The 144,179-nt window shown below is 38.7% G+C and overlaps 2 protein-coding genes across 2 annotated transcripts; both read left to right on the top strand.

The window, feature by feature from the left end:
- Nucleotides 1-55,920: 55,920 nt before the first annotated feature.
- LOC308265292 (uncharacterized protein) lies at nucleotides 55,921-56,892 on the top strand (the record flags this gene model as incomplete). The annotated part of the gene is made up of 1 exon (XM_080698905.1): nucleotides 55,921-56,892. One exon carries the CDS (start codon nucleotides 55,921-55,923, stop codon nucleotides 56,890-56,892), a length of 972 nt encoding a protein of 323 aa, XP_080555031.1.
- A 10,941-nt stretch (nucleotides 56,893-67,833) lies between these two features.
- SNCAIP (synuclein alpha interacting protein) lies at nucleotides 67,834-142,531 on the top strand (the record flags this gene model as incomplete). The annotated part of the gene is made up of 11 exons (XM_080698412.1): nucleotides 67,834-67,893; nucleotides 80,612-80,684; nucleotides 98,627-99,495; nucleotides 101,077-101,256; nucleotides 110,222-110,335; nucleotides 116,799-116,924; nucleotides 120,975-121,144; nucleotides 127,159-127,251; nucleotides 127,788-128,856; nucleotides 131,152-131,222; nucleotides 142,447-142,531. The coding sequence occupies 11 exons, from the start codon at nucleotides 67,834-67,836 to the stop codon at nucleotides 142,529-142,531; spliced, it is 2,910 nt and encodes a 969-aa protein (XP_080554538.1).
- Between the last annotated feature and the right edge of the window lie 1,648 nt (nucleotides 142,532-144,179).

The raw sequence follows: 144,179 nt of genomic DNA, 5'->3' as shown, positions 1-144,179 counted from the left end.
CTGTCTAAAGGGAGTTCTATAAGTTTCCTGGACCTGTGTATCAACCTCTTGCTCTATGTTTGGAAAATTTTCTGCTATTACTTCCTTGAAGAGATTGTTGATCCCTTTGGTTTCACTTTCTTTCCCTCCTCTATTCCAATTATTCTTAGGTTAGCTGTCTTAAAATGGGCCCATATTTCTTCAATATCAGATTCCTGCTGTCGGATATTTTTTCCTAGATTAGAAACTATGCGTTCATTTTTTGAATGATCATCTTCTAAGAGCGAGATTCTGTTCTCCATGTGGTCTAATCGGTTTTTTGTGCTTTTAATTGAGGCCTTTACTTCACTAATTGCATCCTTTATCTCTTTTTGGCTCTCTCTGAGTTCTTTTCGAAGCACCTCTATTATTTTTACAGTTATTTTCCTGATTTGATCTTCTAGAAATCTCTGATTTTCTGTTTTATCGGGTTCTGATGTTGTGGGATTGTGGGCATTCATTGCTCCAGTATTATTCCTCTTTCCCATGATTTTGGATGTTTGTGCCTTCTCTGGGTTCTTCCCTTGAGTCACTATGACTTCCTTTAAGGAGTTCTGGATCTCGAGTCAGTAGTATCTCAGACCCCACTACTCCTTTACTGGGTTGTATCACAGAGTCTCCGACCCAGAGAGTCGATAGAGGCTGCTTTAGACTGTGGGGGGTGCCAGGTTGCACGTTCCCCTATGGTGTGATATCTCTTCCATCGCCCCTCCCCCACTGGGTCAATTCCCAGGGAGTACAGTACTGGGATTTCTCCTCTGTGGCCCGCAATTTGACTCAGTGTTCTTGAGTACGCAGATGTCGCTGTATTGGATTCGGTGAATTCTCTGCTGCTGCCGCTAGTGGCAATATGGCGCTGCTGCTACGCCCTCGGCCGTGAGGCTGGTGTATTTCTTCTTGGTTTTGATTTCCACTCTGAAACCCTGCAGCGTGTGCTGAGCTCAGCCACTGGGAGCTTTAGATTTTACCTGCGGCGAGAAATCCCGCCTGGCTGTTCCGCAGCGGCTCACCTCGGCTTGCTGTAGCCGTCTGATGAACTTGCTGCTGCCGTCGGCAGTATGGCGCTGCTGCCGCGTCCTCGGGCGTGAGGCCGGTGTATCTCCTCTATGGCTCTGAGCTCTGTTCTCAGTCCGCTTTCTCTCTGGAGCCTGGTGATTTTTTTGTTTCTCTGGTGATGGTGTTTTCTGGCTATGAAAGGCGCTGATTTTGTGGTAATGGAGATTGGTTGTTAGCGGGGCTCTTAAGCCCCGCTTTTCTCGGTCGCCATCTTCCCGGAAGTCCTCTGTTTCCTTTAACTTGATTTATTCTTTTGCATCTCAGAATATTCGACATAAAGTCAGGAGCACTTTTTTTTTTTTTTTTTTTTTGCAGTACTAAGAATTGAACCCAGAGGCCTTCTGCCTTTGAGCTACACCACTAAGCTCTATTTTTTATTCTTTATTTTGAAGAAAAGTCTCACTAAGTTTCAGAGGGCCTCACTAAGTAGTTGAGGCTGGCTGCAAACCTATGAGCCTCCTGTCTCAGCTTCCCAAGTACTGGGACTACAAGGATGCACCACCATGCCAGGCTGGGCAGGAGCTCTTGAAAGTTGCTGCTCAGACATTTTTTCAACAGTTATCTCAGGTGTTTTCATCATTGTTCTTTTTATTTGGACACTAATAACTACCTTACGAGGCTGAAAAAAAATTGGCTGCCCAAAGTAAATTTCTAGGTAAAAGATAGGTTTAGAGACCAGATAAGGAGGCTGGGCGTGGTGGCACACGCTTGTAATCCCCGTGCTTGGGAGGCAGAGACAGGAGGAACCCTTCGCATGTTTGAAGCCAGCCTTGCTGGCTTAGGAGACCCTGTTTCCAAATACATATATATGTCTGGGAGTATAGCCTGGAGTTAGAAGGGTTTCCAGGAACCCCAGTACCACAAAAAAAAAAAAAAAATTAAAAAAGCAAAGAGACCAGACAAGGAGCCATCCATTTTTTTCTTCTTAATATCAAAGAGGATATTTAATAGTTAATATCTATGAGGTACTCTGTGTTAGGGTGTTAGGTGCTTACCAAATGGCTACAATTACTTTCCTTTTTAATTCTCACAAAATCCCGAGGAAGGAGGGCTTGTTATATATCATCATTTTTCATATATAAGGAAATAAAGACTTAAAAAGCTGGGTGGCTTGTCTGACACCTGGCTCCTTTCCCTGGAGATTGCCATGCTGCCGACTCTCATCTGGGCTTCTGAGGAGAATCAAGCTTTGTCTGGGCCCTCCCAGCTCATCCAGGATGGTGTTTGTTGTTGTTGCTGTTCTAAGATGAAATGACTGCCTGTTAAGAGTAAAACACTCTAGTGGCTTCCTTTGGCCATCTATTATGGCAGAAAAACAAAGGGAAAGATGTGGAGAGATAAGGACTCTAGTACAATAGCTGAAATTAAGATGCATTTCTGCCTTAGAAATTCCAGTCATATCCTTTTGATCCTGCTGCTTCCATATAATGAGAGCCTCTTTGGGAGGTTGTACTGCTGTGTGTAAAATGGGCTCTTGAACAGGCCCAGAAGAAGCTTGGTTTTGAGGGTCATTCAGTTATTCCGTAGATATGTAAGAGGAAGCAAACACTTGAAAGCCACAGAAGCTCAGTGGTTCTTAACCTGCTTTCATTCTGAGAGCCTTTTGAGGTTCTGATGAAAGCTATGGATTCTTTACAGGGAAAAAATGATTTGCACACACATGTACCACTTTATATATAATTCCTGGGGTTTCAGGGATCGGCGGAATTCCATTTTTTAATTTCCTGGTATTCCATGGACTCCAGGTTAAAAGCTCTGTGTAAACCTTGGAACCTAGAAGAAAGTAAATAGCCTTCTTGAGTGTTCCTCATGCATCACATGTAATCAGTCATTGAGTATTTGCCATTTGCCAGCCCCTTTTGAAAAGTATATTATAGCTAACTAACCCCCTAAGACAAGCACCATTGGCCCAGTTTTAAGCAATGGAAAAAGAGAAGGACTGAGAGTCTCCCAGTGGGCAAATGGTGAAGAGGAATTAAATGCAGAACACACATCTGCATTTCTGCTACTTCATGTTGCCTGTGTCCGTTCATCCCACCAAGTGAGACATCACACCTGTTTGGGGAAATTAGGAGCTTCTCGACCTTCAACGTCCTAGTTAAAAACAGGCTAAGTGGCTCGGCGTGGTGACACATGCTTGTAATCCCAGCATTTGGGAGACTAAAACAGGAGGATCGCGGTTTCTGGGCAGCCTCAGCTACTTGGTGAGGGAGGCCCTTTGCAACTCAGTGAGACCCTGTTCCAAAATAAAGAATAAAAATAGGGCTGGGAAGGTAGCTCGGAGGTAGAATGTCTCTGGGTTCAATCCACAACACCACACACACACACACACACACACACACACACACGAAAAAAACACAGGCTAAGTGACTGTTTCTGCTGCCAGAATGAGTGGAAGCATTCCAGCGGCTGGGAAGGTCGGCCTGCTCCCCTCCTTCACCTGCTTCACTTTCTCACACTCAGAGCAGGTGACATCATTAGTGAGACAGTGATACTGGTTTGATCATCTCTAGGTAAGTTCCTACTACATTTCTGGGTGTAGTTTTCACACCTGAAAATGTTTAACTCAATAGATAAAGAGCAGAAATGTCTATAAATTTGCCTTGTGACCCCTTCCATGGACATTCATTGAGGTCAATTACATGCTGGCTTCTACTTCAAGCAGTGATCACAGCAGTGAGCAGACAGATGTGAATCCTGAGCTTGTGGTCCTTATATCTCACCAGGAAAGAGACACACAAGTGATTCAAAGTGTGATCAAGTATAAAAAAGGAAGTGTAAAGAGTTATCCTACCAAAGTTTGTCTGTTCTTTGCTGCTTCCAAACTTCAGTCACAAACCACTGTCAACTTCTCCAGCTCCTTTTCCCCCATACGATGTTTTAGTGCTTCTAGTTTTTGGAGACTTGCTTGCCAGAGTCAGAGACACAGACAGTGCAGTTTATGTCATTCTCCACTTTGCAGATGAGAAGGCTAAAGTGACCAAATCACTTAACCACAGACGGCGTGAAGACTGGGAAAACTAGTTGCTCTGTTCCCCAGTAGAACTTTGCTCACTGTGAACTACAAGCTGCTTCTAATTTACTCAAGATGGTATCATCATGGTCTTTATGTTCCGGGTTCTCCTGGCTACAAATGAATCCAGCAGACAAACCCTACTTAGAAAGTAAATGCACAGCCGGTGGCTACTTCCTCCCTGCAGCGCCTGGTGGTTCCCCTGTGTGTTCTCTTCCTCACTCCATCACTACTTTTCGCATTTGCCCACCTGCTTGCTCCCTGGAGAGCCTCCCCAGATTTTCTCCCTAAGGCCTGACTTGTGACTGACCGTTTAGACCCGCACAGAGAGAAATGCAATAGACTTCCCGAATCTGAGCCACACAGGTACTTTCACATTTCTATGAAGTACATTAAAAATAAAAGAAACAGATGACACTAATTCTAATATATTTTATTTAATCCAATATAGCAAAAATATTAGCAGTTTCACCTGCAATCAATTTAAAACATCATTAACCAGATACCTTACGTTCTTATTTTTCATACTGCCTTTGGTGTATGTTTTATACCTAACTCAAACTAGCCATATTTACAGTGTTCATTAGCATCCTCTGCTCACTACTCCCCCATCTCAGAGCTCCCATTTCAATTTCCCAACTCTGCTCATCCACAGAAAAGCATCTGGGTCAGACCGATTGGACAGAAGCCTTCAGTAACCACAGCCCAGACCTTGGCCCTGGAATTGTATGGTCTATTATTCATATTTATTTAGATTTTGGTTTTACCTCTTGTTATATGTGTGTGGTACTGGGGATTTAACTAGGGGGTACTCTACCATTGAGCTATACCCTCAGCCCTTTTTATTTTGAAACAAGGGTCTTACTAAGTTACTGCACATTGGCCTTGAATCTTTGATCCTCCTATCTCAGCCTCCCAAGCACTGGGATTACAGGCATGAGCCACCATGCCTGGCTTGGTTTCACCTCTTTAATATATAATGCTAGGGTCTAACACACTAGCAGTCTAGTATGTTAAATTGTAATAGTCTTATTTAAAAGGATGACAAAACAACAGTACAGACCAAACACAAAAACTCATCCACTGAACAAGCCTCTTACTGAGATTACAAAAAGACACACTGACGTATTATAGAACATTAACTACCCAAGTCCAGAACGGGCTGCACTGGGAGCTTAGAGTGGTTGTAACTTTCTCTGGGATTCCATTCATTTTAGAATCCTCACTCCTCTCCCTGAGAGAACAGGAGATTTATACCCTGAGAAAATCTGTCTTTGTACATACAGTATTTAAATTTTGCAAGTGCTTCTAAGCAACTAATGTACATATTTTTGCTTCTCTGCTTTAGGCCAGTGATAAATGTCACTTAAAATCAATTCATACAACCAGCTCTCAGAGATTTGTGCTCCCATAAATCCATACTGACTACATATTCAAATAAATTCAAAGTTTGAAAATGTGAGGAAATATAGTGTTTGCTCTGTTAAGTCATATAATCATTTTTTAAAAGGAAAAAGAGAATGATTATCTCAGGACTACTTAAAGAGGACATTGAAAGGAAAAGTAGAATTAGGCCTAATCTCTGTATTATCCTTGAATACCAGTTTCACCCTGAAGAGCTCATTGACATGCTTAGGTTTTTGTTTCTGAGCACATACAGGAAAAGAAAACCCTGCTGTCACAAGCTGTATATTAGGAGGGGATAAATGAAGTCAGAAAATATTTTTAACAATTTTTCAGAAAACTATCTGGAACAGTTTGAGTGTAAGTTACCTTGCAAGTGTTTTTGCAAGGTAAATTCCTAAAAGCTAGAAAAATCATAGCACATATCATATAGTAAATGACTAAATATAAACCTTGTTTAAGTAATTTGATGTCCTTTTCTTTAGTAAGAAAAGGATGGTTCAAGATGGGTAAAGCTTTGCATCTGTTGGTTCCAATTTTGGGAATGCTGCTTTCATTTGGGCCTCTTAAAAAAGAATTCATGTCTCTCTGCAACTAAAATAATCTCCTTCAAACATGACAGCTCTGGTGTGCTGTGTTGCTGTAATTGAAACCCTATAAAAAGGCTGAAAGCTACTTTTGAATTGGCTCAGTGAACTTGGACTGGATTTGTCAACGTGGTGAAAGGTTTAAAGGAATTTTCATAAATGAGGTCTCCAAGCTGTGTTTTAACCATAGAATTCCAATGAACTCCAAGGCCCATGAACTCAGAGAATAGCGCCTCTGAGAAGAGCAGTCATATCAAGATGGAAATAAATGATTCATTTTCATTCCCCGAGTTCTGCAGACGTAAGCACACTTAGCCGCTGATAATCATAATTTAGCAGTACTGTTGTGCACTAAAAATACAATTGAAAGTCTAATCTTTAATTACGTTGAGTATTCACAGATTAACGTGGTTGCAAATCTTGGGCACTGGATGTAGTACAATGTTTACTCATGTTGCTAGGAAATATAGCAGAGCTCTTCCAAAGCTACAGACTGATTGGTGAGAAAGGGGATGTAAGCTTCTGCCAGCAAGGGACTTGATGGTTATTGCCTCTCTCTTTTGTAGTGCATGTGAATGTATTTCATGTAGCAGGAGTCCTGCGGCTCAAAGCTTTCTTTTGCAATGAATGCACAGGTGTGTGCACCTAAATAAACATCCAGAGGCTATTTGAGAGTGTGATTTTACCTAGAGCTCCTACACAAAATAAACATCATGACATATTTGGGTTTTTAGTGAGATGAACTTTCCCATTTGTTAGAATTACCAAGAAAATAGCTGTTTGAAATCTAATTATCATAAACTTAATTGATGGTTTTTGCATTCTTGCCTTAGTGGAAAACTGTCACATTAGTACAGAAATTTGATCTAGGCTGACAGTTTTCCAAAATCATTAACATTTGCATGTAGAAAACCAACTCTGCTTTTCTCTTCTTTCTTTCTGCCCTCCTTTGGAAAACCCACTGCACAATACATTGAACAGTAGTCTTTTTTAAAGAAATGCAAAGTCGATGCTTGCACAGCATGAGATTGGTATGTGCTGTTTCAGTCCAGATCAGGCATGAAAGGGTGTCCTCCCCAAGCCCAAAAGCAGAACTAAGAAAAAGCCCACAGAAACAAATTCCTATTCGATATCTATTTAAGGCAAGCCTTTGTACAAAGGACTGGTATTTCAAAGCGGGTGTCCTTTCTAAGAGATGGGAAACTAGCAGAATACCTGAGTGCCTATATCCCAATTCAGAACAACTGCTGGAACAAGAGTCATGACTGTGTGCCCGTAGGCTCTCTTGGAATTAACATACTTTTACCTAATCTCTGGATAATTATGACTACTTTCTATAGCAAGCCAGTTGTTGATTTTGTTAAGAATTGTTTTCTCAATCTGTACAAATATCTAAACAGTGTCTAGTAGGTTCTGTATGATCAAAATATATTAGCTGAATAAATAAATCATTCAGTGTGTCTTGCAAAGTAAATATGTTCATCATCTAAGACCTAAGGCTTCCACCATTGTAGTTAATCAAGTTTAAAAGCTAGCCTTTGCAAAAGATAGTATTATTACTTGTATTACTTCTACTTGGGACCTGAGTCAAGGTACTATCAAAATGCCATGTGATGGAAAGTTTCATTGCTTAGCCACTAGTTGGAATAGGTGATGGAACTGAAAGAGGTGTAAAGCCTACTTTTATATAATTTTTTATGCTGGGAGAGAAATTTAGAGCTTTGACAAGAATGGGATGGAAAATGAGATAATAAAAACTGCCACATATATTTCATACTTTTTGAGGGCATTGATTCCAACTATTTCCATAATCTCTCAAAACACCTAACACTATACATACATGGAATGGGATAGAGAAGGTAGATAGGAAGCAGAGAAACATACTCATGGTTATGAGCATGGACTCACACCTCAGAGAAAATCCTGACTCAACTGCTTATTAAGTGTGTGACTTGGGATGGTTTATTGGACCGGTATATTTTTTATTAACAATATTTGCCTTATTTATTCAGAATAAGTTTCTCAGTGTTTAGGATTAAGTGGAAATAGTGGATACCAGATCCAATCTACGTGTTTCTATCTATCTATTCTGTGTGCTTTGACACCTGCTGGACTTCATGGGATGATAAATTGACAGGCTCCTCTGTTCTCAAGCTTTGGGTTGGGTTTTTGACTAATAGGAGGCATCACCAAGAGATTAGCAAGCAAATGGAGAGAGAAGCTTGAACCATTTATTTCTTGGACTCTCCCTTACCAGGCTGCCTCCTCCTACCATAGGCCAGCTGTGTTAATCAACTTTTGTACTCTTGTAACCAAAATACCTGACAGGAACAACTTAGAGGAGGAAAAGTTTATTTGGCTCATGGTTTCAGAGGCTCAGTCCATGGCAGTCTGGCTGCAAGGCAGAAATATCAAGGTCACAGAGCATGATGAGGAGAAGTGCTCAGCAGCTGGTGGAAGTAGAGAAAGAAGCAGCAGCCAGGGACAAATAGAATCCTCAAGGCTACAACTGCAGTGACCATCTCCTCTAGCCATGCCCCACCTCTGAACCTCTATGCATTGCCAACACATGAGCATTTTGGAGGGATACTCCCTAGCCAAACCCAACTCCAGCCACATCTCTATAGCTGCTTTCTGTGTTCTGATAACTGTGCCCTACTCCAGACGCTTTAGGCTGAGGACTGTGTAGGTTCCTGTACTGCTCAGGGTCTTATTATCTTAGGGTCCTACACTATCTCTTGTAGTTTACTCAAGTCTACTGTCTATACCTTTGCAAATGGTCTTTTCTTCAAAATACCATCAAATTCCATTTGAGTTTGTCACCTGTATCCTGTCAGGAACCTGACAGACACAGTGATTACCTGTCTCTGAAGTCATTGTAAGAATGATATGGTTTAAGTAGAATTTAGGACAACTGGCTCATAAAGTGCATTCAGCAAAGTTAAGTATGATCTCATGTCACTTAATGACATACTGAGAAGACATTGTTGGGTGATTTTGTCCTTGTGTGAAGATCATAGAGTATACTTAAGCAGACTAAGGTGCCTGAATAGCCAATTTAATATCATAGGACCACTATCATGTGCATAATCTGTCACTGGCTGAAATACTGTTATGTGGCACTTGCATGCATTAATATTGTTAGCTTTTATTTTTTAAATTTTTTTAGTGCTGGGATTGAACCCAGGGCTTTCCACATGCTAGGCAAGTGCTTTACCAGTGAACTATTTTTTAAAATAAATTTATTATTTTCAGAATATATATATAACCAATTTATAAGTGGCCATTTATATGCAAAATAATGTCAGTTGATATAAACAATGATAATTCACAGGCCTATATCTTATGTGAGCATATAACAGTAGGAATCTATAAACATAAAATTAAATTTCTTAAAACCAGAGGTTGAAGGCATATTGAAGGAATCCCAAATATTATGAGGCTTAGGTTTCAAAAAACTAAAAATTCTACTCTGGATTCTACTCTGGAACTGTTTTTTTTACTATTTCTACTGAGCTATTTTCCAAGAGAATTGGGTTGTAGTGTTGTTGCATTGTTTAGTAAAGGTGAGAGGAAATCAACTATTATTTTTACAAATGTTAAAAACTGGAAGAGTGAAGCAGAGGTCAAGGGCTAAGGTCACAGTGCTGCAGTTGACAGAACTAAAAAATTAAGTAAAGATTTTCAGTCTTGTTGCTTAGTAAAAGGTACACAGTCACAACACTTCTATAAAAGAAAGTTGCAACTTCACAGCATTTAATAAATTTAAACATAGCCTTCTTGGGAAGATTTGGCATGCTTAAAGTAAAAGGTATTATTTGTAACCACTAAGTAGTTATGGGACTGAATCATGGACAACTCAGTGTCTTTAGCTTAATTACTATAAAGGTTAGGACTAATAATTTTTATTTTAAGATAGATGATTCTTAGAGATGAATTTCCTATATACTCCTGGGTAGATCCGTTTATTTATAATCAACACTGAACCAGAGATTAGCATTCTTATTCTTATATAGTAGATTTTTTACTGAAATACATTTTTTGTACTTTTTAGAGTTCTCATTTTTATGCCATATAAAATAGGTCACTCTGTGATATTTAGTGTCATCTCATTCATAATTTATAGTATACTCATTAAACTTCATCAAAAATTAAAATTAACAAATCTGAAATAGTGGCCAGTTTGAAACAAAACATACTTTGACTTCTTTCCATTTGATAATAAATTTATCATAGTTATTAAAATTTCATACCATATGGATAAAACTTTCAGTTTCTTAGAAAAATTTTACAAGTAGCAATCTAGGAGGGGAAAAGAAGGAAATTTCTGAAATGTCTCTTTTTTACAATTAAGTAGAGTCGAGGGAGAAATAGCAATTTAAAAGGTCTTTTGATGTCAATTCAAATAAGGATTTATAGTTTGTCCTTTCTGAACAAAGAGCTGAGTAGGCAAAAACATACATCCTGTTGCCAGAAGAATTGGTGCTTCTAGAAGGAATTATTGTCACTTAAACATTCATCTCTCTATCTTTTTCATTTTTGTACTAACCTTTTCTTTAAGGTCAATCCCAGGTAGAATTCCTTATTCTGTCTTTATAAATAATATACTTTTATATATTGGGCATTGAACAAATATGAACTTTCTCTATTATTTATTTTATTTTTGTTTTTAGATTATCCTTTCTGGAGGAGATATTACATCAAATGCCATAATGGTCTCCCAGTTGATCCTAGTAAAACCTTCTACTCTACTGTTTCATCCAACTACTTCTGTTTAGATTTCTTCTTATTTTTTGCCTTCAATGAAATATAGTCACATTTTTAATGAAAAGAAATAACGTATTCATAGTTATTCCTATTCTAAATGAATATACAGTTTTTATATCTGTTGTGTTGACACTAGTACCAGTAGTGTGGGAATAATATAAAATTCTTTATGGATCATACTGAAAATATCACATACCCAAGAACCTCCCATGGCTGCTTTCCTAAGAGTAGTCATGTGCTCTTTAAAGTAGAGGAATTGATGCTGTGTACAGATAGAGGACACATTACTCTACATGGTCATTCTATAACGACATTTTGCTATCTCTCTTAGTGTGGACACAGTTTTTTCCTTCTAGGAACTGTCTATATAATGGATAATTAAAAGTATATATCAGTAGTCGAGGCATGGCTGAGTGGTATGGTGCAAAGGAGTGAGGGGCAATGAACTCTCTCTAGAATGAAGAGGAAGATGGTCCATCTGGGCTTCCCGGAAAAAGTGGCATTTGATTTAGAGTTAGGGGCCAAGTGAGTGTTCACCAGGTAGGAGATTAAGGGGAGAAAATTATGGTCTGATATAACTTGGGAAACTTTATTTTGATGTGACTTCATCATAAGATATATAGTGTGGAGTGGTAAGATATAAATTTAGAAGAATAATTGGAACCAAAGAATGATTTGCTTTCCATCATGGACAAAAAGTTTATATATCTTTTTAAATGAATGATATTAACAAATAATCTTATATAGATTCTGTCAGCCATTCTCAAGGCTTAGTCTGTTACCTGTTGGTGATTTCCAGTTTTTTATCTCTACTTGTGGACTAACGATCCTCTTTGTCTTCTGGCCATTTGCATTTTAATGTTTTACTCTGCTCTTACAAAATCTACACCCTTAAAATAAATTTGTCACCTTTCCTTCAAAACATTGGCTTTATCCCAACTTCCTAGTTTAGTGAGTGGCCCTGAATTTCAAGGAAAATGTCTATAATATTCCTTTCTCTTCATCCCTGGTCCCTGTACCTCCAGCACCCAAAGACTCAACAAGCCATGCCTTATTTATTTTTTAAATTACTCCTAATGCTGTTGTATCATTTACACCCCTATTTCTACTGTCTTAATTTAGAGTATCATCAGTTTTCCCTTTGATTACTGCAGCAACCTCTGTTTTTTTTTTTTTTAAGTGCATTTTAGTAATACATCTTGATGAAGTTCAGGATAATAGAGGCATCCGTGGTCAGTTCTTTTTGAGCCCTCCCTCTCTTCTGAGCCTGCTCCCATACCCTCCCCATTTTCCTATGCTCAACATATTGATTATCTTTGATAATTTTGTATATGTATATCATGACCATTGAGGTGTTTCCCTCTTCAATTCTTCCCTCCCCATCGTATCTCCCTCAATTAGGTCCCCTCCTTCCCTCTACTAAGGTTCCTCCTCCTCTGTCTTGAGTCCCTCCTGTGTCCCAATTTTTTCTCTTGATCTATTCCTCAATCATTTCTAAAGTTGATTTTATCAATGACTTTGCTGAGAAACTTTTAATAAGTTCTCATTAGCTTTAGGATAAAATCTAAAATCCTCAGCATAACATATCAACTCTTGTTTTTTTGGCCCTGCTCACCTGTTCCGCCTCATGGGGCTCATAACCAGGTTCTTACCCTTCTCTATACTATTAATGCCATGATGCTCCATAAAACTTCCACAGTTTGTTATCCTTCTGGGCATTTTCCTCTTCCTGTTTTCAGCCTTCTTACCCTGTAACTCACTTCTCCTGCCCTCTGTCTCTACCCAGTACATCTATGTGGTGATAGATTATTTACTCTGTCTCCACTAGACCATGGGCTTTCAGTGCCAGACACCAAATTTCATTAATAGGTATCATATTCTCCATGCTTAGCTTCATTCTGGCATGTAGTTATGCCAAAGTTCTAATATTTATTAGGCACTTACTATAGACCAGACAATGTGCTAATTTATTTAAGTATATTATCTTTAAAGAGAAAAAACAAAATCAAGGTATTCCTTTCAGAAGGTAACATGGCAAAATCATTTGGAGACCAGGCATGAGCTTTGTCATAGGGAGTCCAGTCAGTTCAGCATTTCAACAAAACAAGTGAGAACTTAAAAGACATCTATATTATAGTAGAGGATATAGAAGTCAAAAGGAGATAATTTATTATTGTGATTACTGATGATATTTCATGGATGGAGAACCTAGCATGTGTTCTTTAGAATTTACTAAAAAACTTTTTATTTAACTTAGAAATCTTAGTAGCCTTGATGCAACAAGCTTATTAAGATTACAGGAGACTTCCGGAAAGATGGCGATCGAGAAAAACAGCATTTACAAGCCCTGCTAAAACTTGATCTCTATTGCCACAAAATCAGCGCTTTTTATAGCCAGAAAACACTATCAGGAGAAAAACAAAAAATGTAAATACAAGGAACAGAGAAAAAAAAGACTAGAAGAACAACCAGAGACTAGAAATCAAGCCCACAATGCAACAGTAGGGCCGCGCCGGCACCATCTTTCCTCACAGCACCAGGATCCAGAGAGGAAAAGTAAGCAAGGAGCTGAAGTGAGCAGCTGCGGATCATTCAGGTGTAATTCAGCAGTTCTTTCAGCGCAAAGAATGTCAAAAACTCCTAGTGGCCAAGCTCATCACGCCTTCCAGGGACTCAGAACAGAGCTCAAAACCAGAAATATGGTAGCCTCACAACCGAGGGCATGGTAGCAGTGCCATATTGCCAGCAGCTCCAGCCTCATGGCCGAGGGTGTGGTAGCAGCGCCATATTGCCAGCAGTGAAGCCAGTTCACCGCGCCCTCAACAGCTCCTGATCAACACGGACAATAACCATGAGTGACATTACGGCCCCTAAAGGAGAAATCCCTGTAATGCATGCCCATGGACTTTGATAATCTCCCTGGGTCTGAGATTTTGCAGTCCAACCCAGTGAAGGAGTAGTGGTGGCAGAGATTACCAAAGTCTCGAGATACAGAGCACCCTAAGTGAAGTCGTAGTGATCCAGGGAAGGCACAAACTTTTGAAATCATGGGAAAGAGTAACAACAATAGAGCAATGAATACCCACAACCCCATATTATCAGAACCTGATAACACAGAAATTCATAGATCTCCAGAAGATCAAATCAGGAATATAACTGTCGAAATTATACAGGACCTTCAAAAAGAATTTAAAGAGAGTCTAAAAGACATAAAGGATGCAATCATTGAGGTAAAGGCCTCGATCCAAAGTATAAACAATCAATTAGACCACATGGAGAATATAATCTCGCTCCTAGAAGAGGATCACTCCAAAAACAAATGCAAAATTTATAACTTAGAAAAAAAATCAGACAGCAGGAATCTGGCATTGAAGAAATATGGGCCCATTTTAAGAGAGCTAACCTAAGAATAATCAAAATAGAGGAGGGAAGAGAAGGTGAAACCAAAGGGATCAATAATATCTTCAAAGAAATAATAGCAAAAAATTTCCCAAACATAGAGCAAGAGGTCGATACACAGGTCCAGGAACCTTATAGAACTCCCTTTAGACAGGATCAAAGAGGTTCCCCATGCCACATAATTGTCAAAATGACCAATGTGGAAGCCAAGCAGAGAATCTTAAAGGCAACAAAAACAAAAGGCCAAGTGACATTCATAGGCAAAAGAATTAGAATCACTCCAGACTTCCCAAACCGAGTCATGAAAGCCAGAAGGGCTTGGAGTAAGATATTCCAAACTCTGAAAGAAAACAACTTCCAGCCAAAAATTTCCTACCCAGCACAACTCTCTATCAAATTAGATGGGGAAATAAGAAGCTTCCATGACAAACAGAAACTGAAGGAATTTATGTCTTCAAAACCAGCGCTAGAGAAAATACTCAAAGAGATTAACTACAAAGAAGAAATAGGTAATACACACCAGAACCAGAGAAACAAGATTTTCCATCCAGCAGACAACTAAGCAAAGAAGAATATATTCATGTGTTTATTGGTTAAAATCTTTGGATATTAATGATTTATTTTAGTCTTTTACCTATTTCTATACTGCATTGTTTGCTTTTATTGTTGCTAATTTTTAGGATTTCTATTTGGAATATTAATATACCTTCAGATATAGCATTTGGAAATATTTTACCCCATTCTATCAGTAACTTTTAACTCTGTTTACATTGTCTTTGGATGTACAATTTTTTTTATTTTTTAGGAAGTTTGTTTATTCTGTTGTTGCCTGTACCTTTGAAATCATATCCAAGAAATCACTGCCAATTTCAATGTTGTGAAGTGTTATGACCCAGGTTTTCTTCTAAAAGTTTATAGTCTTAAGATTTACATCTAGATCTTTTATCTACTTTGAGTTAATATTTGTATATGGTGTTAGGTAAGGGTCCAACTTTATTCTTTTTCATGTAATTATTATTTTTCAACAATATTTAGTGAAAGGATCATTATTTCTCTCATCAAATGTTCTTGGAAAACTTGTCAAAAATAACTTGACCATATATGGAAGAATTTATTTCTAGGCTTTTTATTTTACTCCACTGGTTTATATATCTGCCTTTATAGCAGTACTACACTGTTTCAATTAATGTAGCTTTATAAGGTTTGAAATTAAAAAAATGTACATCTTCTAGCTTTGTTCTTTTTTAAGATTGTTTTGGGCATTTAGAGTTTATATTTTATGTTAGGATAGATTTTTTCTGGAAAAAAATGTATGATAGTTTCACCTTAAAAACAAGAAGAAAAAAGTATCCTCTGGTAAGAAAGAAAGCAAAAAGAAATATTGAAATGTTATCTCTAAGTGATCAAAAGTTTGATATCAAACATGAATCTGTTATGTGAGATTATCTTTGTTAATTTTGGATAAATTTCTATAATATTAGATGTCAACCACTAAGCCAAGAATGGGAAGAAGGGAAGGGGAGGGAATGGTGTGGGGTAGGGGCTAACTGGGCGATGTGTGCATGTATATCTACATAAGTTTTTTTTTTATCCCATTATGATATATGAATACAGTGCACCAATAAAAAAATTTAAAAATTTAAAAATTAAATAAATTAATTTTTAAAAAAATTACAAGAGCAAACAAGTACAGAATAATACAAGTACAAGAAGCAGCTTATATGGCAAGTTATGAGCTGAAAGGGAAAAAGAGCAGCTGTATCTGGAGAGAGAAAAATGACACAGCTTTTAAATATAGATATTTAAAATTATAAGGTGCATGTAAAGTTATTAAATTAGGTTCAAAATCAGTTGTTCAAGTAAGTATGGCAGAATGTTATATACTTTAGTAGTCTTTTAATAAAAAGTGAAGCTTCCAGTGGAGTAATCATAAGCATAATGATTTTTCAGCCAGTTGTTAGTAGAAAGCAGTGGACCTTGGAATAAGAATGCCCTAGTTTGTTCAGGCTGCTATAACAAAATACCATAAACATGGTAGCATATATATTAAATTTACCTCTCACAGTTCCAGAGGCAAAAGTTTGAGATCAGGGCAGTAGAGAAGTCTGATAAGGACACACTTTCTGGTCCATGGGATACGTCATCTCTTCATATCATTGGAGGGACAAGGCAGCTCTCTAGAGCCTCTTTTATAAAGACACAATCCCTTATGACTAATGAATTCTCAGAGACCCCTCTCCTAATGCCATCACACTATGATTAGGTTTCAACAGATGCATAATATAATATTGCCTAACAGATAATGAACGATGGATGAGTGATAAGTACCTGCAGTATCAATGTAGTGAGGCTTTTCTGTCTACATTTAGAGTCTTTTTTTTGACTGTCTTTATTTCTTAGATACAGATTTAACAGATCTGTGTCATCCTCTGCATTTTCCTTACATTATTTTCTGTCATAGCACTTACCTTTCAACATAACATATCCTATTTCTCTGTTTTTTATCTCTCTCCCCCATTTATGATGTTAGATGACAGACGCAAGACTCTCCTTTGTTTACTGCTGTATTCATGAAACCTAGTGCAGTTCCTGATCCATAGCAAAGTTTAGTTAATATTTATTAAGTGAATAAGTATACAAACATAGTTCAGTACTTAGTAGAGTGTCCTAAATAGGTCATGCTGCCACACGAATGTGTTTTTGTAAAACATTATTTTCTGGACATAATGCAATATTTACTCTTTGAAAGAATAACACAAACGTGGAAAATACAAAGATGTAAAAAGTTGTAGTGGTGCAGGATTGTATTTCTAGTACTTGAAAGGCTAAGACAGGAGGATTGCAGATGTGAGGCAAGCCTTAGCATCTTAGCAAGGCCCTCTGCAACTTAGACCTTGTTTCAAAATTTAAAAATAAGTAAATAAATAAAAATTTGATCGGATGTGTAGCTCAAAGGTAAAATACCTTTGTGCTCAATCCCTACCCCCCCACAAAAGAAAATACAAAGATGTATCAAAAGAAAATTGAAAATATCTAACTCTGTGACAGTGATTTAACATTTTGGTGTGTTTTCTTCCTTCATATATTTAATATAATTACACATCATCCTAGATATATTATTTTGTGTTTTATAATTTTTACTCATTATTCAATCATCAGTATCTTTTTATAGTTTTTACAAAATTTTAATATTGACTTCCATTCAAAAATGGTGGAGTAAACACACATTTCTCCTACCATCCAAAATAACAGAAATAATGAAACACAGAGAAGAAAATCCACATCTGTGATGAAATGAGTCATTGGCAGCAGCCCCAGAGCATAAACCTCGCAGCACACCTGCCAAGTCTGTAATGTTTGGGTCCAGGTGAGGGAGGATATAAGAACCTACACTTATCTCATCTCCTTGGACCTTGAACAAGACATAGATTTTCCTCAAATTAAGTGCACCATCATAAAAGACATCTACAGTGTTCCCTGATTTATGTGTCCTAACCTAGATCCATAGGGAGGCCATGGGAGATGTTGGGGGTGACTCGTTAAACAACAGAGTATCACCATTGAAAGACAAGTGGGATGGGACTGGAGGAGAAACCATTCTGACGTGCCATTTTAATTTTCTTTTGCTTAGCTGGGTGGCTGAGGAAGCCTGCTGAAAGTCAAGTGGGGAAAGGAAGGGAGCAGGCAGCAATTACTCTTAAGGGCTTTTTTAAAAAGCACAACAGCACGAGAAATAGAAGGAGCAGGGGATGGCAAAGCCAGGGCTTACTGGAAGACCGAGCTAGGGAAGTGCATTACTGATTTCAGATGCAACACACTAAAACACTATACAGTATTTGGTGAACTGAAAGAGTGAATACTTTCTCCTGGATCTATTTGTTACAATCATGGCCACTGCAGGAAAAATAACCCATTAAAATTAGACATAAGAATGAAATAGCTGAGCTTGCTCAAACTTTGTGTAGCTTACAGAAGGAGGTTAGCACAGAGATAGGAGCCATAAATCAAAGATTAAGCAACATGGCACGAGAGGGCATGTTTGTAAAATGAGCTTCACAGCAAAAGGTAAAGCTGAGCTTTTCAAATTGCTGAAATGTCACTGTTTATTTATGAGCCAAGATAAAACTCATTTTTAGATAAATGACTAAATTGAAATACTATAATGCACACCATTCAAGTGCTGTTATGGTTAAAAATGTGACTATAAAAATGTCACATTATTACGGAAACTATTTGTTGGGTAGGTATTTTCTGAGTCCTATCTACTCAGTTTATTGACTCCCACTAGGTTTTACTACTGCCTGCCTTGCATAACCAACACACAGTAGCTATTGTAAAAGTGGCACTGGCCTTTCAACCTCTCACATCTCTGAAGAATCTCAGAAATAAACCAGAACTGATATTGAAGCTCATGACATTAGATAAAGGAGAAATAAAGGCACTTTGTTGATAGATATCATATTTCATTTACAGAAAAGCAGTGGTCTCTTAAAAATTCAAAGTCATATGTAATTTGAAAATACACCTTATATTCTAATTGGTCTCCCATTTTCTTTGAGCATGTAAGCTATCATAGTGAATTTGGTGAACTTAAAGCATGAATACTTTCCTTCTTATCTATTTAATAGAGAGACATGATCACTATGAGCCACTGCCAAATTAAGCCAAGATAGATCTTACTATATAACCTACAAAAGAACCATCACCAGGTTCTACAACAGTAAAAGTCCTATATTTAGTATACCCTGAAGGTTATGAAGTGCAATCTACTACCAGTGTTACCAAATTATACTTTGCACATTAACAGGGTTAGACTGGGGGAGGGAGGCTGAGACTTGGAGATGCACTACAATAAGTCATCAGAAATTTGGGGAAGTAAAATGTATACGGTGGAAGAAATAAAGGCCTCAGAGAAAGCAGCTGAGAGTGAAAGGCAAAGACTGTGAGGGGGAGAGAAAGGAGTGGAGAAAATGAGCCAAGTAACAGCCGAGGGGACGGCATGGAATAAAAAGAGGGGCTTGAGGAAAGGGAAAATGAGGTGCAGTAACTAAACTTGTATGATGCATAATACCATGTGTAGGCTCAGACTACACTGCTTTTAAATGTGCTGGCTAAGTTACTGTTCAAAAGAACCTAGTGAGGTAGGAATGATTAATATTTCTAGTGTTACAGATGAAAAGAAAGAAGAAATGAAGCACAGAAGAGAGTGCTTTTGTTAAAAAGTGCCTAGCCTGAGTTGCACAACTAACAAGAGGCCCAGCTGGGATCTGAACCCTGGGAACCTCAGATCCAAGTGCGCACTATTGATGACCACACTGTATTTCCTCTTTCAGATGTGGGTGACAATAAAATATGATTCTTATAAGAGTTTAGCTGTGTATTAGGTAAGAGAATAATTGGCAGTCAGGCTCTCCTTCAGGGTCAACACTTGAATAATTCACACTCAAGAAAGTCACACAAGAGAGGTTATGAGAAGAAGAAGGGCCACAAGTTCAGGCTGGCAGACATCAAGTGTTGAAACTGAGGGAGGGGGAAAAACACAGGGTGGATTAGAGAAAATACCATAATAGCAAAGCCTGATCTGTAAACTGGACTCAGAAGAAAAATTTATTTTACAAGTTCCAGGCTGCAATTGAAAAATATCTTATTAGGAAATGTTCACACGTGTGCAACTTGTAATAGTACTAGATTAAATGTGAAGTTACATTGTTACAACTATACAAACAAATAAATCACTGATTTTGGAAAACTTTCCAGAAATTTTTGGATTATTCCTTCAGTCTTGATCTTTTGAGAAAAAAGTACTATTGATCCTGTATGTGTGGATTTAGTGGCTGCAATTTTCAGGAAATATTATTAAATTTCCAGAGATTATTTACATTATCATTATTATTACTGGAGATTGAACCCAGGGTCATTCTGCCTCTGAGCTACACCATAGCCTTTATTGTTTTGAAACAGGGTCTTGCTAAGGATCTCACTAAATTGCTGAGGCTGACCTTGAATCTATGATCTTCCTGCCTCATCTGTCCAAGTACTGTTATTATAGGCACATGCCACAACACCCCACTTAGATCTGACAAAGTGCATTCACTTATAATATCTAACAGAGTTGAAAGGTAGCAGGAAGTCTTTAAGACAATTTAAAGACATTTTAAAGCATTTTTCCTCTTCTTGATCTTGAAGATACCATGTAATCTTATTTTAAATAAAAATCTGGTGTTTTAGCATTCATCTTTAGTGGAATTTTTTTGGGGGTAGAACACATTTAAGTTTGAGAGGAATAATTGCTGGTGACTCAAAAGATAAGGCTTATTCTTCTGTCACATCTAAGGTTTGGTTCCTACAATGTCAGAATAACTGCACAGTTCAATTAACCATTCAATTCAATGGTCCTCTGAATCAAACCAATCGCTAGTCTAAGTTAGTTTTATTCCCTTTCCTGTTCCTTAATCGAACGTCCCATCTGTAGTTGTAGAGCAAGCATGTACACCAGCACTCATGAAAAGTAACAGGTGTCTTGGTTGTGGTGGCACAGGAAGCCTAGTCATGATAACTTTGAAAGCACACATGGTTTTGACAGATAGTGTCTATGGACTGTCACTGCTGCATGTTAGGTTCCCCTGAAACAGACTCCATGAAGGATGTCTACGAGGTAGTGCTTTGGAGTTCAACACTTGTGGGAAGAAGGGCAGGAACCACAGTGGGCAGAAGTTGACTCTGATATAACCTCACCTGAGGCTTCAGCCAACCTGTAGAGAGCTCTGTACTGAGTTAGAGCAAGGGCCTGGCCTGTATAACTCCATGCCATGCAGCCGCTGGGCACAGAAGACTCTATAGTCAAGGGGCCACTCCCATGGGAAGCTGACTGCTGAGGGCAATCAGTCGCATCCTTCCTAGCAGCTGGGGGAATAACTCCTTCAGTCTTAAAGGCAATTCTGGGCACCACACAATAGTGTCTTCTATAATAACTCACCAAAGTATTTTGCAATGTTAAGGGGGAAATGAAGATAATAAAAAACAATATCTACATTTTTATTGACTTTAGGTTCTATATAGTGTTATAGACACCTTAATTTACAGACAACATAAAACAGAGAATTTTTTAAAATAAGCTCTTATTGAATATAAATAAGAAATAATATATTTAGTTACATAGAGTGGTTTGATCAAGGGAATGTGTGAGCCATTTAAGTCTTAGCATTGTCTAGAAACATGTTTTTATCATTTTATTTGTTTGTTTGCAGTACTGGGGATGGAACCCAGGGGCACTCTACCTCTGAGCTACACCCCCAGCCCTATTTTTTTATTCATATATATATATATTTTTTTTTTTCATATTTATTTTTAATTGGTGCACTGTATTCATACATCATAGTGGGATACATACTTTTGTAGACATACATGCACACATTGCCCAGTCAGCCCCCACCCGACCCCCACCCCGTTCTCTCCCTATCCCCCCCTCCTATGCTTGGCTTAGTAGTTGACATCTAGTATTATAGCAATTTATCCAAAATTAAAAATGATAATCTCTCATAACAGTTTCATTTGTCTGATACCAAGCTTTTGATGACTTAAAGATAACATTTCAATATTTCTTTTTGCTTTCTTTCTTACCAGAGAATCTATTTTTTTCTATTTTTTAGGTGAAACTATCATATATTTATATATTTATTTTTCAGAAAAAAAAATCTATCCTAATATGGAATATGGACTCTAGGTACCCACATCGATCTTGAAAAAGAACAAAGCTAGAAGATATATATATTTTCTGATTTCAAACCATATAAAGCTACAATAATTGAAACAGTGTAGTACTATTCTAAAGGCAGATATATAAACCATTGGAGTTAAATAAAAGCCTAGAGCTAAATTCTTCCCTATATTGTCAAGTTATTTTTGACAAGGTTTCCACGAACATTTGGTGGTGGAAATAATAATCTTTTAACTAAATATTGTTGAAACATAATAATTACATGGAAAAGAATAAAATTGGACCCTTACCTAATCCCATATACAAGTATTAACTCAAAATAGATAAAAGACCTAAATATAAATCTTAAGACTATAAACTTTTAGGAGAAAATCTGGGTCATAAAACCTCACAACATTGAAATTGGCAGTGATTTCATGGTTATGATTTCAATGGCACAGGCAACAGAAGAGTATACAAACTCCCTAAAAAATAAAAAAAAAATTGTATATCCAAAGACAATGTAAACAGAGTTAACAGTTACTAATAGAATGGATAAAATATTTCCAATTGCTATATCTGAAGGTATATTAATATTCCAACTAGAAATCCTAAAAATTAACAACAATAAAGGCAAACAATACCCTTTAGAGATAGGTAACAGACTAACATAAATAATGAATCTCCACAGATAACCAATCTTAGTTGTCTGTTGGATGGAAAATCTTGTTTCTCTAGTTCTGATGTGTGTTACCTATTTCTTCTTTGTAGTTAATCTCTTTGAGTATTTTCTCTAGTGCTGATTTTGAAGACATAAATTCCTTCAGTTTCTGTTTGTCATGGAAGCTTCTTATTTCTCCATCTAATTTGATAGAAAGTTTTGCTGGGTAGGAAATTTTTGGCTGGAAGTTGTTTTCTTTCAAAATTGGGAATATGTTACTCCAAGCCCTTCTGGCTCTCATAACTTGGTTTGGGAAGTCTGGAGTGATTCTAATTGGTTTGCCTCTGAATGTCACTTGGCCCTTTGCTTTTGTTGCCTTTAAGATTCTCTGCTTGGCTTCCACATTGGTCATTTTGACAATTATGTGGCGTGGGGATCCTCTTCCCCGATCCTGTCTAAAGGGAGTTCTATACGTTTCCTGGACCTGCGTATCGACCTCTTGCTCTATGTCTGGAAAATTTTCTGCTATTACTTCCTTGAAGAGATTGTTGATCCCTTTAGTTTCACTTTCTTTTCCCTCCTCTATTCCAATTATTCTAGGTTAGCTCTCTTAAAATGGGCCCATATTTCTTCAATATCAGATTCCTGCTGTCTGATATTTTTTCCTAGATTAGAAACTATGCGTTCATTTTTTGAATGATCATCTTCTAAGAGCGAGATTCTGTTCTCCATGTGGTCTAATCGGTTTTTTGTGCTTTGAATTGAGGCCTTTACTTCATTAATTGCATCCTTTATCTCTTTTTGGCTCTCTCTGAGTTCTTTTCGAAGCACCTCTATTATTTCTACAGTTATTTTCCTGATTTGATCTTCTAGAAATCTCTGATTTTTTGTTTTATCGGGTTCTGATGTTGTGGGGTTGTGAGCATTAATTGCTCTAGTATTATTCCTCTTTCCCATGATTTCGGAAGTTTGTGCCTTCTCTGGGTTCTTCCCTTGGGTCACTATGACTTCACTTAAGGTGCTCTGGATCTCGAGTCAGTAGTATCTCAGACCCCACTACTCCTTTACTGGGTTTTATCACAGAGTCTCCGACCCAGAGAGTCGATAGAGGCTGCTTTAGACCGTGGGGGGTGCCAGGTTGCACGTTCTCCTATGGTGTGATATCACTGCCACCGCCCCTCTCCCACTGGGTCAAGTCCCAGTGAGTACAGTACTGGGATTTCTCCGCTGTGGCCCGCAATTTGACTCACTGTTCTTGAGTACGCAGATGTAGCTGTAGTGAGTTCCGTGCTGCCTTCCGCAGGTGGCAATATGGCCCGCTGCTACGCCCTCGGCTGTTGGGCTGGTGTTTTTTTTTTCCTTGGTTTTGATTTCCACTCTGAATCCCTGCAGCGTGTGCTGAGCTCAGACACTGGGAGCTTTAGATGTCCTCTGCGCCGAGAAATCCCGCCTGGCTGTTCCGCAGCGGCTCCCCTCGGCTTGCTGTGGCCTTCCCGTGAATTCGCCGGTAGTATGGCGCTGCTGCCGCGTATGCCGCGTCCTCGGGCGTGAGGATATCCTCTGTGGCTCTGTTCTCAGTCCGCTTTCTCTCTGGAGCCTGGTGATTTTTTTTATTTCTCTGGTGATGTTGTTTTCTGGCTTTGAAAGGCGCTGATTTTGTGGTAATGGATATTTGTTGTTAGCGGGGCTCTTAAGCCCCGCTTTTCTCGGTCGCCATCTTCCCGGAAGTCTATATATATATATATTTAAAACAGGGTCTCACTGAGTTGCGAAGGGTCTCACTAAGTACCGGAGGCTGTCCATGAACCGCAATCCTCAGGTCTCAGCCTCCCGAATGCTGGGATTACAAGCCTACACCACCATGCCGGGCCTGTTTTTATCATTTAATGTTTACAACTGTTTTGCAAGGAAGGTTCCATTACTTAGATATTACTGGTGAAGAAACAATCACTGTAAGGAATGTGCCTAGATTATGCCATCAGTTAGTGGTATAGTCAGGACTCTGAGCTAACTTTGTCCAAATCAAAGTCCTTTTTCTTGGTCATATCCTACGTTGTCAGTTTTAAACCTTGAACTTTAGTTAGGAATGGTCTGGTTCAATAGATATCTTTCTGCCTCAGTTTTAACAATGTTTTCTTATCCTGCATTTTGTCCTCTCAGACCTCAGACATTTGACATTTAAATTGAAAGCTTATCTCAATTTATTTCAAAGGTCAATTGATTTGACCCTTGCCACAATCTCTGCTGGTAGAAAGGAAGTCTTTTTATCCCCACTTTAACAGGACCATAGGGCTGATGACATTGCCTCTGCTTCTTATGACAGTGGGCCATGTTGGGGTGGCTTCTGCCCCATTCAGTAGATGAATTAGCAGGTAAACAATGCAGGGTGCATATCGTAGGGGTCAGAAGCAGCTGGCTGTGAGTCTACCAATTCCAAACAGGATGCTTGATTCCACGGTCCAATGAGATTAACATTGGGAAAGGGAAAACACGTATATATGGACATATAAGTAAAGAAACAAATCCATCTTTAAACAAGCTTCCATTCCACTGTAATTCTTTAATTTATGGTGAGGATATTCTGGAATCAGCAGAAAGAAACCATTTGAGTGGCCACTAGGAAAAATGGAAGCATATCTGCTTTCAGTGTGTGACTTAAATGAATTTCAAAATGAATTTAAACCTCATTTAAATTTGAATAACTTCCTAAGGGCTTCTCATTTTGTTAGAGTGCCAGAGCTATGTGTCTTTTTTTCTGAAATCATGGTTGACTGATACTCACAGTTGAATTATGTTACAAATGGCACAATACTTCCATCGCTCTGTGACAGTTCGTTTCCTCTGGTTTGTTTTTGATGGCACAATGAAAGCAGACAAGGTTCTCTTGTTCCTTTGTTTATTTTAATAGGGTACTGCTTGTGTCAGATCATTCAAAGGGAACTTTAAAGCATTTGTCAGATTTTTACATTTTTCATCTTCTATAATTAAGAGAATAAGGAGAGTCATAACATTTTCACTCACATAATCCTTGATATAAAAAGTAAGACAATTTCAATCTGAAGTATTTTATGCATTTTCTCCAGCAAATATTACCTTATTCATGTATCTTTAGTTCAGCTCAAATATTAATTTATGGAAGATTTCAAGAGCAGTTGCAAGGAAGAGATATTTCTGTATGATTGATGCAGTGTCCTGTGTATGTTATATAACTCTGCACTATGAATTATTTGGGACTTTGTGTATTAAAAACAGATGACAACATGTGTGCCTTTTTGAAATACAGAAAGAGGAATTTAATATATATAGATACAGAGACTTTAATACATCATGAATACGTAGGCTTACATGTGTGTTCATTAACAACCATAGGCCAGTCAACTTAAAAATACATACATAGGAGCCGGGTGTGGTGGCACACGTTTGTAATCTCTGTGCTTGGGAGGCTGAGACAGGAGGATTGCGCAGGTTCGAAGCCAGCCTCAGCTGGCTTAAGAGACCCTGTTTCTAAAATAAAATATAAAATAGGTCTGGAAGTGTAGCGTGGAGGTAGAAGGCCCCTGGGTTCCATCACCAGTACCATAAAAAAAATACATACAACTTGTCAGTATATTATCTACATGTCTATACATTGGATTATCACTCTTAGTACTATAAAGGCTGACTTTATTTTTATTGATCTGGATATGAAAATGGTCACAGAACTGCAGTAATACCAACACATATTTATACCTTCATATGTTATCCTGATATAATTTATGAAGATGTCTGCATGAGAACTAAATTAAGGCTGCCTTTTAGTTCTCCTTGACTTAATGAAATCAGAAACCAAGTACTAATACAACATCTTTAGAATTTATATGCAATGTACTGTGATTTAATAATGACTTTGAGGTTTTGTTGTTATTTTAAAACCTTGTAATGCCGGGCGTGGTGGCACACTCTTGTAATCCCCGTGCTTGGGAGGCAGAGACAGGAGGATCACGCAGGTTCGAAGCCAGATGCATGCGCTGGCTTAGGAGACCCTGTTTCCAAATAAAAATGTAAAAATAGGTCTGGGAGTGTAGCCCAGAGGTAGAAGGGCTTCCAGGAACCCCAGTGCCACCAAAATAAATAAATAAATAAATAAATAAATAAATAATAAATAAATAATAAATAAATAAATAAATAAAACCTCCTAGTATTTGAAGGAAGCTTTGTCATTTGTCTGTTGGTTCAAGTCTTGAAGGAAAACCCCATTTTCTAAATCCTCTAGATGATCTAAGCATGCGAGTTTATTGCAAGTCTGCTCCCAGGGCAGAAAGTTCAATGACTTATGAGTACAGAGGCAAAAAAGAAGGTACTTGGGTATTAAGAGGGAGGCTCAAGTACCCCAATCTGGGCAGCCGTAGAGACTGGCAAGTTGAGTGGTGTAAGCCTGGAGTCACAGGGGCTTCTCTTCACTTGGAAATATGGTACCAATTTCTCCACATCTTCTAGCTTTAAAAATAAGATGAAAATACAAATATTTGAGTGAAATTTCCTGATTTTTAAAGCACCGAGTTCTATAAACACTGATTTCAACACTGTCCACATGTGGCCCAAATTCCTCCACTGTTCATGGTTCCTTTTAAGCCAGTTATCCACTGATCCACTGAAGTCCCAGTCTTCTATTTTACATATTTTGGATGATGATACATTTTGAATAGACAACTAATTATTTATTCATTTATCTATTTTTTGTGGGTCTGGGGATGAAACCTAGGGGCATTTGACCTCCGAGCTACATCGCCTGTCCTATTTTTTTATTCTTTATTTTGAAACAGGGTCTCACTAAGTTGCGGAGGGCCTCACTAAGTAGCTGAGTCTGTCTGGGAACCGCAATCCTCTGGTCTCAGCCTCCTGAATGCTGGTATCACAAGTGTGCGCCACAACACTCAGCAAGAAACTATTGTAACAGAATTCTTCAAAAAAGAATGAAAACCAATTTGAATAGGTTTAAGTTTTTTCTTCTAGTGAGATTACAGGGACTCTCACTTTCTAGTTTAAGCCATGTATGTATACTATTTAGCTCATAACAGGGGAGCAGTTGGAATCTTGTTTCATTTGGCACATTGTCTTTTATTATTGATTGACCCAAAATTGGACACCAGATTTCCTCTTTTCAATATATATATATCTCAGTATGAGATTTCCTGTCTTGATTCAAACCTTTGCGGTCAGGTTTTATCTGATCATTTGTCTGCCTGATATCCTTGATAGGTTTTTATAACATTTTTAACAGAAATGCAAGTGCTATTTGTGGAACATGAGCTGTTCAGCTGCAAAGGGTCTCTGGTGATTTCTCAAGTTGTTTTCACATCCAACTGATACTGGCTTCTAGAACAGAAGTCTGGGAAATAACAATGAATGTGAGAACACTGAACACAGGTTTCCTTCCTTCCAAGCCTGTCTTTAGGAGCAGAGCAAAAAAATGAATGAAAATGGAAAATAGATGCATATAGCTGAGTGGGGGGTTAATTTTATTAATTTCAGGCTCAGTTCAGCTTGAATACAATATAATAATCTATAAAAAATGGAATCTCAACAAGAAGCCAAACTACTATTACCTTTTTCTTTTTGAGAGTACAATGTGTTATAGTAATCAGGAGCTCATAAATTGCCGTTACAAGCAGTTTAGAAAAAGACACTGTATGAAACCTATTTAAAGTTGGAAACTATAAAGAGATTCTTTTTCCCTGTTGCTCCTGAGGTAGTTTTTCCATGTGTAGAGTTTCGTTTGGTTGTTTAGTGGAGAACATGGGAATTTTGCTCTGCTGCTTGAACATGTGATGAACAAGAGGGTTCAAGATGCAAATGAATTACTTTACATACTGAGGAACCAAATGTAAATAGCACTCTGTAGTCCTGTCCCCTCATTGTATATATGAACACAGAGTTATCATACTTTTCTTTTCATTCATACTAAGTTACCTGGGAAATGTAGATTGGATGGAACTTAGTGGAAGGGAGCAAGAAAATATTCCAATTTCTTTCAACAGAAACCTCTGTCTTCTTTCACCAGAAATGTGTCAGTTCCTCCCTGTCATCAATATTACTAGGAATCTCCAGATAAACTATTGATACCCCAGAGCAAACAAATGTTTTTGAAATATTTACAGCGGCTGTGAAAATAACAAATCAATCTGACCTTAACATCATCAACTTTGTCAATATCCATAGTATTCTCAATATTTGTTATTACTTTCCCTTATAAACATAGACAATTATTTCACTGACACTTTTTGTTAAAATGTGTGAACTTTTATATTTAATCACTTGAAATAAATAGATGGCTCTACAATTCCTTGGGAAATAAAAAAATGACTTTCTCATCACCTGGGTCTAGACAAATTTATTAGGCACTTGCTGATGGTGAGTAAAAACTGTTTATTAAACTGATTTTCAGACTGCTTACAGGAGAACTTTCATAAATTAGCTTTAGTACTTTAAAATTTAAGCCTAAACAGGGATTAAGCATTCATAAATTGAATCAACTGGTCATGGACTAAAAGGGAAGAAAAATGTTTTTAAATACATTTCTGGCACACCACTCTTTCCCTTGATTTAAACCTCAAGAGTATGCTTTACAGTATGGAAGGACATATTTAAAGTCAGACTCTCTAGTGCCAGAAATTTCTACTTTATGTCTTGGCTAACCAGTGAGGATAATCAGCACCTTGTCTCTCTTAAAACTGACAGGGTGCATTTCTTAAGTGTTGAAAGAGACATACACAAAGCTTGCAGGTTGAGCAGTCTCAATTCCCTGGCCTCATGAAGGTTTGGAAACTTAAGTTGTTTCCAATTGTCAAGGTACAGCACTGAAGTCAGTTAGATGAGTCAGCTATTTTAGTCATTGGTATTTTCAAGCTAATACATAAAAATCAGAAATGCATAGTCTGTAATATTTAAAAAATCAATGTAATTCTTAGCAGTATTCATTTTTATAGTTTTATATTACTTTTTACCAAAGGAAACAATTTGTTTCTCAGTTTGGTATACCACTCTGGTGTTTTCTGTTCTAACAGGGCAGACTTATTTGAACATTCACATTTATTCCTTTGGAAATTAACCCAGTCCCAGATTTTAATGAACTCTGCCTTAATTCAGACAAGTGCTGTAAATCTCTAGCTTATTTTGCAGTTTTATCTATTAAATGATATGATTGTCTATGTCTCTAGTTACTGTTTTAAAACTGTGGCCCTGAAAACATTTCCTCAAAAGTGCAGTAAAGAAAAATGCCTTTGCCTTGTCTTGAGTTTTCCATAGAAAACTCCAATGTTTTGAGCAGGTTCCAACCATGTGAAAATCACTGGAATACTCGATAGGAGAAGATTCTGGGTGGAGGAGGAGAATGTGGGGGCAGCCAAAAATTAAACAATACCCCATTCTGAATTTAGCTCTTTTCAAGATCTTTTCTCTCTTGTATGTTTCTTGACTGTGCTGTAAAAGAAGTTAAAGGAGTGTGAAATAAGCTTAATGTAGTTTCTGTAAAAATTTTGGATAAAATATACTTTTTGTCTTCAAGTCGCCTTCCATTCTGGAGTAGAACTAACATTTCTCTGGCTGGTGGCACATGATATGTTCTGGGTTTTATCTGTCTGCCCATTAGCTGCCCATTCTCGAGTTGATCAGGCTACCCGTTGCCAGACATCAATATTGATATATCCAAAGTTAAAATTTTTTGGTTTCTCTTTTGTTCTACTTCTACTCTTCTCCATAGTTCATCTGCTGTCACCTCATCACTCAGATACATAGATCAGAGGGTAGACACTGCAGCATGGTGCTGGTCAGTTTGGGGATAAAAGAGCTGGACCAGGAACTGCTCCGTTCATCCTAGTGGGAGCCACTGCCCCAATGCTCAGGAGCTCGAATGGTATACCCAGGGATAGCAACTGCAGATACAACATCTCTTCACCAGGACTCAAACTTGAATAGGAATTTGTATAGTTAGATGGATGGATGGATGGATGGATGGATGGATGGATGGGAGGAAGGAAGGAAAGGAGAAGGGAGAAAGAGAAAAGCCCACAAGATAATTTCAGTCCACATTCAGTTATAACAGTGGCCAATAGCCATCAGTCCTAAGTCCCTGGTGAATTGAAAGTACTTCTAGAGGTGTCTTATTTAATCCTCATGACAGTGCTAGGGGGCTTTTGAAGTCTTTATCTCTCATTCACAGGCAAAGAAACCCCTCTATAGGAAGGCAAAGGCACTTGCCCTTGGCCATTCTTCAGACTAGGTGAGAAGGACCTCAGCCCAGAGGCCAGGCTCATGTCCCTAGCACAGCCTTGGGCTCTAGCTGTCTGCCTTACTCCCCAGTTTATGTGATGTGTGTTAGCTTCTTTTTTGTCACTTGTTTTCTTGTTGACTATGATAAGCAGGCATTGCTCTTTTTCCAGTAGCAGAATGTTTAAGATCTATTGCTCTTTTCTTAGAGATGGTTTGTAAAGGAAATTTACAGTTGACATATGAAGTACTATCTCTATATCTGCCTTAAGAAGCAAAATAGGAATCTCTTTTCTTCCACTTCTCTTAACCATGTGATTGTGCTTGTATTGGAAGAGATGCCAAGGCAGATGGCATCTTAAAATATAGCAAATATGTTTATGAGTTAAAATTGTAAAAGTCCTTATACCGACCAGATTTTCCAAGGACACAATAAAAGCAGCTTCTCAATGCTGAGACTTAGATATATAGCCCTCAAAATGACAGAGCTGGCTGTCTTCTTTACCTCTTACCTCTTTGTTGTGGATAGATAGCTAAATGTTTGCTTACAGATGTACTTTTGCTGGTAAAGGAGTTTTCTCATGTTTGCCCTCTACTTAAGTCTTGCCCCAAAAATCCTGTCTGAAATTTTTTTATTCAAATAGAACCAAATCATTTGAGTTGGGACACATTAAAAATTCAATAATCCAAACTGGAAACTGTTAAAAAATTGTGTGAACAGAAGCTATTAAACTTTCGAAACAACAGCAGGAGGGTATTTCTTTTTTTTTTTTCTTTTTTTCTTTTGCGGATCTGGGGATGGAATTCAGGGGCATTCAACCTCCGAGCTACACCCCCTGCCCTATTTTTTATTCTTTATTTTGAAACAGGGTCTCACTGAGTTGCAAACGGCCTCACTAAGTAGCTCAGGCTATCCTTGAACTGAGATCCTCCTGTCTCAGCCTCCCAAATGCTAGAATTGCAAAAGTGTGCCACCACACCTGGCTAGTATGGCATTTTATTTAAATGTTTTTTTTTTTAAACTGAAGTAATGAAATATTAGTAATTATGCCTTGCTTTAGTGTTTTGTAAACAAATGATCAGTGCTCTGCCTAGATGCTCAATGGGTAGCATTCTGTTTTCTCTTAGATATTGAGGGTTTGGCAAAGACCTGTCATTTTCTTTTTCTTTCTTTCTTCTTTTTTTTTTTTTGTGGTACTGGGGATCAAACCCAGAGGCATTATACCTTCAAGCTACAATACCAGCTCTTTTTATGTTATATTATGTTATTTATTTATATATTTATTTATTTATCTTTGGTACTGGGGGTGGAACCCAGAGGCTTTCTACCTCCGAGCTATACTCCCAGACCTATATTTATATTTTATTTGGAAACAGGGTCTCACTAAGTTGCTGAGGCTGACTTTGAACCTGTGCGATCCTCCTGTCTCAGCCTCCCAAGCACGGGGATTACAAGCGTGTGCCACCATGCCAGGCTTTTTTTTTTTATTTTTAAACAGTGTCTCACTAAAGTTTCTGAGGGCCTCTTCGAGTTCCTTAGGCTGGTCTTGAACCTATGATCCTTCGGTCTCAGTTTCCCAAGTACTGATATTATAGGTGTTCAACACCACACCTGGCTATGCCTGACTTGACTTAATCTCTGTGACAGTGCTTCTCAAACTTGGTTCAGAAATAGGGGGATCTGGTCATTCTTTGTGGAGAGCTGTCCCTGTGCATTATAGGCTATTTAACAGTATCTCTGACTTCTACCCATTAGGTATGAGTAACAATTTTCTCCAAGATATAATTATGTTTCCATACTTTGCCTGGTGTACCATAGGGACAGTCACCCCTGGTGGAGATCCATTGTTCTGTGGTTCTTAACCAGGTAAGAAGCCACAAAGTAGACCTCAGAATTTCAGCTGTGTTGATGGCCAAGCTGAAGTGAAGAACATGGCTGAGGTCTAAGGCCAAGAAGCTTTCTTTTCAGACACTTCTTCCCACATGCCATCTTTCTATGACCACTCTATTAAAAAATAGCACAACCTCATAACAATCACCTTCACCCTACTCCACTTTGTTTTCCCAGCTCCATCCCCACTTGAAGCTATATATACATATAGCTTTTTTTTTTTCTTTTTTGGTGGTACTGGGGGTAGAATCCAGAGGCTTTCTACCTCCAGGCTATACTCCCAGACCTATTTTATATTTTATTTGGAAACAGGGTCTCACTAAGTTGCTGAGAGCCTCACTAAGTAGCTGAGGCTGGGTTCGAACCTGTGCGACCTTCCTGTCTCAGCCTCCCAAGCGCGGGGATTACAAGTGTGCACCACCATGCCCGGCTGAAGCTATATATTTGTTCAATGTTTTCCTCCTCTACTTCAGTGTAAACCTCATGAGAGCAAGATATAGCTAGTTTTGGTTTGTTTGTTTGTTTTTGAGGTATTAGGAATGCAACCCAAGGGCATTCTACCTCCGAGCTATACCCCCAGCCCTATTTTTTAGTCTTTATTTGGAAACACGGCCTCACTGAGCTACAGAAGCCTCACTTTTTTTATTCAGTGTTATAACCCCTGAGTAAAGATCAATGCCTGATACCTAATTTGCAATCTAAGAGTAATTGCTAACTAAATGAGTCAATTATTTATAGATGCTCACTGTAAAACGGTGAAGAGTAAGGATATTAAATATCACAAATATAGCTGAAAATAAATTGAAAGAATTTGTGTTGATGAAGCATAGCTTCAATATGATTCTTCTACCTAATGGTTTTAGAATTAATTATTCTATAATTGAGATTTAGGGTTTTTTCCCATTTTATGTAATTAGTTTTACTAGAATCTATTTTTCATGTTAAACAAATAGTGGCTTTGGAGAAAAGAAAGCTTTGAACTGTAAGGAAATGAGAGAGAGCCCAGATGATGTATGAAGTGAGAGAATAGTAGAATAATACCAGCATTCTTTATACAATCAGTAACTGCAACTATATAGCTAAGCAAAGTGCTGCCAATAGATTGTTTCGCTGAAAGATACAGAAGGACAAGCACAACATTCCTTTAAATGCGTTTTTTGAGCTTTAAAACTAACAAGAGTTCTGAATTTCAAGCAATAATTTATCCATTCATAGTTTAAAATATTTTCAAGACTTTTATTTGTACTCATTTTTAGCTCCCCAAATTTAACCAATTACACTTATTTTTAGCCTCATACATTATCTTTCAGATCTTTGAGTGAATCAGTTTCCCTTTAGTAAGAAATCTACTCTTAGCCAGGCATGGTATAGCACACCTGTAATCCCAGTACTTGGGAGGCTGAGACAGAAGAATCTTAGGTTCAAGAACAACCTTAACAATGTAGTGGGACTCTCAGCAACCTATTGAGACACTATTTCAAAACAAAAATTAAAAAGTACTGAGGGTATAATTTGGAGATAGAATGCCCCTAGTCATCCCTTAGTACCCCTACCCCTGGGTGAGAGCACACACACACACACACACACACACACACACACACACACACACGCCCCCGTGCGCGCACAACACAAACACACAGAATAAAAGAAAGAAAAGAAATACATACTATTTCATCATAAAATTTATAAGTCCTGGAAAGTATTAAATAAATTTTGTAAGCTTAGTAAATAGATATATTCCATCAAATATGTTTTGGTCTTTAAAATTATGGATATATGGCAAGGTAAAGAGAGCAGTCTCTCAGACTCTGTACTGAACCTACTGAAACTTTTTATGACAAAGATGACCAGCCTGGCCATGGCAGATGCCAGAATTTACTAGTATTATCAACAAAAGGGCCATGGTGATTTATCTTTCAAAAATGGTAATATCAAATTTACTGTTCTTTATGGATTGTAGTGCTTACAAATGTTTCTTACTTATAAAGCCTTCTTAGCTTTTTTAAAGAAGCTGATGTTTCTTACTATTACACACAGAGTCAATATAATCAGTAAGAATACTGGATGAGGTTAGAAATTAGGATTCCAGTGTCAGAGAAGAGAGAATGGAGCCTGTCTCTATTATGATTTTTTCCAAAGCCAAAATAAAACCTTCTTTTAAGTGGAAAGCAGCTTGACCAATAAATTCAATTAGATCATGTCTAATTCAAAGAATAGATTCATGGACTACTAGAGCTTTAGAGCTGTAAAATCAAAGATGATATAGACAGCTGAATCAGTAGACCCATTATTACACATCTTTCTTCTAATCATTGAATAAGGACTTTCACATTCATTTCTAATGACTTATTGGAATTGGGGTAAATGAGATTGGGTTGAAATGATCTATTTTCAAGTCCTTTGACATGTCCATTTCACAGTAGTATAAAGCCAAGAAGTCGATTTTAAAAACCTTTTAGTAGCTACATAAAAGTAATAATTTTGACTAAGATATTTGAACTGTGAGGTTATGAGACTCTAATGATATGGATATAATTATAGATGTAATGAAAGCAGTTGTCACTAGATTGTGTAGGGCTTTTTTTCCATCACATTAACTATATTACCAAATAATTAAAACAGAATTTGAGGCAAGCTTTGCAGGAATGATTCCCAGATGTGAATGAGAAAAGTTTTATATGAGAGATAACCCAGTGTTCTAATGCATCTGGAGCAAAATGTGTGTGCTTCAGTAGATCCTTCAGGAAGCCAGTATTACTTGCCTTTCTTCATGTTACCCAGACATTATTTGAAAAGATAGACTGAAATTCTTTGTCATCCATAATATGTTACAGCTTTTTGGAAGGTCTATGTGAGAAATACCTTTCAAAGCTTGCTGGGATAAAGTGACCATCATTACATCTTTACCACAAAGAACATCTGTTTACCAGCTATGCTTTCTTTGACCAGTTGTGGGAATACTTTAGGGGATGATTTCTTTTTCTCTCTCATAGGACAGGCTTTTGTGCTTCAGGCCAGACAGCAAAGATAACAATTATGTGTAGATGTTTATGTTTGTGTATAAGCATGTGTGTGTGTGTGTGTGTGTGTGTGTGTGATGCTAAAACCATAAGCATCGCCTCGTTAAAATGTGTTCTGTGACTCCAGGTAATTAGAAGTCATTGGCACGGCTGTACATGTGAAGGCGGGATTTTCTTTTTTCTCCTTTCTAATTGATTAACTTTTCTATTTCTAGAAATTCTTTACATTTTAAACTAAAACACTACATTCAACCTGGCACATTTGAATAATGAGCACCTTACTATTTGTCTAGTTTTGAGACTATTATGAAATGAAGAAATGTGTTTTTATCCAAAAAAATAGAATTGTAGAAGGGAAGAGTTGAATTCGGGAAACACTCCTCCTGGTTTTTCCTCTGATGATATTTTTATTTAAAAAATCACAAGTAAGTTCATTTCCCTTGTATTTTCTAATTTTTCTTGGCCTTTGTATCTTCAACATTACCAACCATATTATGAGCACTGGGGGTTAAACCTGGGGGCATTCTACCTCCAACCTACACCCCAGCCCTATTTTTTATTTTTTATTTTGAAAAAGCGCCTCACCAAGTTGCAGAGGGTTCATTAAGTAGCCGAGGCTGGCTGTGAACCTGTGATCCACTTGTCTCAGCCTCCCAAGTAGTAGGGTTACAAGCATGTACTACCACACCCAGCCAACTTAAAAATTTTAATTCTCAGTATTTTATATATTGCTTAAAATTGGGATTCACAGAAACAACTATATGTAAGGTTTATTACTTCAAATTTGATATATTTGATAAAACATTTTTGCTCATTGGAGAAACAAAGATATGTAAGGCTTACGGGTGTAACTCAGTAGTCGAGTATTTGCCTAGCATGTACAAAGTCCCTGGGTTTGATCCCCAAAAGTATATTGACCCTTTGCTGTTACCAGTTACTCTCTAATAATAAAGCCCTTTGAAATAAAGCCACAGATAAAATTTTTTACCAACATGAATTATGAAAAGACTGTGTTTCAGTTAGCCCCTTCCAGGTCAGCCTAGGCAGGACCTTCTCCACTCGTGACTTTTCATGCTTTCTAATCTCCTCTGCTGTTCCATCCCATAGAACATCCTACCTTACCACACAAATGTTTACTTTATTTCCTTCACTCATCATGAAGTAATGGTTTTTTCCTTTTTCTTTTCCTTCCTCCCCCACTCCCTCTGTTCATTGTACTGGGGATTGAGCCCAGGAGCATTCTACCTCTGAGGTACTAATGTTTTTGATGGAGCTCTTCTCTGCCCTTGGGTATCGTACTCACGTATTGATCACGGCCCTTCCTGGCCAGTGATAGCATCATTGCTGAACTTGTGCAGTGTGTATCCCCATCAGCTTAATCTTCCTTGGAAAGTGCAACTCATATTATATTTCTTCCTACATGGATATTATAACATGCTTATAATTAGGCTTACGAGAGACACTCAGTAAGCTTTTATTCAGTTAGGAAATGATGGACAAGGGGATAATGGTGGAAACAGCCTCATAGTTTAATTAAATAAAAGTTTATGCAGATTTACTTCAAGAATTGCATTTTCTTAGTATGTCACATTTCTGTGCTTAGAATAACTTAACTGTGGTGCTATCCGAATTTAAGGGTCCATCTCAACTGAAAAGATTTGTAATACATAAATAAATAGGCTGATCTTTATGTTCAGAGGAAAGACATCAGTAATAATTAAATTCCATCCAAATGTAGAAGATTATTTCTTCTTGCTTAGGGCAGTCTCCTAGAATTAGTAGTAAATAATGGACATTTTAAAAGTTGTGATGATATAACTTAAAAAATTGTTATTTCACTTCAACATATACTAAGTAGGCATTATGTTTGGCTTATGCATCCCTTTTGTGCACAGATAATTCCTCACAAAGAGTTTACTAGAATTAGAGAGTTTTGCCTAAATCAGTGTTGATTACTGGGAAGTCTTATAAATCACTTCTCTGGTTTTTAGCTCAGACACTGACTCACAGCTCATTGCTAACCAACCTTACGTGGAAGGGCTTGGGAGCAAAAACTGCATTATTTACTTTTTTGTATTTACAAGTGTAACAAAACCTAAGGGTCTCAGAATGGTTATAGTGAGATCATGGGGCAGGTGTCCAAGGCACCTGCAGGCTGCTTCAGAAGGAGGTCCGGCAAAAAGAGGCCTTCAAGCCGGGCGTGGTGGGCACGCTTGTAATCCCTGTGCTTGGGAGGCGGAGACGGGAGAATCACACAGGTTCAAAGCCAGCCTCAGCTAGTGAGTGAGGCTCTCAGCAAGTTAGAGAGACCCTGTTTCCAAATAAAATATAAAATAGGTCTGGCAGTATAGCCCGGAGATAGAAACACCCCTGGGTTCCACCCCCAGTACCACCAAAAAACAGCGACAACAGAAAAGAGATCCTAAGATGAGGTGGGATGGTGGATGAAGAGAAGGCGTGGAGATGAGGGGGTTCATGACTAAGTGGGAATAGACAGGGGTAGTGCTAAGTGACTTCTTTAGAAAGAGGTTTAACAGACGCCTGACCAACGATCATATCACAGCTAAGACAGCCAGGATTTTTTTCCTGCTGACAGAATGCTTGTGATTTTCTTTAATCATAAAAAGTACTTTTAGAAACATGAAATGTGTAGAGCACATCTCTTACTAAAACCCATATCAAATCTTACTCTACCTCTATTACCTCCAATATTTTTTTCACTGATTCAGCACACTTTTATGTTCTCTTATGTATAAATGTGTTACCCCTTTTACACTTTTTGTTCTGTCTAAATTCCATTTTGTAATAATATGTTCTTTATTTCCTTTCTTCTTTCCCTATGAATAAATGTGCTCATTTGATCTCAGAGGAAAATTAAGCATATGAACTGATTAAAGACATACTATACCTTCTGCAGAGGCTGTTCACTTAGCATAGTCAGTGAGCAGCTATTTTTTTTTTTATTTGATGTCATTAACCAGACAGGCTTCAGCGAAGGACACTAATCTGCAACATGCAACATGTTCCCGTCTTCGTTTGCTTCCAGCTGTAACTGGGACGGTTGCACTGACCTCATGGGGAAGGCTGGCTGCTTAGCAGATTTGGCCAACTCAAACCTAAACCACATGAGTTTGTATACAGTATGTCAGCTGTGTACCAGAAGACCAGAGGATGGCCTCTGAGAAGGAGGAGTTTATCAGTGATGATGACCTTTAGTCTTCCAAAAGCTGGGGCTACTGGCCTCACCCACTGACATCCTCTAGGAGGCTGGCTACGTCTGACTCATCTGTTTCTGTCTTGAAATCCATGAGGCTTACCAGCATTCAGCAAAATGCAGTTTTCAAAATCTTGGATGCTCAGTGTTTGTAAATGGTGTTTTCACAAGTGGATTGAATTGGTACATGTGGCATTTTCAGAGTCACTTATCATCTCTGCTCCTCTTATCAGATTTCGTCCAGACCCTCCCAGAAAATGAGTTTCTTATGTTATTAGCTTTACATTGTTATCAAAGAAGATCACAGCACTGCTCACATAGCCATTGCCAACGTCTTTCAAAGTTTCTAGTGATCTTCAAAACCTTTACTAAGCCTTCTTTGTAAAAAAAAAAAAACTATCTATTTAACAGCTACTTATGTATTCTTGGAGTTTCCATTGAGCTCCTATTAATAAGGTTGAAATAATTTCTTTGGCCAAGTTGTCTTCCCTGATAACTGAGGTTTTTTTTTTTTTTTTAACTCCTCTTGATGAAGGACAAATTGCAAATGTGGGATTTCAGTGATTTTATTTGCTGATTCTGTTGCATCATTAATCTTCATTAGAAACTTCTTTTTCATGGTTTAATATAGGCATGGGAAATATCTCCCCCACTACAAAAAGGTTTTTATTTTTGTTTTTTATTTTTTAACCCAAAATTTCAAATAACATCTGAAACCTTGTTAAAAGGTCTCTTTATAAACCTTGTAAAAAGGAGCAGGCTTTTGAATTATCACATTTACAAGCCAAAAAAAAGTCATTAATTGTGTAAGCAAATGACACAACATCATAAGACAATTTTGGGCTTCTTGTGTTAGTCCATTTGTTGAACAAACATTTATTTTTTTGTTTTCTTCACGTGAATGAGTTACAGGCTTCTTGAAATCACCTTGTTTAACAGATACATTTTTGGTTATTTACAGTTAATATGCCATGATTGTAAGTGAATACAGCATCAGAACCATGAACTCCTGGGAACATTACAAGGGTTTTGGAGTCATGATGAGCTTCTATTATTCATCTCCAGTAGTACAGAGCTCTGCATAGGGAACACTTGACCATGCTTATAGACAAAAACAACCTCACCAAGTCTACCTGCTTATGGTTCCTTTCATTACTGAAAATGATTATATTGCATTAGATGTTTTCAAAAGTATTTTTCATACTTATTGGGTTAGTCATTAGACCAAGAGAATTTTAGAGCTGGAAATAATGAACATTTATACATGACAACATGGCTGTATCTTCTAAACAGTATCTCGAACAAAAGAAAAAAAATTACAAGAGTACACCCTGTGTGACTCCTTTTACTTAAAGTTAAGGGGGCAAGTTAATCTATTATGTTGAGATTCAGGTTGGTGTTTGCAGATACTTTTGATTCTGGAGAGTGTGACTGAATGGAAAAGGAGGGAGATGGCTTCAATTTGTGAAAATTCATCAAGTTATCCAACTGTGAATTGAATACCCTTCAACAAAAAACTCAATAACCATTAAAAAATAATTGGGGGTGAAAGGACAGTTGATGTAGTTACAGTAGGGTTTGTAGGGAGGGCCCAAAAGGGCAATGGGTGGGACTAAGCCAGTTTGAAAACCACAGATCTAACCCAACCACCACATTTCAGAGCTGAAGAAAGGAACTCCCCAGAGATTGTGATTAGCTAAAAATTGTGCAGTACTCAGTGCAACATTTATTAACTCATGGGATACATATATATTGAGTGTATCCCAGACATGGCATTAGCTAATCAGAATATACTCAAAACCAGATGGACCCAGATAGACCCTGAGCTCTCAGACTTTGGATTTCTGGTCTTCCAAGTTACTCATTTAAGTGACCTATATCTGTTCCCAAGAGATACTTGAGATTGCACTTTCTTGATTCACATGAATCTTCCTATTTGAAATACAAACATTGCCTTTTGTTAAGGCGCATACTGGATTTCCTTTCCTCTTCCACTTATTGCATGTTTTATTGTGTTCTAGGAAGAACATCTTGATAATTAAGTACAGTTTGATATGCTTCATAAGAGGCCCTGGTCTTCCAGAAAGACTGTGATGAGAGCAGAGTTCTTGTGGGGTGCTGCTCTAAGGCTACAGTGCCCATCATTTTTGTGCTGGTGTGGGTAGACTCACTTCACAGGGCTCCCAGGCTCATCATTTGATCAGGCTTCATTTGCATGTCAATGAGGCTTAAAGCCCATGGAAAGAATTAACTGGCCTGGGATGTTTATGCAACTTTTCAGCGAAGGCAATTGAAAGGAAAGTTGTCCTGCCTGAGCTGATTGTCTTGGAGCAGATATCTCTATGAAGTAATCACATTATGTTATGTGACTCCAGTTATATGATATTTTCAATGATCAGCCTAGTAGGAGTTTAAATATGAGCAAAAAATACAAATAATCAAAACCAGTAATTGAACCAACCTTTGTAAAGTGGATCAACTACTCCTTTACTTATTTTTATACTTTTTATTTGTATTAAAGCACTGTGCAAATTCAGATTTACTTCACATACATGAACCATGTTTTCTATTGCATTTTTAAACCAACAGTATTAATTTCCAGTTGTCTTTCTTTTCCTTAAGGACGAATTAAAGAAAACATGTTTGTGCTTTTAGGCATCACTCCCATATCTGCAAGTGCCAGGATATAAATTCTCATTTTATGTTCCAGAAGAATGTTTAAGCTTCGAGATCATATGATTTTTAGTAGAGAGGATGTATGTGTTCTTTGTTCAAGAGCATAGCTTCATACCATAGACATTTCTAGAGAGGTAAGCAAATTCCATGTAAAGATTTTCCTGTTTCTTATCTACAGGTTATATAAACAAACATTTAATGACCTCTGATTTAAAACAATGTTTCAGAGAGACCTCTGGAAACTTGCAGTGTCTCTTTTGGTTGTATTAATGTATTTCATATGTAAGATGATTCTCCTCCCTCTCCAGTATCTTATAAGATAATGTGATTTTCAAGTTCTTATAAACTGAAATACAATAATTTTAGTTCCTTCTGAGTAAAGCTAAAGCAATTCTGTGCCAAGAATGGTGCACAGCAAGCCCTATTTTTAAGGCAGTTCTAAGTTCAGTACATGAGGCAAAAATTATGTCTAGTCAAAGCTATCCTAGAAAAGCTGTTAATTGACCATAAAATCTACCTCCCCATGAACTCAACAATGTCAGAATTTCTTGTAGTGTTGAAATATCACTTTGTCTTTGAGGATTAGATGAAGTAGGACCACGTTGTAGGAAAAGTACATTTTGATAAACACTAGAAACGCCTGTGCCACGGTCAGATCCCCATACCATGACATAAAGGAGAGCCAGATCAACAGAACAGCTAACTTGCTGTCTCTTTTCCTATGTTCAGCATCAAGCCTACGCTGTGGGGAATGGCGAGTGAAATTTCCCACACCATGTCACTTGTTTTCCTTCCTTCCCCCTCTCCTTGTGTATTTGGATTTAAGTTAAATGCATGCATGTGATGACACCATGGTACCTGTAAAGCCTCCAAATGGTTTTTCTGCCAACAAACATATCAGGAACTACTCCAAGGTTGAACATTTGCAAACAATATTTGTAAGGAGACAGTAAGTGGCATTATATATATTTGGTGATTATGGTTTAGTTTTTTAAAACATTTATTTTGGTGGTACTTGGGGTGGAACCCAGGGGCTTTTCTACCTCCAGGTTATACTCCCAGACATATTTTATACTTTACTTGGAAACAGGGTCTCACTAAGTTGCTGAGAGCCTCACTAAGTAGCTGAGGCTGGCTTTGAACCTATGCGATCCTCCTGTCTCAGCCTCCCAAGTGCTGGGATTACAAGTGTGCCCCCCCCATCCCTGGCTGATTATGGTTTAGAATCACTGTCTTTGAAGGTGCATGTTATTTATGCTTAAAAATATGTAGATCATGTTTGATACTATGCTGAAGTATAGCTTAGCAATAATAGTGTTATAACAATTGAATTCCTTTTAAAATGGTCATTACATAGCTTATATGCCTGAAGTTAGATTATTTTTGATCAAACTAAAACAATTGGGTATATTTTACTTAAAATTTTATTTATACCTGAACACACTTGCACACATGTATACTGGCCTGTTTTCTAACATGTTTATAAAGACTTTTCTGGTTTGACTGTTTCTGGAAATTTGAGCGCTTTTTTCCCCTCTTGGTTCCAAGGTTAGTCTCTCCTGAGTCTGGTGATGATGGTAGAGTTTAGAGTTGAAATAACCTCTACAAATAACCTTGGACTCATCTCCAACGACCTCACATATGCATATATGCTCACCATATCATCCATCACCAAAGCCTATTGGCTTTACCCTCAAAATACATTCAGAGTCTGATCACTAGTACTCCCCTCATGGCCACTGTAGCATCAGGCCCCGACTAATAGAGGACCCCTCTAACTGGCCACTGCTTCTACTCTTCCTCTGTTCAGTCTGGTCTTCTCCTGGATGGCCCCTTGTCTGATCTTAATAAATATAAATCAGCTCAGTCATCTTCCACTTAAAACCATTCACTGGCTTCCACATACATTGAAGTAAGTTCAAAACTCCTTTCCACAGGCCATCTGCCCCCTTAAGACTCCTGTCTCTGCCTTCCTCTGGGACTCTTCCTGCTGCTACCATTCTCCTGGTCTTTGGCCTTCTTGCCCTGTCTTTGATAAGCCCACACCCACTGTAAGGTTATAACCTGACAGTGCTCTCTACCCGGAATCTTCTTGCCCATATTTTTTACGTGACTTGGCTTCTTGTCAACTAGGTAATTAGGTCTCCATTATAACTCATCTCCGTAGAAAGGCTTTCCTTGCTGGGCGTGGTTGTGCACGTTTGTAATCCCCGCACTTGGGAGGCAGAGACAGGCAGATCGCACAGGTTCGAAGCCAGTCTCACTGGCTTAAGATACCCTGTTTCCAAATAAAAAATATATAAAATAGGTCTGGGAGTATAGCCCAGATATAGAAGGGAGAAGGGTTTCCAGGAACCCCAGTACCACACACACACACACACACACACACACACACACACACACAAAAGGCTTTCCTTAACCTACCATGTTTAAAAGAACACACCCCTTCTCCTTCTAAGTCTTTTTTTTATTGCACTCATCCAAACCTGAATAGACATTTTATATTTATTTACTTGTTTATCATCATTAATTCACTCGAATTGTAATAATATTGCAGCCATTAGCCATATATGATTACTTAGATTTAAATTCAATGAGTTAAAGTGAAATAAAATTTAAAATTCAATTCCTTTATTCCACAAACCCACTTTCCAAAGACATAATAGTTATATGTGGCTAGTTGGTACTGGGTTGAATAGCACAGATACATAACATTTCCATAAGCCAGAAAGTTCCACCAAGCAATGCTGCATTAAAATATGAGCTTCCCAAGGGCAGAGAGCCTGTTTGGCTGGTTCACTGATGGAATATCTGACATGCAGTGCTCCGTAAATAAATATTGCATGGAATGAATGAGTGAGCAAAAAATAAGAGGCTTATATATTTCAAGAAGAATTACCCTCATCTCTTTAATATGTCTTCAATCCTTCCATATTGCTAAGTAGACCTAAGTTTGAATATCAAAGACAGTAAAATTTTAATAGGTACTAGGAAACTTGAGGAATGTTAAATCATGTAATAGAACCCCTCCTAATGTCATCTTTCATTACCTCTCCTTAGAGCCTCACTTTGGGACTGGATCCTTCAAATATAGTCTTTATCTCACCTCCTGGAGAAAGGCACATTTTGCCCTAGTTTCTGTTTAGCATGATAAATAAGATTCCTTCATCTCCAGAATGTATGTACAAGGTTTTTGGTAACACTCACTACAGCTACAGTTCTCCAAAGTTAGCAATATGGAATGCCTTTGTGAGCTGCTACTTGTGCTATTTTTCTGAGTTTACTGTATGAAAAATCATCCTTTCTAAAAGGATCTTGACAGTGTATGAGTTAGCAGCACCCTTTTATATCATCCTGGACTAGTGAGATCTGCTGCTGTGAAAGGGTTGTTGCTGTTGGTTATTAAAAGCAGCACTTTCCCTCTGGGTTGCTTCAGAGCTAATACTCTTATAAATTGTTACTGTGAACTTTTGAACTCAGAAAAAATTCTGAATATATGTAATAAGAACATAATCTAAGGCTAAGAATTTGTGTCTTCCCCGTTAAACAAATTACATATATTTAAAAAAAGTTTGAATCTTGGCCTTTTAATAGTGTCTTATATAACTTAATGCTTTAAAGTTGTCTGAAATATTTAAATATACTTCATATGAGGTTTCTAATAACAATTTTTCATATTTTGTTTGGATAAAAAAATCTTTTCATGAGGTAGATTTGAAAAATACTTTCAAATAACAAGAGTTTCAGAAAATAATACTCTGTCACTTTAACACAGATAAATAATTGATTATATCATATATCAAAGCCTAAAAATTTGCTAAATTTAAAATATCAAAATAATGTCAGAACCTTTACATTTTTAGTAGACTTCATATCTGATGCATTGCCCTTAAAAACATGAGATTTTTTTAGGCCTTGAGTAAAATAAATGTAATCAGCAGATCCATTATGCCTTTCTCCAGAAAGAATGAAGTGATGAACAATTTTATTTAATAAGATAGTATGATAGAAGTATAATAGTTATTATTCAAAAGTTGCATTTGTTTTATTTTTAATTTGTAAAGATAAAGTGTAATGTGTCTTTAAAAGCTGATAAGCAGCCTGTGTAGGCTTAGAGATAAAGATTTTGTTCTCTAACATGTATTTCTAGCCACAAATAATAATGTCTTCAGCTTCTCAAAAGGACACTCTGGTGCTGTGAGGATTCCTGTCTAAGGAGCATCTGCCACCCAGAGAATCCACTGGATTTTAAGAACCTCTTTATGCAGCCAGGGTTGGTCATCTGCATTTGTAGTGGGGCTCTTTCGTGAAGAAGTAGGAAAGCATTGTTCCAGGGAGCACCTGAAACCACTTTCCCACCACTCCTGTTTTGATTCTGTGAACATTGTGATGTCAGAATTGCTTTTGTCTCATTGGAACCTAGATGTTTAGTAACTTGGGCAGCCATTCTGCCAAAAGAATATCCCACAACAAGTAAATACATAGGAATGCTTACAAGAGCTTCAGCCATGGATAGCAGCACCAGTTGAACAGAGTGCCTGGATCCGCGCTGGAATCCCAAGCCCAGCCTGCCCCCAAACTGCCTTTCATTTGCTTTCTTGTGAAGGCTGGTGACAAACAGAATTGTATTAGGAACTGAGCTGAAGATGACTTCTCACCAACTCTAATGCCTGGACCACATATACTGTCTTCTCAACCTAAGGTGCTCTTACTGGGCTTTTCTCTGCTGTGGATTATAGTCATTTGCCTACCAATTACTTGCTTTGTAAATTAATGATCATCACATAACCTATGTGTCTATTTTTCTATCTCTAAAATGGGCATAATTGTACTAAATTTGCAAAGTTGTAACTAGCAGTAATTTCTCTTTAGCTTCATGAACTTCACTAGCTAGAGGTCTACTTGGAAAAAAGGAGAACTCTAATGTTTGGATGAATTCAGTTAGCACTTAAGTTTTTTTTTTTTTTATATAATGTCTTTAAGTATGCTCCATGAGAAAAAGTAGATTATATGTACCAGAGATCCTCATATCAGTGAATATCCAGGAGAGGATAAAGAAGACCAATTAGAAAAAAAGCTAGTAAAATCTAGAACAGTGTTTTCATAGTAAATAGTAAAAAAGAAATAAAATAAAAATGAACCACCTAATTGGAATTTGTCTTAAATGTCAAACTGGAATTATGAAAATAAGTTCATTAAGGCCTAGATTTAACAAAAAATAGGGAGAACTTTAGAACGATTTGTTAAGCAATTCTTATATTACATGATATCCTTCATTTTTGTGTTTGACTTTATAGTACATAATCTGAGTGTGTCAATTTTGCAAAAAATGTTCTTGGACTTTATCAACATACTCATAGTCCTCTCTTTTTTTTTGATAGTCAAAGCATTCTTCTGTGAAGCATCTATCACACCACTATATTTTTTAATATCTCTCCAAAATTAACTGCTTTGAATTTTTCTAGCAGCCTGGTACATATTTCAGGAAATATTATCAATATTATTTTCTCTAACTTAACAAATTCTGAATCTTCTGAAAACTTTGCAACTTTACTTGCAACCTATTTGTGTTTTATTTGTGTTGCATTAAAGAAAGGTTTGAAATCTCTCACATTACCGAGATTCCAAAGATGTTGATTGAATGGACACAGAGAGAAGCAGGAATGGGGGAGGGTGTTTTTAAAAACAGCCAGTCCATAAATATTTTGATGTTATGATGACTTTTATAACCCTGTGCACCCTTGAAACTGGGAAATTGGATAACTAGGGCTCCCTGCGTAGAATTATTGTCATCCCCTGATAAAGAGCTACATCATGTCCAATAGGTCCCCAGCAGGATCCTTTTCAGCATGTGTGCTCATCCTGTCCCCTGGGTTCTCCAGAATAGCTTTATCGTCAGCATCATTTGATCCTCTGCTTCCACATCATCAGTTCTTAGTGAAAGCCTTGGTGTAGGAAAAGGGAGAAAGATTCTTCATGCCCTGTATCAGCACAATCAACTTTTAACCACTTATAAAACTGGCTAAATAAGTTTAAATAAATGACAAAAGCTGGCTACTAATCATTATGAAACAATGATCCTGGAAATTTTCTGCTGCTGGGGGATGGAGTCAGCTAGGATACAATAAAATGGGACAATAATATGTGTGAGTGTTTGAAATGCCTATCGTAGAGTCTTGTTTTCCTAATTATCACTTACCTGGGTGCATTGAATAATTTTGCTTACCTAATAGGTGGGCATATTATAATAAAACTAGAATAATAAAAGTAATAACAACAGTACCAAGTACTTTGTTTCATTCACTATTTTGAGGGCTTTTCCCATATTCTTTCTTTTTTCTTTCTTTCTCTTTCTCTCCTTTTTTTTGCAGTACTAGAGGTAGAACCCAGGGGCATGTTACCTCCAAGCTGCACCCCCAGCCCTATTTTTTGTTCTTTATTTTGAAACAAGGTCTCACTGAGTTGCAAAATGCCTCACTAAGTAGCTGAGGCTGACTGTGAACCACTATCCTTCTGTCTTAGCCTCCCAAATGCTGGGATTACAAGTGTGCACCACCATGCCCAGCTCATGTTATTTCTTTTAATCTTCACAGTCTTCTCAAATTATTTTTTCAGTACCCACAAGTGCCTTTTAGCATGAGGACATTGAATCTCCATTATTTAAGTGCTTGCAAATGAAGGGTGATTGAGTGTAGGGTGAATATAGATGTTGTTGCCCTTTGAGGTACAAAGAACTAGAACTACAAAAATTGACAGGATGGCTCACTCTGTGGGGCTAGTCAGAAACTGAAGAATCTGATTGTTTTTTGACATCAGGAATGGAGCAAATGGAAATAATAATAGTGAAGAGGCCAGGTTTTCTTCTTTAAAGCTCAGAACTATCGAGAGAAACTACAGTATTGAAGAGAATGGTAGTGTATCTGAAGGGGAAATTTAAGGCTTATTGGTAGAAATGAAATGTTTGAATTTAGAGGACTCATAGGAATGTGTACTAGTTACCAACTTCAGAGTCAGATTAACTAAAGGGAGAGGGAGCTGAAGAACGACCACATTTCACTAGATGACAAAAATGGAATGAGCCAAGAAGTTAGCTAGAATTTGATGGAAGGAAGCAGATGGTTCAGTGAGGTTGAAGTGAGCATGAACCACACTCAGTGTGATTGACAATGGCCCCTTCCCAGTGATGTAATGACAACAATCATTCAAGTGAACTAAGTAATGCAAGGACATATGCTACAGTTTACTTTACCTTGAAGGATTGACTTTTTGAAGCGTTTCATAGGGTATCTGCAGACACTCCACCCTGATCATGCCTAACGCTGTCTGAAAAGTTTAAAAAAGGAAAAAAAAAAGATGTGGTCAAGAGGGAAAGCACATATGTTTAAAACATTAAATTGAGATGCCAGGCACCATGGCTTCTATTGTTTTTCTCACTGACTTGGTTGCATTCAGTGTCAATCATTCAGGGAGATACATGTTTTTGATGTCTTGATGCCTTAACTATTCTTCCAGTTGATATAGCTTCTTGGGAGGGACTTGGTATGGAAGTGGTCTTTCTCCTGAGATTCTTTGTATGGTGGCTGAGGTTGACAAGGATTCTGGTTCATGAGATGGGTTGTGAGATGAGATGTTGTGAGGGAAGGTTGAGTTAGGGTGCCCTTGGGACATCAAGTGGAGATGTCTAGGAGCAGATGGAGTCAGGGAGAGAGGGAGGGAGGGAGGGAGGGAGGGAGGAAAGAAGGAAGGAAGGAAGGAAGGAAGGAAGGAAGGAAGGAAGGAAGGAAGGAAGGAAGGAATTCCTATTTAATTTCATGGAAGAGAGAGAGAAAGAAAAAAAAAGTATAAAAGAAAAAGATAAATACTGTTAGGTCCAGACATGTTTGGGTTTAATGGTAAGAAACAATACTGCTCTAGATCATTTCAGAGGAAAAAAGAAATGGAAACTAAATTCTTCTGGGTTGAGACATAAAAGAAAGTCTGGAAAGTAGCTGTGGTGAGTATAGATAAATGCCTCTTTTAAGAGTTTGGATGAGAGGGGATGAGCTCCAATCCAAAATTGGAGTGGGTTTTATTTATAGTGTTGGAAAAGTTAAGGCTGTGCATAATCAGATGCAAAAAAAACTAGAGGTGAAGTTAGTTTTTATAAGATAAAGATAGGGACTAAGAAACCCAGCTCTGGAATCAGACATTGGGGGACTTTCTACAACTATTTGTCAAGGAACCAAGCTTATTCTGCAAAGACAATGCATTTAGAATTACAGTCTTTGGTGAAAAGTCCATGTAGCACCCTCCCATTGCAAGCAGAAAGTACCTCTACTTCTGTGTGTATAATAATAGGAGATAAAACTAGCAAAACATAGCAGTCATGTAGCACTCTGCAACCTTCAAACTGGTTTCATAGTTTTGTTTGAGCCCCATGATCATCTATACCTGTGTGCCTGGGGCCATCTTTAACACACTGTCATTCTGCTAGAGTGTTCTGGAAAGTGTCATTGTACAGGCACCACTTCACTTATCACCATGCCTTTCGGGCTCAGATGGTCTGGGAGCCTCCTCCTTAGCACATACGGGTGATTCCCCAGGAGTACAGGCCAAACCTGCTGAGGTGGTAGCTCCTCTCCGCCTCCCCTCCTGTCCCAGCTGCCTGCATTCTGACCTAAGCTACCCAGATCCTGAGCACAAAGCTCTCCTATCTGGAGCTTTTATTTTTTCCATGAACAACAAGGAAAGGCCCTTGTGGGGGCTTCATACTTGTAGACTCTTTCATCATGGCCTAGTTCTCAAATCCTCTCCTCTTTCTCCGCTACCAATTTCTTTGAGTTATTGAATCCAGTATATCCAGAAGTGGCAAATTTATTTCTATTTCTCTTCAAGTCCTTGCCAACCCACTGCTTTTTGGAGCCACACAAATCTGATGGGACTCTTGACTCCATCCTGAACCAACTGGAACTGATCAAGTTACTCAGCCTTATTGAATCTAATAATACCTCATAGGGTTATTATAAGGATTTCAGGAGATAGTGTGTGTGAAAGATCCAGCTCAGTGCCAGGCTTAATAAATCTTAGCTCCCTTCTCCCGCCAGAGTGGCCTGGAGCCCTTATCCACATTTCCCAGCACTTAGCACAGTAATATAATTAGCAACGTTAGTATATCTAAAAGGCAATTACCATTTAATTGCTCTGGCCCCAGCCAGCCTGAAGTTCTCATTTACTTCTAATTTGGGGCTAAGGGGTTTTAGTTCTGCCCTGGCTGGTCAAAAATCACTGTCTCAGAGAGAATCGAAAATAACTTCAGGCAACCATTGATTACAAGGTAAGAGATCTGGTAATTCTTTCCATTTGGTTCTATATAAAAATGCAAATGTTAATTTGCTCCTGGCCAGTGAGCAAATCAGACAGTTTCCAGCAACATCTCTCTGTGAGTCAGTGAATTACCCTGCCTGGTAAGAGCAGCTCTACTCTCAAGAAGCAACCATATCTCTCCATGTGCCCCATCCTGATCTTTATTAAAATATATCAGTGCCTTCATATAGATTCAGATTTAGAATCAAGTTTCAAGCCTCTTCTTAGAAGACATTTATTTAGGTTACATACTAAATTTAAAGGAGCAAATGCCTTTCCCTCAGCCTGTGAAGTTTGTTTATCTTAGAGCTACTGTGAGAACATAATGCCCAAATGAAGGCAGTGTGTTTTGTTTCATCTCTTCCCAACTCAATGTCGCATAAAGTAACAGAGGTCTCTGATCAAGGGGAGTCCAAGGTACTTCAATTGGAAATCTCTAATATTAGAACTGCACATGTGTGTTGGAGGAAACTTAGATTGCCTTAAGCCACACGGAAAGCATTTACATCCCAGCCACTTTGCATGTGATTGTGAGCTAAAGTAAATTCTAAATAACTTTTAGCAGTTTGAGATTTGGAACATAGCCTGGGCCATATAAATTCTCCCTTAGTTCTCTTTCTGTTAAATCTTATGCCAAAGTAAATGGAAGCTGTAGAGAACCTTTGAACTCCTCGGTTCTCAAGTGACCTCACTGAAGTTGGATTGGCAGAGCAAATGGTTTTCAAGGAAGGTTTTTTTTTTTTTTTAATTCCCCCTTGAAGTGCTCACATCAGTTACCTTCCTTGGCAAGGATGCAGTGTTGCTTCCTGGGCCCTCTTGATGCTGGGCTATGTCTGTGCCTCTCAGAAATGGGCTTTCTGCAGCATGAGCTCCTCGGGGTGAGGTCCTCATACCGATTCATGTTGTCGGCCCTAAGGGCTGACGTCCAGGTTTCTCAGCACCTCTGCCTCACAGCTCTGTCAGCCTTGCTTTCTCCTCCAGTTCCCTTCAAAAAGAGCTGTTGGTCTGGGCTGCAGAGCGCGTGGTGGGGCTCAGTGCCCCTCCTCTCACTGGGGCGGGCCAGTGGTTTAGCTTCTCTAGGCTTCAGTGTCTTTTTTTCTGAATTGGAAATTAAAAATAATATTGCTCACACAAATCCCTCTCGTGTAAACATTGTTTTCTTGTACTCACAACCATGTGGCTTTAATATATTGAATTATTCACTTTGTATTGATCATGCAGACATATTAACTTATATGTAATATTCTATATTTTCATATACATGCACATGCAAAAATCATATATATAAAACATATATAATGGAAATTAGTATGTTGTTCTTGGGAATAGACCATATGGTTCTAGAAGGTAGGAACAATGGCTTACATTCTTGTGTGTTGTTTTTAGAATCCAGGGACAGAGTTAAGTTCTCAGTTTACAATTCTTTATCCTGTTGTCTCATATTTAACAAAGGAGAGCATCCTTCAGTTAAGCAAATATTCACAATTTTATTCCCTCTATATTTTAAGATGTGCAGTTCCTCTAGTAGAGAGAGAGCCTTGAAGGGAAAAATGGTACATATTTTTTGTACTTTTTCTCTAATGCCAAGGAACATACTATGTGTTTGCTCATCCTTTGAAAAGGAAATGTATTTATCAGTCTTATAAAACAGTTTTTTACAATTAGCCTTTATGTCAGACATAAAAATTTAGTATTATTTGCATAATTGATACTATTTAGGCATATTTAAGAAATAGCACTACATAAGCAATTTCTTAATTCACTGAACCAAAATTAAACCTTGAATTAGGTATGTCCTATGGTTTGGATATGGTGCAAATGTGCCCCCCAAGGTGCATATGGTGGGAGCTGATTCACTCCTTGATTTGATGTTGTCGGGAGGTGGTGGGACCTTTAAGAGATACAGCCTAGTGGAACTTGAGTGGATCATTGGGGGTGCGGCCTTCAGAAGCAATTAATGGAGTTCCTGTGCAGCCCTGGTTAAGCCTCATGAGTGTTATTTTATTTTTTATTTTTTGTGGTACTGGGGATTGAAGCTAGAGGCATACTACCTCTAAGCTATACTACTCCCAGACCGATTTTATTTCTTATTTGGGAATAGGGTCTTGCTAAGTTGCTCAGGCTGGCTTTGAATCTGCTCTCTGCCTGTATCAGCCTTCCAGGTACTGGGATTAGAGTGTTATTATGAAAGAGAAAGACTGGCCCTCCTTGCTCTCTCTGGCTTCCTGTCTCCCTTCCACATGTGCTCCCACCATTGTGATGCCATCTGCTAAGCGGTGCTTACCAGTGCTGAGCCTTGAGAGGGATATTATTGGCTGTTTTCATTCAGGCTTAAAGTGAGACTTGGGAGCAAAAGGAAAATTCACAGCCTGGCCAGAAGTGGGGTGGGCAGTATATTCTGCCTGATAAAGAGATAAGAACGGGAAAAATGAACCATGTGCTAATTGGCAAGATCATGGGGCCTTGAGGGTATCTCAGGAGTCTTCCAGGCCCTCTTTCCATCACAGACCAGAGGCATAGGATACACAGATTTCAGGGACCCCCAGGCTCTCCATGAGCTTGCTGCCCACATCCTCCAAGATAGATTCTGCTCCTCCTTTTCTAGTGTTTCAGCCCTCGGCTGTTGCTATAGTTCAAGTGTGATCAAACACTCTTCATACCTTCAGCATGTTTTGATGATGTGCATATGATGTTGGTTCCGCAGGCGCACAAAATGCAGGGGCTCTTGTGTTATGGCAGCTTCTACTGAGACTTCAGAGGACAGCCTGGAAAGCCAGACAGAAGCTGCTACAGAGTCAGAACAGTACAAAGATTCTCGACAAGGAACCTACTGTGTGTGTGTGTGTGTGTGTGTGTGTGTGTGTGTGTGTGTGTGTGATATCAGGGATTGAACCCAGGGGCATTAAATCTCTGAGTTGTACCTCTAGCCCTGTTTTTATTCTTTATTTTGAAACAGAGTCTCACTAAGTTGTAGAGGGCCTCACTAGGTAGCTGAGGCTGGCCGTGAACCTGTGATCCTCCTGTCCCAGCCTCCCAAGTACTAGGATTACAAGCCTGCGTCACCACACCGGGAAATAACCTACTTTGACTGAATATATAATGGATGTCTCTAAGGAAAGAAAATATGGTATGTAAGGATTTCATTTGACTAGCATCTTAATGTCCAATCAAAGAAAGGAGAGTTAATAGGAAAGTGTCTGCTCTCAATTCCTGCCGCTCCTGCCTGGGGGGTTTAGGAGCCCAGCTTTCCTACCTGCTTATATTGTCATAAGCCTCTCACCACCCGCACATTAGGAGTTTTCCAAACCCTTACTGAAAGGGCTGGCAGGTATCAAATACTGACCTTATTATATAGGTAAATTGTCAGCTAACTTATTATTCCAGCTTACATTTTATGATCTGGCCAATGTTGTGCTTATTTTCCAAGCTTTCCTCACAAAAGACCATGTTTTGTAGTATTTGCCAATTCCCATGGTGTAAATACTCCAACTATTGCCAATGACAAGCTTTCAACATGAAGTTACTGAACAGAGTTGGGAAGAGGTGAGCACAGTCGCCCTGTAAAGGCAAGCTAGCTCTGTTGATCCACTGGATCAGGCTAACGCATGTATTTTGACAGTATTGGTTAGGATAATGACAGCAAAATTTACAAGCTAATTCAGTAGAGGAAAAGTAGAGCCATTCACCCCATCACTGTTCAGTTAATGACAGACCACCTAATGGTCATCCATAGCATGTATCTAGCAATGTTATAGCTGTCACAGTTTTGTGTGCTTTCTCTGTATTCTCCAATCATACTTAAAACAGAGGTATTTTCCTGCCTTTTGCTCTCTAGGAGAGGAATTCCCTCTTATCACTTCCTAAATAAATTTGTTCTTCCTCCTCCTTTTCCTCTTTTTTCTTCTTTGTTTTGGTTCTGGGCATTGAACCAGGAACTTAGTACCTCTGAGCTACACATCCAGCACTTTTAAATTTTTTATTTTGAAACAGGGTCTCACTAAGTTGCTGAGGGTCTCAGTGAATTGCTGAGGCTGGCCTCAAATATGAGATCCTTGTGTCTCAGTCTCTTAAATACTGGGATTACAGGGGTATACTATCATGCCTGGCTTGTTAAATGCTTCTTTAAACAACTGTTTAGATATTTGGTCATGGACATAATGCCCATGTTTATAAAAGTGTCTTCTTCTATTTTTTTATATTTACCTCTTTATCCTCCTCTTTCTCTCCCTCCTTTTCCCCATTTCCGTCTTTATTCCCATCCTTACTTTTTTCACATATATTTTCTATCATCTTCTCCCATGAGATCATCAGAACAGGTAATAGTATTATTCCTGTGTTGCAAAAATAGTAGAGAAACTAAAAATACCACTGTGCTTACATAAACTTATCATGTTATTACCCTCGTTCCTAATGTCACATTTTGTGAATTTGAAATCGTCCATGTTATTCAAATATCCTTTTACTTCTTTAATTTTTTTCTATGACTGGAGTGAGGTGATTTCAACCGCTGGCCACCATGTCCTTTGCTGCTATCAATTTAATTTTATTCTCCCCCTTCATGGTCATTGGAAACTATCACATGGTAGTTAAGAAATTGCATTACAGTTCTATAAATAGATTTTTGAGAACTTTTAATTACATGATGATACCTAGAACTTTCCTATCAATAGTCAAGTCCCTGCAGATGAGAAAACAGAATCCTCTTGAGAAGCTGACACGGCTGTTTCCACCAGCTCACCAACGGAGCAAGCAGAATTCAGTCACAGAACATCTTAGAGCTGTTAGGGTGATACCAGTTAAGGATTTGGTCAACTTAGTGGATTTTAAAGCAACAACAGGTCTTCTCACTAAAGACCTCTAAAAGTCTTCTGAAAGCCTCATGACTCAGACTGAAGAGAAGAAGGTAGTTAAAACTCCTACTTACCCTCCACCATGAAAATTTCTGCAGACACACTGGAGATCATCGCTTGTGCCATTCTGATCCTCGTGAGCTTTGTGGGAAACATGTGTTTATTTTATTCTACAAAGAGGTGTATCAGTGGACGTTTACAGACCTCATTTCTTCTCATTTTCAGCCTTGTATCTGTCCACCTTATTAAAAACTTGGTGGTTAATGTCATGAAGATTGTTTATTCCTCTGGTATCATTTTGGATTCAGTCGGCTGCAAAGTTCTGCACTTCACAGCGGCCCTGACCACCTCCCTGGCCATCTGGTTCACGTTACACTTTGCACTGTTCTACTTCCAGAAGCTCCACCACATTGTCTACCCCTTGGAAGAGGCTGCAAACCGGGACCAACAGAAACATTCCTTGAAGGGGATATCTGCACTTTGGGTGGCTGGTGTGGCAGTGTATATCCCAGTTTTAATTTATACTAGAAAAGCAGATTACCTGAATACAGGAAATGACACAGACTCCTTGTCTACGAACAGGGTTTACATGGATTGCTTAATTGGCTTTGGGAACAATCAGGTAGAGCTTTACTATGGGAAGATATTTTTAGTTCTGATTGATATTCTTCCTTTAGCCATCTTGGTTTTTGTCTGCTTCTGGATGTCTTTCCTCCTTTCAGAGAAAAAGGAGATGACATATGGTGACATCTGGATTGGAGGTGATGATTCAGAGACTGAAATCCTTAGAGGGGCCAAGTTCAGTATTTTATTAATGCTGCTGATCACTCCACTTTGGATTTCTCACTTTATCTTAGTCTATTTCTTGAAAGACTTGGCAGCATATGTCTTTATTCCAGCTGTTCTCACTGCCCTCTCCTCAGGCTTCTCTGCTCTCAGCCCATTCCTGCTTATGTTGGTTAATTACAAAATGAAGTTGGTGTCTTTCTGTGATGCCAAAGAGGAAAAACCCACAACACAGCCTGCGAATGTTATTGTTTCTCCGTACGCTTAACAGCAAAGAATTCAAATTCCTGGAACACAGGCTATGTCACTGGAGTGTGCAACTGAAATTCTCATAGTCCTCATTAGCAGACAATTTCGGAAAGGTCCACTGGAAAATTGACTCATTTCCAAAACAGACTTCTGAGGGAAGCTATGTGAACAGAAGACGTAAGGATACTTAAGTTATTGCAAAGTGGAAAAAATAATCATCACAACATTCATTTTTTTAGGATAATACCAAGATTTTTCATGTATAAGTCACAATGTAACTCAAAAAGAACCACAATTCAGAAATGAACTCAACATAAACACTGTATGAAGTATTTACTCTGTGTGTATTGTATTTAAAAAAAAAAAACAACCTATTGCTGAACCTGAGGATAACACTTTCTAGATGAATTCCCAAAGATACTCCTGGGTAATCTTATGTTTTCATCTTATGTTTTTCTTGAAACGTCTCCACACATATTGGAAGTACATTAGGTAGGTGTGCGGTATTCAGTTTTTGCACTTTAAAAAATAGCACCTCATGTAATCTGGAAGCAGATTTTGTTCATTAGCCATGCTCTGTGTCTTTAGTAAATTAAGGCTAGATAAAAGCATTGAAAAAAGGAGTTTACTTGCTAAATCATGCTCTGAATGTATGTACAGATGTACAAATATTTGGTTGCTATGGATAACTAGCTTACTTGCTCTTAATCATATAATATATATATATATATATAATGTTTTATATATATCTTATACTACTTTCTTCAGAAAAAAGGAACCTTTATTTTATAGGTAATTTATTTCCTCTTCTGGTTATTGAATGGCTACATCTGTAAATTATAGGAACTTGTAAAATCCTCATAATAATTTGTTTTCTGGATTTGGATTCAATACAAAGAAGCACATTTTAGTTCTAATTAAAAATATATGGTCAAGTTTTTCACAGTTAACCAGTGCAGCCATTCGGAGTGCTTTGGATACAGTGGGTAGTCCTTTCAAATATCTCTGTGAATATTTGTGTGAATATTGAATTTTAAGCTTATTCTTTTTATATATTTGTATATTTTCATTTTCCTTCTGTATTAATAGACATGAAGTTTATTATCACATAGTTTTAGCGAGTGGATGTCTTGAGATTTAGATTCTTACTAAAGAGTTTGTGTTGAACATTATAAATCTGGGTCTCATTTATGGAAGCGAGAACATCTTTGCTGCCATGAAATGCTGCAAAGAAAGGAAATTTTAAAGTAACAAAGATTCAGATTCTGTAGGGTTGTATGGGCCCAATGTCTGTCCCTTATATAGCACGCAGAATTAAGAAAAGAAAAAAAATAAGACCTGAGATTTCCAGGTGGTCTTCATGGGAAACGCCTAGCCAAGTCCACTGAGGTTATTTAATCATAAGGGTACTAGGCATGGATCCTGTATAATGAAGTTAACATCTGGGGAGATGGGGATGTAGGGAAGAGGTCACCATCTTTTAATTAAAAGCAGATGTAGCCAGAGCTGGGAATTGACACTGATCTGAGGTAGTGGTTCTAAAATATAGTTCGGGGACTATCTGGGAACTTGTTAGAAATGCAGAATCTTGAGCCCCTTCTCAAATGTATTGAATCAGAAACTCTGGGTTAAACCCAGAAATCTGTTTTAATAAGCCTTCTGGATGATTATCATGCATGGTGAAGTGTGGGAGCCACTAGTCTAGGGTTGCTCCAACGTTTAATCTGCACAAACGATCAGAATAAAGCTAACATAAGTGACTCAAGATGCTGCCTTGAGTGCTCTCCATACGTAGTACTGGCGTGTCTGCTTCTCTCTAAAATGGCAATCAGGGTTGCCATCTGTATTCTGTACATTCTCAGCAATAAATGCAAACAAATAAACCCACTATAGAAATTAAGTGACCTTTGCAAAATCAAGAATAAAGCATGCCTATTTTAGGTGCACCAAAAATTTGGAATCTATATTTGAGTAGCTTCCCTGCACATAACTAAGGATTCAGTTCCCAGGTTATTATTTCACAATTCCTTTCCAGAAGCCAGTGCATGACAAAATTGGCATAGGTCCATGCTAAACTTCCCAGTGGTAGAACAGTTTTCTTTTTCTTCCCAGATAATCTTTTTATGTTAGGTCTCATTAGATCATAGTTTTGTCCTTGTGGAATTGATAAGTTTTCATGTACAACGGAAAATCCTATGCTCACTGAATGAACAAAATTTCAATTTTCTTTTTAAATTTATTTTCACTTTAACACTCATTCTTTCATTTTTTCTCTCCTTCATCTTCCACATTTCGTTCAAGTTCCTGGTGGGATTAGGAGAGTAGTTGAAAAGAAGATAGGGAGAGTCAGCAGACATTGTCATGACAGACCCAGTAGAGGAGGCCTAGTTGGTCAGGGCTGGCCTGAGGATCCAGTTTGGTTTCAGGGCTATTTCTCAGTGTCCTCTCAGACCACCCAGAGTCTTTGCATTAGAAGCCCATATTTTCTTCTCTCTCCATGCAGGATTACAAAATTATAATTTTTCTCTTTCAGAGGACCCCCTCCAAATTTATATCTGAACAGTTTATTTCTAAGCAGGATTTTGATTTTTCAGCTTATCATATAATAGCATATTCAGAATGTCATTATAAAGAAATTTTTGCTGAGACTGACATCTTTAAATATTCCTTCAAGATCTACCCTTGAAGCCAAATTCTCGTTTTATCCACTGGGTCTTCAGATTCTTAAGAGATAGATGTGAAGCTTTTCCTTCTCCAAATTAGCTATTTCCTTAGCTGTGATGTGTAAGACAATAGTTTCACAACCACTGGCTGCCTTGGCTTCCTTACTCTGTCTCAGTATGTTCCAGTTGACCTGGAATGTAGCATTCTTAAAAACTGAAATCCAGAACTGAACAAAATATATTTTCTCTTTTGTGTGCACTTTAAGCATGTTTGTGTGTTTTTCTATTGTACATTCTTTTATCTTCTCTTACACAGCTGCTATGAACATACATTCTTTCCTTCTTCCAAAAATTTTTAAATCATACACACATACACACAAATACAGATTAAACAATATAAAGATGTCTCTCTACCCTAAGCTTAAAACTAGTCTTTCCAAGCTCAGTAGTTCTAATATAAGTTAGTTCATTCTTGGTATTTGATTTTAAAAATCATGATATGACCCTCAGTTCATTTGCAAGAAGTTTAAACTACATATTAGGGCATGAAAGTATAAAAAACAAGACCAATTTTTTTAGGAATTTATTAGAGAAATCCTAATCTCTAGCATGAGATTTTTATAGCACAATGCTATCTTTCTGGTTGGCAGATTGAAATCAGGTACATTCTACCTCCAAGCTACACCTCCCTGCTCCCCAGCCATTTCTTAATTTTTTGTTCTGAAACAAGATCTTGCTATGTTTCTGAGAGTCTTGCTGCGTTGCTGAAGCTGTCCTGAGATCCTCCTGTCTCAGCCTCCCAAGTACTGAGATTACAAGAGTGCTCCACCACACCTGACTACTGTCCTAATTGCCTTTTTAGTATGACAAATGGCAGGATGGCCAAAATCCAATTCTTTCTAGAAAATGTATTAAGCCAATGACTATGTAATATGATGTTTTTTATAGACTAGTTCAAGAATACTGTGGGTAAGGTCAGGTAGGTACGCAAAAGGCTACACATTTTCTTTCTTTCTTTCTTTTTTTGGTAGTGGGGATAGAACCAGAGACATTCTATCTCTGAGATACATTTCTCAGCCCTTTTTATTTTTTATTTATTTTTATTCTGAAAAAGGGTCTCACTAAGTTGCTCAGGATGTCGCTAAGTTGCTAAGGCTGGCCTCGAACCTGCGATCTGCCTATTTAAGCCTTCAAGTACTGGAATTACAGGCATGTGCTGTTATGCCCAACTCACTTCTTCTTAATTATGATGATATGGTCTGCTGTTTTTATTTAGACTCTGATAAAAAGAAGGGTAATTCATTTTAAGTTATAGTTCATGAACACTCAGAGCAATACAATTCAGGCATAAGGATGTTGATGGAATACTGGCCTAGATGTTCAAAGACATACCCATGTGTTAGAGCAGTCCAGAGTGAACTAAAAGAGCTCTAGACATCTTAGCTGATGACCTGTGATTTGTGTTAGCTGCCTATGACTGTACTTAGTAGTACATAATCTAGACCAGAATATTCCTGAGTTTTGCTATCTCTAAAGTGGGAAATTATAAATCATGATATATGCCATCTGCCTCTCTCACAGTCAGATTAAATATATTAAAGGTGATTTGAAAGCATAAATTGTTTGATACAGAAGCAATGTTACTTTACTGTTGCAGTTTTGACAAGTTGAAATAAAAAAAAGTACTAGACTTGAAATCAAAGCCCTTGCTTTGCGCATGTGAGGCAATTATAGCCCTTGTCTGATCCTTGACTTCCTCATCTCCATAATGGAGGACCTAAAGATCTTTGTCTTCCAGGGTCTTTGTTAGACAAGGTAAGCGAGAGAGTATATATAAAAACACCAGCCTTGTATCCTAGCAAAGTTTTCTTCCCACATTTTTCTGTGGGAGTTCCCCTCAGCAGAGCCAGGAAGAATTTCAGTATCTCTTCTCCAGGAGTAGCAGCGGGCTCATTATATTACGTGGAAGACTCTTGTTTGATATCAAATGTTTAACTGTAATTTTTCAAACAACCCACAAAACTGGATATTGCAAAAAGATGTGCTATGTTTTCTCACCCTTCAAAATCCCTTTCTAGAGGCAAAAATATAGCAATAGGCGCTAAATCAGTCATCCTGGAACTTCTTCCTCAGTGTTCATGCCTGGGGCCACCCCTGGAGCATTCCTCCACCACCCCTTCCCGAGTACTCCCCCGAATGCCCAGTCTTTCCTTCTCAGTTCATGCCAGGCAGCCTTTTCTGGTCTCCAGGGTCTGGGCTAGGCTTCTGGAGTTCCTACCTATTTGTCTGTCTTAGTAAGTCCACATTACACTGTACTGGCTCATTTTCTTGTTTGTCTCCTCTTACACTTCATGTCCCTAGTGGTGTAGAGCGTGTGGAGGTCTTATCCAGGATGTGCACTGAGGCCATTCCACAAGGGAAGAAGTGGATAAAATCTCCAGGCCTGCTGCTTACCACGTTTTTCCTCATGTGTACTCATTGGCTCTCCTTCAGTTGCCTCTCTCTAGTAGGAATTTTTTGCCTCTATCATTTTTTCTACTTTAAGACTAGACATTTAGTGCTTGCCTTGCTTCTGGCCACTGTTGAATCAAAGAGTGAAAGGAACTGAATCCAGCATTTGGAATGAGCCACTTCCCTGCCAGCAAAGTCACTGAGCCAACCGGGGACAACATTTCCACCCGAGCCTTCCAGTTCTTACGCTGTGATTTTTCCCCTCCTCTTGCATTGAAGAAAGTAAGCTCAGTATTTTTATGCAACCTATATGCAGTCTTTCCAACTGAAAAATTTCTCCCAGTATAAATTTGGCAGGGGTGCTTGTAGTGTGTGTGTGTGTGTGTGTGTGTGTGTGTGTGTGTACGTGAAAGGGAGAGTTTAGGGGGTGGCACTGTATTTTCCCAAGTGTTGGTGGATTAAAGAGTAAAGAAATAAGTTGCAATGCAAATTGCAGTTACCTCATTGCCAAATGTTCTCCACTCATTTATTTTGACAAGCCCGGCTTATTTTTAATTACCGGGCCTCATAGTATACTGGTAAATGTAGGAATGGTGACTTTGGCAGAAAAAGAGAAATGTGTGTAACTTGAGCCTTCAGAATGAGTCCACACTGACTCCTTGTAAAATGGAGTGAGGCAATACATTTTAAAAAGAATTTCAGTAGAGCAATTTATGTGATATGTGACTATAGTCACAAATCAATGAGCCTTTTCTGAGCCAAGCACGATAGAATGTGTACATTAAAATGAGTATAGCTTCTCAAAGAAATTCTGTAGCCTCTCCAAGCTTCTTCCAGTGATGCTGCCATCACTCAACAGACTTTTGGAAGTCTTCTTGGGAATGATGTTTCGGAGTCAGTTTTCTGTCACAATAATACAAAAATTATTTAAAATATCACCTAAAATTATAATGCTGGGGTATAGGAAGACTGTTTTTAATAGCTTGGCTACTTTTTATGATTCCATTTGACTCCTCACTTTTGGGGCTTTTCCCCAATGGAATCTTCCCTTGAGAGAAGTGGTGGAACCGTCACCGAGGTCACTCACACAGAGGTGAATAGGGTTGAAAGACCCAACACGGCATATGCCCCTCATGTGCACTTTAGTAGGCACCAGAGGGGCTTCTGCTTTCTACAGTTTATCAAAGTTCTGTGGGTGTGTGTTGGAAAAGCCAACAGCTGCCGTGCATGTTGGATGCTTTTACTTCATTCTTTATCTCTTCAAGCCAAGCATCAGCATGGAGTTTGGGTGAAGTGCCTTTGATGCATCCAAAGACTAAGATGGCTCCAGCAGCTCCTGCACAGCATGCAGGTCCCAGCAACCTGGCACTGCATCCTACATTCTAATATTTTTATTCTTTTCCTCCCTATCAATTTTTTAACTCACATAGGAAGGTTAAACCACTGGAAAATATTTTCTTTATCTTTCTCTACTTCTCCACCAGCATCTTCCCTTCTCACTTAAAAAAAATATTAAGTATGGAACATACTTGTGTAAGTAGATAATAAATAAAAAATTACCAATGCTGTGATGATAAATTTAAAGCTAAGTTAGCTTAAAATAGTATGATTTCAAGCAGTGGATAGTTCTTAAGACAGACAAATCTTGAGAGAGGTGAGTTGTGGGGAAAGAGGCAGCAAGAAAAAAACCCACTGAGGACCACAGAGAGAAAACCTGGGGTAGATGACTATATCTTGTAGGGTCAGGGCTAATGACATGGAATGCTACACAAATTTATAAATACTGGGTCCTGACATCCCAAAGGGGCCCATGGCCAACTGCGACGCATAGCAATACTGTCAAGTGAAAGATTTTAATCTAAACTGCTCTGTTTGGGGAGTATTTTTTCACCCACTCTTGTGAGCCTGAATAGGTGCAGCACTCTGGCCTCTGAACTGTCTGCCTGGGCCAAATGGAGATGGCTTTGGGTCTGTTTCTGTGTTGCATTGGCATGGCCTTCTCCCATCCTCTGCTCACAGCAGTGAAGTGGCACCATGTAAATCCACACAAATTGCAACAGAACCAGGACGCTTCTGTCCCCCAGCTATAAAGTGAAAGAAACATAATCCCTATCTCATAACATTTTATTGTGTTTGAGAAGGTTTTCTTTTCCTAGTATGAAGATATAAAATAGAGACTGTGTGAAGCACAGATAGTGACATGCTAGTAGTTTATCTGTAAGAAATTTGTTGCTGTTGTGGCATGAGCATTTAAAGTAATCTTAATACTATGAATCCAATAATAAAATACAAATAAAGTCAACATTTTTGGCAAGAGATACCAATTAAAAAGGAAGGTAGATAGTGGGGTGCTTACTGTTTAATACTGAAGTCTCTTGGAGGGTTACTCACATACTCCCAAGGTCTGGCAAGGCTTATGGCTCAGCCAGCAGCTCGGGAGGGGTCTGTTAAACTGGAGAGCAAGGGCCTGATAGATAGGTAGGAGCAGCTGCTGCTCAGCTTTAGCCAATTGTTGCCAGAGCGCTAGATATTTTTAAAGCAAAGCCAGAAATGCAGAATTTTATGTTAAATCACCCAAAGTCTACAATTTGGCAGCTGAATTGATTTTTTAAACACTAGAAGGGCCAAACCACATCTGTGGACCAGATTTAGCTCATGTGCCTCCGATATGTGCCCTGTGTAGCTGAGCTTTCTGTTACAGCAAGTGTTGTTAGTTGGAAAGGGGTTCACTTATTTCCACTGCAGATTGGTGGAGGTGGCAGAAGAGCAGGATGAGAAAATCGACCATATTCTAGCTCAGCTTCCTTATCCTGTGTCACCATTTGCATCAGTCCCCCGGGGCCTCATCCTTTCCCATCTCATCCTACTGCCTCTAAAGGGAGTTCTCAGAGCTGCCAAACAGTGGGGGGACAGCAGAGAAAAGGGGAGAGGTAATAATGACCATGGGGACAACTGTGGACTCACCTCGACTGTAAAGAAGTAGTTGGAAATGAGGCCAGGATTGAACACTGGGGATCTCTGCACATTATACATGACTGCATAAATACTCTCAATGTAATTCCTTGAAAGAAGAGTTTAAACCAGACAAAAGGGGTTGTGTACACAGAATAAGATATCTGGACAGGTGGCAGAGGCTATGTATGGAGCCCTAGTAAGAACTAAGGGAAAGTTCTGGTGCCATGGACCCTTAGTCTGAGGCTGAGTCATTCAACCCAGATAGAAGCAAGCCGTGGCCCACATCTTCCATAATGCCATTGTTTGTCTTCTGGCATAAAGAATAAGAATTTCACAGCCATCCTCCAAGTGCACATACCAGGAATTTCTGTTAAGATAGCATGATCTATATTACCAGTGGTTACATTCCAACAGAATGGCTACACTCCAGTGGGTATTTCCCTCTCTATTGTCAGGGCATCTCAAACAGGTTTGATATGTTTGATTATTGTTAATTTTACTAGTTAAGGCATATTCATCTGCATTTTGCACCTGGTTTTGTATTTCTATATGTTTAAAGATCCCCACTTGGGTGATGTGTGCATATATACCTCCACCATCTTGTACTCAATTAAGATGTATGACTACAATGCACTAATAAAAAATAAAAAAAATAAAGATCCACTTGGTCCTTAGCTCTGATACCTGTTTTTCTGTTCTGTTTCCTGGTATGTTCATATTTCTGAGAACTTTGAATGCATGGCTTTCTCATTTTGAGTTGTTTATTTAAGCTATACAAATGATATAACAGAAAAGAAATCATACCTCAGACTTATCACCTAATTTAATTGTCCATGTTTCCTTTCATTCCTGCATGCATATATCATTTTTACATAGTTTTAATTATAGTGTATAGAGAGCCCAGGGCAGGGTTAGGATGTTCCTTCCCTGCTGTTTGTTCTTCCCAATATCATCTCCACGATTTTCACCAAGGCATGGGGATACTCTGTAGCTAAACAATTTACTGTAGAGGGCATATTTAGTGAAAAGATTTTGGATTAGAGGAAAGTCTCTTTCTGATGAGCTGGAATCCAGTCTGGATTGTCTCAGAATCCTTCAGAGTAAAAGAAGTTATTTTTGTTAATTTGCAACTATGAGTGTATTGGTTTTCCTCTACAAAGCTGAGATGATTACAGGGAAAGCAATATATTTTTATACCAAACAATTTGTTTCAGAACTCATTTTTAGATTTCTATCAGTAATAAAATTCCTGATCTTAAATATTTTTTTACAAATACAAATTAATTTTTTCCCTTTAAAACTGATTTCAGAAGAATTTCATCCATTTATAACTAGTGGATAATGTCATTTGAGCATGGGAGTAGCGTCCTAATTCTTTTTTTTTAAAGTCAATATATACATTACAGGAAACATAAGAAGTAAAGAACAAAGTCATTCAATCACAAGCAGCTAGTTGGACATGGCCTTCCAATTCCTGTGTACACATGCACAGCATCCCACTTGTGTGATTGAGACCATAGTGTGTATCATGCTTTTCCACAATCATGAGTATTCACCAATCAAAATCTCAAAGCCACAAGAGTTTTTTTTTTTTTTTTTTGTAAGCAAGGATGCACTGCACCAGCGCACTCTGTGAAAAGTCCATTTTTATCAGCCTCGTGTGCTTTCTTTTCCTTACCATGTCTCTTTACTGTTCAGCAAGGCACACCTTGATTAGAAAACTGAAAGAGGGAAAATAGATCATGCCGCATTCTCATGTCTGGGTACATAAGACAATATTTATAATAAGAAAGATGAGTTGTGGGAAAGAGAATCTTCTTTCAATATCTGAGGCTCAGTGTGGCTGAGGATAATTGCTCACCGAGGCACTGCCAGGAGGTCTATATTTCTGCTCTTGACAGCCACAAGTGCGACTGCCACTGCCGATGGCGATGATGATAAGTGGTAGGAAGATGAAGTGGGAGGTGATGCGTCCTACCTTGACAGGTTGAGAGGGCTGCTTCAGGCCATCCTGAGGCAAGTGCTGACTGAGGAAACCCTGGCACCTGTGTCAGGCCACTCTAGCAAAGCTGTGTAAGACAGAGGGCCATGTTGCAATAACTCTGTGGCTTCAGTCTGAATGTAAACCCATCACCCACCATTCATTCCTTCCTTCCTTCCTTCCTTCCTTCCTTCCTTCCTTCCTTCCTCCCTCCCTCCCTCCCTCCCTCCCTCCCTCCCTCCCTTTCTTCCTTCTCTCTTTTTTCCTTCTTCCTTCCTTCCTCTCTCCCTCGATCCCTCCCTGTTCCATCCCTTCCTTTCTTGCTTTTCTAGGGTTGAATTGAAGGCCATATGACAAATTCTAAAATATGTTACTCTTGATTATAGTTGTATAATTACTGTAGATATCCCAGTATTCACTTCTCTTTGCACAAAATCCAATAATATGCCCACAGGAAATATTTGAATATAGTTTCCCTAAGATTTTCAGACCAACTCCCTTTCCCTGAATCCTATACTTTGACGTAGGATATGGTGAGAACTGGGATGGAGTGAATCCTAATATTGATCATAGTGGGAATTCTGCCCCAAGTTACTGCTCTGGAAAAGGCAAGCATCACAGTTCTTACTGTGCTTACTGTGGGAACTGTGCTTACTGTGGGTGCTTACTGGAACCATGTTGGGGCTGAGAAGAGCCCAGCTCACTGCTTCTGGAAAGCCCTGCTTGGGCTTTGGAGAGGGAAACTTTGCTCTGATGCAACACGAGCACCCCAATACTTTTTTGCATTTTGTTTGTTTGCACATGGATAATATTTTGTTATAAACAGCCAACTTTTTTGCCTTTATTTTCTGCTTTTGTCTTGTCCAGGAGTTTATAAGTCTTTGACCTTACTCAAAATGTGCAAAGAAGAATGATGGAAGCACCTGAATACCTTGATTTGGATGAAATTGACTTTAGTGATGACATATCTGTAAGTAGTACTGCTTGCAAGTAATGCGTTCAGGATATTCTGCCTTGACCTCATGAGCTTCTTTCTCTATTATAATCTGTATAACTGCAACGCTTTCAACTACGCTTAGGAACTGAAAGCAGGAATCCTGTGAAGCAGACCAAGTGTGGTTTGGGTTCTATGGATCAAGAAGTGAATTCCACGTAATTCTGTATGAACTTAGAAGGGCCAGGCATTTAACCTCACTGAGCCTCCCACACCTCAGTTATTCCAATTTTGTCAAAATTATTGAAAACATTTGTAAAGTATCTGCATATGCACTAATTAAACTCTTATGAATGTTAATTTCTAGTCTCCTTTATGTCTGGTTACTCCATAGCCAGTATTCTCTAGAGTGTACAAGGGCACAAACTAAGACCAAGTTGACAGTTACTAATTGATGAAAAATAAGAGGAATTTCCCCCAATCACTATAGGGGAAGCACACACTAGACACTTGCTGAGAATATTCAGGAAGAGTCATGTGTTGATAAGCACAGCACCAGCTGACTTCTGAGTTCCTGCTTAACCCATAATATTGGGCTGTTGAGTTAATGAGTCTCTAAGTTCCCATATTCCTCAATAACTTCCCTCATCCTCGAGGTCTGCTCAGGGATGCTCTGAGAGAGTTGTCTACATGCACTGTACTTATGGCTGTGCATAACTTACTGGGGCCATACAGTCAGTACTACCACACCAACAGACATGTTGGCACCTAGTGCCCCAGCAGTACTGGGCTCTCAGAGTATGTGGTGACAAGGCTCCTGCTTTTGTCCCAAAATTATAAGCTTGATTTAACATGCCTCTGGCAGCAATTTTATTCCTCGGCTTTACTCCTTACCTTGAAATAAAATATGTATCCTGTACTCAAGACTGAGATCACTGAGATAAATTTGATGAATCACATGTTTTATACAGTCTTGGATGGCCGTTTTTTACTGTGCCAGAGAATTGTGAATTCCACCTATTTTAGCTTTCTGATAATTTTTCTTAGTTCTCATTCAGACTAACATGAAGTGACTTTCCTCCTTCACATGATATCTACCTATATCTCAATCACTTTTTTTTTACTTTAATGTGTGCAGAGAACGGCTCTTTTATGACCACTCCCCTCAAGGTGTTTTGATTGGTGTGGAGAAAAGCAAGGATAGTGAAGGATGGCGTGGGGTGTGTGGGAAGGATAAAACAAGTTGTAGAAGAAAAATCCCGTGTCTTGATTAGGAGTCGGGAGGTGGCTCTCTGAAGTTTGATAATAAGACTTTGTTAGGGGCAGAGCGCCCAGGCTCTTACCTTGACCTGCCTTTTGCTGATTAGATGACTTAAAACACATGAACTTCACTTCTCTGAGATTTTTAAGATTATTTTGAACTTTTAAGATTATTTTGAAGATTAGGTAAAATAATAATATATGTCAAAACAGCCTGGCACACAGTAAGTTACTCTTAAAAAATGGTGGCTTTTGTTATTATTTCAATGAATATAAAATAATATTTATATGACCAGTGATGTAGAAAGAACTCAAGGGAAAAGACCAGGCATGATGTCAAGTGTTTTTTTTTTTTTTTAAATAAAACAGATCAGTTGTATTTACAGAAGCACCATCTGGCAGCAGCCCATAATTTTGATGAATTTATCTTGCAAGATAAAATATGTTAAGCAATAATTGGAGCTGTTCAGCAAATTAGGAGACAGGATTATGCAATGGTTGAGCTTCTATAACTTGGCCACTCTAAAACATAAATAAAGATGTCCATCTGTAGTAAAGTACCATTGCCCATACTTTAGTTTCCATTGCTTAGATCTTTAACCTGCATTGTGTAACCAGATTTCAAAATGATAGAATTGCTAAAACAATTATAATACCTAACATTTGTGGAACATTTGCTCTGGGCAGGCAGTATATTGTTTAGTCATTGTGGCAGAGCTATGAAGAAGCCACCTTCATTTGACAGATGAGGAAACTGATATAAATTATCGAGCGTCACCAGCCCATCAGGAGCTCTTTATCTTTGGAGTATTCACTTTGAGTGGTGACACTTCACTTTACTGCTTCTTTAAGATGAATGCAGTTTATTGCAGTGGTTCGTATCAGGGGGCTTACTTGCCCCTCTGAAGAATGTTTGTCAATCCCTGGAGAAACTCTTCATTGTCATACTGGAGACATCATAATGGCTCTTCATTGTCATACTGGGGAAGTGCTACTGGCATCCAGTGGGTAAAGGCCAAGAATGCTTCTAAACACCCTACAGCACACAGGAAATTTCTCTACAACAAAGAATTATGCAGCTCAAAATGTTGCTAATGCTGAAGCGGAAGCATCTCAGTCTATTGTAATCCCCTGAAAATGGAGGAACTCTCCTTTGCTGAGCGACTACTACAGAATAAAAGATTATTTTATTGTAGTTTAGTATAATCCAAGTTTAAAACTTTAAATATGCCAGAATTGTACTTTTCTTCCTCCCTTTCCTTTTCCTTCCCTTCCCTCCCCACACTTGTCTGTATTGGAGATGGAACCCATGGGCATTTAAACTCTGAGCTAAATTCCCAGCCCTTTGTATTTTTTTATTTTGAAGCAGTGTCTTGCTAAGTTGCGGAGACTGTCCTCAAGCTGGAGATCCTCCTGTCTCGGCCTCTTAAATACTGGGATTATAGGCATTCACTGCGGTGCCCTGTTCTGTACTGTTCTTATTTAATAATGTCATGGAGAAACAAGTAATGATAACTTCATAAATATTGAAATGATTGTTCTCAGCCTATTTAAGTAAACTGGGAGCAATGAATATCCCACCTTCCTTTAATAGCTAAATGGAGATAATTCAAATGATAAAATTGAAAATTGAACATATATATTTTAATGTGCTCACTGACAAAAAAGAAATGTAGTTTCCCATGAACATGCTTATATTTTTAGAATTTCATAAACTGACATTTCTGATGGTCCTTTTGACTCTTTCCTGGCTAAATGGCAGGAGTGGGGAGGAGAGTACACAATACATTCGAAAAAGATGTATACAAAATCACAGTGGGTTTGAAAACGCCTCTTCCTTCTTTCCAGCCATGCTCCTATTACGTAGTTTAAGCTTTGTATTTCATAGTTTTCCCCTCTGGTTATGAGCCTGGTTCTTGTTTTAATTAAAGCACAAGCTGTATATTGGTATAAAAAAGCAACTAAAACTTTTTTGCATTTACCTAATGAGACAAAACACAGAAGGCAACCAAATTATTTTGAAATTTCCCAGACTCAGAAATAATGCACATCCTTTGCAAACTGCAGAGTTTAAACCATAGCTTCTTGTCACCCTGCCCTCTGAAAGGACAGAGTCTTGTGTAATAGCTGCCAGCCCCAAAGAAGAGGTGAAGATACACTCAGGCACAGAGGCTCAAAGCCGGGCTTTTCCATCACTGCAGAGGGGGTTACAGAGTCCTGTTCTTATTTGAGTCAGATCCCTCTACTGTTAAACAGAAACAGAAACCCTCTGGAATTCTTAGGACCCATGGTGTATTTATTTTATTAAGAAAAGCCAGTTTGCTTTTTTGTGTGTTTTTAAGAATCATACAGAGGAGTGAATGCAGGCGAGGCCGCCCATGGGTCTGCCTAGGAGCCTCACTCAGGGCCACCATCATCCTGTGTCTGGGCCACACACTGAGCACACTCCTAAAGCCAGCGCCCTCGTTCAGGCTTCACATCCATGCCCAGACTCTATTTCACCCCACTTCATGGATGAGAGGAATTGAGGCTTACAGAGGTGGTATGACCGTTACAAGGTTACAGATTGAGGAGTGGGAGGGTCAGAACCTGAGTACAGAGATGTTTGACTGTATTGCTTTTCCCTTCTGAGTGTTGTAGTTGAGAAGAACTATCTACATTGGTCACATCACCTCTCACTCTCCCTCTTTGACACTTAAGTGATTCCTGATTGCTCCTTGGCAGTAAGGGAGTTTGTGCATGTTATAAGTAAATAAAATAAAACCAGCTAGAAGGAACGTAAGCAGATTACTTAATTTGACTTTTTCTCAGGTTTCCCTTCTATAAAATGATAAAAATCATCTCAATTAAATGACTTCAATTTTATGGAGAAAACATGAAATTTTATGTGTTAGGGAAACACTCATATACACATATGTATACATAAATACATATGTATGCACATATAGATATAAATATATAAACATACATCTGCACACACACACAACCAGGAGAGAGTAAAATACTCTATTGCCCTTTGCGAGAATTTTCGTTTCCTTTCTGGGTCATTATGACTGCACCTTTGGTGAAAGTTAATATTTATTGGCAATTGCCTAATCTATTTTTTTGTGCATCCAAATGAGATCAAGATAAATGTGTCCTTTGATATTCCTTTTACCTCAAGTCCTTGCAACCTAGAATAATAGCATAAAATTTTGTGGGATCATTTTACTGATGTGCTTGAACTATTGTCTGGTAGAATAATAAATTCTTAAGGCAAACGAATTTTAGTTTAGTTTTCACATTTTCATGTGACAAAATGATTCCTTGTGGGCTGGGTATTACTTTTACTTAAAATACCTGCTCCTCTTCTCTTATTTGCATCAAATGTATGCAACTCAGTCTACCAGCACTTCCCCAGATTTTGTTAAATTTCAGCAAAGACCTATTTCACAGCCGTGGAAGACACTGAGAAAGGGAATGGAGAACCCACCAAGTAAACACCAGCAAAGAGTTGGGGTGGGAAAGGACACAGCTTTTCCCTAAGTGTAGGCATGCAACAAAGTAGGACGAGATTCAAGATACAAAGAACTTGGCTTCTCCACTCTAGCAGGGAATCCAGCAGAGCACATGGATCATACTCCACGTCCTTCTGCTCTGCCTAGAAGGTGATCAACACTGGCTGCCTCAATCCTTTCTTCACTGTCTTATCAGCTCCGACCTTCCCAGCAGTCTACATGTTCTTAATCTATGTTAAAATGTTTCTTAATGCTTCAAGATATGATCTAGTTTCAGCAACTACTTAAAGGATCCACCTTTCTTACAGTGTTTTTTGTCATTTGTAAACACTTCCAAGGGAATAAATTAGGAATCATCTAACCCTGAAAAAAATTATATGTTGATGTTCAGTAGCCAATGTTAACCCCGAGAACTGGAACCTTGTTCTTTGGACCCAAATATTGGACCAGGTACCTTTGCTAGAAAAGGTAAACTGAGAAAGAATGATTTCCAAGAACAATGATCAACTGCTGATCATTTTTAATTTGTCTTTTCTTGTTCTTTAGATAGCCACAGAAGGTTTTTTCTTTTTCTTGCCCAATAGTCATAAGATTTATTAGATTGACTATACAACTTATTCATACAAACTATTTACCATTTTTTCACAATTATCTTTTATGCCAGTCTAATCCATAAACATTTATTAAACATTAACAGAATTCCAGAAACAGTTTGAGTTAGAGCAAATAATAGACTTAGTATATGCTCTCACAGAATACTATAATAATGGCTAAGCATATTATGAGATATCAAGTTAACTTCATGGTAATATTTAATTATAATACCAAACTCCATTCTTGACAGCCAACATTTTTATTTTGTACATGACTGATTACTGACTCACAGTCAAAACTGGACAATCATTGATACTGAACAAGATTTATGGTAGGCCATAAATCTTGCTTTGTAAGTTAATTTTTTAAAATTCTTTTGTAATTTTTGATTTTTGCCTGAGTGGTTATCATTACTTTGGCTAAACTTTTAGTATTCATCTTGACACTTTAAATATAAATAGTAATAGCTATCACTTGTTGAAGACCCATTGTGTATCAGGTATGATTCTCTGTGTTTTACATCATTAGCCTACAATCTTCACAACCATACTCTGATGTAGGAAGTGATTACCCTGTTTGACCATCGAGGTTAAGAACTAAGATCAGTTATAAAAGGAAGTCATGTGAAGTCAGATACAGTGTGGGCAGTCTGGTTCCAGAATCCATGTGTATAGCTATTTCATTGAAAGTAACTTCTCCTGAGTCCATTAGTCCTCCTGGTTTTCCCAGTTCAACTGGACCTCTTCTCTACACGTGTTTGCTTCTCACAGTAGACAGAGGTCATTCAATACTGTGATCTCGCTGTCTTGATCAGTGTGGGCCTTTATCTTTTGTGTGGTAATACATTACATTGATCCCATCAGTATTTCAGTAGGATCATTCCTGGTGTACTCTTAAAATGGTTAAAAAAAAAACAAACAAGCCTTTGAGACAGGAGAAGACGGGTTTGAAATCAGCCTCAGCAACTTAGTGAGACTCTGTTTCAAAATGTATGTCATAGCCGGGTGTGGTGGTGCACACTTGTAATCCCAGCATTCACGAGACAGAGACCAGAGGATCGTGGTTCGCAGACAGCCTCAGCTACTTAGTAAGGCCTTCCACAACTCAGTGAGACCCTGTTTCAAAAACAAAGAATAAAAAATAGGGCAGAGGGTGTAGCTCGGAGGTAGAGTGCCCCTGGGTTCTATCCCCAGACCCACACACACACAAAAAAAAAATGTATGTCATTGGCAACATGATTTACATTATGATGTGAGAATAATAATTTTATAAAGATCTTGAAAATATAAAATCAAGGACCCAGAGAAAAACCCAAATATACTTAATAATAGGATTGACTATAACGGTTTTTATTAATGGAGCCTAAAGGTCAAAAGAATGTATTGGAAGCAGAGTAGGATGGACATATTTAAGTGTGGATCATCCCTAGCTGTTCTCTGAAGAGGTGGTGGTGGCAACTAGGCAGATAAGTCACTTGTGAAAACTTAGAAGGTGGAAAGCAGAATGTTCCAAAGAAGGAAGTATATGCTGGGGTGGGAGAGTCTGCCAAAGAAACTGGAGTGTCCAGAAATAAGGGAAGAAAACTGATAGAGCCAAAGAAAGCAAGACTTAAAGAATTTAAGGGGACTGGTCAGTAGTGGCAAATAGAAAATCATGAAAATAAGGGGCTAAAAGCATCTTTAGGACTTTCCAGTTAATATCCTTTGGTGGTCATAATAAGCAGTGTCTGTGGGATGATGGAACAGAACCATGTCATGGTGGCTGGAGGAACAAATGGAGAGTTAAGGAAATAGATAATTTTCTGTAAAAAAAAAATGACTAATGAACAGAAGAGCAGGAAAGTCCATGGTCAATCAGAAAACAGCATGTCCTGGGGTGGCAGGGGTGCTTGCTTATTTTTATAGGATATAGAGCCAATTTGAAGAGAAAAAGAGAGGCTTGGAAGATGGAGAGAAGGAGAAATGGGCAAGGGTCCTGGGGAGAAGGGAGAAGAGGACATCTGAATATGCAGAAGGCTAGTGATACATGAACTCAGGACATCTTTCCTGAATCGCAAGGCAAGCCTTTGAAGAGGAGGACATTTTATAAAAACGCTAAGCTCTGAAAATCTCTATGTGTCTTTTCTTTCTTTCACTGCCAGTTTTGGTTGTACACACTCTTGTTGTTTTCATTGTTTGCCGATAGAGACACCTGGCTGACTTTTGGAAAGCTCTATGAGAAATCGTGGATTTCAAGACAGTTGTTTGGACGGATGGCTTAAGTGTTTCTTCTGGAAACTCAATGGGACCTTAGTTATTCAAAGTCTCTAGCTTGAAAAGGTGCTTGGGATGTTTGGCTTTCATTTTCTGTGGCTCATTACCAGTTGAGTAATGTCTGCCTGTCCACACAACTGGCTCTAATTTTCAGGAATAAGGTCCAATGTTTTTCCATCCCAAACAATATGTAGGGTGGTCAGAGATCCCCAAAGCTCAATATAGAAATCATGCACTGTCGTTATAAATCCCAAGCATGTTCAAAGTGTTTTGCATGGCAGAGTGACAAAAGTGTCTGGTGTAGGCTGGTGTGTGTAGGATTGCCTTGCATCATATCAGCTATGGTGTTTCTGAAGTTGAGTTTTTGGTGTCTGCCCTAGGCCACAAACTCTCTTGGGTGAGGAAAGAACAAAAAGAAGCCAAATGATGTGTTGGGGTAGGCTAAACATCTTCTCTTTCATTTCCAGTCCCAGCTCAGCCCTTCTCTTCCTGTCTTATTATTTCTCATGTCTTGTTCTCAGCTTAATCAGAAATGAAGATGGGGAGGGAAGGCTGTAGGACACCACTGGGAACAGGTTAAAGAGACAAAAAGTGTTGAATAGCTCTGAGAAGTTTACAAAATGACCTCACCTATGTTATCTTGTACAACTACCCGTGTTTAGAGATAAGGAATTTGAGCCCCAGAGATATGAAATATATTTGTTCAGAACCACAGAGTTAATAAATATCAGAAATACAACTTGAATCCATATCTTCTGGCTACCAATATATTGTCCTTTACACAGAAAATTAAGTCAGCAGCTAGTATTCATCTTACTAATATATTGAGATTTTTAAAAATGTATTATGATTTAATTGCTGTATTTCTAATTATGTGTTTCTAAGACTTGTTCTGTATAAATATAATATTGCAACTTAAATCATGAGCTAACTAAGGAATTAATATTCATAAGTGCTTAGTTTTTTAGATAGATAAAATATTGTCTACACTGTCATGAAGCGGGGGAAGCCTTTATGCAAATATGCAGAAAAAACACAATGTGGTAAATTCTTTAAAGGATATACAACAAAAATAAGGAAATAATATAGAGCAGTGGTTCCTGAACCTTATTGTGCATCAGGAGCTCTTGGATGGCTTGTGAACATATTGCTGGGCCCCACATTCAGAGTTCCTGATCCAGTAGCTCTGGGATGGCTCCTAAGAATTTGAATTCCTAATGAATTCCCAGAGGTACTGATGATGCTGATCTAGGGACCACACTTTAAAAGCTGGCATTTTTTCCATCTGGAAGAGTGAGAAAAGATACAATACAAATAATATCCAAGTAAATCTTGAATAATTAAGAGGAGTTTGCATAGGAAAATGGGTTGAATGCTAAAGTCCCTCTTATATCCCAGTTACTCCCTAGCTTCTGCATATGAGAGAAAACATCTGACCCTTCACTTTCTGTGACTGGCTAATCTCACTTAACATAATGTTCTATGAATATTATGATGTGAGATTATAATGTACCAATAAAAGTATTAAAATAGTTTTAAAAGAAACATGATTAATTCTATTACCAGTAAGAAGGCCTGTAGAAAATTCCCATTTATTATCTAACATGAAAAATCCTTTGAACATCTTTAAATTATGCCCACAAAGCCTTGTGCAGTGGCATACTCCTGTAATCCCAGTACTTGGGAGGCTGAGACAGGAGGATCATAGGTTCAAGGCCAGCCTCAGCAACTTAGGGAGACCCTCAGAAATGAGCAAGACCCTATTTATTTAAAAAAAAAAAACATAAAAAGGGTTTGGGTTATAGCTTGGAGATAGAATGCCCAGTAACCCCCCACAAACATATATGTACACACATTAGTAAGATGTGTGTACAACCTGGTAGTTCCATCAGTCCTTGTGTGTCATTTACATATACACATCCAAGATATCATCCTTTCCCTCCCATGCACATGAGAGCCAACACTTACACAGGTGAAACAAAGAAGCAAAAGACAAGGCAGAAATTTACCAAAGGCAGAAGATTTTGAAAGGCCAGTAAGGGCAGAAAGGACCAGCCAGGGCTTCATAGAGAAGGCAGAATTCAAGATGGCTTTATAATACGGCGTCTGTGTTGCTAGAGGAAATCACTGCATCAAGGGGGGTCCAGAGTAAAGGAATAAGAGACCTACACAGGACCTCAGAGAAGCTGGGGTAGCTGTTTACCTTTGGCAGGGGCTCCTCCTAACACTTGGTAGAGTAGTGGGGAAAAGATTTGAATCCAAAAGGTTAGTTTCACTGTGAATAGGCTCTGGAAGAAATCTAGTAAAGGAATATATTAGGACAACATACTGAAAGGAAATAAAGTACCTGTGGTCCCTCTCTCCTCCCCTCTCCTCTCTTGTTGCCCAAGGATAATAGGAATTGAAGGAACAGGCAACAAAACTTGGGTTGGGAGACACAAGCAAAGTAAAAGCATTGGGCTTTGGATCTGATGGGGCCTAAGTGACAATCCTGAGGGCACTAGCCATTGTACTGAGAATGAGAAAGGTTGGCCATCTGACAGCAACTTATGAAAGGCCATCTGTCCTATGAATATGCTAACAGCCTGAGGAGCCTCCATCCCAGCTCCCAGACTGCAACACAGTGCACTCTTGCAAGGGTAACTTCCAGGGTCTTGTGCTTATTCCCAAATGTGTAAATATGACAATGGTTTTGCATGTTGATTTTGCGAATTGTGTGTTTCCCAAGCACTTCTTAATATCTTTATAGCCTACCCTTAATCTTCCATCCAAATAGCAATGTTTTTGTACTTACTGAAACAAATCCACAAATTGCTTTTTTCTGTGTCTTTATGAAAAATAAAGATTTGTTTGGGTCATTGCTGAATTTGACATTCCTTACACCCTTAAAATTAGTCAAAACTTTAATTCTCTGGCCAACACATTGTCTTTTCCTCAGATTGTTGTACTTTTTATTTCCATTCCCGGGACCAGCACATGACTTTTTCTTCAAGGTCATTTTAAGCGGTTAAGTTTTGATGAGAATAATTCAATGTATAACTTCACTAAAGTGAATTTCTGTACAACTGTGGGTGGATGTAGGCTGAGGCAGTGGACATTGCTGAGCTAGCCTGCTCTTCTCTGTGACTCAGTCCCCACACCAGCCAGGCAACCTTTCCTGTTCAAATTCAATCTTATTATACACATGGGCCTTCATGGTCACAGTAGGAAAAGGTGAAACTACAGCGAAGAAACCAAAGATGCTAATGTGTTTGACATTCGGATGGGCATTAGAACCCATGTGCTTAGAAATGCAGACAGCAGGTTATCCATTTTAATCAAATGTATATCGTTAAGCTCACTGGGCAAACATTATTGAATTTAGCATTAACTACATTGAAACAAAATTGATCTTGAATTTCTTCTTCCTACAATTTTTCCTTGGAAGAAAAGAAAGATAGGAAGAGAGAGGGAAAAAGAGGTAGAGGAAGAGAGGGGGGAGAAAGATGTCAAAGGGTTTTTCCTGGGGTGTTTAGCAATCAAAACAAAAGGCTCAATTTTAATTAAATTATAGGCTATGTAATTATTTAACCTGTACCAGATGGTCTCACAAAGCACCCATACTTTTTAGAGAGCTTGTACCTTCCCAGAAACATAAAGTCTCGGGTTAATATCAAGAAAATGCCTTATTTACCTGTGTTACCCTTGACCTCCAAAAAATATAATATAAAAGGGAAAACTACCTGGAGGTTCAGTTTTGATTTAAGAAGCAGTCATCCCTTTGTGTACCTAGTGAATCTGCTAAAGAACCTGTAGTCTCTGAGGAATGGCCAACACAAACAGGATGCTATTGCATCAGACAGGTAAGAGTAATTTCTCTAATTAGTCATTTGAGATTTTATTTTTTCACTTGAAAATACTGTAAATTTAATTTGTTTGTGATGTGCAATCGGCAAACTGACAGTAACTCCCACACTGCCTCACCCTCCATCTCGTTGCAGAAAGCACTGGAGGCCTCCGTTTAGCTGCTTTGCTTCATCCATCAACATCACACCAACTAAAGAATCTTCATCTCAAAGACTGTGTCCCCATTTTGCATTCCTCACTGATAAATTTCCTGTGAACATTTTTATTTTAGAACAAATATTTCTTCTCAAGCCTCCCAAATTTTGCAGTGGTGAAGTAATTCATCATATATGCTCATTTACATAAGAGCATTATTCTCATTGTTCTTAGAGGTGCAGAGGAAAATATTTTTAGCAAGCTTTATTTTACAAATTAAAGTATGAGCATGATTGAAGACAGTCCCTTACGTGGTCTTTGACTAAAACAGTTATTTGTTTATTTATTTTTATTCCTATTCATTTTGTTTGAAAACACCCTTCTCCAAAGAAAGACTGATTGGCAATAGATGTACTCCCTATAAATCATAGCTATTGATTTTACATTTGTTTTAGCATTTCCCATTTTTGCCTTCGTATGTCATTATTTATCATCCTGATAGCCCCCGGGTTGGTGCTTGGACAAGCCTAAAAGGTGACTCTTTTCAATTCAGACTAATCTACACATGAAACAGATGAGCTTTCAAACATAGGACCATGTTCATCTCACATCTTATGACATTACCCTGGTGTTTCCCGTGGAGACTATGGATGCTACACAGTAAAATCTGTGGCTAGTGGCATTAATGTTTTTGTATGGTCCAGCCAGCATCAGCACAGATGTGTCCTGACTGTCCCGGATGTTGCAAGGAGCCCAATGTTCCTCCATGTAGTTTTTTACACATAAAACTGACCCTTAGGATTCAGAATTCAAATGTTATGAGTGTCTTCAAGAATCTCTAAAGGTCAGATAAGTCCTGTATTTCTCACAGAAGTATCAGAAGTGGTGAGAGAATACTTGTTGGCCTCATCCCACCTTGTTAAAAAAAGGTTGTCAGCCTTCGTTTTAATCTGCATTTGCTTAGAAGCCTTGAATGTAGAGCTTAGGATGCTACCAGATCACCAGGCAGCCTATTTAAGGAGACAGTGAGATAGAGTTCCTGGACATCCATGTTGTACTCAAGTATTATTGTTATTATTTTTTATTATTTTTTTATTATTGCTAATTTAGGTGATTTCTCTCATTTAAAATTGCTATTTTACATCTTTTCTCCTCTGGCTTTCCTTTCAGTATTCAGTCACATCACTCAAGACCATCCCAGAACTGTGCCGAAGATGTGATTCGCAAAATGAAGACAGATCAGGTAGGTCCCGCTCCCCACTTCTCCTCATCCTGACGTAGTGGTACACGTTCCAGTCAAGTGGCTCTCCCACACACTGGTTGCTCCTGGTCTCTGTTTTCCTTTCCTTTAATGGTCTCTCCACTCACACCCCCTCCCCACCACCTTCAACAAACAGATGTTAGTTCATCCACAAAAGGATAACAGGACCCGGAAGCCCTAATGAGGACCTGACTGAGTACAAATAAACGTAGGCGATCATCTCAGTATCTCCAAACCACAGTATATGCAACAATTTACTGAAAACCCGAGAAACCATTGGTGACAAAACATAATAATGCAGGCGCCAATGGAAAAAAAAACGTGTTGGATGCATTTACTACCCATATGGCAAGAATCGGCTAGGGGGATGTTCTTTGCCAAAGTCTGAAACTCTATCAGGATGCGACATGATAGAATCTGCAAGAAGGCATACTGTAACAGTTAAGATTAAAGAAACGTTTTGGAGTTTAATAGTGTAAACTAAACAGAGAATTATGGCATATAGATTAAAACCAGCTGGCTGACCTCTTTTCCTCTTGCCTCCCTCCCCCGACCAAAAAATACATTTAGGGTTATTTTTCCCTGTGTAAATCAAATTACACCTTTTTTGCTTTTCTCTCTGCAATAGGTAAAAACGAAAATAAAAGAGGATATTGATGGGAATGATATCATGGTATTACGCTATGAGATTATGTTTATTATTTTTCATAGTAATTACCATAAGGCATCACGTTGACCTTGCCAAAACCAGACCTTCTCTGACAGTAACAAGAGTCCTGAGACCCACAGTTGATAAAGGCTTAAGATAATGCTCCAATGATGTGTATCATGTTTAAAAATAGATAGAACTACCTTACCCATACAGCTACTAGAATCCTAGACCTTTCTAACTGAAAGGACTTATACAAAGCTAATTTAATTTTTCCCTAGACAGTTTGTTTTCTTTGGACATTTTGCTTAGATGAAACAAGGGAGATCATTGGTCTTCCTAGGTTTGTTTATCTTCATGTTTTTGTGTGTGTGAGTGAAAGTAATGTGTCCATGTTTGGATCAGAAGCACCACAGAAAATAGTTTAAATTTCAAATTAAACTTTGTATTTACCCTTAATTTTTCTACTCTTTTATTTCAGAAATACTTAAGCTTCTATAGAGTTTAACAGAGACTTTTGGCTATAAGCTTTATGAGGCTGTTTCTCCTTAAAAGGTATCATTTGTTTCAAAGTTGAACCAGGGGCTGTGGTCAGAGACAGAGACTGCAGCCTCCAGCCTCGGAGTCCAGAATTCAGCCATTGAGCCTGTGGCTGTCTATAAGGTAGAAACTTCACCTACAATGACACAAGACAATTTTTATAATCAAAATCGGGTGATGTATCAAAAGATACTTTGCAGATATAAGATTTTCTTTCTCCTTAGAGGTAGGCAGTTGGAGAGAAAACACGCCAGTAAATACTTCATTAATAAGTAGGTACTGTTAATGTACTAGGTACTCTTGAAAGTCCTTTACTTACATGAACCCAATTGATCCCAACATCCCTGAGCGCTAAGCACTATTAGGATGTTTATATTTGTCTTTATTATAGATAGTAAAACTGAGGAACAGAGCAGGTAACTATCTTGTCCAGAATTACACAGCAATTAAGCCTCAGAGCTGGGATTTAGCTCCCAATAATTCTGCCTCTAGATTCTGTTCTCTTGTCCATTATGTATACTACCTCTCAGCTGGACACAGCAGCAGTTATTTAACTTCAGGATGCTATCCTTTTTTTTTTTTTTTTTTGGTGGTACTGGGGTTCCTGGAAGCCCTTCTATCTCCGGCCTACACTCCCAGACCTATTTTTACATTTTTATTTGGAAACAGGGTCTCCTAAGCCAGCGCACGCGGCTGGCTTCGAACCTGCGCGATCCTCCTGTCTCTGCTTCCCAAGCGCGGGGATTACAAGCGTGCGCCACCACGCCCGGCTCATTGGGATGCTATCCTTTTAAAACTTTCTAAATCCTAATTTTCCCCCATTAAGTGGAAAATCCCATTTCTCTTTTAAATAACTACTCTTTACCAGGTGAAGTGAATAAACAGAAGCTAAATCATCTTTCCTGGGGCTGGTTTATTCCATTCTTTTCAGGTCTTGTGACTCCTAACCACTTCCACAATAGGTGACATGAGACTTTTCTTTTGTGGTGGAAGGAAAGGCCAGCTTCAAATCCAGAAGCTTTTAAACTTCACCCAGACCCAGTGCACAAAATCAGCAACAATAATTATATTTGTCAGGAAATTGATGTACAAGGGAAAGACTCGGGCCTCTTGCATTTTAATAGATCAAGAGTATTCTTATAGATCAGAAAAAAGGGATCCCTAGAAAAAGGGACACATGGAAAAATTCACTCTTACATATCATTGCTATAAAATTATCTGTGGACTTTGAAACAATTTCAACATGATAAGATTTTCAGAGCCAATTTCTCAAAGGATCAAGACATTCTCAGTCATTTCCATGGGCAGCCAGATGTAAAAATAACCCCCTCCACTCTGTCTTTCTTGTATTCGCCACCTAAGAAGAATTTGCTCCAAGAGGGCTAGAAATTTTCTGTCTCTTTAAACAGATGGCAAGAGAAGGCATTTTGGCCTCAGAGGAAACTTTGTCCCAAACCTCTGTCACTCTGTCACTTATATTTCCTTCCTTCCCTCCCTCCCTCCTTCCCTCCCTTCCTTCCTCTTCTTCTCCCCCCCCCTCCTCCTCCTCTTCCCTCTCTCCCTCTACCCCTCCTCCTTAGATTTAAACTCAGGGATGTTCTACATCTGAGCTAGAGAGCTAGAGCCTCGGGCCTATTTTATTTTTTAGTTTGAAACACAGTCTCACTAAGTTGCTGAAACTGGCCTCAAACCTTGGATCGTCCTTCTCAGCTCCCCAGGTAGTGGGATTACAAGTGCACCTTCCTCCCCACATTTTTCTTTACCTTTCCAAAATATACTAGGCATTTTTTAAACTCTTCTCTATCGATTACACTACACTATGACTGGGGTTCAAATTTTTGTGTGAAAAGAGATTTTGAAAAGAAGGAAGTATGAGGGGGAAGAGGAGACATCACAAGAAGGTGATGAGAGGGAGGAAGAGGGAGAAGTAGGAGGCTCAAGAACACTGGGCCTGCGCATGGAGCTGCACAGGTGCTTCTGAGACTTCTGGGGTGTGCCCTCAGTGTTCAGAGTACCAGGTGTTATGCCAGGTCCTCTTTGGACAGCCTACTATCCTCACAGAATTCTCCGGGGAAGGACCGTTATTGTGCCCATTTCATTGATAGAAAAACTGAGGTATGCAAAGAGTAAATATTTTGCCCAAAGTTTTGGAACTAGGAAATAGGTCTGAAATCAGCTCTGCTATCTCCAGGGCACTTATGAATTAGAGTCAATGGAGAAATAATTTAGTCCAAGGAACACATGTAGCAAGTAGTATAGGGCAAGGATTAGCAGCCAAGGAAATTAGGTATGAAAAATGTGCTCCTAAAGAAGGAAGTTATTTATGAAATGTTTGCCGGCATTTCCTGCTTGATACCTTGCTCCTCCTGTAGAAAGAGGACAGCATGAGGCAAGGAACGTTTACTCTGCTCTGTGGGTTTTTTCCCAAATCAGGAGAAAAATACATCATAGCAACATATGGTATTCAAATCAAAACATATTCAATTTCATTGACTTAGTTTTTTAATTAATTAGATATTAAAATACACATTTGTTTCTATTCATGATGCCTTAAATAGCTCATGATTCTTTCAAAATATGTATCTGCTAAGCTCATTGTATCATTTCTTAAGAAAGAAGGTAAATAAATATTAGTGCAGCTTTGCATCTGAGAATTTAGAGCATTGAGGTTAGAAAGTTCAGTTATGTAACAATAATAAAGGAGTCTGAGATCTCTGAGAAGAGATTGTGAAATAATTTTAATATTTAAACAGTATAAAATGTTATTTGTGTGACAATGAATAAAAGAAACCATATTTTTAAACTTAGTATCTTGTGAAAGTAATTTTGGATGAGTACACTGCAGATTTGCTCTACTTTTAGACCCAATGCCTGCAAGTTTTGTGGTAGCCCCTGAGCCTATAAAAACAAAAGCTTTATATAGTGTTCTAAGATTTTCAAGGATTACACCATCACCTAAAATAACAAATTGACATAAAATTTATCCTGTAGGCATTGCTGAGACACAGTTGAAGATGCTAAGTATATAGACCTCCTGTTCCCAGTTTGTATTAAGGTTTGGAGCTAAAAGCCTGAAAGCAAAAGTTAGTATGGCAGTTTAAGTTGAAAAGCCTGCTGATTATCCATTTCGCATGATGTAATATAAACTGGACTTCAAAGAATAGAGAAACACGTCTCAATCAAGAAAATGAGCACTTCAACACGACAAGGCACATAATCTAACATTTATGACAAAGATCCCACTTATTTTCACAACGGTAAAAATTTACATGTGGCAAAACATCCAGATGAGAATGTTTATCGTGTAGAACAGTTATTATTTTTCTTTAACAGTATAATTATTATGAAGGTGATATAATCTATTATTTAAAAGACAGAAAATGAAAACTACAATTAACCTTGACACCAAAATAAAATTCCTGTACTTTTTTCTCGAGCTGTATTTTTTGGGCATGATGGTAACCATAATGTGAAGACAGTTTTATCTGCTGCCTTCTATTGCTACAGAATGCACACGGTCATTTATTTTGAATGGAGCACAGAATTTACTCATGAAAGAAGAGCTGCCGCCACTTTCCAAAAAAGGAAGACACCATTTCCGTCTTTAATCCATATTTTATATTTTTGAGAGAGAAGATGTAAATCAGTATGAGAAAGATGGTGTAAAAAGTTATAAAGAAGTAAATCTCTGGTGGCATTGCCATTCAGCAAGGGGCTGGAAGTAGCAGAGCTTAAGTGCATTGCATCTTTGCCCCTTTTGCCCTTTATTGCATATTGCTTCTGTTTGCTTGACTGTGAGTACAATCACCACAGCAACCTGTTTTTCTAAAAGGTTAATAGCAGTGGGGTTAAGAAAGGCATAATCAAGAAAGTATTTAAGGAAAAGAAAACTAAGAAGGGATTGACAGTCTCCTCTTCTAGATCTTGGTTTGTTTTTATTGGATTCTGAGAAAAATACCTCTCACCCCAAACCTGATCATTAGAGAACCTCTTCTTAGTAGAAATGAGTTTAGGGAAATCTACAGTACAAAAGGTTGAGAAACCCTGAATTTAGAGAGAAAAAAAAAGCATCCTTTGGGCAGGAAGAGAAGGAGAGACATGAGCACAGGAAAACCTGACACAGAAGTAAAGTGCTCTTCCCCTATGTGGCCTCGCAGTGACTTCTTTCTCAGAAGTCTTGATCTTGTCACAGAAGCTGTTTTCCTTGCCCCATTTTTCCAATCCAATGCAAAAGTATGGGTGCATGTTGGGACACAATTCAGTTTGAGAGCTTTGGAGTATCTCTGATAGAACCCCACTTCTTGCTGGAGGCATATCCTTTTTTGCCTCCTAATATTAAATGAACTCTGTGTTCCCATTTCAAATGACCCCTCTCAATCCCCAGACATCCTTTGCTCAGACTCTTCCCTCAAAAAATAATTATAAAATAAACCCAGTCAATAGAAACAGAATCCTAGGACCTTGTACTCGAAGGCTCCTCTGAGAGAGAGAAGCATCTTCTACAAATGCCAGAGCCTTCTGTGGCTTTAGCTCACAGAGGCCCTGACCTCAGGCATCACCTGGGAGCTTGTGCAGACTCTCAAACCCACTCTAGACCTCAGAATCAGAATCTGCATCTTAACCAGCTCGACTCCCAGGTGATTCACTGATGCACATTCAAGTTTGAGAAGTGGTGACCTGGCCACCTACATTCTAACCCAGTGTGTTTGAGGAGGCAAAATGGCCCCTTCTCCAACCAGCTTGTGTTCTCCCAGGATGGATTGCAAACTATGTAGTGGGAAACTCTCTTACGTGGCCACATAGGCCCAGAGTGGCCTTCTCCTGGGCCAGCAAGCTACTTACATGCCACTTCCCCTGCCTTTAGCCAGCCAGTCACCTCCGAGGTGCCACATTCCTTCACAGGGATTTCCTTCCCTTTCTCCTTTTACCTCCAAGTCACCTCCATACCTGACTGCATGGACCAGTACTGTCAAATGGAAATATGAGCTACCTATTAAAACTTAAAATGTTTGAGTAGCCTCATTAAATAAGTATCATTAGAGGGCTTAATTTGATAATATATTTTATTTAACCCAATAAGTCAAAACTATTATTTAGTCATATGCCACCAGCTATATTTTAAGTGCTTAATAGACCTCAGCTTCTAGTGGCTTCTGTATTGTACTGCATAGGTCTCAGTTAAATCAGCACTTCCCCTAACTCATTTGTATTACTATCTCACTATATGTTTCCTCCTCTTTAAATTTTGTTTTGATACTGGCATAAAACCAGTTTTCCCTGGTGAACTAAAACCTCATTTGGGCAATTTTGTTCATGATGCTATCTCCTGAGCAGTACTTCAAAATACACATCTGAGGTGTCAATGGACAAATGAATATTGGAAGAGGTAAAAGGAAGCCTCGTGCTTTGGGTTTGTATCATAATTGGTGTATGAGACAGCTGGTATTTTGCTTATCTTCATTCATTTTGACACCCTGACCCTTGAGCTATATCCTCTTTCATCTGCCCATCAGTCTCTTTTCTCTGTGGGACCATTGCCCTCATCATACAAACACTCTCTACTTCTCATCTTTAAAAAAGAAAAACACTAACAAAACCCACTGTGAGATCTCCCATCCTGTTTCTCTGCTCCTCTCTCCATTTCATTTAGAACTAACCTGCTTTGAAAAGTTAGGGAAGCCGGGCGTGGTGGCACACGCTTGTAATCCCCGCGCTTGGGAGGCGGAGACAGGAGGATCGCGCTGGTTTGGAGCCAGCCTCGCTGGCTTAAGAGACCCTGTTTCCAAATAAACAAATATTAAAAAAAATAGGTCTGGGAGCATAGCCCAGAGGTAGAAGGGCTTCCAGGAACCCCAGTACCACCAAAAAAAAAAAGAAAGAAGAATTAGGGAAAACCCCATCTCCAGTCCTCTATTTTTATTCACCTAAGCATCTCCAATATGACTCGCCTCTCTAGGGAAGATCACCATTATTGGCAAATCCATTCGCATTTTGATATCACTGTCTTGCTTGGCCTCTTGGTAGTACTTGAGATTGCTGGCCACTCCTTTCCTGAAACAATCTCATTTCTTAACTTTGTAATACCACCTCTCTCATTTTCCTCCTAACATTCTGTTATCTCCTTATTCTCCTCATTAACTCCTCTTCCTTCTTTACTTGACCCCTAAATACTCAAGTATGACTAAATATTTAATAGGACCTTCCTTCTCTCCTCTGTCTCCCTCCCCCATCCCCAGATTCACATACCATCTACATGCTGCTGCTAATCACACTTCAGCTTCCCTTTTCATAACCCGCTAGATATCTACATTGGCTGTCTCATATGGAATTCTAAAAAAAAAAAAATCCATGAATCCCCCTCCACAACATGTTCCCTCTTAGATGCCTTCCTCAGGAAAGTGTTCACTTTACCAAAAAATCCACTCCACTGGTGAAGCTGGAATTCTCCTCCTTGATGTCAATCCATCACGAGGTCCTGAGTCTCCTATGCACAAAGTGTATCCTCATGCTATAGAAAGGATGGTTGTATCCCTTCAAACCCATATATTTGAACTTATCCCCAGAGTTAGAGTCGTTAGGGAGGTGATTAGATCATGAAGATAGAGCCCTCAGACACAGGACTAGTGCCCTTAGGAGAGAGGCCCAGAAAAACTCCTTACCCCTTCCATCATGTGGGAACACACATTTCTCTGTTCTGAAATTTAAAAAAATAAAAAGTGCTGGGGCTATAGTTCAGAAGTAGACTTCCCCTGAATTTTATCCCCAGTACCAATAACTAACTAAAAAAAGTAATAAAAATAAATGACACTTCCTTGATGAAGCTTCTCACTGTTCTCTATCCTATTACCTTGCTTGTTTTCCCCAAAGCACTTGCATTTTGTAATTTTTCTTCACCTTTGTATTCACATTATTGTCTGACACAATTAAGTCTTCCTTTTTACCCTTGCACCCCTAGAACACCATGCACAGACAACAGTCAACAACTGTTTGTTGAGTGAATAAATCTTTGTTTGTGTATGTGTGTGTGCGTGTGTGTACAAACATGGTATTGTGAATTAAACCCAATTCTTCCTCCGAGCTACATCCCCAGCTCTTTTTATTATTTTTTAGAAACAGTGTTTTCTAGGTTGTTAAGAATCTTCCTGTATTGCTAAGAGTGGCCTCGAACCTGTGATCCTCCCATCTCAGCCTCTCAAATAATGCTACGGTATGCACCACCAGGCCCAGCTGAATGAATGGGTTTTGTAGGAGTACTTTAGCATTCTGCCCATTGATAATTACTTAACATTCTGAACATGCTTCATTATATTTTTTCACCCCTGATTATATAAAAAAAGAGAGCAATATGTTTACCAAAGCAATTGTCAGCTAGAGCAAATTCCACTGAAGAGATGAATCTAAATATAGTCTAATGTTACTAAAGATAAACAGAATAAAGAAAATTTTCCATTCAACTACTTTCAAGAAAAATTGCTATTAAAAACTATTTTTACAACTTTGCTCCTAAAACTGAAGCTTGATAGGTAAATGATTGCCAAAGTTGAGGCAGAGAGCATAGTTTGGAAATCGGGTTAAAGTCAACCTAAAGTGAGCAAAACCAGGTTTTGTCACTGATTTCTGGAATTCTGTGACCTACATGTGACTCAAATGGAGAAATTATTAATTGGATGTTTAGGGGATACTTTCAATTTTGATAGAGTGGTCCCCCAGTGTCATGGAAAGTTAAAGTCAGAACCTCATTCCTGGTTGAGAAGTCAGCATGCGATGTCATTTGCTACATGATACCTAAAATTCCCTGAGTTCTCATTTATTTTCAAGTGAGAATCCAGGAGAACAGCCTATCAGTTCTCCAGACTTGGGGAAATATCTGACTAAATCATGTAATTGCCTTGTACTCAGAAACATAGAAAGCCTTATACAAACATCTTGGTATTTTTAGTCCTAAGTGGAGAAATTTTTAGGAAAATTCCAAATAAGAAATATTATGTGGAATTCTTAAGATCCATTTTCCACTGTTTATTATAACACCTGGGAAGTGTACACTGAGTTCACCTGTGGATCGGAGCAGCACCTCTGCTGCCCTTTACCCTGGAGGGGCCATGTCTGCTCTTCCTCCCTCTTTGCTTTGCTCATCTGCGCCTGCCTTGTAACCCGGAGCCCTGATCGGAGCTCACCTTGCGGAACCGTGGCAGGAACCCTTGCAGACCACACTTGGTTTTTCCATTTCCCTTCTTTTCAAGACCTTAGTGTGCATCCCTCTCAAAATAAGACCAGCTTTCACAGACTCACCACAGACTCATGGAAAATAGGAAAAAGGAGTAGAGAAAAGCTTGTAACCTAAAGACATAATCCCTTTCTTCCTTAGTGTGTAAAGCTAATATTTTAATGTAGAAACATACTCCACACTTAAAAGTGAAACACACAGGCATTTGGAGCCATCAGTGGGGATATAGAAGTAGAAAGTTGGGATATTCCAAAGTCCCACCTGCCTGCTCCATCTGTCTTTCCTTCTCTCTTACCAAGGAACTGCTACTTGGTGTTCTTTGTCCTTGACAGTAGATCAACACTGTAAAATACCGCCACCTTCAGTTAAAACTGGTAAGTGTGTGTCTGCTCGGCCAGACACCACATTGAGCCTGATCCAAGCTTGATCTTGCTCCAGGCTTCTCTGCTTGATGAGCTGATACTCTGTCCCTGGATGTCTGTGTCTCTGCATTCCCACGCAGGGAGAGAAAGAAAGGAAACCTGGTTAACAGGCCTGGAAAGAGCAAAGAACCTAGAACACTCATGAGTCTGCTAATGTCAAAGCAAAGGTCAGCATACTTTTTAGATGACAAAATAATTTTGAAAGCATGTACTTTCTTCAGACCCACCAATTACTATTTTATGGAAACTGTACTTTTGAAGCCCAAAGGTTTAAAGTTTTCAAAACATTGAGTCTGCCTTTGTGATAGAATATGCCTCTTGGTAAATATTTCCTATCCAGGGTAATAGAGCCTTGACTATTCCAGTAAGGCTTTTTTTTTTTTTTCCTATTATTTTGTTTTGGTTTTTTAAAGAACAAAAAATGGGCACAGAGAGACTAGAAAATTATCTGAGCAGGAATCAACAATTCTGGGCAGAGCCAGGAATAATAAAACGTGAATCTGACACATTCAGCAACAGCTGCTTGATATCAGTAGCCACTTAAAAATGCAACATTTAGAACTCAAATCAGTGCACCTTTTCCCATAATATTTGAATATCCAAATGTGACTAGATTATTGAGTGGCATTTTGAGGGTATGGGGATAATGGAGATTGAACCCAGGGACAGTCTGCTTCTGAGATACACTACCAAGACTATTTTTTATTTTGAAACAGGTTCTCTCTCTATTGCTGAGAGTCTTGCTAAATTGCTAAAACTTGTCTTAAACCTGAGATCCTCCTTTCTCAGTCTGCCAAGAACTGGAATTACAAACATGTGCCTGGCTTGACTGGCATTATTATAATAATAAAGACCTCTCTGTATTTTCCCTTTGGTCTCAAGATACACTCATAGAAGGTCTGTGGTACCATATAAAGGGTTGAACAAGCCAACTCATAGGAACATTCCAGAAACATATTTCTCTTGTATTTTTTTTTTTTTGTAGGTTTGGGGATGGAACCCAGGGCCATTTGACCTCCGAGCTACACCCCCTGCCCTATTTTTTATTCTTTTTTTGTTGTTGTTTGTTTTTCTGCGGGTCTGGGGATGGAATACAGGGCCATTTGAGCTCCGAGCTCACCCCCTGCCCTATTTTTTATTCTTTATTTTGAAACAGGGTCTCAATAAGTTGCAGAGCATCTCACTAAGTAGCTGAGGCTGTCCGCAAACCACAATCCTCCGGTCTCAGCCTCCCAAATGCTGGGATTACAAGCGTGCGCCACCACGCCTGGCTTCAGTATAATATTTTGACACAATTCTCCAAATCCAGGATTAAGTCAACATTTTCTTGGATCAGGTTACAGTTTAATCTCTAAGGTCAGTACAGAAGAACATCCAGTGAGCAGTTCTCACGCAGACCCCAGACCCTTCTTCCTGTTGGCACAAGGTGGTAGAAGCCTCTGTCATCATTGCTTACGGAGCCTGAGATGTGTTCGAAATTAAGCTGGTCCACCACAAATTTTAGTTTACATAGGACAAAAAATATCTCATGACTTGAGCAGTGACACCCTCACCTTTCGTCCCTCACTTTAGTGTAAAAATGAAAGGAAATGGAAGTATCCCATAGAAGGTATGTCCATAAAGTAGCCTCAGTCTCCTCTGGCTACAGACATGCCATGAATCATTTTGCACACACTAAAGCAATCATAGCTAAAGCTGAACTTGTTTCTCATGGAAAATAGAATGTATTTAACAAAAGACAAAAGAACACTATATTACCCTAAAGACATAATCCTTTTCTTTCTCTTTTTTCACGTCTCAAGCTAATTTTCCAATATGGATACATAACTCTATATTTAGCAGTAAAGTAAATAGACATTTTAGGAGCCAGCATTGATGGTTTGTCTTAAAAGTTGGATCAACTATTGCAATAGCAAACTGTACATTATCTTCTTAAGAAAATACTAATTTATCAGGCCCAGGAGCCAAAGAGTTGTTCTGTGTCAGCAATCAGCTTAGCCTCATAATTATAAATTTGTGAAGATCTGGTAAAATACATGGATCCAAAAGAATTATAGTGTTTCATAGTGACTCAGTCAGAATATAGAGCCCTGTTATTTTAGACATTTCATACAGTCATAGAAACTTAAGGCTGGATCAGATCTTAGCAATCATATAGTCTAACCTCTTCATTTTACAGATGAGGAAACTGAGACTTAGAAGTTATTATAGGAAATAGATGAAAATACTTCAGTACATAGCACATCTTCTGAGTGTCTGAACATCTTTAATAGTTTACTAATACTATTTTTGAACTATTCAGCATAGTGTTCTCACAATGTGGCAAGACAGACTCATGGTGAGAAAACTCATATTTACTACTTTTTGCATCTTTAACTCCTTCCTTCCCACCTTTCTCTCTGCTCCCTTCCTCTCTCTATCCTTCATTTATATGTTCATTGCAAGATTTAGCCACCAAGCCCCGATATTCTTAAGGTACTGCACTAGCTAAAGATCTGGTAATATCAGGTGTGGGGGGCATACCCATAATCCTAGTACTTGGGGGGCTGAGACAAGAGGATCTCAGGTTCAAGGCCAGCCTCAGCAACTTAGCAAGATCCTGTTTCAAACTAAAAAATAAAATAGGTTTATTTTGAACCTGGATTCAAGCTCCAGTACCACAATGTGGAGGGGGACTGGGAATAAACACAAATATGTTCTTGAGCAACCTTTGTGCCTGAGGAACTCTCAGGACAGGTGAGACCAATACATCTGTGACTAGGTACATTGATGACTACAGAAACACCTAGCTCCGATGATATGCAGGTATGGTCAGAGCACTGAGAAGCCAAGAGCAGCTATACCTTGGGAGAGTTGGTGGAAGTGCATCCTTGGGAAAATGCCTGCTGGAATCTTGTGCAAGGAGCCTGAGTCTCAGGCAGAAAAGACAGCAAGGACGGTGCAGGGGAGTAAGAACAGGCACAGGCAGGGACAATGAAAGAAGAATGTGGTATATTCAGAAAGGGTGAGTTTAGCAATGGGAAGGCTGGAAAAGCTAGTGTTGTGGGAATCATGAGTGCTGAGATGAGAAGTGAGATTAGAAAATGAATAAAGAGCTACTATAAAAAAAAGGCAGTGGGGGCTGGGAGTATATCTTAGAAGTAGAATACCCCCTTGCTTCAATTCCCAATACCAAAAAAGAAAAAAAGAAAAAAAAAACCCTGCTACATACCATTATTTAACAATTAACCTGAAAGATCCAGGATTTTGCAAACCTATTTAGGTATCAGTTCCATGTTATGTTATATGAAAGGCCTACCTCTATTATTTTGCTTTACCTATATACCATTTATACTATCATCCATTTAATATATTCTTCTAAAACACTTTATTTTTAAGTATATTTGGTTTTAAAAAGATCTTTATGTCACTGTTATATATAGAAAACCAAAGCTGAATATGGGCAAACACTTGTAATCTTAGTACTTGGGAGCCTGAAACAGGAGGATCACAGTTCTTGGCCAAGCTCAGCTACTTAGTGAGGCCCTTTGCAACTTAATGAGACCTTGTTTTAAAAATAAAGAGTAAAAAATAGGGCTGGGGGTATAATACCCCTGAGTTCCATCCCCAGTACCACAACAAAAGGTAGAAAAACAATGTTACTTGCAATAAATCCAAGATCATCATTAAAGTAAATGTGATGAGCACAAAACACTTGTGTTGATCGTTGTAACTGAAAGCCTCGGAGCCTACAGTGTACAATCTCATTTTCTAGAGGGAAATTGTAAGTTTTCTAGAGATAAATGGGAATTTCTTAAGACAATTAGGAGGGAAAAAGAGTACCCAGCGATCAGTGGCACACTTTTTAATCCGGGGTCTTTAGTGTGGCTCATGTGTACCATCTTAGATGCAGGAAAGCTATGACTCTCACATATGGGGAAATACTATTTTAAGGAGTACAGGGCCACCTGAAAGTTTTGGAGCCAATTTTGAGTAACAAATTCAGTCTTATCTGAAGAGAGATTGCAAAGGGAGAGCAGTGGAAGCAGGGAAATGTTGTGGAGGCCATGGGAGAGAATCACAGTGTGGTCTAGTTAGCACAGTAAGGATAAAGAAAACGGTCTAGATTTAAGAGGAATTTAGGATGAAACAGCAAGATGATGCCTGAGGGGTGGAGGGGAGGAAACAAGTCTCAACAGTGTCTTGGAGATCGCCTGAGAGACTACATAAATGGTCTTGTAGTTATCCATGCCACAACCAAAAGGAACATGTTTGGGGAAGAGGGAGAGGGAGAGGGAGAGGGAAAGGGAGAGGGAGAGGGAGAGGGAGAGGGAGAGAGAGAGAGAGAATGAGAATGTTGGGTAAGGAGGAGGAAGCAGGCAAAGGGTGTAAAGGGTGCAGAGAAATAAAGACCCCTAGGTTGAAACATGCTGCCTATCACAAATCCCTTCCTGTCCTAGGCCCACATTAATACTTGTTGAAAAGGTGACTGGATGTGGGTGATTAGCAGACAACTCTAAATTGTGTGCTGATGTTAAGAGGCATTCCAAATGCCAGCGAGAGTAGAAGAGATTATTGTGGGCTATAAATCAGCATCAAATACACACATCCATTTACTTACTAACCATTTTGGAAAATTTGTGTCATAATCAGGTAGAATAAGTATTTTGCTTATGTAAGATGTTAAAATGAACACATTGAACCAAAAAGGCATTAGAACTTATATAGGTAAAGCAATGTACTGCATGCTTTAAGTGATAGAGAGATTAATTAGACACAGATCCTGTTCTCATAGAGGTAATAAAGATCTAAGGTACATAAAGTTGTCAGGGATTTAAATGTTGTCCGTGTAGGCCGGGCGTGGTGGCGCACGCTTGTAATCCCCGCGCTTGGGAGGCAGAGACAGGAGGATGGCGCAGGTTCGAAGCCAGCCACGCGCGCTGGCTTAGGAGACCCTGTTTCCAAATATAAAATGTAAAAAGAGGTCTGGGAGTGTAGCCTGGAGGTAGAAGGGCTTCCAGGAACCCCAGTACCACCAAAAAAAAATAATAATAAAAAATAAATGTTGTCCGTGTATAAAGAATTTATTAATGATCAGCACAAAGCAAATTTAACCTCAGATATCTTCCTAGTTGCCACTGCTATTCTGAACTTTGTTTCCATGGATGATAAGAAATTTATTACAGCATTGAGGTAGAACAACAATGGAAGTGAAATTTTTGTTCAACTTAAAGAATTGAAGAGAAAATATTGCCATTCATTAATAGCTCTTTTTCTTGTGCTTAAAGTACCTGTCCAGCTTAGGAGAAATAAGGAAACTGAATTTTGTCTTTGGTGTGTAGCATATTATTGCCTTTTCCCTCATCCAAATATATAATAATATAGCATTAAATTAAAGCATTATCATGGAAACCCATTAAACAATCTATTCTTCATGACTAGGATTTTTTCTTGGCAGTCAAGGCACAGACACAAAAAAATGCAGATTTCACCCTGAGGCTAAAAAAGCATCAGAGGTTCTAAGAAGGGGCAGGACAACATGCCGCCTGAATGTCGATACTTCTTCTTTAGTTTCTAGACCATTCTGTGGAAAGAAGTATTTTCATAAGACTCAGACAGAACTCATTTCCATAGAGCATTCTTAATGGTTCCTGTCAGAACTAAACAGCTGGGAAACATATGGTATCCATTTCCCTGTATCACTTGGTAAAAATTTCACATGTAAATAAAGCCAACATAAAAGAGTAGCCCTTTGAACCCATGACCTTATACAAAACATAAATATATTGGTACAATGCACTCGTTGTATTGACCCACTAAGTCATGTAGCTTTAAAAATGTTAATACATTCTGAGATGTACATTTTTAGAAGCTACAAAGAAATCAAAGTAATTCGCCAAATATTAGCAAAGACCCAATAAGTATGTCTCAGAAATGTCTGTGAGTATATGTTTTATCACTATATTTAAAGCTTTTCGAAGAAAGTTAATGAATAAAGTTAAAAACATAATTATACCTTATAAACTTTATGTCCACTATCTCTCTGCTGTTTTATGTAAGTAAGTAACCATGTGTTCTTAAGAAAAAAAGGTTTGGCAAAAGTTTCTGGCAGACATTAATTTTTCATAGCTTTGCATTTTTAGAGAGAGGGAAGGACATATAAAAGATAGGAAACTTTTAAATTTATAAGAGACCAACTGGAATTAGTCTTTGTCTTTGCATATGTACATTTCATAAATAACTGTAGAAATCTAGTTCTTACTGGTGATTATCACTCCTCTGAGCTTATTAACAGTACTGTTGTCCCCTATGAAATTAAGCTGTAAATCCCTCAGAAGGATGCACTGTGTGCATTTTAAAAGATTTAATGTGTTGTACAAAGTGAGATTCAAATTCACATACTTGCATTTGTTAATTGTTTGCTCTGGGGCAGACGCTGTGTACAACTAAGAACTCCTGCCAAAAAGAGAGAAGAAAAGCAGCAGTCTGAGGCCATCTAGATCCTTCCTTCTTCTCTGGACATTCTCTGTTACGTTACTTGTTGGAGAGAAACCAGCCTCTCTTCCACAACTGGTAGTATTCTCTTCTTAGATTCTAAAGTACCAGAGCCAGAAAGGCCTCATTGATATGGACCTCATAGTGCAGATCCTCTGAAATCATTGTGAGAACAGAACTCATAATTATACAGAATTCAGGCCCAGAATGCTCACTCTCATTTCTGTAACTTTTCTGAATCCCTTTGGGACACATTCAGGCAAGAAGAAATATAATTAGGAGCCTAAAGTGAGGGAATTTTAATAATGAGTACTTTTACACCAAGAATCACTGTTAGCCAGAGGCTGTTTTAGAAGTTACAGACCCAAGTACACACACCTGTCTCAGGTGCTTTTACTCTTTGGTTGTACCCAATAACAAAGTTCACACATGTATACCTGCTTTTGTTCCGGAGAAAAGAGATATATTAGAGATCACTAGTTAGAGGGCATGCCCTGAAATCTCATCTCTTTGGTGGAGGATAGTGTAAATTAAGTAGCAGGAGAGCAGGAACCTGTAAATGAGTGGCCCGTAAGCTTCCAAAAGCTTGTTATCTACATCCCACTTGTTATCTACAAGTGGAATGTCTCAGAGAGGCAACACCATCATGGTCTAGGACGCATTTGCTGCTTCATCTGTGTGCCCCAAGAGGATGTACAAAGTGGCTTTACAGTGAGGCTAAGTGGGAGATGTGATGATTCTTATCTTTCATCTCTTAGCTGTTTCATTTTCCATGCAAAGCAAGAGAAGAGTAGTCTTCCTCTTCCATCCTCCCTCTACAACTTTCTCTTCCTTCTGTTTATTTCCAGCTTTCCTAACAGTGGAGGGTGGCATTAAATCTTAAAGGGCACACTTTGTCATGAAGTCTTAGTGTATCACCTGGCTATGTTGTATGCCAGGAGGCACCATGAGGTACCCTGTATCATAGTGGACTTAGAATACTCAGTCTGGTGGGGTTGACCCAGCCATGGCTTGTCTATAATGGTCCAGTAAACACCTGTTCGCTCTATTATTTTCTATTTTTCTCTAAACATCTAATGGAGTACTAGTGAATTACCCACCCAGTAGATCACAGTTTGAGTTTGTACAATATTAAATAACTTAACCTTTCTCTATATAGGACTTTTTAAGCATTAGAGGTTTGTGTATATGCATGTGCAGACACATGTATGTGCTTATATCTCTTTTTCCCTAATATAGTTTAGAAGTTCATTTAATACAAACATCCTATCTTCTAGTCTCATTTTCCAGAGTGGTAGCAAATAATGAAATCCTGCCAAGGATATAAATCTGTGCAATGAATAAACCTAAATATCTAAGTTCACTTTATCTACCTGTTTTTACCATTATTGCTGCCCTAATTAACTTTGCCAGTATGTCATGACTTTGCTTGATCATTCCATTTTCCATTGGTAAGTAGGAATTGTTTGTTTTATAGATATGCGTCCTCTGGAAGTCATCCCTTTATACAGGGGCTTAAATTTAGCACAATGTGGGTGGATCCTGTCTGCCTGCATGACCAAGATGTCCTCAGCATCCCAATATAATTATCTTCCCTTGATTTTTTTTAAAGCAGTTTCTAGCTCAAGCTGGAACTGTGGTGTCTCGACTCTCATTACAAACACGCAAAAGCCCACGGGAATCGCTGATGTATACAGTAAGTTCCGCCCAGTGAAGCGGGTTTCCCCACTGAAACATCAGCCAGAGACTCTAGAGAACAATGAAAATGATGACCAAAAGAACCATAAAGTGGAGTACCAGAAAGGAGATGAGTCTAACCAGGGCCCCCAGTCTGAGGAGCTGGGCCCTGACGATGGAGTGGGGGGCTTGCCAGGTAAAAGCTCTGAGCCCAGCTCTGCACTGGGTGAACTGGAGCACTATGACCTTGACATGGATGAGATCCTGGACGTGCCTTACATTAAATCCAGTCAGCAGCTTGCCTCTTTTACCAAGGTTACTTCAGAAAAAAGAATTTTGGGTTTATGTACAACCATCAATGGCCTTTCTGGCAAAGCTGGCTCTGCAGGGAGCACCGAGGGCTCGCCATCCAACATGACGCCATTTTGCGTTCTTTCTCCCGTGAAGAGTCCCCACTTGAGAAAAGCATCTGCTGTCCTCCGCGAGCAGCACAAGCTCTCCACGGACGAACCTGAGAGCTCACCTCCTCTGCTTAAATGTGGCTCTGCATATGAGTCAGATAGCCAGAGTAAAGACTTCTTAAACAAGGCTTTTAGTGATCCACATAGTAGAAAAATTGAGAAGACCATGCCGGACTGCCAGCTCAGGGCCTTGCACCTGCAGTCATCTGCAACAGAGTCTCAGCCTGAAGAACAGCTCAATGGGATGAACCGGGTCCGCTCCCAAGGCCCAGAAGAAAGGAGTGAGCATCTGAAGAAAGTCAAAAGCATCTTGAATATTGTTAGAGAAGGACAGATATCTCTCCTGGTGAGTATAACCTAGTTTGGTATACATATTAATAACCTAGACCCTCCATTTTTTATCAGCTCCATTCTTAATAGAAAATGCATTCATTTTTACTTTTTAACTTCTTGTTCAATCTTGTGGGTTTAGTTGGGAGATCTAAGCATCTGAGTTTTAAAACAAAAAAGAGAGAAAAACAAGGCTATCGAAAGAATTGTTTTAATTTCACATGAGTGCAACTGGAATAAAGATATTTTACCTAAAACAAAAACAAAACAAAGAGAGCCCAGCACTTTCTTTCATTGAATCTTAATGTCTTTCTTTCTGTTTTTTAAATGGTTCCCAATGCTCCCACTCAGTTATTTGTGGGGATGCTGGTTCCTTGTTGATGTCAGACCTGCCAAATATGTGAACAGAGAGTCTTCTGTTTTGTCCTGATCATTATTCAGAAGAATTGGACCAAGATGTTTAAAAAGCATTTGCAGTTAGAAGCCCACCCTAGAGCTTGATTGCCCTCTGACCCACATGGAGTTTTTACTTACTTCCAGCTCTGCATGTCTAGGGAGCAAGAAGAAGCATTTCCAAAGACTCTAGACACAGAGTGACATAATGCAAGAAAAGTCTGTTCTGCTTGGGCTCAGAGAGCTCAACTGAAATTGCACTCCATCTGCCTGCATTGTTCTTTCCTGGCTTCCAGACATGGATCAAACAGTAGCCGGCCTGGGCTCATACTATGATGCTAATTAAAGTCTCATTCAAGAAAACCATTGCTTCTTGGCAGTGTAATTTTACTTAGTGTGAATCTATACTTAGATAAAGCACAATGTCCTCTGCCTAGTATCTGAAATATTGCCACAGGAGGCAATATGAGTGAATAATTTTATCAAATAAAGCAGTACTTTTTTTCTCCTGAAGGTATATTTTTCCTTTCTCCTTGCTCTTCTCTCTAGTTCTCTTTGGCTCATCCCTTTTTTTTTTTTTTTTTTGTTCTTCCCATTTCCATTCGTGTCAACTGTGAACACTGCTCATTCACTCAGTAGCTTCTGTCAACCACTTCATACTCTGGGGACTCAAGTTCACTAGAGTCTGATTCACCTCCAGCTACCCCCAGGAGTTGTGGAGAGTGATGGTATCTATTGGTGCCTATGAGAGATCACTAATAACAGCAATTGCTATGCAATTTGCAGTCAAAGCCAGTTCTCCACAATTCCAACAGGATGAAACAAGTAGTTTGTTCATTCATTAAACTTACAGCAGGGAATATGACATAGCCCAGCTCTTGGTATTTAGCCATCAAGTGGGAACAGACATGGAATCTGCCATTATCTTAAATGTCACTGCAGTTTAGAAAACCAACCTAAGGCCTCCACAGCTGTTGGCTGTAGCCCTGTTGCCATGTCTCCCATGAAGAGCTGCCTCTTGAGCACTCATGTTCTAAAGCATATTGTAACAACAAACAATAGCAAGGAACTCTGACTTTCTAGATTCCCATGCTGCCAACCAGATGCTCACATCTTCCTCCCCAGTGTCCAGGGAACCCCAACCCCCCACAGCATCTTATTCTTATTTGTTGGCTTAAATTTTCTAATCTTACATTTTTTACAGCCACACCTAGCTGCAGACAATCTAGACAAAATTCACGATGAAAATGGAAACAACCTGTTACACATTGCAGCATCCCAGGGCCACGCAGAATGTCTGCAGCACCTCACTTCCTTGATGGGAGAAGACTGCCTCAGTGAGCGGAACACGGAGAAGCTGACTCCGGCAGGCCTGGCCATCAAGGTGACAGGCTGGGGCTGGGCCCTCCCTGGCTAAAAGTTGGATTTCTATTATTTTTAAGATTCCTTTTGAGCTAAGATGTTAGGAGAGAGAGAGAGAGAGAGAGAGAGAGAGAGAGAGAGAGAGAGAGAGAAATTTATCAAGTGAATAGCAAATGAACACATTGCATGTAAGAGACGAATTGTTTCCATTACTAACTTCTTTGAGATTTTGAGACTGCATTCCAAGTTATTGTCCAATAGCAATGAGTTTCAAGTCAGCCAATAGAGGGAGAGGGAATGATCTGTTGCAGTGCTCAGGGATTGTGTAATTCGTAGTGACTGCAATTTAGATTCCTAACCACACCTGGATCAGAGACCCTGTCACATTTTCTAATGTACAAATAATGACTGAGACAAATGAGGAGAAGGTGTGTTTTAAGGGATGATAGCACCCAGGAGTATTTCAGATAATAAAGTGGGCTTTTAATGGATCAGATCTGAAGTTTAATGTCTTCAGTATTAAGGGTTGTTTAGAATATTAGTGTGAATTTTGCATTTAGTTCTTTCAGAGCATACTATGCTGTCAAAAACTACGCAAATTAATGCCAACTAGAATAGAGTTAAAACTTGGAAACCACAATACAAGAAAACATGGACTTTTATTGCATAGCAGTGAGTACTCTGTAAAATATAACATATCATGAAAAGGTTAGCTATTAAACTAAAATTACTTTTAAGATCTTTGGCAAATAAATGTTGAATCCAGTCACATGTATTAAAAAGCCAGAAGTTCAGTTCAGGGAAAGAGAATAGATTTTGAAATTTTGCATATGTTCTTTGCTTTCATAATATTTGTATCTTCTCAAAGCAAAACAATCACAATTTTTATAAATGGGATTATATCAGTACTGACGAGGGGAACTTACTAGTTAAAGAAACCTACTTGTGGATTCACTAAAGAATATGTTGCATTCAGGTGTGGTAGCATGTACCTATAATCCTCGTACTTGGGAAGCGGAGACATTAAAATCACAGGTTGGAGACCAGCCTCAGCAATTTAGTGAGACTCTCAGCAATCTAGAGAGACCATTGTTCCCTAGGGATGGAGTGTGACTTGGAGGTAGAATGCCACTGTATCCAACCCCCAGTACCACACACACTCAAAAAAAAGAACACATCACATTTAAAAAACAACCAATTATTTTTCTACTCTAATATATCTTTGAAGCAAAGCTTAATTTTTTTGTATGTGTGTGGTACTGGGGCTGGAACCCAGGGGCCTTCTACCTCCAGGCTACACTCTCAGACCTATTTTTTATATTTTTTTAAATTTGGAAACAGGGTCTCTTAAGCCAGCTGAGGCTGGCATTGAACCTGCGCGATACTCCTGTCTCAGCTTCCCAAGCACAGAGATTACAAGCATGCACCACCACGCCCAGCACAAAGCTTAATTTTATATCTTTAATTTTCTTACCACTTAGTAAAGTTTTATATATTAAAAATATGTTTTATTTTATTTTTCTCAGTGGCAAAAATAGTAAAGTTTTTTTTTTTTTTTTTTTTTTTTGGTGGTACTGGGATGGAACCCTTCTACCTCCAGGCTACACTCCCAGACCTATTTTATATTTTATTTGGAAATAGGGTCTCTTAAGCCAGCGAGGCTGTCTTGGAACCTGCGTGATCCTCCTGGATCTCCACCTCCCAAGCACAGGGATTACAAGCGTGCGCCACCACACCTGGCTAGAATTTTCTATATAAATTAAGAAATCTATGACTCTGGTGGATGTCATTGTCCTTTCATTGTGAATGACGCTGTGTCCAGTCAAGAGATGAACTTCAGCAGACCTCATGAAAAAGAGAAATCAAATGTGAAGTCAAAATAGAGGTCATGGTGGCGCATGCTTGTAATAGCAATATTTGGAGAATGAGATCTGAGAATTGTAGGTTTGAGGACATCCTCAGCAAGTTGTGAGACTCTCATCAACCTAAGGAGAACTTCTCTCAAAATAAAAATAAAAAATAGGGCTAGGGTTGTAGCTTGGTGGTAGAATGCCCTTGGGTTCAATTCCCAGTGCCACATGCACACACACACACACACACACACACACACACACACTGAAGTCAAAGTTTAGTATAGTTCAATTCAATATTGTGTACCAACTCTACCAAGTACTGTTAGGTGCTGGCAATACAAATTTGAACAAGGCACATTACCCAATCTTAAAGAGCTGTGATCCATGTTTTCAGTAACCAGTACAGGCTGGAAATTTTAGGATCTAGTCCTATGATAAAGTCCTGTGGAAAGATGGGGGTCGGGGTGGTCATCAATAGGTTTGTGTTAGTGACAAAAGTATTCTTAAAATGCTAAAAGATTTTGATATTTATCTTGATGTTTCAGTGTTTATAAAATACAGTTCTTAGTGTTTCTAATGGCAGAGTTTTGGGTATCTACTAATTATGTAATTGCATGGAAACAATTTTGTTAGTTTATATGCTCTAGTGCTTGCTTTGATAGATTTAAAATCCTTGAGTAGAAAGGTACATAAGGGACAGGCATGGTGGCACATGAGACAGGAGGATCGCAAGTTCATGGACAGCCTCAGCAACATAGTGAGATTCTCAGCAACCTAGCATGATCCTGTTTACAAATAAAAAATAAAATAGGGATGGATGTAGCTCAGAGGTAGGATGCCCAGAGGTTCAATCCCTAGTACCAAGTGGAAAAAGGAGAGAAAGGGACATAGGGAGGGAGGGAGAAAGGAAGAAAGGAAGGAAGGAAGAAGAGGGAGGGAGAGAGGAAAAGGGAAGGAAGGAAGGAAGGAAAGAAAGAAGAGAGGGAGAAAAGTGAGTCATTAAACCAAACTTTAGTATAAACACCTTCTGCCTTATCATATATTAGATGTTAATTCCTAAATTTCTGCAGTCAACCTAGCATTGCCATCATGTATGCAGTCTGCCAACTTATATAAATTTCTTGTTTTAATTTGAATGATAAGCATTATCAAACCCATAACACTCAAAAGCATTTGCAGATTTGGGATCACAGACATCTCATACTTTGTTTCTGGAATAATATGTGAAAGAGAAGTGTTCTTCTGCCCCATTACTTAATCTAGAATTTGTAAAAGCAATAAGTATCAATATTTTGTAAACAGTGTCATCCCCTTTATAAATCTGTCTGGACACAAGTCCCACCTCAGTCCATTCAGCATACTTTGACAGACACTGATGAATTTGATAGAATCCTAAGTCATCATTCTTCCATTTTATGGACCTTGTCTTGAACAATAGTACCAGGTTGATGATGATGTTTCACCTCATTAAACACAGTTCTGAGAGCCCCGTTGTTATTAAAGACAAACACACTTGGTGCAAACAGGCATAAGTCTCTTGGCTGACAGTAAGTGGAGTGAGAGACAAGGTATCATTTAAAAAGATTACCTGAGAAAAAGGGCTTTAATGTCAAACAGGAGTTTAAGAACACCTCTCTCCTACTCATAAACTCCTTAAATAGAACATAATAAATTATACCAGTTACATGCAGAACTTATTGAGTGCTTTCTAGGAGACCCAAGAGTAGATATTCTGGGAGTTCAAGACGTTATTGAGCGCCCTTTGGAAGTGCTTAAGCAAAGTAATTGGAAAAAAGATTTCTAAAAGGTCTGGTTTCTACAGAAGTCTGTTTTCTAAAATAGAACTAAACTAAGAAATTATTTTAGGAGCTAAACAGACCTGCAGTAAAAAAAAGAAAAAACCTGCAATTGCCTTTTCATTTCTCATTTAGTCATTCTGATGAAGCACAAAAGCAAAGTGTTAGTGTGGTGACAAAACTACAAATGTATGTCCATCTTAACATACAGTGAGTGGCCCCAAGCCTAGAGAGTTTGACAGGAAAAAAGTTCCTGCTAGAACATAATCATGTTTTTTATTTGTTTGTTTCCTTGGTATTTATACTTATGGCAAGTGATAATGGTTTCAGACTCAGAGTAGTAAAATACTGTTTTCCTGACTTTTAAATAGCATTTCATTTTTTTAAATGTTTCTTCTCAACTGGGCTTGGTGGCGCACGCTTGTAATCCCCGCACTTGGGAGGCAGAGACAGGAGGATCGTGCAGATTCGAAGCCAGCCGCGCTGGCTTAAGAGACCCTGTTTCCGAACAAAAAGAATATTTTAAAAAATAGGTCTGGGAGTGTAGCCTTGAGGTAAAAGGGTTTCCAGGAACCCCAGTACCACCAAAAGAAAAAAAAAATGTTTCTTCTTTGACTAACCAGATCTGACAATCAGCTGAAAGAACATCCTTCCCAGCAACAGTATTTTCAGGAACACAGAAAGCAGTCTCTAGGATAGATTATATTTTAGGCTATAAAATAAATCTCAGTAGACCTAACAGGATTGGAATACAAAGTTATGCACTTCAATCATAATAGAATGCAACTAGAAACCAATACCATAAAGAAATTTGGTATATTCACAAGGCTGTGGAGTTAGCACACCCTAAAATAATCAGTAGGCCAGGAAGAAGTCACAATAAAATTAGAAAATATTTGGGTTTGAATGTAAAAATAAACAATTCTTAAAGGATGCAGCTAATGATATGTTTAAAGGAGACTTATAAGAGGGGGAAGAGTTTTGAAAGAGAAAGATCTCAGATCAGTAGCCTAGTCTTCCACCTTAGAAAACTAGAAAAGGCAGAGCAAACTAAATCCAAAACAAGCAAAAAGAAGGAAATAATGAAAATCAGAGTGGAAACAAATGATATAGAAGAAAGAAAAATAATAAAAATCAACAGAGCCAAATTTAGTTTTATGAAAAGATAATTAAAAATAAACCTTTAATATAGTTAGAATGATGAGACTCAAATTACTAAAACGTTGCCTCATATTCCTGTGTTTTATGTAAATACCAATTTATATAAAGCATCTTGCCTCATAAATGATCAATGTTTCCGGGCATGGAAGCACGTGCTTGTAATTCCAGCATCGAAGAGGCGGAGACTGGAGGATCATGGTTCGCACACAGCCTCAACTACTTAGCAAGGCCCTTTGCAACTCAGTGAAACCCTGTTTCAAAAAAGACTAAAAAATAGGGCTGAGGTGTAGCTTGTGTAGCTTGGAGGTAGAGTGCCCGTGGGTCCATCCCCAGTACCACAAAAAAAAAAAAAATGTAGTTCACGTTCCTTTTTTTTTATTATTCACAGGGAAGGAAGCTTAGTGTATAGTAGGTTTGTTTGTTCATTTAATTCTGATAGGAAACATTGGCATCCTCACATTGCAAAATTAAAATTTAAGGAAAGTTTAAAATGATTATACACTAAAGTGTGGAAGAGTCGAGGAAGGAAAGCACACCACCCTGGAGTCAGCAACAGCCAGGGTGCAGTTACCACCCAAAGCTGAGGGCCTGGGAAGGAGCGGGTCTAAGAACCTGGAATAGAGAGATGATTAGGAAGGACTGACTGACCGCAGACCTTTACACGGTGGAGGGACCCATTAGGCTAATAACAGCCCTGTAGAGGGGATCAGGAGCAGAGAGGACCTCAAACTCTTTTCCTGGTCTCCTGCCACGGTCTGCATCGCCAAACCCAGCCTACCCGGGCAACAGGAGCACAGGGAACAACAGCAGCACACACCTGATCAAGCAACTACAGGCGAGCGTTACTAAGTGATGATGTGCTCTAAGAAACACATTGATAGGTGATTTTGTTCTGTGCCAACATTAGAGTACACTTAGGCAAACAGATGATTAGGTCACTCAAAGCAGCCTCCTGATGCAGTCAAGAGATACAGGTAGCACACGATGTATGAGGCTGCGTACAGCTTAATACAAGTACTATTAGTAAACATTTTTTATAAGTCATGGAACACTCTAAAATAATGATAAAAATATAGTATAACAAATACATAAACCAGCCACGTAGCTGCTTATTATCATTATCAATTATTATATACTATGCATAATTGTATGTGCCATACTTTTTCAGCTCCATTGTAATCTCATGGGACTTCTGTAGTATAGCCAGTTGACAGAGCATCCTTTTGTGACTCATAACTGTACCTCAAAAAGAGAGAACAGAATGTCAATGGTGAGAGTTGGGAATTGTTGACTGGAAATCCTGTTATCCAAAAAGGAGCTGGTGAAGAATGAGCAGATTACCACTTCTGTCTTACTTTTATAATAGAGTTTTTCACTTTGAGAAGTTAACTGTTAGGCCTCTAAAATAAAGAGAAAGTAATCCTATTATACAAGCTTAAGAGCTAACTACTTTGAATCCTTCCCTGGCTCTGTGCCCACAGTAACTCTTTGTCTAAAACCCCATGCTGTGAAAAGTAGAAAGCCAATTAAATGTCTCATTTGTCTCACAGAGTTACTATGAGAATCCAGGAGAGCATTCTAATAGCAGAAGGCAACCAGCATTCCGTGCTTAGTAAGCTTACATGCTTATCTCATTTGATCTTCATGGTGATGTTATGAGGTGGTTACCATTACTGTATTTCACAAATGAGACAGTTGCACATCATAAAGGTAAAATAAGTCACTTGTCCAAGTGCAACTAAGTGGTAGATTAAAGATTTAAATCCATTTCAGAGTCAGTCTGGGTTGTTGATCAGTAGAATATACCTAGCCCACTACTTGGCAAGTGGTAGTTTAAATCCTCTGCAAGTGTTTGTGGACTGTATTGTAACTGTTTCCATGTCTTATTTTCTTTCTGAAACTCTCACAGTACCTGAGAGAAAAAATCCAAGCCAGGTGTGGTGGTGCATGCCTGTAATCCCAGCATTTGGGAGGATGAGACAGGAGGATTGCAGTTGGAGGCCAGCCTCTGCTACTTATTGAGGCCTTTTGCTATTCAGTGAGACTCTGTTTCAAAATAAAGAATAAGAAATTAGCGAGCATGGTGGCTCATGCTTGTAATCCCAGTGTTTGGAAGGCTGAAACAGGAGGATCGCACAAATTCAAAGCCAGCCTCAGCAACTTAGGATCTCAGCAACTTAGTGAGTCCCTGTTTCCAAATAAAATATAAAATAAGTCTGGGAGTATAGCCCAGAGGTAGAAAAACCCCTGGGTTCCACCCCAAGGACCACACACAAAAAAAAAGAATAAAAATATATGGAGCTTGGAGGTAGAATGCTCCTGGTTTCCATCTCTAGAAATGAAAAAAAAAAAAAAAGCAGTGGTCTAAAGATAGGAAAGAAGTTTAATTTAAAAAAATTATGAGAATAATGTTATGTTTGGTTTTATAAAATATTTACAGAAGATTCAAATAAAATCTTAAGCAGAAGATTTTCTACCATATTTTAATACTATTTTTGTCTACTTCTACTTTATGTTTCTTCTTGATCCTAGCTAAGAGTCACTTTTTATTTTTAATAAATGCACAAGTTATGAATGTTCTACTTTTTGTATCAATAGTATTATCATTTAAAAATGAATGATTCATAAGAATATTTATTTTTTTAACTTTAAATATTTTATTAAGTAAAATATTTACCTGGTTAATGGATTTTTATTTCAAATGCAAATTTGTTAATTTTTATTATCAAATACACTGTTTTGTTTGGGGTTGGAAAATAGTTGTTATGTCTACAAACTTCAATTGAAGAATAGCTGGTTAACTGATAATACTGTTTTGGCTTGGATAGGAAATAACTGAAATTTTACATGGTCCTCGTGGTAATATAGTCAACCTCTCTTTGGAAACCAGTTTAACACCTCCTTATTTTGGGGGAGAGGGGTCCTGGAAGCCCTTCTACCTCTGGGCTACACTTCCAAACCTATTTTTTAATACTTTTTTTTTTATGTGGAAACAGGGTCTCTTAAGCCAGCGCGGCTGGCTTCGAACCTGCGCGATCCTCCTGTCTCTGCCTCCCAAGTGCGGGGATTATAAGCATGTGCCACCACGCCCGGCTTAACAGCTCCTTATAAAGCCAAATACATGTATACCCTATTACCTAGATTTTCCAGTCCTAGGCATTTATCCAGAGGAAATGAAAGCATATATTCACAAAGAATATTTATAGCAACTTTATTCATACTATTCCCCAAAACAAAAACAACCTAAATGTTAATCAGTAAGTTATTAGCTAAACAAACTGTAATATAGTGAGACAAAGGAAGACTTCTCAGAATAAAAAGGAATAAACTGCTGGTAATAAGCAGCAGTTTTGGTGAACTTCAGAGGTATTATGCTGAAGAAAGAAGCCAGACACAAAAGTTCACACACTAATCTCTTGTAACTGAAACCTTATCAGTGGTTTTCGGGAACGAAGGTGAAAAGGATGCGAGCCAAGGGATACTAGCAAACTTTTGGGGGTGATGGAAATATTCTCTATCTTGATTGGCTTTATAGTTATAGCAGTATATGTATTTGACAAAGTTTATTGAAATGTACACTTTAAAAATGTCACTTTTTTTTTTCTTTGGTGGTACTGGGGGTGGAACCTAGGGGCTTCTCTACCTCTGGGCTATACTCCCAGACCTATTTTATATTTTATTTGGAAACGGTCTCACTAAGTTGCTGAGAGCCTCACTAAGTAGCTGAGACTAGCTTCGAACCTATGCGATCCTCCTGTCTCAGCCTCCCAAGCTTGTAGATGACAAGCGTGCACCACCACGCCTGGCAAAATGTCACATTTTATAAGATGCAAATGACATCTCAATAGAGTGATTTTATTTATTTATACTCTTTGCCATACTAAGAACCAAACCCAGGGCCTCAAGCATGCTAGCAAGGTGCTCTACCACTGAGTTACACCCCAGCCCAATAGTGTGATTTAAAAAACAACAGATTAAAATTATGAAGATATATTTAAGTAGAAAATTTGCAGCTGATTTAGAGCCAAAACCTCAGATCATGAATATAAGAGTTGATAATTAAACCAGGTATAAAAGCCAAATGTCGTGATATCTCCCCTTGGTAAAATTTCCATCTTAAGAGATATTTTTCAATCCTGAATTATTTCAAACGTCTTTCTCTCTTTCTTAAATATAGAATGGTCAGTTGGAATGTGTACGCTGGATGGTGAGCGAAACAGAAGCCATTGCAGAATTAAGTTGTTCTAAAGATTTTCCAAGCCTTATTCATTATGCAGGCTGCTATGGCCAGGTATGGAATTTTTAAGTGTCTTCCTTTGTGCTCCATGTAATCTAAAGACTTTTTAAAAGCAAAAATATTTGTTGAAGCATTTTTAATAAAAAAAATGTTTTGAACAACCTGAATATCCCAAAGTAGACTATTGGATGAATAATAAAGCTATATTCATATGGTGGAATTTAATGGGAAAATGTTAATTAGATATTAATTAAAATTGATAATACAAAACAGATCCTGTAATTTAATGCCGACTTCTGAATTTTGGAGAAGCAGGAAGAAAAGAAAATACTATGGCATGAAGCCAGGCTTGGAGGTGTACACCCTATGACGGCTAGTTACTTTCCCTATTTTATAGATTAAGAGATTGAAGGAAAAACGTTAAATGGCCCACACATAATGTAGTGGCTACCAAGAGCGAAGACATGCTCTCAGCTCTGATTTTCTTGACTTCAGAGTCAGAGTCTATTTTTGTCCCCATCGTATAGAATAGGCATTTAAAATGATCAAAAAAATTTTATCACTGCTAATATTCATAAATCATTTTCAATGTAAAACAGAATTTCATTAAATGGTGTGAGTTATTGTTCCTTGTTCCTGATTACCTTTGCTTATAAAACCTAATGAGGACTGTCAGGTGTGGGTAGAAAGGCCACCATACCTGTAATGTAGCTTGCCAAAGGAAAGAGGAAAAGATCACAGGGCTTTCTGAGACTCCAAGTAAAATACCTGGGCGTGGGGCATTCTTGTCTTGGGAGTCTACTTGTATATGCCCATTTCTTTATTCAGTACTCACAGCAAGTTTCTCATAATTTTGAATCTGTTGGGATTAAAAAAAAAGAGAGAGAGAGTGCCCTTTCTAGAACTGGCTGGGTGATATTATAGCTTATCCAGATAAAGTAAAGGAAAATAGGAAAATTAGTGACCTATTTGAAGAGCAGGATTGAAATTAGTGAACCATTTGTGTCAAACGTCTACTTTATGCTAGTATCAATCTTTAGATTGTTATTTCAAGCTGATAAGTATTTTATGTCCTAAAACATAGCTTCAAGGGGAGCAGTCCAGCTTTTTTTAGGGGGAGCTTTTTTACCCAAGTGGAAAATGTAAAAGCCCATTAGATGTATGAGTTCTGTCTAGCCATCCTCCAGCCTCCATAGCCACTTATGTAACAGATAACCTGCAGAGACGCTAAACTTGGAACCATTACAAGGCTAATATTTTCACAAGAAGACTGTTATTGAACAGTTCTCTAATGGATTCAGCATATGTAAGGTTTTCTACATCAAGCAGGCACTTGAATGTGTTCTGGTTTTGTTTCTTCAGTAAATACCTCTGGAAAGGATAGTACCAGGGAAATTCCTCTCGTAGTTTATTTTAGTTGCCCCCTGTCCCTCATAGAGATTCTTAAAGGATAGACTTTATTCAACTCCTAATTTGTGTCTTTTTTCTTGTAAAAATTACCTTTAAAGTTCCAGTTCCATGGGGCAGCAGCAGTTTCTAGTAGTCTCCTGAAGTGATAGATCTTTGGGTGATAGGAATTTATTTTCTCCATCTGGACACTTCAGTTCTCAGAGGGTGCAATTATTTTATTAGTAATTGTCCCTCCCAGAACCAGCCACAGGAAGCATGAAAGTGAACGCCTCAGAGACTCAGGAGCTAGCAAGGATGTCCTTGGGCAGGCCTGCTTTGCCATCCCTTGAGAGGGATGTTGCTGGCAAAACAATTAAGATAAAATTGTATTGACCTAAAGCTACTGCCTGTGTAACTTGGGCTCTTTTATTCAAACACAAGGTTCAGATTATATTGTCTGGCAGAATTTCTCACCTGCAGCTGCTTGGAGGCATTGGCCTATTCTGCATTGGTCATTGGTCCATTGGACTTCTTGTGACTTTCAACACCAAACCTGTGATTCCTTTTGTTTCTGAATCATTTTTGTGACATTTGGTCAAGACAGTGTTCTATAAAATCAACCTATATCATAACATGGAACTTTTACCAAGAGCACTTTTGCCCACACTGAGTTTACTCTCCATTTTAAATGTTTGCCCATATATATATATATATATATATATATATATATATATATATATATATTTTAATGTATCACTTTATTTTTTTATTGGTGCATTGTAGTCATACATCTTAATGGAGTACAAGATGATAGAGACATACATGCACACATCACCTCATTAGCCCTTACCCAATTCCCACCCCTTCCCTCCTTCCTCCCTCCTTCTCATGTTTGGCTTAGTGATTGTCTTTGATATGTTGGTTAATGTACATCCTGTACATTAGGGGATATTTTTAAAAGGAATTCTTTGAAAAATAGAAGGCTCAGCAATCCCTGTGAATGGCCATGAGCAGTGATAAGCGTGTGGGAAAATAGAATGCTTCTACAGGCTCTGTTATGGTTGCTCTTGTTGTTCTACAATCTAATTTGAAAAGAAAACATATTCTCTTGACTTTATTGTTTCACTGACCAGGGGCAGAAACAAGTAAGCCATCTGAAAGTGCTGCAGTTGCAGATGAAAGAAAAATAGAAAAACATTTGATCAACATGAGCATCCATCTGCTATGTACTGACTTAGGAAAAGCACTACTGACCCAGAGCTCCACAAGCCACTGATTGACAGGCAGTTAACATGATTTCTTTGACCAATGGACCACAAAAAGAGCATGTCATTTACACTCAGGGGCCATGGGGGAATGAGAAGTTGTGGCTATCCATACTCAGAGACAGAAAACAGAGTCATGAAGAAGGTCCTTAATTCAAGCTGTCTGGGTCTTAATCCTAGCTCTACTTACTAGTTCAGTGGCCTTGAATGCATTAAGTTAAAAACAAAGAGAAGAAAAAAGTTCCCTGGACCTCACTTTCTTCAGCTGTTCTAAGGGAATAATAGAACTTCCCTCAGAGGGTTGGCTGTTCTGAAGACTGAGAAAAAAACATTGTATGTACCAGATGAATGTTGGCTGTTACCACTCTTGTATATTTTCTGATTTATTGTTTTTATTGCTATTAGTATTATTTATTTACTTATTTCACCCTAAGTATAAAAGAAATCTGCCAAAGAGTCATTTGGGCATCAACCTATTTAATCAATTCTGACAAGCACTTTTTCCTTCTCACATTTTATCATCTCTAAATTCTACATTTATCTTACAGTAAATGACAGTATGGAATTGTTACTGGCCATTTTTTCCTTACATTTTAACATCTCAAAAACTGGAGTGAATCTTAAAATCAATAGCACAGTAGATCTGATGATTCATTATTGCAAACAAAGCTGACTCTCTCAGAACTTATAAATGCACTACCAACTGTAGAGATTTTATTGATACCAGCAATAAAACTGCAACATGCTTTTCAATTAAAAATTTTATTAGACTTTATCCAGCAAATCTCATAAATTGTGTATATTAATTGCCTCCTTAAACAACTTGCATTCCCTTTGGGAACACATAAAATATAACAATAAACCAGATTACCAAATGATCAAGAATAAAAAGGAAATTAGTACATGAGGAAGTTTTTTTGTCAGTAGATGCAAGTTGAATGGGTAGATGGATATGTGGATGGATGAAAAGTAAGTTGGAAACACATTCTGTGCAACAGAAATAATACAGAAGATCCTCTCCATCCATGTGACTGCACTGTATACGCTCTAAAAGCAATACTTACAGAAAAATGAAATTCCTAAGTTATATCTACTTTCACCATATCATCCCAAAAGACACAGAGACGGAGCGCATGCATTAAAGACCTAGGATGGAAGGTAGACACCATTATGTGTTATTCATCAAATAAATAATTCCACGGTGTGTTTTTGAGAATCAGAATATTTTTCTCTGAGAATGGATGCCAAATATGCGTTTACCCAAACCCAGGTATTAGCCATCTTCATGTCCATTTCAGAAATCCTAAATATGCATTATTAGAAAGCCAGGTTTGTAACTCAGCCAGTCTCTTTTGGCAGTACTCCTCTCCATGGTATGATAGGGAATATCTTATAAAAATATAAGATTTTACTTATAATATTCTCAATAGAGAAGCCAATTGCCTACCTTCTAATGAAAGTAAATTGTCCTATGGAAAACACAAAACTGAATTCTGAGGTGCTTGGGAAACACTTGTCTTGTTCTGAACAATCAAAAGTGGTCATGCATACTGAATTGGGCACGATCTCTAATTGCCACCATAAGAAAATAAGGCAGGTTATTATAACAATCTAGATGGATCCTGGCAGGGAAAGCCCTCAGGAGCCAGAGCAACTCTCCCTCTTGACTTATGAGAGACCTCATGTGTCTTGTTCTCCCAAATAACCAGACTCCTGAAAAAAAGCTGTAGATTCTCCTCCAGACTTCTACAACAGGAAAAATTCATAAAAAGAAGTAGTCCACTGCATACACCCCCCATTGCAAAGTTAGAAATCCTGATTTTAGTATAAAACGATTTTTGTGTGATAAAATGGAAGTATCAACTAACATATTGAATTTGATCTGAAAAATATGAAAATTTACATGACATAAAGGTTAAGAAATGTTAAGATGACACATTTTTAAATACCTTCAAGTCCTCTGAACTTTAATTGCTCAAGAAAGAAGCTGCTAAAAGTCAAGAAGCACATAGATGTCCTCTTCCTTAGTTTTCTGGTATATAAAGTAAGGTTTGGGGGATTGGATGATCCCCTGAAATCTCTTCAAGAATAGTCTTAAGAGTTCCTGATCTAATATCATGGAGCAACAAAGTCACCACAGCTTAAACATGACCCATTGGGGAGGGTTCATTTTGCATGTGGCGGGGCCATCCTTCCCCCCAGTAGAATCGTGTGGTTTCCATAAGTCTTAGCCACTGACTTTACACAAGTTGGTTGTGTTTTATTCTTAGACACTTTTACTCATTGAGATTTTTAAGGAGCTGAGATCTCATGGTGCAGTCATCCTTTTCCAAATAAAAGTAACCCAATATTTTTTACCCTATTGGATTAAAAAAAGCAAAGGAAATGAGTTTACCTCATGTATATGAAAATATTATCTGCTCCAGACCAAAGGTCAGCTCCAGCTTTTTCCTGGTTTGTATCAGAAGAGAGTTAACCACAGCAGAGCATCCTTATCCGATAGCTAACTCTGAGCCCTACCCGCTAGGCTCTCTGCATCTCATTCTCTAGAGACCCTCAGGCATTTCACTTTCTACAAAGTCTGCCTGCTTTGGCAGCCCTCACCCTTCTTTCCCCGGTGCATTCCTGGGAGGTTGTAGACATTGATTACATGTTCCCTTGTTCTTGAGGGGTCTTACTCCCTGTTTGAACGTTTGGAAAACATGTGGTGCAAATGTTCAGGCTATCCCTAATGTCTCAAGATACCTTCATAAACAGTGCCCTGCTTCCTAACACAACGGGTGAAACATTAAAGGGGTTGGCTGTTTTTATCCACATTCCTTTAGCAGATTAGTTGGCATGTTCAGAAGATAAAGGCAAATTTAATCCAGAAAAGTATAAAAGTTCATGACCAGTCTGAGCAAATAACTGGAAAAAAAATCCTTTAAAAGGCTAAGAAGAAAGAAGTTCAAGGCTATTTCAAACACATGATCATCTTTTTAAATGTCAAATTCCACCCACTAAACTTCATGCTGTTGTTTTTACCACTCTCGTGTTTTTTTAGCTTTATATTTAATTCTTCTATTTTAAAGTAGTGAAATCCCATCCCCCTGCTTCTTCAAAAAGCCAAGCATAACATGGAAATAACCACAAAACACTCAGTGGGTAAAATGCAAACAGCTTATGACAAAACATGCTGACTGCTCTGTGCCTTTGCTTTTGAAAGCTTTGTGTTCAGAGCTCTGGGTCCCCCTTTCTTTACATTGAAAGAAAAAAAAAAACTATACCTTTAAAACACCATCAATATTTGATCAGAACATAAAAGAAGTTTCTGGTTTTATTTCAGTGAAGTTATCCTGTCACCTCTTTTTATAAGTCTGTCGTTGGCTGGAGGTATATGATTAGGAGGCATAGTTTAAGAATTATAAATTTAAAAGTAAAAGCTAGTTATCTCAATAGTTCAAGGTTTTATGATAATATGCTTGAAGCCTACAGGCAGTTTAATATTGTAGTAAAAACAATGCCTTGAGATTTTTGAAATCCAAAGACCTGAATTCTAGTTTCAGCTTCAGATCTGTCTGGCTATATGACTTTGACAAAAGACTGAAACTTACTGGAGATGTTTCCCTATCTGGATAATAAGTAAGTAGAACAGGAGCATTTCCAAGATAATTTCTTGCTCTTAAAACCCCTCCATGTGGTCCTCTTTCTTGCATTTCAGTCAGATGTTCAAGGATTTTTCAGTTCCTACTAAATAAAATTTCTTTTGCTTAGATAAGGTTAGTTTTATTTACTCATCACAAGTTAAAGGATTGTTTTTCTGTCTTTATTTTTGACTTTTCTGCATGACATTCCATTAATTCAAAGTGTTCTTGTGTTTATAGGAAAAGATTCTTCTGTGGCTTCTTCAGTTCATGCAAGAACAAGGAATTTCACTGGATGAAGTGGACCAGGACGGCAACAGTGCTGTCCACATCGCCTCACAGCACGGCTACCTCGGGTGCATCCAGGTACACAGCTCTGCAACTTTGCAGACAGGAGTAGATCAAGCAAAACATGGAAGCTTGTTCACTGGGAGAACAATCACCTTTGTTTTAAATCACCTTTGTTTTATAGTAGACAATAAGAAATTGTAATGACATATTTTTACTTCTTTTTGGGGGGGTCTGGGGATGGAACTCAGGGGCATTTGACCCCCTAGCTACACCCCCTGCCGTATTTTTTATTCTTTATTTTGAAACCGGGTCTCACTGAGTTGCAGAGGCCTCACTAAGTAGCTAAGGCTGTCCGCAAACCACGATCCTCTGGTCTCAGCCTCCCGAATGCTGGGATTACAAGTGTGCGCCATCACGCCCAGCTCCACATATTTTTACTTCTAAAAACCCACACAAATGTTGGCATAGATAGCCCTGTATTTCTACTTGAGTATCATAGAATGTTGAAAGGACTTTTCCTACACTCTCAACATAGTCTAAAGCCCCAATGCTGAGGAGAATAAATATTAAGTACCCCCATTTTTAAGACAGAAGGGAAAATACTACAAAACTAACATACCTCAGTCTAACAAGGAGAAAACTATTCTTGCCCTCATTAGTAGATCTGTATTCCCCTAGTAAATAAAAATTAGGATAGATTTTTTTTCAGGAATTTCTTGAAATAATTCATCATAGTATGGAGTACTAGGCTAAAGAGAAAGTGCTCTCATTTCCTCCTCTCTCTGTAATTGAACTGAACTTCTCAAATGCCACACGAAAGGGGAAGAGGCTTGTGCTCCTGCCCCAATCCACGTGACGATGAGGAGCACTCCAAGAGCATGGGGTTCCTACAGGAACATAGAGTTATCTCATCCTGAATCCCAATGCAGAGCTTCCCAAAGCTGAGTCAAACTCAGTGCCACCATAGAACAGCACCTCTGGGGAAAGCCCAGCAGACATCCCCAAAGTTTAAAAATAAAACCCAGATAGACCTTTTCACCTAGTCAATGCTGAAGACCCTCAGAGACAGAGGATAGAGGGAGGGTGGGAAAGGAGAAGGATCAGATACAAGAAGAGCAACAGTATGAAGAGAGAAGAGACTGACTGAAAAACAAAGTCAAGTTAAGGCATGGCCTGAAAGTTTACGTGTAACAATAAATTAGTTACCACAATCAGTTCAGATGGTTCTGATCACTAAAAATGCCCCAACTTTTATGGATTTTTCTTCCCCACATCACAGGGAAAGAAAAATCGGCAACATATACTTCTGCCTCAACTCTTTTCATACAATTTGAAATACTGTGTGTATATAACACTTATCGCACTTTGCACCTCTAAAAATCAACACTCCTTTTACATCCCGTATGCATTGTTTCCTTGATTGAAAACCCAGTGTGCTCATTTATTCAACAGGTATTAACTGAAGTCCTACTTAGTAAAAGGTAGATGGTATCCAAAACAGAAAAGTGGGCAGTGAGAATTAGGAAGATAGAAGAGGACTCAGAAAACAATAGGAGAATATATGGTGAAACTGCAAATGTGAACGATAAGAAATTAATAAAAACAAAAAGCAAAGCTAACAGCAGGAGGTTCTCAAATATCTACTCACCTGAAACTGCTCTTTGGAAAAACTAACTCAATAGAAAATAATCAAGCTATCTGAACATTTTCCCATAATTTTTGGCAAAGCATACATCTTCTAATTTAAAGCACCAACTTTTCAAAGGAGTGATAAGAAATTGGAAAGTATAGAAGGGAAAAAATTAACTCTTACCAAGATCTGCAGAAATATTAAAGAAGTAGTGTTATTTTTGTAGAAGAAAGATAATTGAAGGGACACTGAAAATTATATTTTTCCACCTAACTAAATACTCTAGTACTTAATAGTCTTAAAATAAGCTTTTTATTAGTTAATAAATGACTGAAAGCCAAAGAAAACCAGTTGATATGATTAATTCTATTTAAGACACTAGTTATATTTCTTATTAATGTGTGAAGAGAGGCTGTCTGTCTTTCCAGAGCATTCACCACTCCATGTAACACAAATGATATTTTTGGCACTAGATACCATGGATGCAGAAACTTGTATAATCTTGGAAGAGGGTCTGTCCACTGGGTGTGAGATTTAAAAATAAAATAAAAAGAGACTGAAATTGAGCAAGGGACCTTATGAAGTAGGGAGGGGACTGAGAAGGAAAATAGTAGAAAGAATGCTCCAGAGGTCAGAATCAAGGAGAATAATAACATAGTGCGTTTACGTTGAGTCTCTGAGAGCCCACTGCTGACATGGTTCTAGGACAACCCTGAGAGAAGGTGGCAATGGCTTTATGGTGAGCTGACCTTTCATAGTGAGTGGGCATAAACCAAAAGGAAAATGAAGCTCAGTGCACTCTAAGTAGTCTAAGAATTTAAATATAGTATGATGTGTAGAAAAAGAAAAATTATTGCTACCAAAGTAACTGGTGGTTTGCAATCTCATTATGATACTGTCAAAGAGTACATCAGATTGTGGTTGTTGACTAATACTGATATATGATGTAACAGCTTTGTATCTGTGTGTGTGTAGGGGGGATCTTAATGACATCACAGTGTAAATATAAAACAGTTTTGATGTTCTAAATTATAAATTCCAGCCATGCTCCATCAAAGCTCTTTCTCTTCTACTAATGATACCTTGGCCAGATTCCATAACTTTCTGCTTGCCTTTGATTATTAAAATTTACTCTTATCCAGTTTTAAACCTCCATCTTATTTCAGATTCAAAGCATTCTCCCCACCTCCTCCCCAGCCCATGATCTGCTTTTGACACACTGTTTTAGTTCCCACTCTCTTCTCTCTTTGGGGCTGCAGACAAAGAGGGAGTATGGAAAGAAAAACTAAACGTATCTTACCTGGGAAAGGCTGTGTTTTCCTAGAGGTTGACACTGCTTCTTCTGCCATCTGCGATCACTGGCCTGTTCTGCGGCAGCCTTCAGATGTAGTCTCTCTGGTGTGTACTGTAGGTGAGGTCCTCAAAGGGACCTCTCAGGGGCCGTCCCGCTGGCACCTGACTTAGAGTCCTGTCCCAGCTCTCCTTCTCTCCCATACTATTCCTTCAATCTAGAGTGCCCCTTCAGTGCCCTGCTGACTGTTTATGGAAAATTCTTTCCTTGCTTGGGTGAGAGAGTTGGAAATAAGTTCTTGTCTACAAGGTCTGCTCAACCCACAAAATATACCCTTGCCATGGCACCTGGTGACACTGCAAGCCTTCCATTGGATTATGCCCTTGACACATAATTCCCCTGTGCCAGGTTCTGTGCTGGGCACAGTGGCAGAGGCAGAAACTGACTATTTCTGCCACTGGGGCCCTCGATGTTTAGCATTCTCCCCAGTCTCTGCCATGCCATTTTTCTCCAGCTCTTTCTATTTCTGATCAGGGAGGCTCAGAAAGTGCTGTTTCAAAACCATTTACCAGAGCCCAAGCAATGAGGTATAGAATCCCATCTCCCCATCTTACAGGCATCTCCCACTTTTTTGCGGGTTTGGGGATGGAACCCAGGGGCATTCAACCTCCAAACTACACCCCCTACCCCATTTTTTATTCTTTGTTTTGAAACATGGTCTCACTAAGTTGCAGAGGGCCTCACTAAGTAGCTGAGGCTGTCCTCAAACCACGATCCTCCAGTCTCAGCCTCCCGAATGCTGGGATTACAAGTGTGTGCCACCATGCCCGGCTTCATCTCTAACTTCATGAGTTCTTCTTTTGGAAACCAATTTTCAAAAGGAACAAAATACCACACTACACATTGTACTACACATCTCAGAAAGGAACGACTCTGTGGACAGTCTGCAGGCACCTCCTCTACTTCTCGGGCCTTCCCTCTGCAGGCTCCACCTCTGTAGGTTATGAAGGGAGATGACTGATACCAAAGATTGTAAGGTCTTTGGCTGTCCTTTATATATGCTGGTGTTTCCCCCGCCCAACTCAGTGGACTTTGATAATTAACTTTGGAATAACAAAATATTCTGTTATAGTCATTGAAGAATAACGAATAACATATAGAGGGAGGTCCCGATGCCCTCACATGTCTCTGTGTTTTCTGACAGACCTTGGTTGAGTATGGAGCAAATGTCACCATGCAGAACCACGCAGGGGAAAAGCCCTCCCAGAGCGCTGAGCGGCACGGCCACACCCTGTGCTCCCGCTACCTGGTGGTGGTGGAGACCTGCATGTCGCTGGCCTCACAGGTGGTAAAGTTAACCAAGCAGCTAAAAGAGTAAGTTGCCTGCTGCCTCTGTGAGAGCAAAGTCTGATTTGTCATCGTTGTGTTTAGGTTTCTGCCTCTGGCTTTTAGCTCCTTGAATTCCAATTGTACAGCGAACACCTGGCATTCTCATCCAGCTTTTCTTTCTCCATCCTAAGTGCAGTGTTCATGCACCTAGCGTTCATGAAGAACATGCCTTCTCTGCAGAGGCAAAATGATATCTAAACCACCCTGGTTTAGATACGAGAGGGGAGGGGGGCTAGAGATGGATTGGGGAAATTACAGATAATTTGGTAACTGTCAGCAGAAAATTTATTATAAAAAATAAGGAGATGATTAATGCATCCTCAGAATATAAAATTGATGAATAATGAATCCTCAGAATATAAAATTATTCACTCTATGACTAAAGTCAGTTCTGTTCTTGATATGATTAAAATCATATACATCGCATATATGGTTGTGAGGGAGGTATTTCTGGGAGATTGTCATGATATGCTTGAAGAATGGGTGGCTAGATGGGCATCCATTTGGTAGATCTCTATCAAGTTGGAGGATTAAGAAACTAGTGGACTTGAGGGGACTGAGGGCAGTCCTTGGAAAGAGCACCAATCAGATGACATTATGAGGAGGGTCCCTTGAAAATTGAAACCAGAATCCAAACTAATATTGATATATTAAAAGAAAAAAATAGAGAAATTAAGTTTTAGCTGGGCATCATGGCGCACGCTTGTAATCTCAGCTTTTGGGAGGCTGAGACCGGAGGACCAAGGTTCGCAGACAGCCTCAGCTATTTAGTGAGGCCCTCACCACTTAGTGAGACCCTGTTTCAAAATACAGAATAAAAAATAGGACAGGGGGCATATGTCGAAGGTCAAATTCCCCTGGGTTCCATCCCCAAACCCGCAAAAAATTAATTTCCATGGGGAAAATATAAAATCTTTACTATACATGTATGTGTCATATATATATATATATATATAATGATGAAATATCATATAGTGATATTTATTGCATATATGTATATCACATACATAAAAGTAAAATATATAGTATAGTGATATGTATAGTATATATAGTATAATAAATATATAGTATAGTGATTTAGTTGAAACAGGGCCAGGATGGCGGATGAGAGATCTTAATTGGTTATAAGTATAAATCATGCAACAATATGACAAAGCCTTAGACCCTCTGTGTACTCTCTAAGCTTGGGAACCCTCCTACCCCAAATCTCTCTACTTCTACTATCTTAAAAGTACTAGTCTCTAGTTCTTTCCTTCTGCTAATACCTAAAATCAATCAATCAATATCTCTCTCTCTCTTTCCCTCCCTCCCTCCCTCCCTCTTTTGGTGGGTCTGAGGATAGAACCCAGGGCCATTTGAACTCTGAGATACAACCCCTGCCCCATTTTTTATTATTTATTTTGAAACAGGGTCTCACTGAGTTGCAAAGGGCCTCACTAAGTAGCTGAGGCTGTCCATGAACCACAATACTCCAGTCTCAGCCTCCCGAATGCTGGGATTACAAGGGTGCACCACCACGCCTGGCTCTAAAGTATTTCTTTAATGACTTTAGACTTTTCCCAGAAAATACAATAATCTTTAAAATATAAAGGATTGCCTCCAAGAATCCTCTTCCCAGTTAAACAAACTTCCTCAGAATGGGTGAGCTAGACTAACTTAAAGGCCATAATATAATTGAAGGGAAACTATGCACAATTTAATAAGTCGATATGTTATTTTTTCATGGTGAGCATACTTTTGCATATGTCTTTATGCACCTGCATAGGTATTTCTAAAAATAAGTTACTAGTAAAGAATTGCTAGAAGGAAATGTATACATATTTAAAATGTGGCTAGAGGGTTCCTAGTGTTTTTCAAAAATTACAGTACCAATGTCCACTCCCTCCAGTAGTGTATGAACATATCATAAAGAGGAGCGGTGGAGTAATCCTCTAGAATATTTTTGCTAAAATTTTATACTGAGAGTGAAGGTAAAACATTCTCACAAGTCTTCATACCACGGGATCTAAAAAGCATTTAAAACTGCTACTTAGCAGTTTTACCAGTGAACAGTATAAATTCAGGACTCAGGCTGCTCTCTCTGCTGTTGATCCCGGGATAAAATATCCATTTACACTACTAGCAGTCTCCCAAGCTGAATGCCATAGATGTGGTTAGGCCAATAACGAGATAAATATGAGAAGTTATCTAGCAGATCCTACCTAGTCTTTCACTTACCAAACTAAAAATGAATAGAGAAATATACTTTGTATGGTCACTGTACACTTTGCCCTTCAGGCTATGGGGCATCAGTGACACAGAAAAGTATAGCACTGGAAACAGTTTTTAAGGATGGAAAATATTAATCTTCTCAATCTTGAGTTCTGGGAAGACAGTCTCCAGTGCTCCTTCCTACTACAATACCTTTACCAACTCTTCATAGTTAATAAGCATAGTTATCGTTATAAATGGCAAACTTCAGCTCTAGTGAAGTCCCATTTGAAAAAAATAGGTATTTGGGTTGAATTCTGCCCCCACCCAAAAAACGTGTTGGAGTCCTAACCTCTTGCACCTCAGAATGTGACATAATTTGGAGATAGACAAGGATATCACAGAAGTAATCCAGTTAAAATGAGGTCATGAGGGTGGGCCCTAAACCAATATGACTAATGTCCTTATAAAAGAGGAAAATGTAGACACATAGACAGGTAGAACACCATGAAGGCAGAGATCAGGTTGATGTGTCTACAAGCCAAGACAGACCAAAGTTTGTCAGAAAACTATCAGGAAGTAGGAAAGAGGTGTTGAACACTCTTTCACAGCTCTCAGAAGGAACCAGCTGGGCCAGTACCTTGATCTCAGACTTCTTAGACCTCCAGAGCCGTGAGACAATAGATTTCTATTGTTTAAGCCACCTAGTTTGTGGTACTGTTTACAACACCCCTAACAAACTCATATACTAGGGAGATGCTCAGATATTTTCTTTCTGTAATTAATATTGATTAGTCCTTTGTGAGGGCTTCTTTAGAATCTAGACAGTGAAGTCTTTATTCCCTATTAATACTTGGGATTCTAGCCAGCAGTTGTCTTCTTTTTCTTTTACAGTGTCATAATTCACTTAAGACCCCTACTGCATCCTTTAAAAACACTCTAATCTTTCTTCATCTGTTTTAGCCAGCTCTACTTAATTTATTTTCTTAAAAACTTGACATGCATTACCAACTAGCAAAGCAAGGATACTAGAATGCTCTAATTTATTCTTGTTTTTTACTTTTTGTTAAACTGGGGTCAGCAAACTACAAACTGAGTCAAATCTAGCTTCCATCTTTTTCTGTAAGTAAAGTTTTATTGGTACACAGCCACATGTATTTTTTTATGCATCGTGTGAGGCTGCCATGCTACAGAAGCAGAGTCTAACGGCTGGGATAGGAGCTGTATAGCTCACAAACCTTAAATGTTTGCTGTCTGGCCCTTTAGGAAAAAGTTTGCTGGGTCCTGCTTTAGACAATTAAGTTCTCTATAGGTGAACCTGGCAGAATAAATTAGATAGCCGACTTGTCTGGTCTTAGGGATGCAATACTAGAAATACAACTGGCTGTTTCTCAGGAAAACAAGGAAAGTGCTTGGAGTTTATGGGAAGGCAGTGTCAGAATCTGATTTCACAGAAGACATAAGCAGTCCAACCATGTTGTTGAGCATGTGCAGTGGTGGCTTGCAGGAAGAACACTGCCTGCTTTCCCCTCTAGCCATTGTTTGGTGGTACTGGGGTTCCTGGAAACCCTTCTACCTCCGGGCTACGCTCCTAGACAATTTTTTTATACTTTTTTTTTTTTTAAAACAGGGTCTCTTAAGCCAACGCAGCTGGCTTCAAACCTGCATGATCCTCCCGTCTCTGCCTACCAAGCGCCGGGATTACAAGCGTGTGCCACCACACCCGGCCACTGTTTGAAGGACACTTGTAACTCATTCATTTAGATCTGTGCCCTAGCTCATGAGAACTGCTTCCATTCTGAGTGCTAGTTGTATTGTTTGCTATTGCTTGTAACAAATTACCACAAAATTAGTGGCTTCAAATAGCACAATTTTATCTTTCACTTTTGTGGGTCAGAAGGCCAGGAGGGTCTTGCCAGACTAACATCAAAGTGTGGCAAGCTGGTTCCTTTCTGGAGGCTGTAACAGGAGTCTTTGCCCTGCTTATTGGGGTTATTGGCAGAACTGGTTTAAACTTCCTAGTTTAACATCAGCTGATAAATAGCCTTACTTCCCTTTTGTTTTATAAATTAACACAGTCACTTCTTCTGGGGATTAGAACATGGATGAATTTCTTTTTGGGCACCACAGTAGAACTATAGAGTTCACTCAGTACTGCTTCTTCCTATAAAGTAAGAACCAGTTTGATTTACTTATTTCAATTTCTGTAATAATATATTTTCTAAATGAATGTTACTTCCTGTAATCTGTGGGTGTTTTTTTTTTTTTTACCTAGTATCTTAACTTTAAAGCACATTCTGATACACATGCTCTTATGTCCAGAGGAAATAGAGGGTTGCCATATACTCTCTATTTGTTTTTGTTATTTCTTATTGTTATAAAGCACATTCTGATACACATGCGCTTATGTCCAGAGGAAATAGAGGGTTGCCATATACCCTCTATATGCTATATGTAAGCTAGGTGTGGTGGCACACGCTTGTAATCCCGGCATTCAGGAGGCTTAGACAGGAGGCTTGCACAGGTTCGAAGCCAGCCTCGGCTACTTAATGAGACCCTTTGCAACTCAGTGAGACCCTGTTTCAAAATAAAGGATTAAAAAATAGGGCTGGCAATGTGTCTCAGAGGTAGAATGCCCGAAGTTCCAACCCTATTAACACACACAAAAAATCTATATGTATACACATGTATAAAAAATACCAAATTAGCTGGTCGTGGTGGTGTACACTTGTAATCCCTGCGCTTAGGAGGCAGAGACAGGAGGATTGCGCAGATTCGAAGCCAGCCGCACTGGCTTAAGAGACCCTGTTTCCAAATAAAAATATAAAAATAGGTCTGGGAGTGTAGCCCGGAGGTAGAAGGGCTTCCAGGAACCCCAGTACCACCACACACACACACAAACAAACAAAAAAATTATGTAATTTGCATTTTCTTAAACATGTGTATACATGGTATTCTCTTATACATGTGTATACATAGAGATCATTTTCTTGACTTGTTTTGTTTAGATATTTTCTGATCAGTAAATTACTTTAAAAATTCAAACAATTTAGAAAGAGTAAATAATATTTTGGAGTATATCCTTCCAGATCTTTTCTATTGATAGAGAAAAAGTATGAGAGTTTTCTTTAAAATGAGATTACACTACCTAAAACATTTTGTAATACTCTCTTTTATTTAAGGCAAGTAAAGTATAATATATATTATACTTTACTTGCCTTATGTGTGTGTGTGTGTGCATATAGTAGACAAATCTGTTTTATGTCCATAGATACTCAAATTTATTATCGTGTGTGTGTGTGTGTGTGTGTGTGTGTGTGTGTGTACGTACTTTACTGGAAATTGAACCCAGAGGCATTCTACCTCTGAGCTACACTCCTAGACCTTTGAAATGGGGTCTCGTTAAGTTTCTGAGGGTCCTGCCCAGTTGCTGAAGCTGGCCTCAAACTTGCAATCCTTCTATCTGAGCCTCCCAAGTATTGGGATTATAGACATGCACCACCATGCCTGGCTCAAATATATTATCATGTTAAAGAGTTGTCATTATAGTAATAATTATAATTTATTTACTTAGTCATACTGATGATCATTTAGGTTACTCACAGTTTTTCTTTAATATAAACAATAAGCATCCTGTTGGGTACTTTTGATTGTTTTCTCTTAGGAATTTCTAAACTTGAGGGTAAATATTATGCACATTAAGTCTTTTGAATTTATTCCAACTTACTGCAATTATGATGAAAAACCTTAAACCTACTTGTTTACAACAGTAGCTATGTATCAGTGTGTGTTTCGGTTGTCTTCTGCAGACAGACAGGAGAGCGTGTCACACTGCAGAACCAACTCCAGCAACTTCTAGAAGCCCAGAAATCAGAGGGCAAGTCGCTCCTTTCATCACCCAGGTAACATTCAACACATTGGTGTAAGGTTCTTAAGTGCTTTAAATTTCTGAGCCTTTTTTTGGGTTACTTTTAATGTATTTTAAGAAAATGACAAGAAAAAAACATTTATTCCTATAAAGAGGAATGAAAAATAAGATTATCCTGTGAAAAAGTCAGTGGGCCTCATGTCAGAAGACCTTGACTGTTCTCCAACTCTATTTGTTCCACAACTATCAACAAATTACTTACTCTTTGTCCTTCATTTTCTGACCTATGAAATAGTAACAAGGATATATAGGTTGATAAAGTTGTTGGAAATGAAATTAGTTGAGAAAATTCATGCAAAACTGATGTAAAAACACACATTTAATAGTCTTAAGGTATGAGGCATGCTATCCTTTACCTATGGTTGCAAATTGAAAGTTATTGAGTGATTATTCTTAATTCTGTTCTTATTTGTAAATTCTTAGAGGTATTAAAGGCCAAGCAGAGACTTGTGGCTGGGTCCTTTTAGCCCAGTAGGAAGTCATCTCACATGTCCTCCATCCTCCTTTCAGTTCACCTTCCTCACCAGCTTCCAGAAAGTCCCAGTGGAAATCTCCAGATACAGATGACGAGTCTACAGCCAAAAGCAAACCAGGAATCCAAGAAGGGATTCAGGTTCTTGGAAACCTCTCAGCATGCAGCCGGGCAAAGGCCAAAGCGAAAGATGAAGATTCTGATAAAATTCTGCGCCAGTTACTGGGAAAAGAAATCTCAGAAAATGTCTGTACCCAGGAAAAGCTATCATTGGAATTCCAGGATGCACAGACATCCTCTAGAAATTTAAAAAAGATCCCTCTAGAGAAGAGGGAACTGAAGTTAGCCAGGCTGAGGCAGCTGATGCAGAGGTCACTGAGTGAGTCAGACACAGACTCCAACACCTCTGAGGACCCCAAGAACACCCCCGTGAGGAAGGCCGAGAGGCCTAGGCCACAGCCCATTGTGGAGAGCGTGGAGAGTATAGACAGCGCAGAAAGCTTACACCTGATGATCAAGAAACATTCCCTGGCGTCAGGTCGCAGGTTTCCTTTTGGTACCAAGGCCTCCAAGTCCCTGGATGGCCATAGTCCATCTCCCACATCAGAGAGCAGTGAACCAGACTTGGAATCTCAATATCCAGTCTCGGGGAGCACTCCTCCAAGCCAGCCCTCCGGAGACCCCACCCAGTCCAGCCCGGACAGCACTGCTGCCCAGAAAGTTGCCACAAGTCCCAAGAGTGCCCTCAAGTCTCCATCTTCCAAGCGCCGGACGGCTCAGAACTTGAAACTCAGAGTGACCTTTGAAGAGCCCGTGGTACAGATGGAGCAGACGAACCTCGAGCCAAGTGGAGAAAAAGACAAGGAGCGGGGCCGGACCCTCCAGCGGACCTCAGCAAGCGGTGACTCGGGGGAACCACTGAAAAGGCCTTTCGGAACCTTTCGATCCATCATGGAGACACTAAGTGGCAACCAGAACAATAATAATAACTATCAGCCAGCCAGCCAGCTGAAGACCTCTACGCTGCCCTTAACCTCACTTGGAAGAAAAACCACAGACGCCAAGGGGAACCCTGTGAGCTCTGCTAGCAAAGGAAAGAATAAGGTAGTGAGCATTATTGGGAGAATATCCTTTCGGCCCTTAGTCGATCATGTTGTTCCTAACACTACAGATTATTGACTTCTGCCACCTTAAGGATTTCCCCAGAATCTTTAAAAAGTGCATGAAAAGCTCAATTTACATGTTTATAGTGAAATGTATGGTAGAGCTCATACCTACTCCTATCAGCATTCTTAAAACTATAATCTAAAAGATGAACCATGTAACTTAGAGGAAAGAAGATTTATTTTCTTACAGTTTCAGGTTTAGTCTATATGAGTCCAGGGACCACATATCTTAGGGCATGGTGGGAGGAGGCAGAGCAAAAGAAAGAGCGAGAGAGAGGAGAGAGAGAGAGAGAGAGAGAGAGAGAGAGAGAGAGAGAGAGAGAGAGAGAGATAGCACACGCACACGTGCACACAGGTGTGCTTCTCACATCATGGAAAGAACACAGGGAGGAACCATATATAATCCCCAAGGCTGAACCCCCAGGACCCACCCCCTTCAGCCACACCCTAACGGCCTAGGCCACCACTTAGAAAAATCTATTACAATGGATTTATCCACTGCCAGTATTACAGCCCTCGAGATTCAATGACATCACCTTCAAATAGCAATTCATGAGCTTGTCAAGGGGCCGTTTTATATCTAACCAGTACAATACAGCCTTGCTCTTCATTTGAAAAATGCTCTGAGACGGGCAGATAAATAAATCACAGGATATTATTATCTGGCCTCTAAATTTCCCTAAGTGGCCTGGTCTTTGGGAATTAGGGGTCCTAGACTGAAAGGAAACCCTTAATTTCTCCAAGATGACACCATCAGTTGGTGCAAAACCAGGCTCTTTCTTGGTCCTCATCTGCCTCAGGAAGAGTTTGTTCTCTTCCTGTGACTGAATAGTTTATTCTCAAGCCCAGTTAAAAATCACATAAATAGAAACTCTATTTCTAAAGACCTTTAACTACTCAACTTTGGAATGACCTTTGAAATGAATACACCAAAGGGACCTCCATGCTGGCATTTTACCACACAGACCACCAAGTGTCAAGTAGAGGCTGTGGGGGCCTGACGTGCTTTCCAGGACACAGGGATGGCAGAGTGTGCCATGAACTACATTTTATAATTGCATTTATTGGAACCCCATGCACTACACTCTGCAATTTGCAAACAGTGAAAAGAGCTATGACCATCTTTTTAGGCAATGATTTCTTCGTGCTCCATGCTTGCTATGCCAGTAAAACACAACATAGCAGCCCAAACACAAAACTCTCTGTGGAGAGGCATAAGCCAGACCCCCCACCATTCCACCTGAATAAAGCACCCAGCGAAGTGTCAGGATCTTCATAACTTATTATCTGCTATAATGCTAAAATCCTAAATATAGTAAAGTCAAAGAATTGTCCCTATGCTTTCTGTACCACCATATCAAGTCTTCGTATCTCTTTAAGTGATTAAACATCAACTGGGGGAGGGGTAGTACTGGGGATTGAACTTGGAGTATTCTACCTCTGAGTTACACAACAAGACCTATTTTACTTTTTCTTCCTTTTCTATCTTTTCTTTCTTTCTTTCTTTCTTTCTTTCTTTCTTTCTTTCTTTCTTTCTTTCTTTTTGAAACAGGGTCTCACTAAGTTGCTGGGGACCTCGCTAGGTTGCTGAGGCTGGCCTCAAACCTGTAATCCTCTTGTCTCAGCCTCTCAAGTACTGATTTTAAAAGTGTACTCCACCACTTCTGGAAAACATCAATTTTTAAATTGCATATCAGTGTCCTCTGTTAATTGTCATTGTTAGAAAGGACTTTAGAGCCAGGAGTGGTAAGACACACTTGTGATACCAGTACTTAGGAGACTGAGACAGGAGGATCACAGGTTTGCGACTAAGCCTCAGCAACGTAGGCCCCCTGCAATTTAGTGATACCCTATTTCAAAATAAAAAATAAAATAGGGTTGAGATGTACAGAAGTAGAATGCCTCTGGGTTCAATCCCAGTACCACACACACACACACACACACACACACACACACACACACAGCCTGTATTTGTTCCATTTAGGAAAGGGGTCACACTCATGGCCAAGACACCAGACCCTATGGGTTAAATATGTCAAAAGTTAAATTGCTCAAACAAAAATTTTCCAAGTAATAGATTCTCTCGATCAGTAGCAAAAGAAGAATCATCTTCACAGTTGCCAAGCTCCCTGCTGTGTGTCCTTTCTGTGTCTCTGCATGCTTCATGTTTACTGGGGCCTGTGCATGTGCTGAGCCTGTTGCATGTTTCCGATGACTTTCCACTGCACCTCTCTAGGCGATGTGCGGCAGCTGCAGCAATCTTTCCTCTAACACGCTGACTGAAGAGCATCTGCGTGACTATGCACGGTATGTAGTACCAGAGATGCACGGTGCAGCACTCCCGCACCTTGCTTAGAATTGCATGCACTTTTAAATCGTGGGCCTGTAGCATCTTTCAGCCAGGGATGACACCACAGAAGAAGAAAATTGCAGCTCTTTCCTCCAAATAGAAGCAGGCGCAGGTGGTAGATAGGTCTGAGAAAGGCAGCTCGTACCCATTGGAGGGGCTTCAGTCCCTCGTAGTCAGAAGACACTACTCAGTTCACAAACTTTCAGTGTTTCTTAGTTGATTTTCGCTTTCAGTTTTTGTTTTAATGGAGTCAGATACAAAGTCAGTATTGAAATTAAATTTCCTGTCATGGGTGGAAGGAGTCAGCCTCAGATCAGAACCAGAACTTTGAAAGAGGACTAGGATTTTCTTGCAGTATTGATTATAGACTGAGAGCTCTTTCTGTCGCCATTCTCCTGGACTCAAGAGAAGCAAGGCCTTGCCATGCTGAAACTTCTCTTACTTAGCAGCAGGAGCCACAATCTCAGTGCAGAAGTCTTATGAGAGCTCACCAATAAAGCGAAGGTCTTTCTCAAATAAAACGTTTACAACTCACAATGCATGGTCTGTGTACATAAAGGAGAGGACCAGGTCCCAGGTGACTGAGGCACCTCCTTGGGCAAGGTCTTCCTGCAGCTTAGCATTCATCTCCCACTGGGAGTATACATATTTCCTTGACCAGGCAGGGAGTAGGAGGAATAAAAAGGGAGCAGCTGAAAACAGTTAATTCAGTGACTCTTGACTGGGTTGAGAAGAATTAACCCCCAAGACCCATTTTAAAAGGAGAATGTTGCTTTTAAATGTGTAAATAATGAAATATCATGACTCACCACTTAGCCCACTTCAGAGATCCTCCAAAGAAGGTGTGTGTGTGTGTGTGTGTGTGTGTGTGTGTGTTGTACACGTGGATTTTAGTTCAGAATACTAAGGTGCAAGTCATTCTCCCTTTTCTTTTTTCAAAATCAAATTTAATCTGCTCCATTTCTGTACCAGTCTGGAAGGAAATTAAACTCACTTATATTAGGGGGTGCCCAAGAGGATCTAATTAATTTAATACATTAAAGAAAGACCACATTTACTGGTCACCAGTGGTCTATGTGGGCACCACTCATGTATATACTGAAGGCTGGTTCTGGGATGCAGGTGTATGAACAGAAACAGAAAACCTGCCCAGGGCTCAAAGCCTAATACCTGATGGCAGAAGGGACTAGAAAGAAATAGACACTGTTGGTAGCCCACTTCTGTTTCTCTCAACAGAGGTTCCCATTTCTGTCCTCTTCTCTGTCCTCATCTTGGGTCAGATGCTTCTAGTGCCTGGAAAATTCTGCTCTTGTCCTTAATGAGCAGTCACTGGCAACACCCTGAGGCGAGGAAGCCCAAAGACTTGGCATACTCCCTGGGAACCCTGGGAACTGGAAAGAGAGGGAATACCTCTCATTTCTTCCAGGCTCCTACAGCAACTGGGAACAAGACAATTAGAATCACAATAGATTATCCTGCCAGAAATATTTCATCTTGTCTTTTTACAAGCAAGGGAACAAAGCTGAGCAATTTATTATAATAGAATTACAAAAATCAGAGCACACAATGAGGTTATGGGGCTACTCAGATATCTGACACTAGGTTAGCACTTTCCCATTTAGCTTAAGGAACTGCCCTTCCAAAGACTCAGTTCTGAAGCCACCAACCTGTATGTTTTAGCAGAGTTTTTATCTCAGCCTTAAATACTTGGAAACCCAGAAGTAAAAATGATCAATGTATTAGATAAGTATCTGTCCCCTTCTCCTCACTAACCTATAACTTAACCTGTACTTTGTAATGGTTTTATTTTTTTTAATTGGTGCACTGTATTCATACACCATAATGGGATAAAAAAAACTTGTGTAGACATACATGCACACATCGCCCAGTTAGCCCCTACCCAATCCCCACCCAATTCCCTCCCCATCCCTCCTTCCCATGATTGGTTTAGTGGTTGACATCTAATATTATAACAATTTATCCAAAATTAACAATGATAATCTCACATAACAGATTCATTTAATGATATCAAAGATTTGATTGCTTAGAAGTATCATTTCAATATTTCTTTTTGCTTTCTTTCTTACCAGAGGATTTTTTTCTTTTTTTTTAGGTGAAACTATCATACATTTTTTTTTCAGAAAAAATCTATCCTAACCTGAAATATGAACTCTAAATACCCAAAACAATCTCAAAAAAGAATAAAGTTAGAAGATGTACATTTTCTGATTTCAAACCTTATAAAGCTACAATAATTGAAACAGTGTAGTATTGCTATAAAGGCAGATATATAAACCAGTGGAGTAAAATAAAAAGCCTAGAAATAAATTCTTCCATATATGGTCAAGTTATTTTTGACAAGGTTTCCAAGAACATTTGGTGAAGGAAATAATAATCTTTTCACTAAATATTGTTGAAAGATAATAATTATATGAAAAAGAATAATATTGGACCCTTACCTAACACCATATACAAATATTAACTCAAAATAGATAAAAACCTAAATGTAAATCTTAAGATTATAAACTTTTAGAAGAGAACCTGGGTCATAACACTTCACAACATTGAAATTGGCAGTGATTTATTGGATATGATTTCAAAGGCACAGACAACAAAAGAATAAACAAACATCCTAAAAATAAAAAAATATTGTACATCCAAAGACAATGTAAACAGAGTTAAAAGTTACTGATAAAATGGGATAAAAATATTTCCAAATGCTATATCTGAAGGTATATTAATATTCCAAATAGAAATCCTAAAAATTAGCAACAATAAAAGCAAACAATACAATTTAGAAATAGGTAAAAGACTAAAATAAATAATCAATCTCCAAAGATTTTAACCAATAAACACATGAATATATTCTTCTTTGCTTAGTTGACTACTGGATGGAAAATCTTGTTTCTCTGGTTCTGGTGTGCATTACCTATTTCTTCTTTGTAGTTAATCTCTTTGAGTATTTTCTCTAGCACTGGTTTTGAAGACATAAATTCCTTCAGTTCTGTTTGTCATGGAAGCTTCTTATCTCCCCATCTAATTTGATAGAAAGTTTTGCTGGGTAGGAATTTTTGGCTGGAAGTTGTTTTCTTTCAGAGTTTGGAATATGTTACTCCAAGCCCTTCTGGCTTTCATGACTCGGTTTGGGAAGTCTGGAGTGATTCTAATTCTTTTGCCTCTGAATGTCACTTGGCCTTTTGTTTTTGTTGCCTTTAAGATTCTCTGCTTGGCTTCCACATTGGTCATTTTGACAATTATGTGGCATGGGGAACCTCTTTGATCCTGTCTAAAGGGAGTTCTATAAGGTTCCTGGACCTGTGTATAGACCTCTTGCTCTATGTTTGGGAAATTTTCTGCTATTATTTCTTTGAAAAGATTATTGATCCTTTTAGTTTCACCTTCTTTTCCCTCCTCTATTCCAATTATTCTTAGGTTAGCTCTCTTAAAATGGGCCCATATTTCTTCAATGTCAGATTCCTGCTGTCTGATTTTTTTTTTCTAAGTTATAAATTATGTGTTCATTTTTGGACTGATCATCTTCTAGGAGTGAGATTCTATTATCCATGTGGTCTAACTGATTGTTTATACTTTGAATTGAGGCCTTTACCTCAATGATCACATCCTTTATTTCTTTTAGACTCTCTCTAAATTCTTTTCAAAGGTCCTGTATTATTTTGACAGTTATATTCCTAATTTGATCTTCTGGAGATTTCTGAATTTCTGTGTTATCAGGTTCTGATAATATGGGGTTGTGGGCACTCATTGCTCTATTGTTGTTCCTCTTTCCCATGATTTCAGAAGATTGTGCCTTCCCTGGGTCACTACAACTTCACTTAGGGTGTTCTGTATCTTGAGTCTGCGGTAATCTCAGCTGCCACTACTCCTTTACTGGGTTGTATCACAAAGTCTCATACCCAGGAAGTTAATCGAGGCTGCACAAGACCATGGGGGTGCTGGGCTGGGCGTTTTCCCATGGGGAGCTGTGACTAAGGTGTGGTATCTCTGCCACCAGTACTCCTTCACTGGGTTGGACTGCAAAAATCTCAGACCCAGGGAGATTATCAAAGCTGTGCAAGACCCTGGGAGTGCAGTACAGGGATTTCTCCTTTAGGGGCCACAATTTCACTCATGGTTATTTTGCGCGGTGAGCTGGAGCTGTAGCAGTCACAGTGAACTCGCTGTCGCTGCTGGCAATATGGCATCACTGCCACACCCTTGACCATGAGGCTGGCGTATTTCTTTTCTGGTTTTGAGCTCCGTTCTGAGTCCCTGGAAGGCGTGATGAGCTTGGCCACTGGGAGTTTTAGATGTTCTTTGTGTTGAAAGAACTGCTGATTTACACCCGAATGACCTGCAGCTGCTCACTTCAGCTCCTTGTTTACCTTTCCTCTCTGGATCCTGGTGCTGTGAGGCAAGATGGTGCCGGCATGGCTCCACTGCCGCATTGTGGGCTTGATTTCTGGTCTCTGGTGTTCTTCTAGTCTTTTATTTCTCTGTCTCTTGTGTTTACATTTTTTATTTTTCTGCTGATAGTGTTTTCTGGCTATGAAAAGTGCTGATTTTATAGCAATAGAGATCGAGTTTTAGCATGACTCATAAACACTTCTTTTCTTGGTCGCCATCTTCCCGGAAGTCCTTTATAATGGTTTTAGCTGGCTATGTGATTTCATAAAAAGTAGAAACCCTTCATTTTGGGTTTATATTGGAGTGAAGAGATTCTTCTGATTCACTCACAATCACCCCCAGGTGGGGAGAACTGGCCTGGTGCTTTCCTTCAATAAATCAAGGATGAATTCCTGTACTTCAAATAAAGATTCCTCAGAGAAATTAAGACTTGCGAAAATGCTGGCATAAAAAACTACCGAGTTGACTCCAGTGCCTTCTTGTTTAGCATCTAGGACCCAAATAGAAGAAGAGGAGCCCAAGTATTCATCTGTCAGTAAGGACTTCAAATCTTGTTCTAAGACTTTCTCAAAGAGCAAGTGGTTCCTCTGGTGGCTGCAGGGTTTATTCATCCTGAGGTGGAGTTGGTGTCAGAAATCAATGTGACTTCATGGCCCTATCAGTAGGTCCCTGGGACAATGGACCTCAGTCCCAGAGATACACTACAGTCACATTTTAGTTCCTATGGAATTTTTATTTTTCCTGCTGAAGGAAAAATAGAAGCAATAAATATAACATTTTAAAGAATGTTAACTCTGTAAGGGGGTTCTGTCTGCTATTAATTTTTTCTAAATTGGTCACAGCTTGATAGCAGAGAATCTAAATTTCTTTTCAATACCCTTTAAAATTAGATACATTCTTGTTACTTTGAACAGCTTTCCTAGTGTGTTTCAACTGCAAAGTATGACTTGGTTTATAACAAGCAGATTTATCTTTACTGTTTTTTTACATAGGATAAGTTGGTTTTGAGTTATTACAATGCCAAGGAATTATTTGCAGTTACAGGTCTTAAAATGCTAATGATATATTAGTTTCTGAGAGTTTTATGTCTGTCTGAGATCTATAACACATGAGATGTGTTGTTTCAGTTAATAATGGACTAAAAGTGCATTACTAAAAGTGGTAGTACCTAGCCACAGCCAGTTACACCTTCCTGACCATGGTGGCACTGCTGCTTGAGGGGTTGGTTAGCATCAGGCAACACATGCTCCTAGCACCAGTGTTAGGAGAGGCTCCTTAACAAGACATTAAGCAATAAACACATATTTATTTAGTCTGGGTTTTACTGCCAAGAAAATTGTCACACTGGGAATTGCATATCAAGGGCCAAGAGCTAATATCAGATATTTTGCACAGATTTCAAGGTTGTTCAGCAGCCACTTCAAAAAGAAGGACCTGGTGATATGACATTCAATATGGCATTGGTCCTCTGCTGGGTTCTACCAAGGGTGTAGAGGGTACACAAGGAAGACCGGCCTTGGAAATCAATCTTATCCCACCAAGATACATTCTTTCACTATGCTAATCCTGATTTAAAGGTAATCAGAAAGAGCAAACAACTTATTTCTTGATCTCTACCTTCCCTTCCTCACTCCTCAAAGATTTAGTTGAGAACTCTGTACCCCAAAAGAGAGAAATGTTCTATTAGTGGTATATTTGCACCACATGTCTGCCACCACTAGGAGCATCTTTGTACATTAAAAGAGCAGAGACTCATTATAAACTGTGCTAAGGGGGGGATTTTAAAGAAAAGATTGTTTGGTAGAAGTTTAAAAATATCCAGGAGACTTTACCTAGACATGTTCCAGTACCTTAACCAAACATCACCTCCCTGCCCCATCACTTGGGCTTTCTTTGCTCCACAGAGATCAGCACAGATCTATAGCTTCTGGATGCTACATACTTGGCTTGCAAGGCCATTCATTTCACCACCATGTTTAGCTCTAAGCTCTGCATTTTTCTGTACCAGAATTAGGCAGGGTCCCTGCACTCAAAAAGGCCAAAATCAAAGAGAATCAAAAAAGGCAATTAAAATATGGTAAGCTCTGTGAAAGCCATGAGAGTCTCATGAAAGCAGCAATCCTCCATAGCACCACTGCACCTCCATTGGTGCTTCCAGGATCTAGCTTGGTACCCAGAGCATGGGAGGGAGTTATGAATATTTGCAAAGAAGCAGAGCTAGAGAGAGAAAAAGGAGAAAGAAATGTAAAAGAAAGAAATGCGAAAAGAGACAGAATGAGGGGGAAAAAACACCTAAGTCTTTCCCAAAATGGGAAAAAATGTTGTGCTCTGTAACAGTGCTACAGGATTACAAATCTATTTTCATGCAGTGAGTTTCAGTTTGAGTACCTTAAGTACAAGTTTTAATATTTAAATTATAATCCTATATTTTAGAAGATGCAACGTACAGCTCTGCTTTTGGTAAAACTCAGAGATCACAAAAGCAAGCTCTTGTCTGATCGCCACCACCTATGGAAACGTAGAATCTGTGCCTAGATGCATCAGCATGTTAGATTACTTGAAAAACTGTTATTTAAATTTAATCCTTTCTCCTTTCCAATTTTGGTCACTCAAAATGTGATTTCATATCCAAAAATGAAATCAAGAAACAGCCGAATTACTCATTTTTGTTTCTTTGAATATGGGTAATTTAGGACTAGGTAATTGAAGGGTTCGGGGAGGATTGAATTATTCTGATATTATTCAGATAAATGCCCGAGGTTGGCATTTTACTTGGTTTAGATTAAATTCTAATTATGTTGGGTTTTGTCCTGCAAAAAGAGTTTACTTTGGGAAGAGGAGAAGTTTGAACACAGCATCCTATATTTTAAAGTAGAAATATTCCATAAAAACATAAACTATATTATTTTAGATGAGTCTGAGCTCTCCTTTTATCTTTTTAATTTTTGTCTAGATTATATAGATATATATATATATTATAGTAGTAATAGCATTGTAACAAAAGTTGACTATTCCCTGTGCCCAACAATCCATTGCCTATTGCTAGCCCCACTGAATCAACCACTTTTCCTTTAGATATTTACTCTAGTACTAGTTCTAAAAAACATGCTCACACAGATTTTCAGTTTCAGATATTATCCAGATAATCTATTGGCATCCTATAATACAAAATAAAAATAATAACAACATTTAAAAATATCCTAAAGGAGGTCTGGTGATGTAGCTCAGTGGTACAGTGCTTGCCAAACTGCATGGGCTCCTGGGTTCAAGCCCTAGTACCACAAGCATGTTCCAGATGGTTTTCTATTTTAATCCTCACAATGACTCTATGTAGCAGCTACTATTATTATCCAAATTTTACATATTGAAAACAGGCATAAGTGATCATGCAACTTGCCAAGATTACACACTAATGATTATAAATTGTGAAACCAGGATTCAAATTTAATCAATCTGTCTCCAAGGTCAGTACTTTTAACAATGAACAGAATTTGTCTTAGCATCCAAAACTATTTCTCTCTCTCCCTCTCCTTTTCCCTATCTCTGTCTCTCTTTCTCTTTGTCTCTTCCTCTTTCTGTTTCTATCACTCTTTCTCCCTCCTCTACCTTCTCTCCCCTACCATCATCAATAGAGTTATAAATTTGAGTTAAATCAGTATTTAGTGTTTATTATTATTAAGGCTATGTAAATGTTAATCACATCAACTCCATGCGATATAGTATATTTTTTTCATATAGCTTTGTTTTCCCTGGAAATAATTTTGATATATTAGTTTGCAATTCATTTCCAAACACTTTGCTTCAGACAAAAATCTTTCTTTGCCTTTCCAATCTTTCAGCTGTCTCTCTCTGTCTCTTTGTTGGTGGAACCCTCCTCTGTCCTCCTGCCTCAGTTTGTACTGCTACTGAGATTTGTGGTATATCCACACACAACGCTCATTCTGGAATCTTCCATATATACCCGTCTAGGAATTCCTTTTGCTTTGGCTTCTCTCTCATGTATGCCCTATTTGCTGAACTCAGCTTTTCATCTTTTGGAGAGAAGAGGATAAAGTGAATAAGTACTAATTATTTTTGAAACCTTGCATATCCAAAAATATCTTTAAATTACTGGAATAGGAGTGTTTGGCTGGGTATAGAATATTATATCATTATGCGGGGATTATTTCATTGTTTCATTTCTTTTGCTTCCAATGTGTCTCTTGAGAAGCCCCATTCCTCTCTGATCACTGAACCTTTGGAAGCTTTTATGATTTTTCTCTTTATCCCCACAGTTTTGATTTCTTGATTTCTTGCTGCTTTGCCATGATATGAGTCTGTTTTCATTCCTGGACTGTGGGCACACAGCAGGAATTTTTAGTCTGGAGCCCTATGTGCTTCAATTCTGGGAAAGAAATGTCTTACATAATTTCTTTAAAAGGTTTCTCTCCAATTTCTCTGTTCTCTCTGGAAATTATAATATTGAATACACTAGACTGACCTTCACTCAGATTTTCAATTATTATTTTTTCCTCTTTATCCATATTTTCACTTTTTCTAGTTCTAATTTTTAGGATATTTACTGAAATTCGTCTTCCAGTCTTGCTATTTGTTTTTTTTTAATTTCTGCAATTATAGTTTGTTGGTTTTCTCTTTATTCCTTTTATTATAGCATTATATACAAAAATCTTTGTTAAACTCTTACAAATACAAATTTATATTTTGTCTTCCTTTTTACAATGAAGGTGGCAAAACAAACAGTTTTGCTGCTTTCTTTTTTTATGTAACATGGTAAAGGTCTTTATGTGTTATAGAGAGCTTCTTCATTCTTTTACATAATGACTGACATCTTCATAAGTACCTAGTGGTTTCAGTTCCCGCACTTGAGGTATAAATCAGGTTTTTGTTTTCCTTGATTGCAGGTCTAGGTTTCTGCTTTTTTTTTTTTTTTGCTCTGTTAAATTAATTCCAAATGTCTATCTCCCTCGCCATTTCTGAAATGCAATAGGCACTTTGTTTTCTATCATCTTTTCTCCCATTTGCTTTAGTCACATAAGCTCATGCCTTTTTAAACTTTATTTGCTTTTGTTTAAGTGTTAGTTTACAAGCAAGGTGATAAATGTATTTATTTAACCATGTAATTAGAAATCCTTAGAACATCTTTTGAGCAATTAGGTTTTTTCTTTGGCTTTTCCCTTTCTCTTCCTTGCCAATAGACAACTCCTTAAAGTTTTATTCAGAGGAACAATTAGAAACAAGAGTGAAAACTTTCAGATGAAGATGATAAAATATTTACTAGAACACTGAGAAGTGGCCTTTGTGAGTATATTAATCTGTTTTGTGTTACTATAACAAAATACCCGAAGCTGGGTAACTTTGTAAGGAAATGAGATTGATTTGTACTCACAGTTCTGGATGTCACAGGGTCACATCTAGTGATGATCTTTTTGCTGGCAGAGTCCCAAGGAGGTGCAAAACAGGAGGTGTGAAACAGGGAGAAAATAGGAGTGTATCCCCTGGTCCCTTTTTCTCATAAAGCAACCAAGAATAAATCATGGAGGCCCCACCCTGATGACTATCCTAATGACTTTCCAAAGACCCCGTATTTTAAGTCCCACAGTTGGATTACATTTCCATCTTTTTAGTACCTCAAAACAGTATTAAATTTCAACTCATGAATCCTTGAAGGATGCACTCAAACCACATCCAAGCCACAGCAGTGAGCAAACATGATTTTGAGGTCAGAAAAGCACGTATGGTACTCTCCAGCATCCAAGTGCATCCTCGTGCCAGTCGGAACCATGGCCAGAGCTCTTGGGTGTTGTCTTGTATAGCAACAGGGAGAGATTTAGTAGCATGTCAGCTTCCCATCCCCTGGAGGTAGCTACTCTCTGGAAGTTTTAAAAATAAGAATGGGGCTGATATCTCATGAAAACAAATGCACCTGTCCAGAGATAAATTTATTAATAAAACCAAGGCAGAAGTTTATTAATAAAACCATGCTCGTTTGTCTTCTTTTTTCACAGATTTACTAGGTATCAAGTATGGATGAAAAGTAACATTATCCCCGTTTTTTTTTCTTCTTTTTTTCCCATGTATTTACCTACTGGTCTTTTAGCATGCTACTCAATAATCACCCACCTAAACAAAAAACATTCTTCAAATTTCTAATACTCAGCCGGGTGTGGTGGCACATGCTTGTAATCCCAGCATTTGGGAGGCTGAGACTGGAGGATCCCAGTTCACGGACAGCCTCAGCTACTTAGTGAAACCCTCTGCAACTTAGTGAGACTCTGTCTCAAAATAAAGAATAAAAATTATGGCAGAGGGTGTAGCTCAGAGGTCAAATGCCCCTGGATTCCATCCCCAGACCTGAAAAAAATAAAAATTTCTAATACTCAAGCTGGATAATATATCACCAGTGATTTCATGTAAATAAAATATTAAAAACCTCACACCTCCATTTGACAAACAATACTATTCATCTTGTTTTGTTTGATGCTGGTAAAATCCCCTTGACTATAAGATGCCTGGATTCCGATCAGTATGGCTGAGAATTTCCAGAGCCAAAGTCAAACATGTTCAGTAAGTGAATGAAAATTACATGATTATTGCTTTTATTGTTGAAAGGGTAGTTCATATGAAAAGAGAATAATTTGCCTTTTGGAATGAAGTGTTCTTTCGAGTGGTTCATATGTGGATAATAATTTCCATTTTGGGTGAGCTGTTCAGTGGCATTGTCTTGTAACTTGACCATAGTTTTATCTAATTTTGGCCTGTGGTTTCTCTTCTACTTAGGCATAATGACATCAATAGAAAAATGAAGAAATCCTACAACATAAAGCACATTGCTGAGCCAGAGTCAAAAGAACTCTTCTTGTAAATCAATTTTCTGTTATCTCTCAGTGATGCCCTTTGGACCCATTGGAAATTACTGGACTTCCCTCCATGAAAAACAGAACCATGAAAACAATGCCTCACCAGCAGAACAGGGTCAGGATGCCTTAAATTTGTAGTATTGGACTATATAATATACATTTGGGGTAATATTTGTACATGTAACTTGTTTTTTAAAGGATGCTGTTTAAAAGCATGATTAGATAAATGTATGGTTTTTAACATTGGATTGATTCAACCTACTCAAAGGACATTTTCCAAGCCACTGACACCATTTTGTATTTTTATGATTGCATGAGTATTCTATAATGTTGGTTGAAATTCCCTTTCCCCATAACACAGGCAGCTTTGGCTCAGCTCCTCGATGAGACCAGGCCAGTGGTATTGTTTTCTGTCAAGAGTGTTGTTTTCTGTCATTTCTACTTTTTGTATAAAGGAAATAAAACAATGTTAACAGCCACCTTTAAGCTTGGGGCACCTACTTTCTAATAAATTTGTGATGTTCTGATTTCTATGGGGCTTTGAAAGTATTTTGATTGCTAATATTTGATTTCAAGAACAAACTGCCCAGTTTAACTGTTTTCCCATCAGGGTCCAATAAAACATTCTATATTTCATTAAGAACTCAAAGATCAGACGAATGTATAAAGTAAGCCAATCTTTCTGCTTTCTCAAATCTCAGTGTTGACATGGGAAAATACAAATGACAGCTGAGGATTTAGTCCCTTCTTGAGTCACTTTTTTTTTCTGCTTCTAACACATAATAAGGCTTGTCTAATCCCTTTAGGAGACAGTGTGGAGCCCAACTTCATAACAGGCTTATTGTTGATGTAGCTCTTTCAATCCATGTAGGCAGTAAGTTCCAGAAGGTTTCATCTTATCATGAAAAATATATTCCTGTTAAAACTTCAAGCGTTTTATTTTCAAAGTCTTGGCATGGCCAGTAAGAGGTCTGTCAAGTTTTAGTTTGAAAGTAGAAGGTGTTCTTAGCAGTAGGAAGGAGTGCTGTGTGCTGCTACAGTGACTACCAACACCATCATGTGCAGGCTGTTCTGCATCCTGGCACACAGCAGGCCAGGGGCTGAGTCAGAGATAATCTTGCAGATGTGGGTCAGCTTGTGCTTGATGGGATGCAGGGAGGTATAGAAGAAGGCTTTAATGCTTGAATGTCTTTTATGTGCCAGGTACTATTATGCGGTGATATCACTCTTCCCATATAATAGATTCTAAAATCAAGCTTCAGGAAGTTTATGTCCTGTATCCAAGGTAACGCTACTATTAAATAGCAAAATTAGGCTTTGGTTCAAGTTTGCTCATTGTCCCTGCTGCCCTAGCCTATTGGCCCTACACTATGCCATTTTGCAGTGCCCTGCCCACTGGGCTGATTGATGTGCAAGACAGGAGTTGGAACACTGGCTCTACTTCTGGAGAATTGTTGCTGTTGGACAGAGTGCATGGCCTCCTTGAGAACTCTGGAAAAGGGCAAGGCTGTCCTACAACACTTGGGAGGTAGGTTCCTTTCAATTTATAGGGCCACATGAATATATTTTTATGAATTTCCATGATGCAGCTGCTTTGCTTTGCTATGTCCTTGTTTGATGTCTGTGAGTTGGTCTTATGAGAGCCTGGTGCCA

This window comes from Muscardinus avellanarius (genome assembly GCF_963383645.1).
Source record: "Muscardinus avellanarius genome assembly, chromosome: 7".
NCBI lineage: Eukaryota > Metazoa > Chordata > Mammalia > Rodentia > Gliridae > Muscardinus > Muscardinus avellanarius.
The sequence above is the reverse complement of the archived record's forward strand: the minus strand, read 5'-3'. Positions and strand labels throughout refer to the sequence as shown.